Raw genomic sequence first — 125303 nt, 5'->3', positions numbered from 1 at the left:
TCCTGCTGCAGGGACCAAAAAGGCTTTCTCATGGCTAGGAGACTTGGGCCCAAGTGGAGTTGGTAATGGGAATAGCTGAACCCCCTGGGACGGAGCTTCCTGGAGCAAGCTTTTAAGAAGCCTCCAGTAGGGAGGGGGTGGAGGTGGCCCCTCCTTCCTTCCCACCCAGTCTTGGCAGTTCCTAATGCTCTCCAAGCTAATGCACACTCAAAGGTTATTTCCTTTAGAGCTGAGCTAAGGGCAGGAAGAGTGGGGAGGATGTCCTAGGGCTTCTGTCTGTAGGATAAGTAGAGGGGAGCAGGGGTGAGGCTGAGGCTACCCACTCACTTGCATTGACCCACTGTAGATTATAAGACTAAAATTCTCATTAAAAAAAAAACAAACATCCTCTTGATGTATATGTTGAACATTATCATCAATTACAGACGGGTTTTATAAGTTAGGTGGAGGGGAAATGTGGTCCCTATTTCCAATCAATGTAATATTTTAGGTCTTAATTTCAGCCTACATTGAAGCTTCTGAAAGCTTGGGGTGGGGCAGGAAGGCAGGGGTGTTCCGGAGCAGTGTAGTCTTCTTGGAACCTGGCTCTCAGCTCCAAGGAGGACTGGAGTGTCTGCTGTCTGCCCATTTTCTTTTGATCTCTTCACCAAATCATTAGGGAAGGCTGTTAGAATCTTTATCCCAGTTCAATCCCTGGATCAGAAGGCAGAATCAAAGAGATCCATAACTACAGACTTCAACCCCATCTTGGGGAGCAGGAAACCAAGACCTAGTGAAGACATGGCCAGGCATACCTGGTGAGGGCAGCAGTTGCAGAGCTCATCTACCAGGAGTCCCCCAGAGAGGACATTTGGAGGATGGTGATGGGTGGCCTAGGTGCATGATTGTGGGGACCCTTTCAAGTCAGAGGTGGTTGACTATCATAACAGATGTGGTTCAGAGCTAGGAAAGATCATTTTTTTTCTTTTTTGGGGGGGGCAAGGGAAGAGAGGAATGCAAGATTGTGAGGTCTGAGGGCTAGGTCTTTGTCTCTCTCTACCCAAGAAATCTGGGAATGATACATTATTGGCTCACTCCAGAGAGAGAGAAACTTTTGGGAAGAGCAGAAAAAGCACTTGTTTTGGAGTCAGAAGAGAAAATGTATGAGTTTGGAAAAAGAACATCAGCCTGGTTCAGAGACTTTACTAGAGTAATGATGAGGGACTTTTAATTATCCAGACATCTGCTGGAGCTCTCTGCCAAAAAGCAGAACAACCAATAATTTTTTGACTTGTTATCTGTGATAATTTAATCCTTCAGTATGTAGAGGACTGAACAAGGGAAAATCTATTCTGGAACTGAACCTTGCCAACAAGGAGGAATTGCTTCCTGTGAGTCTTATGGGGAACTGCCTACTGGAGTCATTTTAGGATTTTTGATAGAGGAGAGCTAGACAAAATTTGGCCAACAAATTTTGGAGAAGAAAGTGGGGCACCACCTAATATGTATCCTAGATTGTGGGTAAGTAAATTCAAAAGATTCAGACTGGACCATGAATTAAAATTCTATAGGAAAGGTAGTTCTGAAAGAATAGGATGCTTTTAAGAAACTGTTAAGACACAAAGAAATAATCCTGATGGGGAGGGAAAAAAAGTAATTTAGAGATATGGCTGAAAAATAAAAAGGAACTTAACCATTTGAGAGTTTTCGCCATGATATATAAAAGAAAAAGAATACTAAAGTATAGCACAACCTTGTAAACAGTGTCAGCCTAGAATGAGTTGAGACTGATGAGGAATGCAAGAGAAGAAGTAAAAGACTGGGGGTGGGGTGGTGGTGGAGGTATAAAAAGCTTTCCTAGGGAAGAGAACAAAGAGCTAAGATTGTGGAATGGTATAACAGACAAAAGAAGCTACACCAAACTCCTAATTTGCTTGTTTTCTATGCCAAAGAGCTCTGGACTGAAAAGGACCAAACAAAAAAGAGAGTAGGAAGTTAATCATTAAGTAAGGAGATAAGCAAGAGAGCAGTAATGTAATGAGCTCTTCAATAGGCCCAGGTGAACTATATATTAACTATAGCTAGCATTTATATAGGATTTTAAGGCTTGCAAAGTATTTTATTGCTTTTATACTCATGTTAACCCCAGGAGGGAAGTGCTATCATCCCTGATTAATAGGAAACTGAGGCAGGCAGAAGTAAAATCCGAGTCAACACAGCCATTAGCTGACTAGATTTGAATTTGGGTCTTCCTGTCTCCAGGTCCAAACCTCTATCCTTAACTGCATATACAGTACTGAAAGATGTGATTGCCAAGGTACAGTTAGTGATTTTGGAGTACAGAATTAGGGCTAGATGAAAAAGGGCAACCATTGGTTTTTCTGATTTTGAAAAAAGGGGATCCTGCAATCTATAGGTCACCCATAGGTGACTGATCTCCAGGAAAATTCTAGAAAATATTCCACACATCTAGAAAAGAAGTTGTGATCACACACAAAAAATAAATTAAATCATGCATCAAAAACACCTCACTGAAACCTGACCCCTTAAGTATTGAGGAATGTACCTCTTCTTTGAAGAGTTAAGGGAGTATGGGCTTGAAATGCTACAAATACTATCACAGCTGGTTCATAGTAAGTTTTACCAAACTGCAACTTTTTTAATTCCTTCAATTCCCTCTTCCTTTTAAATTGTTTATTACAAAAGGATTGCTCATTGGGGAGGGAGAATAAATTGAAATAGTGATACAAAAGAAATCAGTTTTTCTAAAAAGAACGTGTGACATGGAACTATCTACTGACATTGTCTTTACCTAGTTACCTAGACATTAGTGAGGTAAAATATTTGTGAACCTATATTTGATATAGACTCACATGCTATTTCTGTGGAAAATATAGAAAAATGTGAGCATATGGATGATTAAATGTACTTGCAACTGTTTGTTGTAGTCCAAGGGAATGCCCCAGAGAATCTGTGTTAAATTTTATTTCCCAACATCTTGGCTAAAGACATAGATGGCATGCTTCCTCAATCAAAGGTTGGCTGGCTCCTAGGATGGAAGAAGTCAGGGTCCAAAAAGATCTAGCTAGGCTAGAACTTCAAGCTGAATCAACTAAGATAATGTAAGTGTGAAGCTGAACCCAGGCTAAGAAAGTCAACCTCCAAAGTACAAGATGGGGGAGATCATGGCTCATCTGAAAAAGACCTGGGAGTTTAGAGTGTATCACAAACTTGGTTGCAGCCAAGAGATAGAACTCTTTCTGGCTGTCCAGTCTAGCTGCAGCTAGATAGGGACAGAGGTCTGGAGCTGGAGACAGGAAGACCCAAGACATGGGCCATCATGCCCTGCTCTCATCTGACCACATCAGGGGGCAGTGTTTCAGGTGGTGTGCTTTAGGAAACTAGAGATGTTTAGCCTGGAGAAGTCACTGAGGGACACAGCAGTTCTGTTCGAATAGGTGAGGGTCTGCCATCTACTTCAACCTGTTCTTCTTGACCTCAAGAGGTTGAGCGTGTGTGGGATGGCAGAGACAAGCTTTGACTAGGTGCAAGAAAAACTGTACAAAGCCATCCATGAGGAAAATGGGTTACCTTGGGGAAGAGAAGGGTTTCTATTATGGGAAGTCTTAAAATAAAGGCTGGAAAACATGTTTTGGGGTGCTGGTGTTAGAAGAAATTTTTTCATGTTTATATATTGCTGGAATGGAAGGTTTCCCAGGGCCCTTGGTTTCCAACAGCCCTCTTCCCGTGTTTTCCCAGTCCCTCAAAGGACTAAAATTATGGTCCATGTCCCTTTGCCTCTGCTGAACCTTTTTGCTCCCTTTGACTAAAGGAAAACCCAACTGGGCCTACTGGACTTGAGTCCTAGCTAAGCCTTGGAAGGAAGGTAGGGAAGGACAGGGTTCAGGGAGGGGAAAAGGATTTAGAATTCCCTAAGCACCCACTCTGTGGCCATGCTGCCATCTCAGACTAGTCCAAATCTAAAGGGAATATTTTGGCAGAGTTGATGCTAAGCCAGATGGGATCCTCCTGAGCCAGAAGTAAGGTAAGAGCTTTACCAACAGAGGTATACTCCTAAAGTGGCTGGCTACCTCTTTTAATTACCAATAGGTTGGGGAAATGTAGGACAGTAAAAAGAATGAGCTTTGGAGATCAGTTGATCTGGGTTCCACTTCTGCTCTTCTTGCTCATGTCCTGATGTAAGCTTAGATGTCAAACCCCTGGGCCTCAACCCCCTTGTTTTATTCTGGAGGACCAGGCAGGGGCCACTTCTTGGATGACAATGGCGGTATGGGACTTCAGGAAAAGAAGCAGGGCTCGGTTGGGTGCTGGAATATATTTACCTGTAACAAATACTCCATACAGAAAGCATACATACAAAAACCGCGTACAAATGAGGTGAGGAACATCATGTCATCCATACAGCTACCCCCCACCTCCCACAACCCCACACAAAAGCTTGAGGACATTTTTAATGGCTCAGGTGACTGCGTCAGGGGCCAAAGTCCTCTCAGCCCCACCAGCATGAAGCCCACCTGGGGAGAATGAAGTGCTTTCCAATTCTAGGCCCATTCCCAGAAGCCCATGAGGCAAATTACCTTTGTATATAAATCTAGAGACCATATAAAAAATAAAGGCATCTCTCCCATCTGATCCCCCCCGCCCCCCCCACCCTTTCACTCCCGAGGCAGAGTACTGGAGACAAATTTCAGTTTTGGAAACTGAGTCCTGGAGGAGGCTGGACCAGGTAAGGACGTGGCGGCGGCGGGGGTAGAGGAAGACGATTGTTCAAACAGCCCAGGACCTGCAGAACTTTGTTTTTAGTGACCCAACAAACCATGGCCACCAATACAAAAATACTGCAGTTCTTAGGTCACATCGCTTGGCATGTATGAAAATGGCTACAGGTCTAATAGGCAAGTCCCTGAAGTCGGTTCTGGAAAGTCATCCCCACCCGGTCCCAGCCTGGGTGGCCTGAGCTTCATCAGCTGAATGTCTGCTAATTCCAGTGCTGCGACATCAAAGGCACTAACAATTCTAATGGCCAAAGTTCTGGGGAAGCCCCTGGCAAGCTGGGGATTTGTGAGGATCCACCAAGAAGCTGGGGCCTCATTTCTATCATCAAGGAGTCAAAAGCTCCATGTCATCAACTAACCCACGAGTTATCTATCGAGCAACTACCATGTGACCAGCACTATGCTAGATGCTTAAAAACTTCATGTGTTAATGCAATTTCTGTGAATTTGATCCTATTAAATGCACCAAGGAAGCTTGCTAGTTGAGGAATCCTCTCTAAAGTGAACAGCCATGCTCTAATTTATTCATTCATATTTTATTTAAAGCAGAAGAGACCTAGACCAGCTTGAACTCAAGGGGGAGGAAGAATCTCTGCAAAGGTGGGGGTCTCTGCCCCCCCCTTCCTGCTTCCATTCCCTTTGTTTCATTGCCCTGGGAGGGCATTGCATATCCATGGTCGATTTAAGGTGAAGCTCACCTCCGTGCTGAGGTAGGAGCCTTGTTTTGGCCAGAAGGGAGGGACTGCCTCCCTGCCCACTGTTCTGTATGACAGAAACAATGATCACTGTCAGTCAACTGGGGGCTTCAGTCCGGCTGGAGGGGTTGAGTTGGATGGGCACTCATGGACTGGTACCTTTTTGCTGGCAAGTGTAAAGGATAGGCTTACCACTGCCCCACCCTGGTCCCTAACCCCAAAGCCCTGAGAGGTGTGATACAGAAAGGGACAGATCAAACAATGCAACTGTCCTCCTCAAGGAACCACGGTGGAATCTCTGAAGGGCACTAGGTCCAGAGGGATCTTTTGGGGTGTTTGCTGCTACCCTATGTCCTTCCTCTCCAACCAGGGGAAGGGCTTTGGGATTTTAAAACTCTACAGCTCAGGCAAGGAAGAACCTGTCCAATGGTGGAGTGAGAGTGTTCCTATCTGGCCTGGCGAGGGCCGAGTTCAAGACATTTCCAGGAAGACAGGGTGGTTCAAGGGGCTATGATTCCTCCTCTCCCCTCCCTTTCACTTCTCCCACTCCTCCAGAGGTAACCCCTCTCCTAGGGTACTCTGGGTACCACCCCCACTTTTTTCCAGTGGAGGTGGAGTTCCTGGGTGAGTGCCAAACAGACCAGTGTAACTGATAAAGCAGCCAGCCATTGCCCCTAGGAGATGGGAAGCGGGTGGGGATGCATAGATGAACTGGGGTTGAAGTACGCATCCCACAGCAAGGCAGAGCCCCTATTTTGAATCTAGATTTCAAATTTATCTCCCTTCTGGGTGAAATTTACCTGAGAACTACCACAGGGCCTGAGGTGATAGGCAGAGGTGCTTGCCAGTTTGGGGAGTGTCAAAGCTCAGGGTTGAACAGGTGGCTGAGACTGTGACTCTCATTGAGGAGGCCCAGAGAAAGGGAGTGGGAAAGGAAGAAAGATCTATGAGAGGAGGTACAGAAGAGGGAGAATGAGTTAGCACATATTCAAGAGAGTTCTCATTAATTCTGCTCTGACTTCCAAACAGAAGAAGTAGAGGAAATGAAATATGTCCATATTGCTTGTAGCCCTACCTTGACTTAGCTTCTGAGACTCAGTCCCTGGTATGATGACCCCATGACTTGCTGCCCCCCTGAAAAATGAACCTCAATTTGGGTCAATTATCCTTTGGTCTGCCTAAGAACCCAGGACCCCACTAAGGTGAATGGAAGGAGGTGCTGTGGTGAAGGAGAAAAAAGGCTAAATCTAGAGTCTGAATTTAGTCTCAATGAATGACTAGATAACTGAATAAGTCATTTAATTTCTCTGGTCCTCAAGTGCCTTATTTTACAAATGAGAGGACTCAAGTAGATGAGCTCTTTGCAACTCTAAAGCTATGATCCTATGACCAAGAAAGGTAATTCAAAAGGTAAAGGATTGGGCTAGAAATTGGATGTTAGACTGTGCTAAGGTCACAAAAGATAAGAACCTTCCCATATCTAAGCAGACATAGCAAGGAGACACGGTGGTGGAAGCTGTGACCCTCTTACATACACAAAGGTCACAGATGGCCAGCAGTCAGTGTAATGTGACCCCCCTCACTGGTGCTCAGGAACAAATGGGAACATCTGCATGTGCGAAAGGGGGGGAAGGGAGGTAGAGCTGGGGGAGGCCAGGACAAGAGCAAGCATACATGAGAACAAAGGCAGGAAGAAGGAGACAGAAGAAGGAATGTGGCTAGATTATGGGGAAGAGGTACATGAAGAAAGCAAGTCAGAACCTTTCTGGGAAAATGTCAGAGAGGAATGCTACACACCAACAGTTTACCCCAGAATGAAAAGAGAGCTGTGACCGTCCCTTAGCAAAATCTTGGGAAGCTTTATCTAAAAAGGAGTAAAAAATATAAACCTAGTATAAATTAAGGAATAGGCTATTATGCCAAGAGGACAGCAAGTCCCATCACCCTGGGAACACTGGCTTCCCAAGCCAGCATCAGTATGGCATATGGATTAAAAAAATAAGTGTATTTATAAGAGTATATTTACACTACATGTACATTATATTATATACCTCATGCAAAGGTTAAGCCTCCCAGTTAACTGAACATGACTTGGTCTTCCACTTCTTACTATTACTTGTCCCTTAGAGAACCCTGACCCCCTGATCCTATGGGACTGCTGCAATCTCATCCCCAGCTCTAAGAAGGAAAAACCAGAACAAGCCAGCCACGGGGAGGTCCTTACACTGAAATCCACAACTTCCTAAGGCTTTGGGAAGAGCTGTCTCCCCCTACCATCCCTCCTGCCCCCTGCTCACTTCAGGAAGCAGCAGGGTGTCCAGGGAACTAAGCTGCAGGTACTGGAGACCACCCACACTAGCCCCTTCCTGGCCTCTCTGGCTTCTCCAGACCCAACCAAACCTATTCTCCAGGAATAGGTTTCTCCTAAGCAGGACAGTCTTAGGGAACAGAGATCCCGGCACTCTCCCCAATCCGGTCCATAGGACTGTATCAGGGCTGTGGACCATTGGGGACCCAGGCAGTGAGAACTCCCCAGATGACTTCAACATCCCTGGGCTACCACTTCAAATGGGAAATGCCTACTACCACCTAATAGGTACTTCTCTCAGCAAACAGCCTCCCCACTTAGACTACAAATGTGTCTGACAACAAGAGATTTAAATTATTCACATTGTGATAAACTTCATTTTTTCAAAAAAGGTCTCTGAGAGTTACAACAGGAACATCATGTGCAAAACTGTAAACTGCCCAGGGGAGCTGAAGGGAGCGACCTCTTGACCGAGTCAGCTCCTTCCCCCATCCTTCTGTCAGACCGAGGTCGACACACTCCCACAGTTTGGACAATTGTGAAGCTCCCCTCCATTCCTGGCCCCTTACCACTCCCCTTCCTACACATTCATTTCTTCACAGTAGAAGGGTCCCAGCACACCCAGGCTCTCTAATGACACCATCCTGCTTCAGGGTTGATCCCCTAGAACCTTTTCTGAGGAAGGCCTGGGATGACAGCTGCTAGAGAGGGGGAGCCAGCAGGAGGGGATGGCCCTGGTAGGCCTTATGAATGGCTTCTTGCCCCCCCACTCCAGCCTTTTCTCATGAAGAGTCCTGGTCCATGCTGCAGCCAAGGGCCTCGATGTCATTGCTGATATCAGAGATCATGCGGTCCCACTCGTCCCCTTCTGATGGGGCAGACTGGTCATCTGAGCTACCCGCAGCCCCATTCCCATTGGTGGTTGAGTTGGACGTGGTGCTCATGGCCCGCCGGTACCTTCCAAAACTATCGGTGATGATGCCCCGGCCATCCTTTACTCCAATAGTCTCCAGAAAGTTTTCAAAGTGTTGGTTGTCTTTTTCTGGGATGAAAGGCCTCAGACCTGGCAGAGAATGGACAGAATGTAATGGGGAAGATGGGAAGGAAGGATAACAACCACCGACATTTCAGGACTTGTACCCCAGGGCATCTATTCCATCTCTCATACTGTAAGAAAGATACACCCAGGGAGGACTGAACACTAGGACAGAGTGGAAAATAATCATAATTCTATGACCCTATGACCTAAGGCTTGTGACTTGGGGGTGTGGAGGGAGGAGAGGAACAAGGATAAGATAGAAGGGCTTCTGCAGAAAAGCAGAATTCATAGGATTTAGAGTTGGAAGCTTACCCAATCCAACACACTCATCTTATAGACAATGAAACTGAGGCCCAGCAAAGAGTTAAATCTTTAATTTAGCAACATGTAAGGGTGTTTGTGCAGTCATATACAGCCTTCCCTCCAAAGACCTGGATAACTGCTACTTCTCTCTAAATAATCCTGGATAATTTACAAAGAGTTTCCTTATACATGTCCAGTGAGATAGTCCCAGTGTCCTTATTCTCATTTTTATACCAGAGTCATAGAGCTAGAAGGTGCTGGAGCTGGAATCTGAACCCAGGTCTCTTGATTCTCAGTCCGGTAGATCATGCCCTTTCCATAGATGAGCATATTGTCTTATGGAGGTAGGGACCCCTGGATAGAGGATCCAGGGTCTGTAGCCCAAACCCTTTCATTATTGCAAAAACAAACAAACAAACAAACAAACAAAAACCTGGCTATTGATGATGGACTCTTTTACTTTGGGTTTCTGGAAGAGAAATCTTATATCTGAGGCAAAATATTACTAATAGTTTTCAACATCTTGATAAAATTGATCCTCATTTTAAGGCCTAAAGAAGGAATGACTCTGGCCTGGACTCAGCTTTAGGGTCTCAGTTCTCCATTAATTGAGTCCTGTTTCCCAGATGAGTGAGGAGCGGAGCTGGCTGCTGTGGTGGCCACAATCTCCTACTGCACTCCACCAAGCATCCTCTGTTAGGTAACTTCTAGCAAGAAGTCAAGTCTGGCCTTGGCCTAAGCCCTTGCTGTCCCCACCCTGCAACCACAGCCACAGCCTTGACCTGGGTTCAGAACTAGTCAGGGAGGGGGCCTGTGTATTCCCCTGGCTGCCAGACTTCCTGGAGATTCTACAAATCACAGAGCAAGGACACAGAGACAGACCATCAGCCCTTTTCCCAGGTGAGCTGCGACAGTCTATTACCTAAGTTTGCAAGATGCATGACATCTGCAAAGGGGAGGTTCTGACCTGATTAGATACTTTATTTTTAGGACTCAAGTTGCAGTTCCAGTGTTTCTATTGTGTTAGGGGAGCAAGAGCTCCCTCTGATGGTTAAAACAGTAGTTTGACCACTGAAATGATTATGGGCCTACCTCACTTTAAAAAGTCGATGGTTCTCCAACAGTTGAGTGAAAATCAAAATGTGAAAAATGGATAAAATTTAAATGTTAACAGGGAAGGTTACCTTAAGTGAGAATACTTAATAAAGTGGCCATTTAACATTTGAAAGACAATGCCTATTTCAGGCCCTCTTATGTGTCTGATCAAGGTGCTCCTTCAGCTCATCTAGGTGGCTCGGACTCCTTGGTTGGTCAGTTCCTGCAAGACTGTCTTCATTACCAACCCATTTCTGGGGGTTGACTTCCCTTGTAGGGTCTACTTTTTCCATTCTATAGAAATAAGATTTAGGGCTATCTCTGTGGCCTTCCAGGACAGTTCTGGTAATTTAATTCAAGAGCTATTTATTGTGCCTACTGTGCGATCAATCATATGTTAAGTATTGGGGAGAAGGGAGGTGACATCATGAAGAAATAAAGCACAATAAACAACATATAATAATCAAGACAATTCAGACTACACATGCCATAAGAGTTCCAAGAAAGAACCTAGGCCAGGGGAGTGGGAGAAGCTTCTGGGAGGAGGGGTGATCTTGATAAAAGTCAAACATCTTCAAAGTGTGGAGATGCCCTCTTACTGGTACATGTCACTGGAAATGCCCCAGATGTCTGACAGAGGATGTGGTCTGGGGAGCCTTGGACCCCAATCAAAACGTCAGGCTAGAATTGGTGAGACTAGAGTGGGGCAAAGAATCCCATCACCCCCCCCCAATATACACTTGGAAGAAAACCAATGGAGGGTGCCAAGCCTGAGAGTGCTCACATGTATAGCTTTACTGACTGGAGCCATCCTCTGGCTTGGGGAACTCACCCCTCTGCCACTGGCTACTGCCCTACCCCTGAGATGTCAGAGGCCCATGTCTCTGAATGCATCTGGGCAGTCCCACTAGCAGTGACTCTCCCACACTCCATGGAGCTGAGGGATGTGCTTTCCACTGCTCTCCAGCAGACTGTGCTTGGCTCTGTGAGATGGCGATGGTTGCCAGTGACTAACCTCTGGAGATGAACCTTGCTGAACTTAGCAAGGCTCTTGGGACTAGATGGGCAGTCAGTCGTTAAGTCCCTCTCCAGTATATCTCCATTTCACAGGATAGGAAAAGGAGAGATTAAGTGACTTGCACAGGATTATTACTGAATTTGTAAGTGGTGGGACTGGGACTCAAGCCTAAGGCTTCAAATCTGGAGCAATACTTCTTATTTCTACTGAAAGACGTTAATTTCTAACTACTGAGAAACAGTAACAAATAACTGGACCAATCTGACCATGACTTGATTACAAAATAGCATGGTTTGGGGAGGCAATCCTATCTGAAGTCAAATATTATGTCATAATAATATTCTTTGAGACAAATCAGTAGAAAGAGCAGGTTGAGAGTTCTGAGATGCAGATAGCTTTCAAACCTAATCAGAAAAAAGATGAACTCTGTGGCCTTCAGCCACACTCAAGTCTCTGAGCCTCAGTTTTCTCATCTATAAAGTAGGTTATTAGATGTCTACCCTGAGTCCCTCCTAGAAGTGTTATGGAGACTAAATGAAAAAATATGTTTGGAAAGTTAAAAGTGTTAAAGAAATGAAAAGCATCTTTTGAGTTTGGGAGGAAAATATATTGCCAAGTCCAGGGAGGATTTTCTGCCTTTGTTTTCACCCATTTTGAAGACAGCTGGCCCCACAAAGGAGGTTCAAGACATTTCCCAGGCTTAGCTACAGGGACCCTCATCCCACAGAAGTGATTCTATCCCATCGCCAAGACTGGTTAAGAGAAAAAATAGACACATGTTGGATTGAGTTACAATCTCCATAGCCCCCCAAGAAGCTTCCTCTTTGCAACCTCTGAAGCCTTTTCATGAATTGCTAATGCTGAAAAATTCATGGCTCAATGACCAACTTTCTTGCTTCTTTGAATAAGGCTAGGCAGGGCCATGAGAACACACACACACACTCTCTCTCTCTCTCTCTCTCTCTCTCTCTCTCTCTCTCTCTCTCTCTCTCTCTATCTTTCCAGCTTACCTAGCAACAGGAACTTCCTGCTGTCTCCATAAAGTTGCCGCAGGTTGATGCAGAACTCATGAATGGAGGCCCCGTTGCGGTACTCATGCAGCAGCATGGCAAACTGTTGGATCTCCTGGGATGACAACTTGGTTCTCAGCTATCAAGAGAAGATAACCAAAGACCAGCGCCATTATTATCATGTGAGAGAAGGAACCATACTTGTGATCCACCAATTAAGCATCCCTGGAACCCTTGCCAACACTGTGACCATTAGGGATAAGTTTGGAAATGAAGAAAAACCTTCTGCCAAGTGGATTATGAAGCAAAGAAGAGGCAACTTTAGGTCTGACATCATTCAAGTTCTGTACACTTTTTATCAGAGAAAGAACTGAACTTGTGGCCCAGAGCCTCAGAATGTCTCAAGAATGACCCCAATTTTCCTCTCCCTTTTTCCTCACCTCATAACTGTACTATTTGTAAACTGCAGCAAGAGACCAAAGGAAAATCTGGGTCACTGTCAGACCAGGACAAAATATGGCAATTAAAGAGGCAAAAGCTCCCAAATTTGGACCAAGTGTTAAGCACATGTTTTTTCATTCACTCCTGTCACTGCAAAGTTGTTCCTAAGTGTTCTCCCCCTTTTCTGGCAGGGGATGGCGCCAATTTCTCTAGCCCCCTTTCTTATGCCTCAAAGTTTCGTTGGCTAACCAAGTAGGACCCCAGGACAGGGGCCTTGCTTCACAGCAGAGCTGGAGAATGCCAGAGGCTTGGCTTCCCATTTGAGTGAATCATTTTGTAGGAGGTATTGGAATTTTTATCAGGACCAATGAGAATGACCAATTATTTCTATAAAAAAAAATAGTGAGAACACACAAGTCAAAAGAAATGAGTTTGGGGTACTTGCTAACAGAAAAGGTTCTCAGAATCATAGGCACATAGATCTAGATCAGGAGGAATTTGAGATCCACAGAAGATACTGCCCAAGATCAACCATGGAAAAAGGAGAAATTAATGGGTAATTTAGGTATTATTAAATTCTCAACATATTGTTTCTGTATTCACTGCTATTTCCCTTTAATCTTGTATCAAAACAACCATGATTTTTCTATCCTTAGTTCCTGCTTTTGATGCCTGCATTATATGTCTTTGGGAGAAGAAATCTTTCAATGTCTGTTTTTCTTTCAGCATGCTGAGTAAAGAAGTAAAGTGAGAGTTAGGAGTGGGAGAGGTGACAAGCCATCCACCAAGCCCTGAGAGGCCGGCTTCTTTGAATCTTCAGATAAAAGTCAATACCAAGACCTCAGACTTCCCTGATCAACTATAAACTGACAGGTAGACGAGCCTTACAAATACTGAAATGCCAAAATGTGACCAGTCCCTCCAGTTCCCTCTACCCCACTCCCCCCCCCCCCAATACATATGGTTTCTCATTAATTGATTAGTAAAATGAATGAAATAAGCAATCTAGGGAATGACTGGGTACTTGCCCTAAGTAACCATTTTACCCTTACATTAAAAAGGGGCAAGGACCCTGCTTCAGTTGTCATAGGGGAGTGGGCTTCAGAATAAAAGCCTTCTCATGTGCAGTGTTTGTTCTAGCTAATTTTATCTACTTTTTTTATTAACTCTGTTTCCCATCCTTCAAGTTATCCCACAATGCCCTCTGTGAAGAAGCTCTGCTCTCTGAAGTTCCAGGGCCCATAATATCCGAGCTTGGAGCATCTCACACCCTAACCCCTGGGCCCTGCATCTCAGAAGACAAGACCAATGAGGGCTTTAAGCTTCCTTTTGACACTCCCAGTGTTTACTTTGATTGCATCTTCTATCTGAACTCCAGGGTGATAAAGCATTAGCCAGGCTGCCCTGGGGAGCACTGGGAAGCAGTAAATGGGGAGGAGGACAGCCCACCGTCATCATGTAATCCTGCAGGAGTTCAGAGGCTGTGGTGCTCAGTTCACTCTCGCTGACTGTTTTGATGTGAGGAGACGGCTGTGTGAAGGAAGAGGATGAGGTGCCACCTGTATCTGGCAATTTCAAAAACAAGCTGAAACAGTAAGAATATAAGTATGTGAGCAGGTTGGTGTTTAATGAGCTGATTAAACTCCACAAACATTTATTAAAGTCCTTTGAAAGGCACTGTGTCAGAGCCTTCAGTTAGAAACGTGAAAAAAGTTAGGTAAGCAAAACTAAGCTATGAATATTCCTGTGTAGGATTGCAGAGAGGAAGTAGGCAGCTGCTCTGGGCCTTGAAAGAAGGAAGGTGTCACCAGGCAGAGAAGCAGGAGCTCATTGCCAGCATGGGGGAATGGTCTAGGTGAATGCCCTGAGGATGAAGAGGGCAAGGGTGAGGCTGGGCAAGAGCAGGGTGCCTAGCATGGCTGGAATGGATGTGTGAAGAAGGGCTGAGTAAAAATAAGAAGGGAGTCATCCTGGGACAGCCTTAAACCCCAGAAAGAGAACTTGGGTTTGAAGAGGACAACTGTGGAAGCCAAGCCTTTGGGCTGTGTTCCCACTTTGGCATCAATGCTCTCCTCTCCAGCATGTGGCCACAGCCAGCCCATTCAGATCCTCACCATCTTCTGGCCCAAAGACAGGTCTGACCATGTTCAAAAATGGAGCTCCCATTGTCTAAGAGACACAAAGACAACTCCTTTGCCTGGCCCTTAACACCCTCTACAATCTGGATCTACTTACCTTTTTAGACTGAATTCTTCCTGCTACCTTTTTTTTAAAGGTTTTTGTAAGGCAAATGGGGTTAAGTGACTTGCCTAGGGCCACACAGCTAGGTAATTATTAAGTGTCTGAGACCACATTTGAACCCAGGTACTCCTGACTCCAGGGCTGGTGCTTTATCCACTATGCCACCTAACCGCCCCCCTGCTACCTTTCATAAACAATCTATGTTCCAATTAAAACAGACAATTTGTTCTTTCCCCAGCTCTCCCCTCCATCTTCTGCCTCCTTGGCTCTGCCTCTCAGAATTCTTGCTTTCTTTGTCACTTCCTTTTGCTGTCCCCTAGTAGTCAGTTCTCCCTTTTTGATTTACCTTGAATTATAATTATTTGTATGTACAACAACTCACTGGTGATGGGGACAAGGGGGAGGGAAGAGGCGCAGGTGACATATGCAGCTGCATGACTAGGTGAAGGGTTCTGATAAATGCACAAGGAATTTGGGAAGAAGGGCAGGCTCTGCACATCAGATGCTGAGGTCAGTTTTGTGCAGGTGGTTAGCGTGAAATGCTGCTGAGACTCTAAATAGATGTGTCCAGCAGGTAGAAATGGAGACATAAGGCTCAAGGGAGGGGTCACACACCACTGAGCCTTATTTCTCAGCAGCTTGGTGAGTTGTGTCAACCCAAAGGGCACTTCATTCAGGGTATCATTGCTATTCATAAGCTGCAGCCTTGGATTCACAAAGAGTTGGAATGACTATACACTAGAGACATAAGGGGCTTTGTGACATGCCTAACTTTTAAGGATGATGATAGGGAAAGACAACTATTCAGTTAGGTACATTCCTGGTTGAATGCCCATAGTGCCTTTGATAAGAATCTGCATATAGGAGTGGGGACAGATTGGGTAGAAGATATCTCTGCTCTTGGATACAGGTATAGATATCCTAATAACAGTAGATGAGTGAGATCCTCTTTGGACATGAAAGATTGCACATGATGTAGGTTATTAGTGAAATTCTCCCCTACATTCATTCAACCAACAATGTATCAGGAGAATGTTTGGGAAAGGAAGAATGTTTTAGGCAACAACCTTGAACTGAAAGGAAATGGGGTGAGATGGCTATCACTAGATAGCCACCCCATATCTACATGGTCTTGGCCTGATCTCACTTCACTACAATAGGTTTCAGGGTAAAATATCTACTCACAAAGGGCTCGCTTCACTTTCATAGGCTTCTTTCATGTCCACTTTTGTAGAAGAGTCATCTGCAAGGAAAGTGAGTATAAACTTTTAAAGACAAGTGTGAGTACCTACTTTTCAAGTTGTCACTAAGTCCTAGATGAATGAATACTTCATGCCTCATGCTAAGGAGACACAGCAGTAAAGACAAAAGAGACTGGTGGGCCATCTTTGGGCTGCCTGTCCTGGCTCCATCTCTTCTTTTCTCTTCCTCCTTGCTACCTTGAATCTACTGACCTGCACACATGGGATGTCCAACCCATCCAATAGACTATAAGCAAGTAAGCTCCTGGATGGAAGTGGCTATTTCTTTTTTTTTTATTTTTTAAAATTTTATTTCTTTTTTCTTTTTTTTTTTTGCTAGGCAATGGGGTTAAGTGGATTGTCCAAGGCCACACAGCTAGGTAATTATTAAGTGTCTGAGGCCATATTTGAACTCAGGTACTCCTGACTCCAGGGCCAGTGCTTTATCCACTGTACCACCTAATCGCTCCCTGGAAGTGGCTATTTCATTTTTGGCTTTGTAGCTTCTAGGTCTAGCAAAGCGCCTATGGGTAATAAAGTTCTGTTGACCTGATTTCAACAAATATTTATTGAGTGTCTATTTGAGTTCTAAGCTCTCCTTTCCTACAGCCCCTCTCCAAACCATTGAGAGGGCAATATATCTTTTGATGATGTGAAGTCAATGCAAAACATTTCCATATTATAGCCATACTGACAAAAGAACAAGAAAAATAAAGAAAATGAAAAAAGTATGCTTCAATCTGTACTCAGAATTCATCAGATGTCTCTCTCTGGAGATGGATTGCATTTTTCATCATGGATTCCTTTGGAATTGTCTTGGATCACTGTTTTGTTTTGGGGTTTTTTTTTTAGGTTTTTGCAAAGCAAATGGGGTTAAATGGCTTGCCCAAGGCCACACAGCTAGGTAATTATTAAGTGTCTGAGGCCAAATTTGAACTCAGGTACTCCTGACTCCAGGGCTGGTGCTCTATCCACTGTGCCACCTAGCTGCCCCTTGGGTCACTATTTTGATTAGAGTAGCTAAATCTTTCACAATTGATCAGGATTATGGATGTTACTGTGAACGGTCTTCAGGTTCTGCTCACTTCACTTTGCATCAATTCAAATAAGTCTCCCTGGGTTTTCTGAAACAATTCTACTCACTATTTCTGATAGCACAATAGCATTCTTTCACAATTATGTATCACAACTTATCAAGTCATTCCCCAATTGATGGGCATACACTCAATCTCTAGTTCTGTGCCACCACAAAAGAAGCAACTATTGTTGGGAGCCAGGGTGTCTAAGCTGTTTGACACAGTCGCAGCAAGAAGACTCAAGGCAGTCACACTGCCTGATAGAAAAACATTTCCTTCTTCTATATATATAGAGATTTCCCCCCCAACTCACCCTAATAGTGGAATGACTATAAAGGATTTCAGAAAAATTCCTTGAATAAAACAGATTGTAAACTCTGTCCAAATTTAACAGGACTGCCTCTCCCTAAGGCATACAAAAAGCTGCAAAATTATGAAATCTCTGGAAAACCCAACATTGGGAATTCCAAGGAAATGTCAGAATATATACAGGGAATACAGATACAAGATGGGTCAGATAGAATTCCAGGGAAATTAATAGTTTCGCCCCCCCCACCATACACAAGAATATATGAAAAAGATGGTGAGAAAAATAGTTAGTACAGGTGACCAATATGTGAACTCCTGCAGCCTTAGTTTCATGGGAAAGAATAAAAAAGTCACAGAAACTACTGTTTCTACCAACAAGGCCAGAAAGAAAAATTGGTTATTGTAAGAGTTAACAGATGGGTGGACAAGCATAAAGATCCTCACTATAGATTGTTAAGGAAGTGTATCGAAAAACATTACTTACACAGAAAATATAAAAAACTTTCCATTAAAAGAATTGCTTAATTAATAACTTTAAATGAATTAACAATTATACAATGTAGTAATAAATAAGGTAACAGACAGGTTGAGGTCATCATGTTTTGAGTAGGGATAAGAAATCAATTAACTATATGATTATTAATTAAACTTGTAATCACATGATTAAAATTTGTAACCACATGAATTATATGATTGATGATGAAAATTGTACACTTTGGTAACCAAGGAAATGATCTTAGCTTGCTTGAAACATACATGATTTCGAGACTATAAAAATAAATCCAAACAGCTGACAGTCAGTCAACCTGCTCCTGCCTTTACCCCCTTGTTGACTCAACTCATTTCGCCAACTCTATCCCTCCTGTCAGGTTCAAAGGACCTCGCGGTGGCTGGACCCCTGCAAACTATAAATATTTTTGCACATTTATCTTTTCCTTTGATCTCTGTGGGATACAGGTCTAGTAAGTGGTATTGTGGGTCAAAGGATATACAACACAGTTTTCTAGCCCTTTGACTGTAATTCCAGATTGTTCTCCAAAATGGTTGGACCAGTTCACAACTTCACCAATAGAGCACTAGCTACATTTTCACTCTTATAAATAAGTCTTCTTCATATTCTTCTTACTGTTTCTCAGACCTCACACTTTATTTCCATTCTGAGAATGTCCTCCTACCTTGCTTTTTCCTCTTAAAATCTCTAAGTTTTCCTGAAGACTCCCTGAAAAGTATCCTCCTTTTCATAATTACCTTCCATCTATTTTTTTTTAAAGTTTTTGCAAGGCAAACGGGGTTAAGTAGCTTGCCCAAGGCCACACAGCTAGGTAATTATTAAGTGCCTGAGGCCGCATTTGAACTCAGGTACTCCTGACTCCAAGGCCAGTGCTCTATCCACTTCGCCACCTAGCCGCCCTATTTATTCCAAACATATTCTTATGTGAACATGACAAAACAGAAGCTGCTGGAGGGCAGGGACCCTTTCACTTTTGTATTTATGTCCTCAGCGTATCTATTGCTTGGCAACCAGAAAAAATATCACAGATAATAATAACCGGGTTAAACTTCAAGGAGAGCTGAGCTCTCTCTTGATTGGAACTTCAGTAAAGGGACATAGAGTATGGGTAGGAGAAACAGCATGAACAATGTATGTATGTATGTATGGAAACATGAGTGAATTTGAGGAGAAAGGCTAAGATAAAGTTATAAAAGAATTTGGACAAAGGGAAGAAATTCACTAAAAATTACCTTATTAGGAATTTCAGTGATCTCAGAATTCAGGAATATCAGTAATTCAGAATGAAAACTAAATCAGAGTTCAGAATTTTTAAGTCCTAAGTCCTCTTGGTAAGTTACCAATTTATATGAAAACAATAAAAATAAAAACAAAGCTCTAGTTTTTTATAGCTTCCTGGCATTTGGAGAAGGAAAATAGGTCAGAAATCTTGAACTTCCTTGAAGAAATTCCAAGAGACCCCTTGTTTTTTGCTAATTCAATAAAAGATAGATATCTTGATCTTACACTGACTCTACATTTCCTTCTATCTTTTCCCCTCTAGATGACAGCCCTGAAATAATTAATCCAATACACTAGATAGATCCAGTAATGACCTCAATAACACAATATTTAATAAAACCAAGAAATCTAATTACTGTGGTACTATTCAACAATAAATGATGGGAAAAATGGAAGGGAACGTGGCAGAAAATGAAATCAGATAGGTATCATGTAACATAATCTAAATGATTAAGTGATCTGATTATAAAACATCACATCACACAAACAAATTAATAACCAAACTACAATTATAAAAACAAAACACTCGGTTTTTACTGTATAAGGTTTCTTTAAAAAAATTTTTTTTTTTTACTAACAAAATCAATACCACCAGAATAAACAGAATGAAAATATAATATTGAGTGAGGGGGAAAATACCTTTGCATTAAAGATCTTGGAAAAAAGTCTGACATTCAATCTATGTAAATAAGTCATATAAATACAAGACTGAATCATTCCCCAGTAGATTAGTTGTCATAAGATAGAGAATTTTCAAAAGTAAAATTCAGGATCATATGAAAAAAGTTCCAAATCACTAATAGTAAGAAAAATTTAAATAAAAAAACTCTTAAGATTTCACCTCACCCTTACCAAGTTGGTAAAGATGATTCCTGACGGAGTTGAGATTTAGTCCAACCATTCTAAAAAACAATTTGTGATGATGCAGGAAAACTCTCTATACTGTTCATGTCTTTTGACCCAGTGAGCTCCTTCCTGGGTAGCATCCCCCCAAAATTCAAGGATAGAAATGTACATCCTACAACTTTTTTTTAGGATTTTTGCAAGGCAAATGGGGTTAAGTGGCTTGTCCAAGGCCACACAGCTAAGTAATTATTAAGTGTCTGAGGCCGGATTTGAACTCAGGTACTCCTGACTCCAGGGCTGGTGCTCTATCCACTGAGCCACCTAGCCGACCCCCCCTACAACTTTTTTATGAAGTAGAAACAAAGTGAATGCTTGTCAACAGAGTTGAAGCTGTACTTCATTTCTATCACCTAGTACCTTGGCACCTAATCATCTAGGAGGCTGTCTAGTGGTCTGGCTAAGAGTGTGAGACTGGTAAAGAACACTTTGAGAAAGGAGGGAGAATGAGAGGAGGGCTCAGCCCCTGGTAGGCAAATCCTCCTAGCTGTGTATCCCCAGACAGAGAGCAATCATCAGAACAATACAGGGACAATTGCTGCCAGAATGGGAGAGATAACCCCCTGCCTCCCAGCCTTCTGAGGGAAGACTTCTACTGTGAAGAGCTGTATCCCTTTGTCTCTGTATCTCTAGGGTAAGTGCCATTCATTCTTTCAACTCAAGTTCCTGAATAGGCTTGATGAATCCCACCAGGCTAAGAGTGTTTCCTTAAGAAACACAATCAGATAGTCTTGCTTCTCTTTAGCTAGTGTCCTTCATTCAACAAACCAGAGATCAATAATAGAGGGTCAATCTTGTGAAGTGCTAAAACAGGTAGTTTCAGGGTCTGAATGGGAATAGGGAAGACTCATTTACAACAGTCAAGTCCCAGTCACAATGAAAAGTCCTCAAAACAGAAAAATCCAATGGCAGTTTTCAGACCCCACTGCTACTTACCGCTGTGCAGGGAGAGTTGGCGTGTGGGTGTGGAGGCCCCATCAAATATTGCTCGGTCTAAGAAGTCTATGGTGGACTCTGTGTAAACAATCTGGAAGACCTGGCTGAGCAGGGAGCAGAGTTCTTCTGCAGCCACCTAGAACCAGGGCAGGGAGAGTTACTTCATTTGGCTTTTTTTCCCAAACCACCCCCTTCCCAATTTCTAGATAGTGAAACAGGCTGCATACCACATGCAGACAATGGGAAGTGATGTCTGCTTGGCTACCAGCCTAATTCACATACTACTTTGATTCTGCCATGGCCTTGCTTCCCCCCAGGTGCCTTCAGGTCTGACATTCAAGGCCTTCTCTAGCCTGGCCTTAATACACCTTTCCAATTCCCTCTCTCCATTCCAGCCAAACAGATATGCTTACTGTTCTCTGAATACCCCTTCTGTTAACTGAGCTTTACACGGTTTGTTCATAAATCTGGTTGCCCACCTTCTCCTCCTAATCCTGCCCACTACTTTTGGAGCAGCTCTTTTGTTACCTCCTAAAGGCAGCCTTCCTAAAGGGCTATGCTCGTGTAGATTAACATCAACATAATAGTTGTCTGATTAATCTGTTTTCTGATAACTCACCTACTAATGTTTTAAACTTCTTGAATTTTTTATTGCCATTTCACACTTTTCACATTTTTATGTCTCATTGACCGTTAGATTGCTAACTCCCTTAGGATGAGAATCATGCTTTATCCTTCTCTGTAGGACTCGTTAATAAATGTGCTAAGTTGATTTGATTTTTCATCAGAAACTCTGGCTTTCAGTAGCTCTGTTGTATTTTTCAGGCTTTGGCGGCCGGCAGGGGTCACTGTGAGTAGGAATCAAATCACACTCCACCTTAGGCTTAAACTAAAGACTGAATTTCCCCCAGCATTGTGGAGGATAAAGCCCTGAGCCAGGAAGTTTGAAGGAAGGGACTGGTTTGGTTTAGAACTAAGCTCTCCTCAAAACAACAACCCTGATAGTCCACTACTCATCCCATCATCACCTTGCTGAAAATAGTAATTTGCAAAATAGACATTTGCAAAAGCACCTTAATCTCCTCCCATCTGGTCATTGCAACAACCCAGTTTTAGAAAAAGAGAGGGTAGTCATTCTCCTCCCTCTTATGATATGAAAATGGAAGAATGGAATGGTTTAGTGACTTGCTTGAGGTCAGCTAGTTGTAGGGATCAGAATTTAGATTTTTAGACTTCCAGCCTTTTCCTTCTACATCACAGGCAAGAGAAGGAAAAGTGTAGGGAGGTAGAAGGGATGAAAAAGAAAAATAAGAAAAAAAAAAAAAGGAAAGAATGCATACAAGTCACAAGGGGGCAAAATAGTCTTAGGTTTTCAGAAAAAGTAATATGGCATCTCCCTTATCTCAGAGTCTGCCAGAAAAGTCACTGACTAAATGGAGAGCTTCCTGAATAAAGCTGCTTCTCTCCTTTTACACAGTCTTCCCTTTCAATGAGTTAGTATGGGATATGATCAGGCAGACCCCTGGAGAAGGCGGCTGCATCCTCCAGCCCACAATGGACAAGACACACAGGTCTGAGACAGGAAAGAGGATAGCCAAGCGCTCAATAGGGCGCCCTGGGATAGACCTTTCTAATGATGACTGTCCACGTCTCAGGGAGGGGCCGAGGGAGGTCCTCCTTCTCGCTCCCAGCTTACTTTGTTCTCTGTTGCCAGGATTACCAAGCAGCATGCCTCAACAGGTCCCACTCCGCTTTCAGACAGGGAGCCCGAGGTGAGGGTTTTGGAGCCTTCTGCACACAGGCTCTGGCTGGGAGAGATTCCAGGGTCCTGAGCTGAGAACATACAAATGTCTATGATTACTGAAACTGAAAAGGGTGGGAAAATAAAGACATACGCACTCCCCTGAGAAGGACATCCAGAACTAGTTCTGAGGTCTTGTGGGACCACAGACTGGAAAACCAACACAAAATGCCAAGTGAGAAGATACAAATAAGTGAGTATACGATATACACTTCTTGGAAGAGCTAAGTTAAATCTTTAAGGGAGCTAGACATTCCAAGAGGTGGCAGAGGAGAAAGCGCATCCCAGTCTTGGACAACAGCCCATGCAAGGTTGTATCAAAGTGGACAAAAAACAGCCAATGTTGCTTACAATGGGGGGGAGTCACTTGTCATCCCCTGGAAAGATGGCCCACAGCAGGGGAGTTGAACCAACTGTACACAAGGATCCTATGGGCCTCAGACTGACTTAGATAATAGTATATTAACATGATCCACATTTTATTGTATTTTTATTTATTTTGTTAAATATTTACAGGATACGGTTTAGACTGGTTTGGGCTCCAAGGACAGACTGTATGTCTAATGCCTTTGTGTAGAGCTAGATTGTGAAGAACTTGATATGACAGAAGAATTTGTATTTTATTCTGCAGGAAGTAGGGAATTCAGTGAAATTTCTTGAAAAGGGAAGTGATTTCTCAGCTATAAAATAGATAATAATGGAGTTTCTGAGAGGTTCAAATAAAATGTCTTAAAGTGCTTGCAAACTTTAAATATTTAAATTTTATATAATTATTATTATCATTACCGATGATCAGTGAAAGGGGAGCAATTCAATTCAATTCAACAAACATTTATTATATACCCACTGTACAAAGAGTTTATTTGCATTTTATCAGAAACAAGACTAAAGATGCAATTGACCTGAATTGAAAGTGGGAACCAGGTACAAGAAAAAAGCTGATTCCTCTCTTGGAAGCTCAGGTAGAACCAGCAGCAGAAGCAGGAACGGAACAAGAAAGAGAGCCCAGAACCAAGGGTTCCTAAACAAACTACCTAGATGTAGACAAAGCTGGGTCATTACCTCCCTCCCCTGATTAAAAAAAAAACCACAAAATTAACAAAAAATAACATCCTCTGTGGCCCAACTGGAATGAAAGTTAGAAGCAAGAAAAGCAAATTGCTATCCCAGAGCTGAGCCTTACAGAGAAAAAGGATCTGGTGCTAAATTGGTGATGCTTCCATTCTAGAAGGGCCAATAAAAGAGGAGAAGAAAGCTGGTACCCTGGACTCTGGAGAACAAAATTCAGAAGATGGGTAGATCAGGTCCTATCGACTAAAATTCCCCATAGGAAGTTAGCCCAGACAGATAGCAAGCTTTTGAGAATGAAACTCTGAAGATATTAGGAGAATTATTTCAAAGGAGAAGAAAAAAGAAGGAGCTGTCTAAAGAGACCAATTTAAAAGACAAACAAAAGATGGAAAGAAGGGCAGGTCATAGAGAATCCATTTAAAATTGTGGTACAATCCTGTCAAATTTGTAGTAGGAATGCTAAAGCTTGGCATGAACTCATGATGTCCAGAAATGCTAAGAACAACAAAATTAAAGATTTAAAAAACTCATATTGGGTAAAAAAAAAAAAAAAGACTCAAGTAAGGGGTTGATCTCATACTTGGCATGAATTGTGTAATACCAAAGTTTTTTTAAAAGGCAGAAGGTCCACTTTTATTTTATAAAAGGACAGACTTGGGGTGGCTAGGTGGTGCAATGGATAGAGCACCGGCCCTGGAGTCAGGAGTACCTGGGTTCAAATCCGATCTCAGACACTTAATAATTACCTAGCTGTGTGGCCTTGGGCAAGCCACTTAACCCCAATGCCTAGCAAAAACCAAAAAAAAAAAAAAAAAAAAAAAAACAGACTATAAATAGCCAAAAAAAGTCGAGAGAGAGAAGAACACCTGACTGCCTCTGATGATTCTGAAGCAAGACCCAGACAAACCTCATTCCAGGCTTCTCAGAGCCAGGGAGAGTCAGGGACTTCTGAAAGAACCCAGAGAGAGAAGTACTACAAGACTGAAAGAAGGGCAAATGTTCACTTAATTTTCAAGAAAGAGAACCTGCAAAATAACCAATAACTTGAGTTAGATTCCTCAAAAATTCTAAAAAACAAGAGCTATTAAGTGAACATTTAGAAATAGAAGAGGGAATCAGAAAAAAGTCAGCTTGCCAAAGTTCCTCAAAGGCAGCTCCTGAAAAACTAGCTTCATTTTCTTTAAGATAGTGTTGTGACACTAGGAGATGAGGGGAAATTTGTAGAGTTTGCCTACACTTTAGCAAAAAATCTGGCAGTGTCACATGTTGAGGAAACGATGAACAGGTGTGGTCTATCCAAATGGTTAAGTGGATTTGGAACTGGCTGAATGGAGACTAGGTGGTGAAGTGGATAGAATGCCAGGCCTAGATTCAAGAAGACCCTAAGTTCAAATCCAGCCTGAGAAACTAGCTGGGTGACCCTAGGCAAGTCACTTAACCCTTTTTGCCTCAGTTTCTGCATCTGTAAAAATGACCTGGAGAAAGAAATGGCAAATCACTAAAAAAAAAAAAAAAAAAAAAAAATGAGGTCATGAAGAGTCAGACACGACTAAAATGATTGAACAACAAGAAGAATGACTGGACCCAAAGAACAGTCACAAATCATTTGACTGGAAGAAGGTCTTCATGAAGTACTCGAGGGATCTGTGCTTGCCCTTGTGTTGCTTAACATTTTTTACCTATCACCTGAATAAGGGCACAGATGGCATGCTTATCAGATATTTAGAAACTACAAATTTGGGACAGTTCACAGCCTGGATGGTAAATCAAGACACAGAAGTATCTCAACAGGATTTAACACTGAGTCAAATCTAGTATGATGAAATTTAATGAATATAAATATAAAATTTTACAGGTGAGTTCAAAAAGTTGATTTCCCATGTAAAATATGAGACTAGCTAACAGTTCCTCTGGAGAATTTTGGAAATTTAATAGATGGTAAATTCAATTAAAATCAACAGTGTGATATGACAGCCAAGAAAAGCTAATGTGATCTTCAACAACATAAAAGAGTGGCAGATTTCAGAATTCTGAAGGGGCTGTCACACTGTGCACAGTCCTGGTTATATGACATCTGAGTACTGTGTTTATTCTGGGTGTTACCTTTCAAAGAAAGAGAAAGAAGAGTATCCAAATGAGAGAAATTTGGACAGTGAAGGGTCTTGAGATCATACCATGTGAGGAGGTTTGATTTAAGGAATTGGAGATGTTTCAGCCTGGACTAAAAAAGATTTAGGGAGATCTGATGGTTGGCTTTAAAAAATCATTAAGGTCGATTACTTGGAAGGGGAAACCAGATTTGGAATGCTTTGGGCCTCAGAGGCCCACCTAAGAACAAGGGGTTGACATTTTAAAGGCAAATTTAGGATGGATATAAAAAAACTTTCCCCTACATTTTACAAAAGGGGAATGAGCTGCATCAATACAAGCTGTTTCTCCTGCATTACAGGACTTCAAGTCAAGTCTGAATGATTCCTTAGAAGAGTCTGTTCAGACAGGGGTTGGTTCAGACTAAGGTCTCTGAGGCCCCTCCAGTTCTGAGATTCTGCTCATTCAATCTCTTACTGGCTCATCCTCTGGTCTCTCACACTTGGTGACCTCACTGGCTCTCCCAGGTTTGATGATCATCTCTATGCAGAGATGCCAGAGACAGCATTGGGGAGTGGATAGAGAACTGGTTTCAGAGCCAGGAAAATCTGGATGAAAGTCCTACCTCAATTACACACCATATGGTTCACCTGGGGCAAGGTCCTGAGTCTCCCTCTTTCCTCAGAGCAATTCTCTAAAACCAGCTCTGAGAAGAGGAATTTTCCTCCGCAAGGAGCACTCTACCCCAGTTATGTCAGAGGTCTGGTCTACAGCCCTAGCAGGGCTCCCAGATTGAGACATCCAGTCTTAGTCTGCTGAGTTCCAATTCCACATTTTCAACTACTGGATCTCAAACAGTTCAAAACAGGTTTTTCTCCAGAACATCCCAAGAGACGAAGTTACTGCTCTCTTTCTGTGACTGGTGTCCTCCACACCAAGGCTAACACTCCCTCCTCGTTCCCTCTCAGGAGCCCAGGTTTCTTTTATGACTTGGCTCCCAAGCTACCTTTACATGAAATCTTTCTTGGTTCTCCCTGGATTTGTGTCTTGCCCTCCCCTCAGTGGGACCTTGAATGTGCTTTGGATATATCTTCATATAAGCACGTTATCTCCCCCATTCAAGTGCAGGTCTTTGGAGGGCAGGGGCTGTTCTATATAGTCATAGCTCCCAGCAGGATACGTGACACAGAGCAGGCATTTAATAGTCTTGTTGACTGATGAAGCAAGTTCTTTAGCATCCCATGCAGAGATCTAGTTGTGGTTCTGTAGGCCTCATAAATCCTCATGACTGAATAAAATAGCTTTTCTAGAATTCAAGAAGGTGTTCCAATCAATAACTTACTACAAAGGAGAAAGCTTCTCTCCTTAAGGATGGTGCTTTGTCATATCCATGTAATTATAGGTGCTTATTAGCATTCGAACCAAAACTAATGAAGGAACTTAAACCTAATTACAATTTCTACTTTTTGTTCATCAACAATGTCTGATGAAGACCTACCTCACTTTTGCTTTGTTTTTTGCCACCTTTGTTCTTTAGGCAATTTCCATGTATGGTCAGGATTTTATCATTGAGGTGATCTCAAAAAATATGTATGTGCATATGGATGAATGTTGAAAAACTTCTTCACCATAGAAGATATGACAGACAAAGGCCAAGAATGAAAAGTGCATTTGATGCAAGGAACAGAAAAGTCAAATTATAGGGTTTCAATCTTTAGTGGCTTACTCTATAAACTAACTACTCCAACTTTATCCTTGTGGTTTAAGACTTATAGCCTTCACCTTAGATAGATCAATAAATTGGGCTGGATTATTCTTATGTGACCATATAAGCTCTTATAGCTCAAATAGTATGACAAGAAGTGAATTGTTGTAACAAAGTCCATCTGTCCCAAATGCACAGTAAATCTCAAGTTTTAAAGAAATAACTCAAGGACAGAACTGTATGTCATTCTAAACCTATAAGATAATCTTCCACCAGCAGTACACTTTGATATTGTTATGGCCTAGCAGGTTCAAATTTACCAGTTTAAAGCAACTCTAATATTACCCTTGGGAAGGAAATAAGCTTTCAGGCAACCTCAGCCTAACATAGAGTTAACTGGGCCAGAAGTCTAGTTACTTCCAGCAATATAAATTTAGATCTCTGGATGAGCAAAGTATCACATAAACTTTGATTAAGTATTATTTAATAAAGCTTCTTTAATCTTTAATACCAATTGTATTCAAAACAATGGCTGGAGTCTGCAGAAGGCAAACAGCTTAAGGATGGTACCTAAGTGAGGACTTTTACACTGTGCTAAGGACAGGATGTGAATAAGATGAATAAGGATAGGATTACTATCTTAGTAACTGTCTAAGACTTCACATTCTAACAAACCCTCAAAATAGTGCCATGAAAGCAGTCAATGTAATTTTAACATTAAGGTTTCATATGCATATGAGAGAATAAAGAATAGTGGGTCAAACAGGAGGTTTTTGTCCAACCTGGTTCTAAAAGTACCTGTTTTCAGCACCACTAGGTGTGATGAGTCATCCCGGATGTAGGAAACTGCTGCAATGTCATGGATGGGAACCCTGAGTATGATGTCTTCTCCATCTCTCCACACCAGCTTTATGTTGTAGGCAGAGAGACTGATCACAGCATCATGTTCCTGGGTCAACTGCCCAGGGAGCTGATGAGCCCTCTGAAAGAAAACCATGGGCCATCAGAAAAGGGAGGTTCTTCTTTCTTGGGTATAGGCAAAAAATCTGAACCTCTTCTCCAGAGAAGAACTTTACATATGGAAGAGGTAACACTATAAATTCATGTGACTCGATCTTTTTCAGCAAACATACAAGAACTCTACATCCAAATGAGCTTCATTCTTTTCAAAGTATTCCCCCCAAGGGAAGCAATACCCTAAATCTAACAATTCTGCCAAAACAGTTTTCATTTTCCATTTTTTTATTGAACTTGTTACCTTGAGAGTCTGTGGTCATTTGCTTTTAATAGTATTAATGGATGGAATATCATCTATTGAAGGTAAGTTTTTTGGAAACAGAAAAGTAATTTAGGACCAAGTCTAGTGAATAAGAGAACAAGGATAGACAAGTTATTGTTCTCAAATTTCTTATGGTCTTTTCCCTGAATAATTTCTCCCTTTTCTTTTAGTCCATACTTGTGTCTGTGTCTGTGTGTGTGTGTGTGTGTGTGTGTGTGTGTGTGTGTGTGTGTGTGTGTGAGAGAGAGAGAGAGAGAGAGAGACAGAGACAGAGAGAGACAGATGGATAGATAGCAAGAGAGACACTCCCCTCCATTAGACTGAGGCCTCTGACAGCAGGCTTTGCAATGAATCTAACTTTGTTTCATCAGTTCCTAGCACAGTGTCTCACATATGGCAAACACTAGAATGGTTGAATTGTTAAATAATTATTTGACTACAAAAAAAAGAAACGTATTTTCCTGTGTGCTGACTAAATTAGCCCTGAGAGCAATGATAATGGTACTGTCCATGGTATGTGTATGCCTCCCAAAAAGGATATTTTGAAGCATAAAACTCATTTGGGTCTATAAGTTCTAGTGTATTTGTGGGTTTCTTTTCTTGAGGTTACTGGTATGTAACATACCTGATGTAAGGAGGATGACATAAAAATGACTGAAGATTTCATCTCATTCTGGAAAGGTGGGGAAGGGAGAGAGAAGAGATGGGAAATACCCAGAATGGTATGGATAGTCAACCCATTTCCTTAGTCCTAAAATTCCCTTAAGGAAAAGGACTTTGTTACTTTAAGCATAAGTTAGTAGCTGCATACACTTTGAGCTTCTGCTGTAAGATGAAATAAATAGCTAAGTTATAAAAATTCTTACTGGGACCAGTGGCCATCAAAGAACCATCGTCACCCCCAAGCCCTCTTCTGACTGAGGTGGGAAGGAAAAGGTAGTATAGTTCCATCAATTTTTTTAAAAAGTTGGGGACTAGGGGAAAAGGAAAGAAAGAGTTTGTTCAGATCTCGAGGGGTTGTTCAATTGGTAACACATATGAGCTTTGGCAACACTGCATATCTTCAATTTGACCACAGTTAACTAGTACCTCCATTGTGTGAACTATACCAAAACCTTTTAAAATCTCTTCTGAAGATCAAAGTTTCCATTTTAACAATTAATCTTCTTCAAGTAGGGAGAATCAAAGAGCTAAAACAGGTTTTAAAAATAGTAAGATGGTACTCACCTTTGCATTATCTATGAAATGCAAAATTTCAGTTCGACTGGAGGGATTCAGGTATCCTGGAATTGATGTTAATTGGCCTAAATACTGAAACAGAAAAAGGAACTTCTTTTACTCCTTACTATATGAAGAACACATAAAGAGTCTTCTTCTCCAAGTAACTAAAAACAGAGTTTCTTAAAGGCACAAAAATACAATTTAGCAGCAAAACGGAAGACTTTAGTAATAGACAAAAGGGAGAACAGGAGAATTTTCTTTCATTCAGGGAATTAACATAGTGTCAATATGGCATTCTGGGATTGTCTCCCTTACATTCCAGACTACATCTCAATATGCAATGACATCAAATGCCAGGGCAACATACTTCTCAAAACCCCACAAGTTTAAGAAAATTTATTGTGAGATTTTTTACAAAGATAAAAACTGTCTTCCTCTAATTGAGCCCCATAAGTCATTGTAAGAGAACCTGACAGGTATATAATGGACCAAGAAACAGATCAAGAAGATCTGAATTCAAAGCTGATCCTAGACTCCAGCTGGGTGATGTGGGCAAGTCACATAATGACTATCTACCTCAGTTTCTTCATTTGTTAAATGGGAATAACCCCACCCATCTTCCAAGGTACTAAGGATCAAATAAGATATTTGTAATGTGCTTGGCAAAGGTCTGGAACATTAAGTGAGTGCTTATTATAGGCTTGTTCGCTTCCCTCTCTCCTTGATAATTAAAGTATAGTACAGGTCTAGGCAATATAAGCCTGGTAAACTACCAAAGGCCAGATTGTTTTCATGTAATGGTTATTAAGCACATATCTGGCAGGTGGCAAACATTAAGGAATTCAATGTAATTTATTAGTCTTGATGGATTTCAAGTTCATAAACAGAATTTAGTCATTACTCCCAGAATCTAGACTACCATGCTTTTCTTGTACCAAAAAATATTCCCTGGGTCCAGTGCCCACCATCCAGCATAATCCTAGCAAGGGAGCTGACATTTTTGGGGCACTGTAAGATTTTTAAAGTACCTTATATACATTATCTTGTTTGATGATGAGGGGCAAAGGGTATATTTTGAAAGTTGTATTATCAGTTTTCTTCCCTTTGTTCTTGAAGACACTGAAGTTAGTGATATTTCCTTAAGATCTATGTGTTGAAGAAAAGTCCAATCAAAAACCAAAGTTAAAAAACAAGCCAACCAACCAAAACCAAAGCTGATGCTCACATTTCCTTGCCCTCAAATACAACAGCAGTCACACCAGGTGATCCTAGCTGTTCTTCATGGTTTTCACTCTTATTTTGACTCAAAAATGACAGCAGCAGTCTTACTGTTAAGATAAACATGTATTCATTGATTCCCAAGGGCAAAGCCCTATGTAGGTTCTGAGCACATCACAGAACGAATGAAATAGCCCCTGTTCTTCTGAGGATACAAGATACTTTTGCAATGTGGGGCAGGTGACTCTGGCCTAGCCATGGTTCAGGTCCATTTTGGCTCTAAATCTTCTCACCCATGCATGCTTTTAAGAATACAGAAAGTCATTAGAGGCAAAATACTAACAATGGGGAGCAGGAGGCTTCATAGAGGAATTGGGACCACAGTTAAGCCTTGAAGGAGATCTAGGTTCTGAAGGCAGGGATGAGAAAGTGGGAGGAGCTTCCAAACCGTGCAGGGGAGCCAAGAGACGAGGAGGTCTGAAAAAACTTCTCTAGCTTCCATCAGTTTCTATTTCTACTTCCTATCTTTTATTCTTTCTTTGATTCCTTCCATCGTCCATTCCAGGCTGTACTCCCCCTCATCAGGCCTCATCTCAAGTGCTGTATTTTGTTTTGGGCCCAATTTTTAAAATATGAATAAACTGAACAATGTCCACAATTCCCATTCTAGAAAGGCCTCAAGCCTATGATATACAAAACTCTGGTTTAGTCTAGAGAAAAGAAGACTTTCAGGGAGGCATTCCAGACTCTGAAGGGTTGTCACTTGAGAGAGGAATGAAGACTCATTTTGTTTGGCCTCTGAGAGATGTAATAGGTTTGAGTTGCACAAAGGCAAATTTAGGTTTGATGTTAGGGGAAATTTTCTAACAATCAGAACTACAAAAAGTAAATACAGTATACTCTTTTCATGGATTTGTTTGGTCAACTATGCTTAGAAGGAATAGTTAAAAAAATTTTGTGTGACAGGAATTGTTGGGGGGAGAGGAATGGTGTGAAATAATGACAATCTCCCCAACCCCTGCTCCCTCAAGAAAAAGAAAGGAAAGAATACCCAACATTTTAAAAAAGGATCAAAAGGATCTAGAAGTTAGTTTGGAAGCTAATATGTTGGATTTATTTATTATATATTTAAAAAAGCCCAAGCTGTACATAGATATTTGTGGCTTCATATACAATATTCTTTTTGCTGTTTAAAGATAATTCTTTTCTACATGATAATGTTCATATTTGTCAAGTTAAAAATAATATAAAATAAAAAGAAAACACCATCTATTTCAAGAATTTCTTTGCCTGTTTTAATGGCTATAGTCCCATTTACTACGTTATTTCTTCTACTATCTTCATGTTCTGAAAAGGCAAGTAATAACACATCTTATTCATTTTTACACTCCTATAATACTAAGGACAGTCTCTTTTTAAAAGAAGGCACTCAAATTTTAATGGAATAAATCAATGAAATAAAATGTTATTAAGTTTACAGAAAACATCAAGTTGGTGTAAGTTAAAATCAAAAGGATGTGACAGATCATTCCAGATATACTCTAATGGAGCTGAGATTTCATTAATTTGGAAGTCTCCTCCAGCAATGCAGATTGCAATCCATTCACGATTGCCCATCCCATGCAATTCTTGCCTGTCAGGGTCTTCCCCTGGAACTGGTCAGTCAATAACCTTTGTTGAGCATCTACGATGGGCCAGCACTGTGCTAAGCCTAACACCCTGGTGGCCTTTCTTGCTTTCTCCCAATGCCTAAAGGCTCCAGAGGAACAATGTAATTGTCCACTTGTTAACTCCTTGTCATGCCACATGACTAACCCCTCTTATCTTCCTTGAAGGTATCTTTTACTCTGGTTCTTTTTCGAAGTTCCTCAAAAGTTTCTGTGCTATATCACGAACCTCAACAATAACCTCTATTTGAAAATCCTTTTGAGAGAAAGGGGATTACAAAGATAAAGACTACAGTTTTTTCTCCTAAGGAACTTTAATCAAAGCCTAATTGGATATTGCATTTACTGTCAGATTTGGTTAGTTTATATTATTCTTTTATTAGGGTTTTTTTTTGGTTTGTTTTTTTTGGCAAGGCAATGCAGTTAAGTGGCCTGCCCAAGGCCACATAGTTAGGTAATTATTAAATGTTTGAAGCTGGATTTCAACTAAGGTACTCCTGACCCCAAAGCCAGTGCTCTATCCACTATGCCACCTAGCCACCCCAAGACTTGGTTAATTTAACTGAATTGTTTTTATCTTCTATACAGGGATCAGTTCATTAAGTTGAGGGAAGGAAGAGGACTATCTTTGGAAATTAAGATGATATAAAAATAGAAGATATCTTTTCAAGTAACTAAAAAAAAAACCCAAAAACTTTATTGGAGAGATATTAGTGTAATTATAAAACAAAGCAAAATGATCAAATAGGCAACATAAGAGCGAAACAAGAAATGACTTCTTCTAACTGTAACAGGAAAAGTCTTAGGATGTAGGTAAAATTTTATCTAAACCTTAAATGACCAGTCAAATTTCAGAGATGGGTGTCATAAGAGAGTTACAAAGATAATTACCACTTCAGGCTGGGGGATCAGAAAAAAAGATAAGGAGGAAGGAAAGTTTTAGCTAATTAAGCTTTAAAGGATTGATAGAAATTCAGAGAGGAGGGTTAAGAGAAGTTTTTTATTGATAGATGAAATAAGGAGCATGGGTCTTGAGGAGGTAAGGAAAGAATGAACATGAGAAATAACAAATGAACATTTCAATATCATTGGACTTAATGACAGAAAGGTTTAAAGCTGAAGAGTTGTGGCTAAACATGCTCCCCATCTTCTGCTAAGAAAGGTGATGAACTTACAGCACAAATGAACTGAGATGCTTTTTAGGACATGGCCAGTTCAGGAATTTCATATTTGCACAAACATATATTTATAACTGTTAAACTACATTTGTAACATGGATTTTGCTTTGCTTTTCTTTTTTTAAGTGCAGGATAGAGAAATGGGAAGGAAAAAAGTAGATTTTCACTGACTGAAAAAAACATTTAATTTTTTTTTTAAAAGAAAGAATGGGGGCAGTTAGTGGCACTGGCCCTAGAGTCTGGAGGGTCTGAGTTCAAAATCTGATCTCAGATACTTAATAATTACCTAGCTGTGTGACCTTGGGCAAATCACTTAACCCCACTTCCTTGCAAAAACAAACAAAAACAAAATAAAAGAAAATATAAAAGAAAGGCTACAGGGACCAAACTGAAAGTGCCATAATCTACAAGTATTGATCACTAAGGGAAAATATCCTTCAAGGTTTTTGAGAAGTTTTCTTGATGCCACTTATCTTTTCAACCCACACAACAACTTTCCACTGATAGGGACATGTGGAGAGGAGGTGGCAAGTGAGGCAGAGCTGAGCCTCACCTCTGACTGCAGATGCCCATTGCTCTCCAGTAGCCCCATGTCACTCTGATAACCTTTCCCAGCTGTGGACTTCTGCCTCTGTTTATATCTGTTAACTGAGCTGGAGAAGCCATCAATCTGGCCACCTCTTGCTATCTGCATTTCCATGATCACAGCAACATGTGTTACATCAGATCAGCTGCCCAAGTTTCTCTAAATCCCTGGAAGATCCTGCAGAAAACCCTAGATGGGGAGTCAACAGGTCTGGGACTGAGGCTCAGCTTCCCCACTAAGTACCTGTGTGACCTTGGGGCAAGTCCCTTGTCTGCCCTGGGCCTCAATTGGTCAGCCAATAACCTTGTCCAGGCTCTAAGTCTATCATTTTACAGGTCTCTTACACATAACACTTAATTTGTTGAATTGTTCTCTTTCAGAGGGCAACCGATTTGTTACCAGTTCCCCACCCCACCCCCAATACATACCTTTTTTTGCTAACAAAGAACGTATTGTTGGAAATATTTTGGAATATGTGAAGGTACTTCTATCTTTTGCCTCCTTGTTGTATATGCCCAATAGTGGGATTAATGGGGGACTTTTTCCATGCAATTCTAAACTATTTCCTAGTATGGCTAGAACCACTTTGTTGTTTCCTCAACAGATTCTTCCTGTGCCTGCCTTCCCATTGAAGGTTTCTGACATGATCTCAGCTATACGCACAGAAACTGGAAGGAGACTGCAGTTCAGGTGAGAGGTAAGGAAGTTGACAAAAGAAGTAAACAGACTCAAAAGTGATCACAGGGGTAAACTTTTAACAAGATCTGACAAACTATTGTGGATGACAAGCACCAATCAACAAGAGCAGGAGTTAGAAACACCTGAGTTAAAAAATCCAGCCTCAGACACTTACTAGCTGAGTGACCCCAGAAAAGTCATTTAACTTGTCTGCCTCAGGTTCCTCAGTTACAGAACTGGGGACCATCATTTTGCCTACCTCACAAGGCTACTATGAGGATCAAGGAAATAATACCCATTAAGCACACGCTGGGCAATTAATGAATGACTTCTCTTCCCTTCATTCTAAGCCTTGCCCCATGTTCCAAGCAGCTGACTAGTGACCTCTAAGAGCAGTCTAAGCAACCTGATGGAGCTTGCAGTCAGGGCACAAAGTGTTAAGGAGTGAGCTGATGGGAGAAGGTGGAGACACAGTAAAGAGAAAAGGAGATTATGACTTGAAGGGCAGATCAGAGGCAAAGAATGGGCTTTTTGGGGAACAGGGGTTAGGATAAAGGGGACGATCACAAGCAAAGGAAAAGTCAGTGATCAGAAAGAGTCTAAGGATAGGGGCAGCTAGGTAGTGCAGCAAATAGATGCCCAGCCCTGGAGTCAGGAGGATAAGAGTTCAAATCTGGCCTCTGACATTTGACATGTACTAGCTATGTAAACCTGGGCAAATCACTTAACCCTGATTGCCTCAAAAAATAAAAAAGAGAGAGAGAGTGAGAGAGTCTAAGGATATAAGAGAGCCTGGATAACTATCAGGGTATGGTTGGAGAGGCACACTTTGAATAATAACCCAGCTTCATAGAGTTTTTAGGTCTGCCAAGCACAGTGCCTCCAGGCAAAGACCATGTCACAGCCTGGAAAACAGGCTCTGAAAGGGAGTCTAAACCAGATAGATGTTCTTGTCCCACTACCACTCCCCCATTTCTAACTTTGACACAGGAAAGAAGAGCAGGGGAGGCTGTGGACTGACCCCAAGGGAGTCTGAGGTGCCAAACTTGTCAGTCTGGGCTCTAGCACCAGTCTTGCAGTGGGGCCCTGGCCAAGTTAATGTGCCTCTGGGCATTTGTAAAATGAGGGGTCAAACCACTGCTCCTCCCAGTTCTTACAATGTCAATTCTAGGATTCCAGGAAATTTTGAGGAAAAATTTAAGATGAAGGTTTTGAGAAAGTAACAAGATCTTCTGCTCAGTAGGTAATGGCTGCACACATTTTCCCTGATAACAAGGCTTCTGGAGACCCACCTCTAATCTCAGGCTGAATAGAAGTGAATTCCAGAGCTGGGACTATTAATTCATTCTGAAACTACCTCTACCCCTGGCTCCCTATTCCTCCTTTTCAATCTCCTCTGGATGCCTAGAGAATTAAAGGCCAGGCATGATCTTCTTGACAATGGTGCCCAAAATGTGCAGAATTTCCTAAGGATCAACCACATAAGACCCACTAGGCTACTTTGTTATTACATGGAATGGCGAGGTCTGTGTCACAATACAATGGTTGGGAGTTAACATAGCCTCTTTTTTTTTTTTAGGTTTTTGCAAGGCAAATGGGGTTAAGTGGCTTGCCCAAGGCCACACAGATAGGTAATTATTAAGTGTCTGAGACCAGATTTGAACCCAGGTACTCCTGACTCTAGGGCCGGTGCTTTATCCACTGTACCATAACATAGCCTCTTAAAGGCTAATGATGAATCCCAGGTTCAAGAACCATCAAGAGCTTCTGGAAAGTTGCCTGTATCTGGGTATGAAACACCCAGAAATAAGTGTGGCATCAGCGGTAACTGGATACCCAAAGAATGCATTGGCAAGTCCTAGTAGGGAAAATAATGCTCATAACAGATTGCATTTACCATAGGAACAATGGAATAAACCAGTGAGAGCTTTTCCTGAGTTCTCTTCATATTTAGTATGTAATGTCTCTACTCTTTCTTTTGTAGATATATAACTTTCATGTTAATGAACTGAAATTCCTTTATCTGATCATTGTCTAATGTCTTTCCACCTATCCTGCCTTGTGACTCCAAAGCCTATTCTTTATCCTCACCAGGACTTCCAATCCCCATCCCTCAGTTTTTTTCCCAAGCACTGGGAAACCAGGGAAGCCAGGAGTTGTGGCAGCTGTAGGAATGGGAGAAAGGGATTGGATCAAGATTTGTAAAGATAAAAATGGTGGGATCTGACATATGATTGGATATGTGGGGTGAAGGAGAATGAGAAGTTGAGGATAATAACAAGATTATAACCTTGAGAGAGTGATATCCTGACAGATATAGCAAAGTTTGCAAGAGGAGACACTTTAGGGAGGGAAAGATGAGTTAAGTTTTAGATTTTGTGAGTTTAAGACATTTCGAGGTTATCTAGTTTAAAATGTCTAATAGGCAACTGAAAATGAAATAAAAGCAAAATACAAACAGGATGTGGTTGAAATCTATCAAGGGACATTCTGAATTTAGATCCACACATATGATAACTAGTCATCACCTCTACCAGTGATCAATTCAGAAGGATAGACAGATCAACTTCAACAGGGCTGTGGCTAGTAGGTGAGTAATAAATGTTTGTTGAATAAATGACAGATTAAATTATATTAATTCAGAAATATGAACATGGATTACCAAAAAAATGCTACCTAGACTAAATGAGACAGGACAATAGTTACAGTTAAAAAGGTTCCCAAATAGGTGGTGCAGTGGATAAAGCACTAGCCTTGGAGCCAGGAAGACCTGAGTTCAAATCCAGCCTCAGATACTTAATACTTACTTAGCTATGTGACCTTGGGCAAGTCCAAAAAAAAAAAGGCCTCAATTTCCTTTAAAAGAAATATTTTGGGGCAGCTAGGTGGCACAGTGGATAGAGCACTGGCCCTGGAGTCAGGAGTACCTGGGTTCAAATTCCGGTCTCAGACACTTAATAATGACCTAGCTGTGTGGCCCAGGGCAAGCCACTTAACCCCATTGTCTTGCAAAACATACAAACAAACAAACCTAAAAGAGTTATTTCACAGCAGTAACATTTTTTCTTCTAATTAGTTGATTATGCTGCCATCCTTCATCCTTTAGGCCCTGTAAAACAGATTTCAGGTTTTGGTCTGTTTCAATTGCCCTTTTCAGTTCTGGGGATAGGTAGAGGAATTCCAGGATGGGAGTTCAAGGCATAGAAAGCTTAGAGGCAGATCTCTGGCTAGATGTCACTGCCAGTCAAGCAGGGTTTTCGTCTCCGAATTTGTTGAGACTAATTCCTTTCCCAGAGACTGAGTTGGTGGGAGGGCTATGCCCTTTATAGGTTACTATACTTTTAAAGTAAATATTCCTTTGTGAAAAGTAATTTGATGGGGGAGGAGCCAAGATGGCAGTGTGAAGGCAACACTTCCTGGAAATCCTTCCCCCCACCCCAAACTCCAAAAAAACAAACAAATGGTAACTCTAGCCAAAATTTAGAGGGGCAGAACCCACAGAAAGATTGAGTGATACATTTTCCCAGTCCAAGATAACTTAGAAGTTCTGTGGGAAAGATGTGTTTCACCAGGACCAGGGTTGAAAAAAAAGCTGCAGCCACAGTGCAGCCCAGCCCAGCCCAGAGATGACGAGCAACAGCTTGAAGGGGCAGTGAGAGAACTCTGCTGCACCTGGGTGAGTGCAGCGTGAGGAGCACTGGCCACAGAGCCTGTAAGTGAAGTCTGCAGAGATCTCTCTGCTCTCCCTGGGGGTAGGACCCTGCTGTTTGCCTACACTCAGATCCAGGTTGCAGTTTGGGCTTCTATACTAAGATAGCAGGATCCTCCTAACAGCCCCAGGGAAGAGGGAAGTGGGGGGGGGGGGCATCTACATATCAAGGCACAGGCTAGAGAGCATAAGACCTTGGAGGAATAAAGGTCCCAGTGGGGTGTCCCCCCCAAAAAAAAAACCGAAAGCCTTGGAAATACTGTCTTGAGTTGAGGAAATGAGTAAACAGAAAAAGAAAAATCTGACCATAGAGAATTACTTTAATCCCATGGGAAGATCAAAACACATACTCAGATGACGAAAAAATCGAAGCTTCCATATCCAAAACCTCCAAGAGAAATAGAAAATGGGCTCAGATTATGGATGAGCCCCCCAAAAAAAAGACTTTGAAAAGCAATTAAGGGAGGTGGAGGAAAAATTGAGAGGGAGAAATGAGAGTGATGAAGAAAAATCATGAAAACCAAATCAAAAGTTTGGTGAATGGGGAGGCTAGGTGGCGTAATGGATAAAGCACCAGCCTTGGAGTCAGGAGTATCTGGGTTCAAATCGGGTCTCAAACACTTAATAATTACATAGCTGTGTGGCCTTGGGCAAGCCACTTAAACCCCATTTGCCTTGCAAAAAAAAAAAAAAAAAAAAAGCTTGGTGAAAGATATACGGAAAAAAAACTAAAGAAAATAATACATTAAAACCAGTTTAGACCTAATGGAAAAAGCAAGCAAAACAAAAGGCAAATATGGAGAAGAATGCCTTAAAAAGCAGAATTGGCCAGCTGGAAAAGGAGATAAAAAAAGCTCTCTGAAGAAAACAACTCCTTCAAATGCAGAATGGAACTAAAGGAAGCTGATGACTTTGCAAGAAATCAGGAAGAAATAAAACTCTGCCAAAAAAGCCAAAAATTATAAGAAAATGTGAAATATCTCATTAGAAAAACAACTGACCTCGAAAACAGATCCAGAAGAAATAATTTAAAAATTATTGGGCTTTCTGAAAGCCACAATCAGGAGTAGAGCCTAAACTTCATTTTTTCAAGAAATAATACAGCAAAATTGCCCTGAGATCCTAGAAGCTGAGGGTAAAATAGAAATCGAGAGAATTCACTGGTCACCTCCTGAAAAAAATCCCAAAAGAAAAACTTCCAGGAATATTATAGCCAAATTTCAAAACTCCCAAATCAAAGAAAAAATTCTAAAAGCTGCCAGAAACAAACAATTCAACTAACAAGGCTCCATAGTCAGGATTACACAGGACCTGGAAGCATCTACATTAAGGGCTCAGAGGGATTGGAATATGATATTCCCAAAGGCAAAACATCTTGGTTTACAACCGAGAATCAACTACCCAACAAAACTGAACATCCTCTTTCAGGGGAAAAGATGGACATTCAATGAAACAGGGGATTTTCAAACTTTCCTATTGAAACAACCAGAGCAAAACAGAAAGTTTGATCTCCAAGTACGGGACTCTGGTGAACCATAGAGGGAGTGGAAGAGAGGGACTAACTATGAGGAACTTGATGATATTGAACTGTTTGTATTCCTGCACAGGAAGAAGATATTGATAACTCATATGAACTTTCTCATTTAAAAGAGCTGTTAGAAGGAGCATATATAGACAGGACATAGGAAGGAGCGGAATATAATGGTATAATACAGTAAAAAGATGGAATCAATGAAGGAAAGTACTGGGAGGAAGGAAAAGGAGATGAAGAAGCAGCTAAGAAATTTCACATAAAGAGTCAAGAAAAAGCTTTCAATGGAGTAGAAAAGAGGGAAGGCAACAGGTAATAAGGGAGCCTTCATTCTCATCAGAAATGGCTCAGAGAGGAAATAACATACACACTTAATAGGGTGAGGAAATCTATCTTGCCCTGGAGAAGGATGGGAGGAAAGGGACGGGATGAGGGGGAAAAAGTGATAAAAGAGAGGGAAGATCGAGGGAGAGGGTACTCAGATTCAACACACTTTTGGACAGGGCCAGGATGAAAGGAGAGAGAGAGAACAGAATAACTGAGAGTGGGAGAAATAGAGTGCAGATACAGCTAATAATAGCAACTATGGGAAAAATATTGAAGCAACTTCTCTGGTAGACATATGATAAAGAAAGCAACTCACCCCCAGAGACAGAGCCTGAACACAGACTGAAGTACAATTTTTTTCTCTTTATTCTTGAGGTTTCTCATCTTCTTGGGGGGGGGGGGTTATGTTTACTCTTTATAACACATTCAATTTACAACAATATATAGCATGAAAATAATATAGGGACTATCAGACAGCCTTCTGTGGGGGGAAGGGGGTGGAAATCATAAAATTCAAAACCTTATAAAAATGATAGGTACATATTACTATTGTATATAATTGGAAAAGAAATAAAATGTCAAAAGGCAAAGGAAGAAAGGAAGAAAGAAAGAAAAGAAAGAAAAGTAATTTGACTCTTAAGTAATTAAATGGAACTAGGGTGCTGGAGACCTTGCCCAAAACCTAGGGAACATTATTGGTGGTGAGCCGAATGCAGACATCAGACATCACCAAACCCTCTAGAAGGTACCCAAGAACTGTGTGGGAAAGATGAAATGTTACACACCTGGACTTTGATCAGGGTTGGGGGGGGGGGGGGGGGAAGAATAATCACTGGCATAATTTGCATTTGAGGATGATAGTGATGGCACAGTTGTAAAAAGAAGACTATAAAATTCCAGGATCAATTGAGGTTTAAGGGGGGAAAAAAAGTCTGTTCTTATTTTGAAAGTTCATTTGCACAAAGAAATAAATTCATGTGGGTAAAGAGTTAAAAGGACACATTTCCTGTTTCCACCAACACTACTTACCTTCACTTCCTTTTCAATATAGTCATTCAACAGTATATCTGGTTCAACTCGATCAGGCAGAGATAGCACCACAGTATGAAGAGGGCGTCTTTCTGTAACCTTCTCATGGGCCTTCTTATCCCGACCCTTTTCTCCTTTTAGAAAAACTCGCTTAAATGGCGACACAATTCCAGGCTGTTGGGGAAAGGATGGCAATGTTTGGTTTTTTGACATTAAAAATTATTTTGTTACAGATAAGATTAATGAGTAAATTATCCAAATCAACACTTAAGTCAATTATAAACAGGCAATCACTGAGCTACTGGAAAAAAATGTTGAGTACAATGTCAACATAATACTGATTTTTGATCCTGAACATATAGACCTTTAAGATCAAATGAGGGGAAAAAAAGATTAAATGCAGGGCTCTCAGTGTTACCTTCTGGGTTAATAAAAAGGTCTCATTATCTAGTTGTCTATGTCTTTGAAAAATTGTTGTTTTCAAAGTATAAAAAATATTAGCTGGCAAGAAAACAGAAAAAGTTTGGTTTTTTTCCTTGGAAGATCAAAAATGTAGTATCTAGACAGTTATCCAATTAGCATCTATTTCATTTAAGGGTTGTTGGGAAGGGAGAGTGTGAGATACACCTAAACTATGGTAACTAATTGAACATTAACAGAATGTACCAAGGACAGGACTTCATTCTTGCTCCATATTCATTACATAAATAAGCATTTAGTTTTCTAAATGTAACTCTGAATAGTACCTAAGGGAATTTTAAAAAAATAAACATAACACTGTAGAACAGGCATAGTTTCATTCTCAATGACATTACAAAGGGGAGAAAAAAAGATGATCAAATAAAGCTTTTTACAATTAGAAAACCAACAAAAATTTTAATTAACCTGGCAAGGAAAGCATCTTAGAAAGCACTTCTTTTCCTTCTATACATTTGCTCCTTTAGAACTCATCAACTGTAATTCAATGATTATCTCTATGCATATTTTATATCCTATACATACATGTGAGATATATAGCTTTAGCTCTATCTCCAACTTTAGTCTCTTTTCTGAACTCCCATCCACAACATTAAGTGCTTAATGGACACTTCAACCTGGATATATCAAGCAGTAAGCCTAAAACACAACTCAATCTTTCTTCCCCCAAAACTATGTTTTTTTCTGAATCCCCCTATTACTGTTGAAAGCCCCAATCTTTTTCAAGTCCCCCAGCTTCTCTACTTTGGGGTAATCCTCAATTCCCCATCAATTCCCCATTCACCCCCACATTATCCGATCATGTAGGCCCTCTTGTCTTCATTCACAGGCATCCCTTTAGTTGAGACCTTCAGCCCCTCCCTCCTAGATTGGCTCTCCTCCTTGGTCTTCTTTCCTTAATGCTCTACTCTATTACTCAAACCTATCTTCTAAACAACAACGAAAATGATTTTCTTGGGGAGGCTAGGTGACACAGTGGATAAAGCACCAGCCCTGGAGTCAGGAGTACCTGGGTTCAAATCTGATCTCAGACACTTAATAATTACCTAGCTGTGTGGCCTTGGGCAAGCCACTTAACCCCATTTGCCTTGCAAAAAAAAAAAAAGATTTTCCTAAAACACAACTCTCTTGTGTACACGTGTTGCTCTATGTACTTGATAATGAATGCCAGTGGTGCCTTAATACTTCAAATATATAAATCTGTCACAATCTGACTCAAACCTACATTCCAATCTTTTGCCATGGTGTTGTCCTCCTTGCACACTATCTTCTAATCATAATGACTTTTTTTGTTATTCCTCATACACTGCTCTATGTCTTGCATTTTGGTGCTTGAAGTTACTTCCCAGGCAGCTCTACCTCCTCACCTCCACTATTGGAACCTCTGGTTTCCCTTCATACTCACAACTAGCTTTTCTTGCATTAAGTTTTTCCCTGGCCCTCAGATCCTCAGGCAGCTCCCCCTCTAAGGTTAATTAGTAACCAATATCTCCAAGAGAAAGTAAAAAGCTCTCATTCTGCCCTGGCCCTGTCCTCCTTTTCCAGTCTTCTTTCTCTGAACTCCCTGCCAAACATTCAGTTCCACTCCACCTTCAAGCTCTCTGCTCTTGAATTAGCTGTTCTTGCTGGGATGCTCTTCTACATCCCTTTTCTGGTCCATCCCCTCTCAGATGATTTCCTAGTCACTCTCAATATCTTCTATCCATCTAGTGATGTCATCTCTCCTTTAGAATTCAAGGTTCTTGAGAGCAGTCCCTGTTTTTATCTTTCACTATATCCCTAGTACACTTGAAGTCTATTTTCTTATTAATTGTAGAGTTTAAAACTTCTATTGCCTGGCAAACAGTAGATGCTTAATAAATATTTTATTGGTTGACCAATGGAATAATAATCTCCAATAATTTTACAGAAAACAAATTATGAATCAACAAATTAACAGGGTCAAACTGATGTAACAGAAGAAATTTTTATTTTATTGAGACACCTTAGCTAGTGTCTCACAAATGGCTCTATTATACATACATATATACATATATACATATACATATATATATATATGTATATATCTCCCTAATTTTTTTATATTCTTCCTCTAGGAGGCAGAACTTGTATTTATTTTGTGCTCTTTCCTTCTCTTCACCCTGGCCTCAATTTCTGAGATGTTTAGAAATATTTTCTATTTGGGGGGTCTCCATCCAAACACAGCTGTATTGGAGACAACTTATCACCTCTTGTAAATGAGAACCACATTAAATGGTGACAATCAGGGAAAAGCAGCTTCTCTCACCTAAGACTCCTCTATTCAACCAGTGAATCAACATTTATTACTGTTGATTTAAGTAATTTGTTAAGCATCTACTTACTCTATTTCAGACATCATGATAAGCATTAGGAATAAGAAAAGAGGCTAAAGACAGTCCCCTGTCCTCTCCTATGCCAGCTGTCCTTCAGACAGCCCCAGGACTGGAGCTAGCGTGACAGCTTTGAAAGCATTACATGGAGAGTACTTCAGCAATGCAAACCCCTCAGCCTGATTTCACATCAGTCAAAACCCTCTCATTTAGATAATAAGGCCAACTCTCAAAATCATACAGGCTTATTGTTAGGCTAAGAGAAGACAGAAAACTCCCAACAGGTCTATGTAGAACTTCAAATACACCTGTGATCGACTCACAAGCAAAATGTTTCCTGGTATATCTGGTCAGCTCTTTTGAGGTTTACCTGAGGTTCTCCTCCTTTGGCTTAATACTTCAAATATATACCCGATACCGGGATATCTGGTAAAGGTTCTCATGAAGATGTTGACTGAGCTTTTAACTGTTATATCACAGCTATGCCTTAAAAGCACAATGTATGTCTTCATAGGAAACTACTAGCCTTCCCCAGATCCCTAGCCACTGAACTGATTTCATGAGGAAACAAAGAGAAGATATTACCTAATTTTTTTATCCAAAATTACAGATTATGTTGCTGGGCATCCTGGGACCAAATGTCTTGGATAGGCTGCTCTTCTGGTGATGGAAATTGTCCCTGTGACCTACTCATTTTCAGAGGATTCTACTTGATTAATATCTATTCTTCAAGAACTATGAACAATGGTGCCAGGCACCAGGGACATAAAGACAAAAAAGGAACACAATCCCAGTCCTTAAGAAGTTTACATTTTACTATGGAGAAACAAACTTGCAAAGATAAATCAATATAAAATATTTACGAAGTAATCTCAGTGTGTGGGGGAAGTGCCTACAATTGGAGAATTCAGAAAAGATTTAGTGTATTGTGTAGAGGAGGTAGAAACTGAGTTGAGTTTGGATAAGTTAGGGATGACAGGAAGTGGAGGTAATGGGGGAAGGGGTTGTTTGCATGAGGTTTCCTCCCTTAGACTTACAAGTTCTTGAGGGAAGGGACTGTTTGCCTTTGTTTCTGCAGCACAATGACTGGCAAAGGGTGCAAGCTTGTGCAAAGAGAATGGCAAGTAGGTCATTGTACCTGGAAGAGAGTCTGGAAGGGCTTTACATACAGAGTTTTGTTGAAATGCCAAACAAAGATGATGGCTTTAAATCAGTTGGTATGTATCTGCTTGGTCATAATGACTCCGTGCATGATAGAAAGGCTATTTTACAGGTCTGGATGACCAACAGTGTGGTCCTTGAGGTTTTATTTCTAAACTTAAGATTCATCACATATTTGTGATACAGAAGTTTGCATTTAAAACCAAGCTCCCAACAGCATCATCATCACTGCAAATTATTTGAATACCTGAATAATTTATTTAGGAAGGAACCTGAAAAAAAAATCTAGCCCTTAGCAGTGAGATGTATTTCAGGGTGTGCTGGTGTCAGAGCTGAGCAGCACTGACAATGGAAGAACTTGACCAACACTGCAAGCCAGGCTTGTTCACCGTTGCGCTGATTGTCTGACTTCAAGAAGCCAAGGAGAAAAATGAATGTACATTTTTACCTGTCAAAGAGGGTCATGAGGCACTCTTGGTTTGCTTCAGAAGGGGGAGTTGTTAAACATTTGTCAGCATACCAATCAATGGCTGTAATCTGTGGGGGTCATGGCACTACTAAATCATAAGGCTAAGCTAGAAGGGTTAAAAGTTTCTGTGTGATTTGGTCTTTGTCTTAGGTAGACTGGGGATGGGGGTGGGGGAGGGAGACCTCCTCTATCATAAACTTCCTCAAATAGTTGCTGTATCATTCTTTTCCCTCAACGATGGATCTGACTTCATTTAAGAGGGGAATTTTTCACGTTCATAGAACTGTAGTTCTTTTAATAGGGAGATTCTTTCTGCCTAACATTACAAGTTTGTTCTAAGAAAGACATTTCATAGAAACATTATGTCAAATAAATGGTTAATGAAAAGACATTTCAGAGGGGGTCTTTGCTGGGACTTGGCTAAGATGTCATTGAAATTATTTGGTGAGTACAAATTTATACAGAGGCTATGTCTTTGTAAAGGTACTCCTGGTATTGATATAGAACATTTCTGGAAATAACTTATGAAATCAGTTCACTATAAGATGAAATCTGACAAAGCTTGCCCTAAAATCTGCTCTTGTTTTCCTCAGTGTTCAGATACTGATGAAACTAATCCAAAGAAAAATAAGATATGGTCCCTTCTACCCCAATAAGCTACCCCTTAAGCACCTAATGTCATAAAAGAGTAACACATTTAATTGCAAAATGGTGAGAATCATAATGATTAAAATATATAAAATGCTTCAAGAAACTTTATACACATTTATAATACATAAATGTGAATGAGTTTCCCCCCCTCATTCATAAGGTAATCATTCAAATGTTGTAATGCTTAAACTACACTTCTTCAATTTTTTAGATTGCCATATATTCTTACAACACTTAAAATAATTTCCCCTCTTTCTATCAGGACAGTTACTCTGTTAGAGGAAAGCAAATTAATCTGATCTGAGTTACTCTTTATACAAGATATCCTTATTCATTCATTCCTTCAAATCACTGCTTGCAAGGAAACTACAATTTGTTCTCTATTAGACAATCCTTAGCTGATCAGTGATAAGTATTTACTAAACCGCTTATTATGTACAAGAGTCAACTAGGTGCACAGTGAATAAAGCTCTGAGTTTGGGGTCAGGAAGATTTGTCTTCCTGAGTCAAATTCAGCCTCAGCTGTGTGACTTTGGTTTGTCTCAGTTTCCTCATCTGTAAAATGAGCTGGAGAAGAAAATGGCAAAACATTCTAGAAAAACAAAATTCTAATACCATCGCCAAGAAAACCCCAAGTAGGATCACAAAGAGCTGGACAGGACCAAAAAGCAACTGAACATATGCCAGATACTCTGAGTGTGTTTATGGATGCCAAAAAAGGTGCCTGTCCTAAAAGATCTCAAATTCAAATAAAAGAGACAACAGTAAAGCAACTATGAACATACAAGATCTATGAAGGGTAAATGGAAAGTCATCTCAGAGAGAATGGGCAGCAATGGGAAGGCTGGGAAAGGGCTGCTGCAGAAGGTTAAGATTTTAGCTGAATTTTGAGGGATTCAGGGGAAACCAGAATATGAGGAGGATGAACATTCAGGCTTGGAGTTGTTATCTAAGGAACCGCAAGAAAAGAATTGGAAAGATATAAAGAAATCAGGTTGCAAAGGTTTTTTTTTTTAAACTATCAGAGGAATCTATTATTGATCCTGGAAGTAATAAGACCAAGTGGAGATTATAGAATAAGGGAGGGATGTGGTCAGAGGAAAACATTTTGGGAGCTGAATGGAAAGAATGGTTTGGAGCGAAGAAGAGATTTGGGGCAGAAGACCAAATGACTGAGTTCTCAAAGGCCAGGCCAGGAGAGGGCAAATTTCTGGCAATCATGATGGAAAAGCTTTGAGAGGACCTGGCTACACTCTGTAACTCTTCATCAGGAAGCTTACTATTAGGCAATCTATGAACTGAAGAAAAATACAAAATGGCCTTACATGTCCCTTACATGTTAGCAGTGACAGTGGTGGGAGGTGGGGCAAAGTGGAAAAAGGGATGGAAAGTGCCCAGACTCATATGACTTTTAGACATCAGTACACATTAACTTAGTTACTGGTCCTCTAAATGTAGGAGCCTTATCCTATGACCAATGACTCAGCACACTACTAGGGAACTGAATAATATCAATATTTACATTCTTGCTATACACATTCTTGCTATAAATGAAACCAGAAGATAAAATGAAGTTACAGCTAAATTAAAGGGTGGTTCATCACAGGTTTTCTTTGGTGAAGTTGGACTTGGTTCTTTGGTTCCCCCTTAATATCCTCAAAACTGGGCTGCATCAAGTACTTCTTGGAGTCCCCTTGGACCGAGGCCAGATGCTTTGCTCTCCCCAGCTTTTCTTTCAAGGCTGTGCAATTCCTCATCAAACACATCCTTGGACTGTCGTGATAGAGCCCACATGGGAATCTTGCCCACTTTTATTTCTGCTGTCCTTCTAGTTTCACTCCTAAATGGCTTTGTTTAGTTGAGTCTCTGACTAAGGTTCTGGAAACTTGTTTCTTCCTCAACCATTTTAAGAAACAACACTGTTCATAATTCACCAGTCTTTGGATAAATTTTACAGGCTTGTTCTAACTCAGTGTATTCCCTTAGTTTCCCTGTCAAATGAGCAAAGGCATTAAATATTCCTTGGCTGAAGGAGAATGTTGGTTCTTTTGGACTTCTTATGTAGTTTGATATATATCATTTTAACTTTTTTTCATGAAATGATGGTCATTTATCTTCTTTCTTTTATCCATTTTTCATTTTTAAAAGATGTCAGTGGATTAAGAACTCACTATAGATATAGACCAATACCCTACACCATTTTCCAAGATGAGATCAAAATGTTATATTACCTAAATAAAGGGAGCTATCATAAGTAAATTTGAAGAGCATGGAACATATTACCTATTAGATTTATGGATAGGAAAAGAATTTATGAATAAAGAAAGCATGTGGAATATAACTTAATTTTGATTACATTCAATTAAAAAGTGTTTATACAAATAAAACCAATGTAGCCAAGATTAGAAGAAAAGCAGAAAATTGGTCAAAAAAAGTTTTAGTCAGTTTCTTGGATAAAGGTCTCATTTCAGATATATATAGGAAAATGAGTCAAATTTACAAAAATGACTCATTTCGCATTTGATAAATGGTCAAAGGACATGAACAGGCAATTTTTTGAAGAAGAAATCAAAACTATATATAGTTATATGAAAAATACTCTAAATAATTATTGATTAGAAAAACATAAATTGAACATCTTTGAGGTACTACCTCATAAAAGTTGGAGTGGATACAGAAAAATTGTGGCATTAAATATACTTTTAGTGGAACTTTGAACTGATTCAACTATTTTGGAGAGCAATCTGGAATTATGTCCAAAGAATTATAAAACTTTATACCCTTTGATGATCAGGGGAAAAGGACAAGAACTTAAATGTTCTAAAAAAATTATAATGGCTCTCATTGAAGTGGTTAAGAACGGGAAATTGAGAGGGTACCCAATTAACTGAGGAATGACTAAACAGTCTGTGGTATGTGATTGTGATGGAATACTAGTATGCTATAAGAAATGATGAGCTGGTTAATTTTAGAAAGTATAGAAAGATATATAAAATAATGAAAAGTGAAGTGAACAGAGCAAGAGAACATTGTATAAAGTAGTAGCAATATTGTTCAAAGAATAATTGTGAACAACCAAGTTATTCTGAGTACTATAAATACTTAGATCAACTATAAAGAACCTATTTAGGAAGATGCTAACCAATTCCAGAGAGAGAACTGATAAATAGAAGTATGCACAGTATGGTTTTACATAAATGTTGAGTCCAATGGTGACTTCATCTAGTGGGAAAGGAGATAATGATACTTAAAATTTAACCAAAAAAAGTAAAGAAAAAAAGAGCGCATTATATGCAATTATTTTAGAAGTAGTCCTTTCATAAATGTTTTATTATGGAACAGTACAATATAAGATAATTAAATATTCCATGAAATTTGTTCTTGGATATATGATAAATGAATAAAAGAATGAATAAAAAAACACCAATTAAGCAATTAATATGGGGATATAACTACAAAAGTGAGTAAACATCTACCCTCAAGGAGCTTATATTTTTATTTTTATCTCTGTAATTTTCTTTAACATTATATTTCTCAATCTATCCCTTCCCATCTCAAGAGGGCCAGGAGGAAATGGCACGGTTTCTGGAGATCCAGTTGGAGGGCACAAGGGTCCTGTGGGAAGGTAAACAACAGGAAAAAATCTTCCAGAATGTTCTGTTCTAATGTATTATCTCGGTATGGAAGTAATCTTGGGTTCTTAAAGATAATGCCAGGAGTGGTAACTAAGTGGCACAACAGAAAGTGCACTGGGCCTGGAATCAAGAAAATATGAGCTAAAATTTAGCCTCAGATACATGCTGTATAACCTTAAGCAAGTCACTTGATTCTGTCTGCCTCAGTTTCCTTAACCATAAAATGGTTAGCACCTGTCTCCTAGGATTATTGTGAGGTTCAAATGAGGTAAATTGTTAGCACGGTGTCTGACATGCAATACAGGCTAAGTAAATGCTTGCTTCATTTTCCTTCCCCAGAGTCTAAGTTCTGGCAGATTTCACCATATTAGACAAATTGCTTTCTGAAGATAGGTCTAGTGAAGCACAGAGAAAATCTTAATAGTATACTAGCCTCTTGGATGAATTATTTGGTCAAAGGAAACCATTGGGGGGAAAAAAGAAAAATACAAAATGGCCCTCAATTACTTAGAGTACAAGGAAGTTAACCACTTGTCCAGGGTCACAGAGCCAAGCAAGTGTCTGAGGTGGAACTTGAGACATGCTTTCATGGCTTCAAGGCTGATGGATCTCTCCATTAGACAACTAAGAATTACAGTTATTAAACTTTAACTTGGCTATTAGTATTCTAAATGTAAGATCTCTCCAGAAACCAAGGAATAAATGGGCAAGAAAATTAGTGATATAGAAGATCCATACATAATGAAATATCCATACTAATGCTCTTTGTGGTGGGCAAGAACTAGGAAGCCAAATGAGCATGTATCAATAAGGAAGTGACTGAATTAACTGAGGTATATGAGTATAATGGAAAAATACTGTGCTGACAATCAATAATTACAATGTCAGACAAACATGAAAAGACTTAAAATAAAGTGATGATGAATGAAGAAAGCTTAACTAAAAGAATATACACAATGACTACAATATTGTTTGTTAACAACAGCCAAATCAATGATCTGCTAGTAAATGTTTAACAACCAAATAATACTTTGACACTTTCCTTATCACTTTCTTAGGTTTAGAACAGAGGTGTTAAACTCTGTCCATTAAATTACAATTTATAATTAAGAATTGTTTAACAAAATAAATAAAAATGTAATTCAACACAGATAATATTAACTTGAGGTTTTCTAACAAAATGTGGCCTGAAGGAATCCTGTTTCTATTTGAGTTTGACACCACTGTCTAGACAATTAAGAAAACAGTAATTCAAGGCTGGTTTAAATATCATTTGTCAATTTCCCCACAGGTAAAAGATCGTAATGAAAATTTAACAATCAGCTCTTCTGAGCTGGTACAAGCTAGCTCCAACACTCCCTGAATTCAAATTCTGATGAAATAAGCACTCTCAGTTCTGTAGAAATGAGAAACATTCTCAATGAAGAAACTGGACTATGAATATAGAATGCAGTAAATATGCTGTCAGTAGGTTTCCTTTAAAATGCTACTCTTTGCTAGGATAGAGTAAGATGAAATAACTTATGAAAACAGAAACCACCAATAAAACTGAAAAATAAATTTTAAAAAATTTTTGTTGATGATAATAGAAATACAACTTGTACATGGGTACAGAAATAGGCCAGGGTAGCTTAAAAGAAGTAGAAGAGTCTTTCTAACATTCATAAGGCCTTAAAACACAAAGTACTGTATTAACTAGTATTTCCGACAAAGGACTCATTTCTAAAAATATACAGAGAACTGAGTCAATTTTTTTTAAAAAGCCATTCCCCAATTGACAAATGGTCAGAGGATATGCAAAGGCAATTTACAGATGAGGAGATCAAAGCAATCCATAGCCATATGAAAAATTGCTCTAAATTATTACTTGTTAGAGAAATGCAAATTAAAGCACCTCTGAGGTACCACCTCATACCTCTCAGACTACTCAATATGACCAGAAAGGATAATGATCATTGTTGGAAGGGTTGTGGGAAATCTGAGACACTATTACACTGTTGGTGGAACTGAGAACTCATCCAACCTTTCTGAAGAGAAATTGGAACTATGCCCAAAGGGCACCAAAAATGAGCATACCCTTTGATCCAGTAATACCACTACTGGGTCTATACCTTGAAGAGATGATGAAAAAGGGTAAAAACATCACTTGTACAAAAATATTCATAGCGGCCCTATTTTTGGTGGCAAAGAATTGGAAATCAAGTAAATGTCCTTCAATTGGGGAATGGCTTAGCAAACTGTGGCATATGTATGTCATGGAACACTATCGTTCTATTAGAAACCGGAAGGGATGGGATTTCAGAGAAGCCTGGAGGGATTTGCATAAACTGATGCTGAGTGAGATGAGCAGAACCAGAAAAACATTGTACACCCTAACAGCAACATGGGAGTGATGTTCAACCTTGATGGACTTGCTCATTCCATCAGTGCAACAACCAGGGACAATTTCGGGCTGTCTGCAATGGAGAATACTATCTGTATCCAGAGAAAGAACTGTGGAGTTTGAACAAAGTTCAAGGACCAGTCACTCTAATTTAGGGAAAAAAACAGATTTTGTCTGATCTTGTTATCTCTTATATTTTTTGTTTCTTCCTTAAGGATATGATGTCTCTCTCATCACACTCAATTTGGATCATGTACAACATGGAAACAAAGTAAAGACTGACAAATTGCTTTCTGTGGGGGGTGCGGGTGGAGGAGGGAAGTAAGATGGGGGAAAAATTGTAAACTCAAATAAAATCTTTAACAAAAGAAAAAAATAGTTTACGTAGAATTGGAATTAATTGCAAGCCACCCGATCCCCACTGCCCTGCAAAAACCTAAAAGAAGAAAAAAAAAAAGACCCAAAATAAAAATAGTAATAATAGTAAGGGTGGCTGGGTGGCAGACAGAGCATTGGCCCTTGAGTCAGGAGGACTCGGGTCCAAATCCGGCCTCAGACACCCAAAGATTACCCTGCTATGTGGCCCCAGGCAGGCCATCCAGCCCCATTTGCCCTGCACCCCCCCCCCAAATAATAATAATAATAATACTAAATGTGCTTCAGTCTTTGTTCAAACAGCAACAACTCTGTCATGGGTGGATCTCATTCTTTATGGTAAGTCCATCACTAAAGTTACTTCCATATTTTTCCAACGTTGCCATTGCTGATCGCAACTCCCTCCTTTCATATTTCTCCACTACCATGTACTATATTTTCTCTCTCCTTTCACTCTGACTCTGCTGTAGGGTCGCTGAGTGGCGCAGCAGACAGATCCCTGGTCCTGGGGCCAAGAAGCCCTGAGCCCCCATACTACCCCATAGGCCCAGAATCCACCTGGCCCTATGGTCCTGTACAGGCCTTCCAGTCCCAGCCCCTTGCAAGAAGTAAAAAAGAAAATGTGTTAATATCTGACCACTCTCCCCCCATGGTCCATCCTCTCCTCCTTTATTCACATCCCCACCCCATCCCCCTGTCCCCCACTCCTTCTTACTTCAAGATGCCTATTCCCCATTGAGTATATATACTGTTTCTTCTCCCAGCCACCTCTGATGAGAGCAAAGGTTCCCTCATTCCCCCTTGCCTCCCCATTCCATATCACTGCAATAGCTCATTGTAATAATAAAAAAAATCTTATTATATGAAATATCTTGACCTATTCCCCCTCTCCTTTTTCTTTCTCCCATTACATTTCCCTTTTTTCTATTAACTCCATTTTTACACTATATTTTATCTTTGAATTCAGCTTTCTTCTGTGCTTCAACTATAAAAGCTCACTCTACCTGCTCTATTAACTGAGAAGGTTCATATGAGTATTATCAGTGTCATTTTTCTATGCAGTAATACATGCAGTTCATCATCAAGTCCCTCATATTCCCCCCCCCCCCTCCAATCTCCATGCTTCACCTGAGTCCTGTATCTGAAGATCAAACCTTCTGTTCAGCTCTGGCCATTCCAACAGGAACATTTGAAATTCCCCTGGTTCATTGAAAGTCCATCTTTTTCCCTGGAAGAGGACATTCAGCCTTGCTGGGTAGTTCATTCTTGGCTGCATTCTAAGCTCTTTTGCCTTCCAGTATATTATATTCCAAGCCCTACGAGCTTCCAATGTAGCTGCTGCTAAGTCCCGTGTGATCCTGACTGCAGCTCCATGATATCTGAACTGTGTCCTGGCTGCTTGTAACATTTTCTCTTTGACTTGGGAGTTCTGGAACTTGGCTATAATATTCCTAGGGGTTGGTTTTTTGGGATCTCTTTCTCGGGGGGATCGGTGGATTCTCTCCATTTCTATTTTGCCCTCTGCTTCTAGAATATCAGGGCAATTTTCCTGTAGTAATTCTTTGAAAATGATGTCAAGGCTCTTTTCCTGATCATGACTTTCAGGTATTCCAATAATTTTTAAATTATCTTTCCTAAGTCTGTTTTCCATATCAGTTGTTTTTTCAATGAGATATTTCACATTTTCTTCTAATTTTTCATTTTTTTTTGTTTTGAAGTATTGATTCCTGATTTCTGGTAAATTCATCAATCTCCCTGAATTCTATTTTTTATCTGAAAGATTTGTTCTCCTCAGAGAGTTTTCTTATCTCTTTTTCCATCTGGCCAATTTTGCTTTTTAAGGCATTCTTCTCCTCAATAACTTTTTGAACTGTTTTATCCATTTGACCTAAGCTGGTTTTTAGCATGCTATTTTCTTCAGCATTTTTTTGGATTTCCTTGACTAAGCTGCTGACTTCATTTTCATGTTTTTCCTGCATCTCTCTCCTTTCTTTTCCCAGTTTTTCTTCCAACTCCTTCATTTGATTTTCAAAGTCTTTTTTGAGTTCTGTCATAACCTGAGCCCAATTTCTGTTTTGCTTGGAGTCTTTAGATGCAGGGGCTTGTGCTTCCTCATCTTCAGACTGAGTATTTTGATCCTTCTTGGGCTAATGAGCAAAATATTTCTCAATGGTCTTCCTCTTATTTCTCTGCTTGCTCATTTTCCCAGCCTGGGCCTAGTTTTGGGGTGCTTCCTGAGCTTTTGGGACACTCCCACAAGGGTCTCAGTGTGTGAGGCTCTGTCCTCCCTCTTAGTCTGTGAATGACCATAAGTGACCCCCTCTCCCCCTCTGCCACGGGGCTGAGGTGAGGGGGGCCCTGTTGTTCTATGGGGGGGCCTAGACTGCGATCAGGATCTGAATGTGGTCAGAACCCCAGAGTCCTGTTCCAGGGGCAGAGGACAGAGCTCTGCAGTCTCTTCACTCCCCTCCCTCAGCTCAATGGACTCATGCCCCGGGGGCTCCACCTTACCGGCTCCACCTGCTTCTGTTTCGGGGCCTAGGCTGCTGAAAGACCAGGCTGCTGGCTGTGTGCCCTGAGGGCTGGGCTCTGGCAGAAGTCCCCCGCTGCACCCCCCCCTTTGTGCCCAGTGCTCCCTGGGGTGCAGCTCAGGAGACTCCCCTGCTCCTGTGAGCCTCGGCTCCCAGCGCCCTGGGGCTGCCTCCGGGAGGCTGAAGTTCTTTGGCTCTGGTGGGCTACCCCTCTGGCAGGCTGCCCCTCCGACCCCGGGAGCAGAGCCTTTCTGCTCTTTTCCAGGTTACCTTGAGTAGGAGAACTGCCTCACTGGGTCCCTTTGTGGGTTCTGTTTCTCCAAAGTTTAGAGTCCTTAGTTTCACATTTTATCAGTGAGCGCCTAAGACTGGATCCCTTCTTGTGGACATCTTGGCTCTGCCCCCCCCAGTCACTCATTTTAAAATCTTGTTTTCTGGCTTCTAACTCTACCATTGAACTGAACCAGTTCTAAAGTTACCAATGTTCTTTTCACCTGCTCAAGCTGATGGACTTTTCTCTTTGAAGTTTCTGAACCATTTTTCTTTTTTTTAATTAAAGATTATTTATTTTGAGTTTTACAATTTTTCCCCTAATCTAACTTCCCTCCCCCTACACCCCACAGAAAGTAATTGGTCAATCTTTACATTGTTTCCATGGTATATATACATTGATCCAAATTGAGTGTGATGAGAGAGAAATCATATCCTTAAGGAAGAAACATAAAGTAAAAATAAAGTAAAAGAGATAATAGGATCAGACAATAAGATATTTTTTTTTCTAAATGAAAGGAAATAGTCCTTGGACTTTGTTCAAACTCCATGGTTCTTTATCTGGCTACACATGGTATTCTCCATTGCAGACAGCCCAAAATTGTCCCTGGTTGTTGCACTGATGGAATGAGTGAGTCCATCAAGGTTGATCATCACTCCCATGTTGCTGTTAAGAGTATACAGTGTTTTTCTGGTTCTGCTCATCTCTCTCAGCATCAGTTCATGCAAATCCCTCCAGGCTTCCCTGAATTCCCATTCCTCCTTGTTTCTAATAGAACAATAGTGTTCCATGACATACATATACTCCAGTTTGCTAAGTCATTCCCCAATTCTTTGCTGCCACAAACAGGGCTGCTATGAATATTTTTTGTACAAGTGATGTTTTTACCCTTTCTTTTTCATCATCTCTTCAGGGTATAGACCCAGTAGTGGTATTGCTGGATCAAAGGGTATGAACATTTTTGTTACCCTTTGGTTGTAGCTGAACCATTTTTCATCCTGAAGATGCTCTCCTCTGAATTTTCCTCCTCCTAGCTTGACCCCTCCTTTTTCAGTCATCCATCTGACTCCCTGCCCCTAGGCACTTCCCCAGGCTCTGAACAAAGCCATCTTCTCAAAGTGGTCTCATTTGCTTCCAAGGGTACAAGTTTTATCTCTACATAAATGACTCTCAGATGTAGACACATATCCCTCTCTAATTTCACTTGAATTGGAGTCAACCAAACATTTCAACTGCCTGCTGTATACGTATTCCTGGATGTGCCAAAGGCATTTTGAACTCAGTGAGTGTACAATTTTTGGTAAATATTGTCTTCCCCCCTCCTCCCCCTCACGAAAAAAACACTCCTAACTAAGGTCTGTCACCTCAGTTATCTGCTCTCTTCCTTCTTCCCCTCTACCCATTATCCAACTGGTTACTAAGTCTTGTTAATGTTACCTCCACAACATTTATCTTATCTACACCCTTCTCTTCCCTCACACAGTGGCTGCCCTGGTATAGATCATCAATCTCATTTTACTTTTACTACTCATAAAGCTTTCCCTGCTTCCAGCCTCTACACTTCCCAATCCATCCTCCAAAAAGCTATCAAAATAAACTTCCCTTTTGGGAAGGGGGGTTGGGAGGGAGGGTGGCAATCCAGGTTAAGTGACTGCCCAGGGGCACACAGCTAGAAGGCTACCTTTGACCCCAGTTCTTCCTCCTCCAAGGCATATACTTTATCCACTGCACCCCTTGGCTGCCCCCAAAATAAGGCTTAGGTCTGATCATATCACTCCCCTGCTCAAAAAACTTTTATGGCTTTTCAACTGTCAACAGGATAAATGCAAATTATTAATTTCCTTGACCTTATAAATAAGATCCTCCACAATTTAGTTCCTGTCAACCTTCTAATACCTATTTCCTATTGCTCCATAGCCACTGACCACTCTATGTTTGGGCTAAACTGTTCTGAGTGATCCCTTGAACTCAAAACTTTGCTTCTGCAACTGCTCCATCACAGATGTCACAGACTACTATACTTGCTGGATTCCACTCCCTCACTCATTCAACAAATCTGTCCAACTACTGCCAACTACTCGCCAGCTCAGTCTTCACAGACTGAAAGTTTTGTGTCTCTTTCCAGATTCAGCTTGGGTCCACCCAACCCCCACCCTACCCCCCCCAGCACTCCTTGATGTGCTGGGAGGGGGGGGTTTGGGGCATCTTCTCCTTCTTCAGTTTTCCTTACATTATACTTTGTGATGAACAGGCTGCATTTTCCACTGTGAAATGTGACCTTCTAGAGGCTGTTTTGTTTGTATTTTTTTTAAAGAGTGCCTTCCACAAGTATATGCAAAATGATGCTGATGCTGATTAGGAACTCCATATAAAAAGTGTATACTGTGAGCAAGGCCCTAGTGAAGTATTTTACAAACAGGATCTCACTGGAACTGGCCCTGGAAGGTGGGCACTGTTAGCATTTCCAATTTACAGCTGACCCGAGGCAGACAAAGGTTAAGTAGTCTACACAAGGTCTGGCCAATTTTGTACTTAGGTCTTCTTGACAAATGTTTACTGAAAAAAAATATTAAAAAGTGAACGATATGAAATTATAATAACTACACTTGACCTCAAAGAAGAAGTAGGAGACTACACCTTCTTCCTTTCTTTACAAAGGTCAAAGACAATGAATGAGGGACGCTGCATAAAAATCTTAGACTTGTTGGATGTGCTGATTACTTTTGTTGAATTATTTTCTCCTTTTTTCATATTACTAGTCATAAGAGGTAACTTTTAAAAAGAGGGACAGAAAAAGGATATATAGGAAAATGAAGGAGATGTAAAAATAAAAGATAACTATATATATAGGTTTTTGCAAGGAAAACAGGGTTAAGTGGCTTGCCCAAGGCCACACAGCTAGGTAATTATCAAGTGTATGAGGTCGGATTTGAACCCAGGTACTCATGACTCCAAGGCCCGTGTTTTATCCACTACGCCACCTAGCCGCCCCGGATAACAATGTTTTTTAAATCTTGTTGGATTTACAATATACCTATTAGAAAAATTCAAACATACCACGTATACTGGCCAAAGCTAGTATCTGAAAATGAGATAAATTAAATCAAGCAACCAGTAAATGGGCCTCTGTTCCCTCAAATGTAAAATGAATAAAGTAATGAGTAAATGATTTACTCATTTGGAGAGTTCCTTTAAATTCTAACAATCCAGGACTTTAATTCTCTTACTTAATATTAGGCACCAAACCTAATCATCAAAATGTTGCTTTGTTATATGGAATTTTAAAGCAAAAGTAGTTAAATGTCTTGACTTTGAGAGATTTTTGCCTAGTTACAATATACTATGGTGCTACTCTTTTCCATTAAATACACACACACACACACACACACACACACACATACATATTTACACACTCTCACAGTACATAAATGTGGTGTTTTTTGGGAAAAGATGATTTTTCCTGTATGCCATGCCAGACACACTAAAAAATTCTTTACCTCTAACTCTCCTCCTTTGAGATTCCACAAGCAGCACCATTCTAATGTTTCAACTTAATATTACATCACACTTCTTCATTCTAATAGGCTTTCATGACAAGTTATGAGTCCTAAAATTATAGGATTTTTAATTACATTTTAATTTGGTTGTTTCTGGATGGCATACTGTGCCACAATGGTGATTTAACTAGTTCAAAATATTAACACAGGATGGGTTATACTCCATCCAACCATGTTTACTAAGTGCCATTTTCTATATGGAAAGAAATACTGCCCACGTTAATTGAAGCTGTTATAAAAGATTTTAATAATAGCTTCAAAATAACCAAAACTCAAGAATTTATAATACACATAAATTTCCTGTAGTCACCTGAGAAATCATACATGACACAGAATATGGTTAGTTTAATGAAAAACAGTGAAATTTTTGGAACTCAGAAAGTTTTGCCTCAATAATTTCTTATCATAAAACTGAGCAGATATTAGCTCTCTACCCATCAACTGTGCCACACCATTCCTAAGAAAGCTGAGTAAACTTTAAAAACCATTATCCTATTGGTAAACCCATAATAATATCACAAAAGAATTACCTGTCCAATACCCTGGAAGCAACATGTACATTACTTTCATTATAGAAAAACATTAATGGTTTAGAACAGAAAACTTAGCAGATTCTGTTAATACTCTCCTCAAAACTTCTCAAAGCAATGGAGACTATGAGATTCGCCCAACTTGACCAATATAAGCTATGACAACTCAGGTCACTGCAATTTAAATATTGATTTTTCAGTTAAAGAATATAAAAGCAATCTTCTAGAACCAAACACTTTGAAAAGCCATTGAATGTCAGTGGTTTGCACCTACCTCACTTCCCATTGGCTCTCTAAAAAGTCTGATCGAAGAATATCTTCTTTGGAAAAAGTCCTGTTCTTCCCCTCTACCAACAGGTTACTATGCGTTTGTCTCTATTCTCGAGTCTGAACTTCTTTAAAAAATATGGCTAGATTTTAATCTTCCCTCAGACAAAAACATGTAAAAGAACAGGAAGAAGAATAACCACAGTTTCCTCCTACAAAACTCCCTGCCGTTTGCCCACACACAAAATAGAAAAGCACTGTCGGGCAATTCCATGACTGCTAGGAACCAAAAAGGCCTAACAGTACACCAAAGCATATATAGGGATGTTTTCATCACTGACTCAATACACAAAGCTCTGTAAATAGCCTTCCCTGGTCTATCACTAGTGCTATTAATGACTTATTTTATAGGCTTGAATTTTTCTTGTACTTATATATAGGAACTTATATAGATCACTAAAAATGTGCTATCAAAAATTTCATTCACACTAGACTCTTAACATCAGGTACTGTTAATACTGTATGTTGGGATTCTGAACCTTCACTGTGACAAGTACAGAGCTTGTTGGAATTCCTAATAAGGGGAACAAGACCCTTCCTATGAGCTTGGCAGGCTGGAGGGCAGAGAGTTTTCTTTGGTCTCCACAAACTGACTGGCACACCAGAAGTGCTAGCAGATAGTTTGACAAAAGCTGGTCTTAAAACCAACCTCCCCTGGACAGGTGGTGGTTGGGGATCAGGAAAAGGCTTTTGTTTGTCCTTAAAGGATTGGAAAGATGGAGAGAAAAAAATAGAGTAGGGTCAGGCATTGTGACAGGAAAAACATGGAGACCCAAAGGTAGGGCAGAGCAGGCCATGAAGAGGAGACTAGTGGGAAGAATGCTATGGCTGGATGAGGTATCCTGTATGTAGATGGGGATGGAAGGTTTTGAATGCCAGGGTTAGGACTGTAAAGGCAACAAGGAGGTACTACAAAATTTTAAGCAATGATGACTTGATAACATCTTTACACAGGAAGATTAATCTTGGAGGGAGGACAGGAAGGGAGAACTCCAAGAACTAACTGAAAATTATTTCTATAGCATTAAGATGTGGTCTTTTTTTTTTGCTTTTTGCTTTTTTTTTTGGAAGGCAATGGGGTTAAGTGACTTGCCCAAGGTCAGACAGCTAAGTAAGTATATTAAGTGTCTGAGGCTGAATTTAAACTCAGGTCCTCCTGACTCCAGGGCTGGTGCTCTATCCACTGTGCCACCTAGCTGCTGCCCCTTAAGATCCGTTGGGTCTTAAAGCTCAGAAACAAGTAAAGATTAGAGATAAAGCTTGGAAACCATTTGTATGGAGAAAGTAGCTAAAATTATAGAATTAAATGGCATTAGCAAGTGAAGAAAGAGAATTAGGGGTGGCTAAGTCAAGCAGTGAGTGGATAGAGCACCAGCCCTGGAGTCAGGAGTACCTGAGTTCACATCCAGCCTCAGACAATAATTACCTAGCTGTGTGGCCTTGGGCAAATCACTTAACCCCGTTTTGCCCTGTAAAAACCTAAAAAAAAAAAAATTACTATATAAAGGTACAAATGGAAAGTTTCAAAATATTACACTAAAAGTCTTATTGTGAACTGCACAAGGAAATGTAATATTCTTTTGATGGTCCAGAAGGCACTCAGCATCTTACCAGATACCAGAGTCATAATAAATAGGAATATTCTCTCTGGACATTCTACCACCTAGCTTATGATCTCATCTTCAAGAGAAATTGTTTTCTCTAAACATGACCTCCTAGTTGTCCATCCACTGGTCTTTCTTGATCTCAATGGTCTCTGGCACTGTGGATTACCTGCTCCTTTCTTCTCTTAAGGGTTCTGTGACACCGATCTTTCTTCGTTCCCCACTGATCTGAACCACTCTCCTCTCCTCTTGTCACTTTGCCTGGCTCTTCCATATCAAGCTTGTTAACAGTAGAGGCCAATCATTATTTAATTGAACTGATTTTTCCCCTGCTATGACTAAGAAAATTTTCTTTTGTTAACTGCTGAATGACCTGCAAATGTCCAGTATCAAATATAAACACCGAGAAGATTATGCAACTTGCTTCCCTCTGAACAAAAAGGAGGGGTTTGAAGCCAGGTCTTCCTGATTCCTAGGCTAGCATGATATCTGCTACACCATTCTGCTTCTGAGCTCAGCCAAATCTTCATCCTATTATTTAAAGCTTAAAAAAAAAAAAAAAACGGAGCTTGGCTAGAAAGCTGACCTTAGTAACTCATCCTGAATCTTAACTTGGGTTCAGAAACTCCTAATAGTTAAGTTTAGCTGCTTACTATTAAAACACCTACTCTAGGTTTTTTTTTTTCAGCTTAATTGTAGGTAAATTCAGCTCAAGAAATTCGTTCTGTGATGTCATTCTTACAACCTGCTTCCGAAGGAATTTTTCCAACCATCTCTCCTTTGGTCACTTTTTTCAACCTCTTCTCTCTCATTCAACTGGAAGAAAGCTTGAAATTAATGTCAAGCTGCTGAGAGCAAAACATGTCCGGAATAGATTCCTCCAAATATAAAAAGGTTTTGAACTACCTTAAGGAGTAGAAAAGTAACCTTCATTCCTCAACATGGTGGAGTGAAAAATTAAAAAACAAGCTAAACAATCCTTTGGTCACAAAAAGAGGCAGAGAACTTAAGAAATCAAACTCTAATTTCAGTTTTGTACATGAAGATCAGTAAATATTTGTTCTTTTACTCAATCACTTTGAAGCAATATTCAATTAAGACCACCTATACATAAACTAGGTTTCTCTGGATAGAGGCCTAGGGTATATTGATAGTAACTTAAGTCACACTAGAAATAACAAACTCATCTTCCTTGAGGACCTGGTGCTACCACTATAAGTCCTAGGAAATGCCACAAACCTTTGCTATCCCCTGCCCCCAAGGTTCTTCACACAGCAGGCCTTCAGGAACTATTGTTTACTGACTAGAATGTCTGAAATAGTGCTCGAAGGAGAATTGTTTGATTATAATTATAGCTGACATTTAAGCAAAATTTCAAGATTAGCAAAGTACTTAACCTATGTTACCTTGTTTGATACTTATAAAAATTCTCTAAGGTGGGCATTACAGGCATCATTATCCCATTTTGCAGAAGTAACTGAGGCTTAGAGAGACTGACTTGATTGAATTTATAATTACAATATAGAAGGAAACTTGGGTATGTTAGGAAAACTTTTCTTTAATATTAAGTCAATCCCAATGAATGAAAAATGTGGTACTTGTTAAAGAGCACTAATAATTAAGAAGTTAATGACTACAACTACATTTAATCAGCAATCCTTACCAAACTGCAGATACATCAAGTGCTACTGTTTCCCCTAGAGAGAGAACAAAAAAGGAGAGTAATGAAAGAAGAACCAATTGCAGCAGACAAGAGAGAAAGAAATAAGGGCAACATAAAACATGGGTGACCTAATCTAGTAGCCTTATTTCTACTTCAAGATCACTAAAAGGGCATCAAAATGTCTGGCAATAATATCCTCCAAAATATCTCTAATGCAATTACGAATATCCATTGTTAAATACAGTCCTCAAAAAAAGAACTTTTATCAAGTCTCTCCCACATTTCTAAGAGATCTATCAGTACCAGATTTGTGAGAAAAATGAAATCACAAGCTAACTATTCCTTATTATGTTTGGAAGCACCACCCTTCTTCTTCCCCCCACCCCACCCCCCAAGGCTTCCTCTATCTTGAGGTACATATCCAGGGGTGATATGTAACCAATAAGCCTGGCTCATTGTAAACTTGGCTACAGGGATCAAACCTTGCTGCTTAATACTTGCTAAAACTGTATGACTCTCAACAAGTCATTTAACCTCAATTTCAGTTTACTCATTTGTAAAATGGACTTCATAGCATTGTTGTGAGATAAAATGAGATACTATATGTTAATTTGCCCTTTGCAAACCCTAAAGAATCATATAAATGTGAGCTATTACACATATTATTACTAATATTATTAATCAACAACCACACTAGAAAGTAATTATCAGTCAACATTTTGATAGCCAATAGATTCTCTTCTGATGCTCATAATCTGAATCATATCATTCCTAGCTGACATTTAAATAGATTTACAAATCATTTTGCATGCCTGAACTTTTCTGAGTTTCATGACTGATTGTCTTTAGTACTTTTTAAGCACCTCCTGGCACAGTCCATGGCACATGAGATGTTTAATAAATATTTGTTTATTAATTTATTATCCTACAATCTCAATTGACCCAACAGTATGGAGAAACTTGTTCATTTGTAAATAGTGATTAGGTTCCTTTTAACCCTAGTTTGAGGAAAAAGTGAAGAGGAACAATAGTACAGATGGAATTGGATGCAAAACAAAGAAGAATCAAAGAAACTATACATGATGAACTTCTGATATGCCCTTTTTAAAAGCATAGAATTAAGTTTAGTGTGTTTTACAAATGTGAATCAGTTTTGGAATGTCAACTTGGCTGGAACAGGTGTGGGCTGTGGTATGGCAGCAGATGTTAGAAACATCTGGTATACAGTAGAAGTGGTCTGACAATAATGATCACAAGTTTATATTTAATCTAGTATGTTTTTGATGGTAGCTGCTTTGAGCTGGAGTTGTGGGGGTTAAACCAAATTGCCTCTAGGGTCCTTTCCAACCCAGAAGTTTTATGATCCCAGTGCTAAGCTTTATCAAGTTGAGAGAATTGGAGACAATAGATAACATCTTGATACTGGGGATTATTAGGTATGTCTAAAAAGGCAATAATTAATTAATTCAACAAGCATTTATCAAGGAACTGTTATTATGTGCCAGACAAAATGTTAAATGCTAGGGAAATAAAGATAAAAACCAAAACAGTACCTGGAAACTGTGAACAAAGATATTTAAATAGAATATATTCATAGTACATACAAAGTCACTTGGGGGTGGGGATAAGATCCTAATAATAAGGGGAAAGAGAACAGATTCCACAGAGTAGGTGGCACTTGATCTAAATGTCAGTGTAGGCTAAGAACTCTAAGGGCACAAGTCAGAAAGGAGTGCTTCCCAGCACAGGCGTGTCTATGCAAAGGCCTGGAGATGGGAAACAGTACACAGAATACAGTGCACAGGGAAGAGTGAGTAGGTCAGTTTGGCTAGAACACTGGTCACATGGAGATGTCCACATGATATGCAGTAAGCCTGGAAGAGAAGGGTGGGGTGACAGGGAAAGGCTTTAAAAGACAAACATAGTTTATATTTTTTTTCATAGAGAACAGGAAGCCAGGGGATCTTTGTGAGCAAGGCAGTAATCTATGGTTGAAGTTTTGCTTTAGGAATTTCAGTTTGATAGCTTTGTGAAGGATGCGCATGAGACAAGAGACTAGGCATGGGAACCTATAAGAAGACTATGTCAGTAATTTCAAATATCTGGAGGGAAATCAAAGAAAGAGTTTAAAATTACTGAATTTGGTGTTAGGAGAGTTTAGTTCAAATGTCACTTGACCTGTTGTTGGCCTCAGTTTCCTCAATTGAAGAGACTGAATTAGATGGTCCCTCTAGCTCTGTATCTGTGATCCTGTGAACAACTCTTATGTAGACATTACAGTTTTGGTTTTAGTTTTTACTTGGTCTCCCACATCAAACTACTGACTCAGTAAGTTTATAGTCCTTTAAAACCCCCAGATCTTTTTCAAAACAGCTGCTGTCTAAACATACCTGCCCCATCTTGTATTCATGAAGTCAATTTTTTTGTACTTAAAAACTTCACATTTATCCCTTTTCAACTTTATCTTAATACATACATTATTCAGTTTAGTGACTGTCTGTCAAGATTCTTTTGGATCCTGATTCTTGTCTTTCAATGTTGCTGTCCCTCCTGGATTTGGGTCATCTACATATATGAGCATGCCATCTCTTCATTTAAGCAAGTTATTGATAAAAATGTCTAGGAGCACAAGCCCACAGCAGAGATCCTTGGAAACCTCTTGTCACACTGACACTGAACCCTTGACTATTCCTTCAATCTGGCCCCTCTGTTCTAGGTCCTCACTTTCTTCTCCCACCTGTTCTATCAATTTATATGCTAAGTTGATATCAGAACATTTTTTAAGTCTTTAGTATGTTCCAGATACTCTAAGTTCTGGGAACACAAATCTAAGCAAAAATAAGTCCTTTCCCTCAAAGGGCTTAGATTCTAAAGAAGATAACACATTAAGGGAACCTGGAAAATGTAGGATTAAGGGGCCATGGACAAAGTTGGCAGTGAGAAATAAACTAAGTCACTGGATAGGCAAGACAAGGTAAAGACAGCCCTTAGAGGAAGGCACAGTCCAGGGGGAAGAAAATATGCAGATAACTAGGCAAACAAGCTAACTGGATAATCAGAATGAATTCACAGAGGGAAAGCCCGAGGATTAAGGTCAATCAAGAAAGACTTCTGGTAAGAAGGTGGGATTTTACCTGAGAGGTTAGAGATAAGGAGAGAATTCCAGGCAAGGAGATGGCCTTAGTAAAATATCTAGAATCTAGAGTCAGGAGATGAAGTGAGGAAGACCAAGGTGGCCAGTGTTAGAAGCCTGGGAAGGTAGCAGGAGTGTAGGGACGTCCTGGTAATGAAAGGCTCTGAACATCAAACAAGATTTTATGTGGGAACCTGGAGGTGAAAGGGAGACATTGGAATTTACTGAACAGGGAGGTGAAGAAGCAATGACATGGTCAGATCTGGGCTTTAGGAAGATCACTTTGATAGAAGGGAGGCAGTTGGCAGAGCCAACAGGCCAGTTCCATAATTCAGGCCTAAAATGCTAAGGTCCTGTAGGGCAGTATCAAAGGACAGAAAGAGGGTGCCGTTAGGGAAGTTTGGAAGTTTGATGGATGTGGGTAGAAAGACAATGGTAGGGGCAGCTAGGTGGTTAAAGCACCGGCCCTGGAGTCAGGAGTACCTGGGTTCAAATCGGGTCTCAGACACTTAATAATTACCTAGCTGTGTGGCCTTGAGCAAGCCACTTAATCCCATTTGCCTTGCAAAAACCTAAAAAAAAAAAAAAAAAAAAAAAAAAAAAAAGACAATGGTATAGAGAGGAAAGATAATGAGTTCAGTTTTGGACATGTGTTTAAGATATTCAGGGAATGTCTAGTAGGCAATGCCCAACTGGAAATCAGGGGAGACAGAGATGATAATTGAATCCCAGGTGGCTGATAAGATCAACAATGAAATAGTATATACAAGGAGAGAAGAGGATCCTGTGGAATATCCAAGGTTAATGGTTGTGGACTAGATGGTATAGCAAAGGAGCCTGAGGAGGAACCAGATTTGTAAAAAGGAAAACCAAGAGAGGGAAGTGTGGTGAAATCTAGAGAGAAGAGGGAATCAAGAAGTTGAATGACAGTGCTAGAGGCTCAAGAAAAATTAAGAAGGATTAAGATTGAGAAAAGGTTACTAGATTTAACAATTAAGCAATTATGGCACACATAAGACAGCAGTTTTAGAGGTATAATGGGGTTAGAAATCAAACTGTAGACATTTAAGGAAAAAAAAGCAGGCAGATGGCCTCAAAAGGCAAGAAAGATAGGATACAATAATGATAGATGGAATGAGTGAAGTTTTTTGAAGGTGGAAAATGCTTACCTATGTAGGCAGTAACGAAGCAGTCACTATTCTGGGAGAGAATTGAGAAAGTAGGGATGACAGCAGGGACAGCAGATGGAAGGGGGCCACTTATGCAGGTTAGAGAAGCCAACCTTGGTAAGAAGGACCTCCTGCCACTTCATCATGTGAGATAGGAGTGAAAGTGGAGATAGTGACAAAAAAGCACAGTGATTGGGAGAGCAAATTAACTGAGGGCATCTAAACTGAGGACTATCTTGCAGAGTTCTGAGCAGATCCAGAAGAGAAATGAGCTTGGTGGATAGTGAGGAGAATGCAGATGAGGAGAGAGAAAGCCTGGAGAGTCACGAAAGAAGTGGACATGGATGGCCTGGGTCTTTCATGAAATGATGGTTCCAGCTGTGAATATTGATATATATTAGACTTTTGTATCTATCTTTGAAGAATTCTTCAGGGTCTATGTTCAGAAGCAGAATTACCAGGTTGAAGACAGGTTAGTAATTTTTCTTACATAATTTTAAATTAAAATCTAGAATAATTAAATCATTTCACAATTCCATCAACAGTATATTCCTGTTCTTGTCTGCCTAGACTTCCCCAAGTACTTTCAATTTCTATTATCCTTGTCAGTTTGTATGTGGGAGATAATTTGCATTTCCCTCATTATTAATGATTTGGAGCACATTTTAACGTGGCTGTTTATGGTTGGCTATTTCTGTTCATCCCCTTTAAACTTTTATCAATTAGACATTGGATCTGCCAGAAACAGATTCTTCTTTTTTTTATTTTTTTAGGTTTTTGGCAAGGCAAATGGGGTTAAGTGGCTTGCTCAAGGCCACACAGCTAGGTAATTATTAAGTGTCTGAGACCGGATTTGAACCCAGGTACTCCTGACTCCAAGGCTGGTGGTGATTTATCCACTACCCCACCTAGCCTCCCCACAGAAATAGCTTCTTGATAAAACTGCTTCCACATTCTTCTCCCCATTAATGTATTCTTCACATGGATGCTAGAATACACATTCTTTTTACTTTTTCTTTTTGGTTTTTGCAAGGCAGTGAGGTTAAGTGACTTGCCCAGGGTCAATCAGCTAGGTAATTATAATGTGTCTGAGACCATATTTGAACTCTAGTCCTCCTGACTTCAGGGCCAATGCTCTATCTACTGTGCCACCTAGCTGCTCCTTAGAATAAACATTCTTAAGGGGTAGCTGTGGCTACTTACTGCCTACTAGAGGCAGCTAGTGGCAAGGTGGATAGAGCACTAGACCTGGACTCAGACAGACTCATCTTAATCTAACTTCAAACACTAATTATATAACCCTGGGCATATAGCCCTTTTTTTCTCAGTTATTTCATCTGTAAAATAAGATGGAGAAGGAAATGGCAAACCACTCCTGTATCTTTGCCAAAAAGCCCCCAAATAGGGTCACAAAGAGTTGGATATGACTGAAAATAAGAGAATAACAACAGTTATTATTCTTCCCTATTTTTACAGATAAGAAAACTCAAGCTCAGAGAAGTTTTGCTTAAAACTATACAGCAATTAGAACTGAAGGCAAGATTTGAGCCTAAGATTATCTGACTATATGTGCAGAAACCTATCTAAAACCCCATGCTGTTTATCACAGAACAGAGAACCTCATAGTCAGTCAGTAGAGTTTAATATGTCTCCAAAGTCCTTCTTATTTGAGGCCTCACAGAGGTTAAATGACATTACAAAGATATTCATTGCTTCAGAAATCAATACCGATAATTTTAACTGTCTGATTCACTTAAAGGGTCATTTTAAGGGACAGATTGAAAGACAGGGCTGATGAAAGGGTTAAACAGAGATGATAGTAGGATGATAGAGGGAAAGGAAAATGAATTCACAATTCTATTCAATTATGTATTGTTGACAAGTTTAGAGTTTCTTGCTATTTGGGTATGAAGACAAACTGCCAAAGGAAAAAAGGGAACTGTCTACACTTCTACTTCATTCATTCAACAAATATATAAGTAGCTATGAGCACAAGAGTGTCCTATAATGGCAAGAAACATAACTCTTGCCCTTAAATTTGTGTGTGTGTGTGTGTGTGTGGTGTCCTAATTTTCAAACACAAAATCATTCCTTTGCACACACATAGGGACTGTGGCCTGTGGCAATACGCATTCTGTTTCCCAAACCAAAGAGTATAATTTAGATTTAGAAAACAGGATATTTTTGTCACCACTTGAAAACAAGATTTCATTAATAGCCTATAAGGTTTTAAACTGAGTACATACATAGAGGGTGTGCAAGCAAGTAGGTAAACTTTTTGCCAAATGTGGTTTGTTTGCCTTCTCCGGAAATCAATTTTATTTGAAGAGTTCAGATATATGCCACAGAATTTGTCAACTGGTACAGAATAAAATTAGTAACTGAAGTTTATTTAAAAAAGAGCAAAGATTGCTTGTGATAACCCATTTTACTAAGCCTATCAAAATGGTTTCTCTCATCCTAAGACTTTGTATTGTGCTATGGTCTTCTGAGTATTAAGATATATCATATTTTTCCCTTCAAACTCATTTCTTAAATAAATATGTCTAACCTAGAAAATATCTGAAATTATTGGGAAAAAGTTTTTTACATTAGACAATCTAGAGACCAAGGTTCCAGTAGTTTTGCCAGTAGCTGTGTGAACTCTAGGAAGTATCTCTTAGATGACAAAAGTTCCTTTTCATTCAGAAAAACTGTCCTCCTATTCAATTATAGTCCCAAATCACTAATCACTATTTTCTGTACTTATTCAAAGTATATATATATATATATATATATATATATATATAAAATCATACTACATAGGTTATCTATTCAAATAAATACCATACTTTGGCATTCTTCATTCTACCCAATCACTTAATAAACTTTAAAGAGTTATTACTGATCTGCATTAATACAAGGAAATTAAAATTTCCTTACCAGGAGGATATCCCCATAACAACAATATATAGGTCTAGTTTTTGTTTATTTGTTTCTTTTTTAAAAAATCTCATTTAGGGGGCTGCTAGGTGGCGCAGTGGATAGAGCACCAGCCCTGGAGTCAGGAGGACCTGAGTTCAAATTTGATCTCAGACACTTAATAATTACTCGCGTGTGATCTTGGACAAATCACTTAACTCCATTACCTTGGGGAAAAAACCTAAATAATAAAACTAAACTAAATCTCATTTAGGAGACCTTGCAACGTTCTAGGGCTAGCTATATATACAATTGGAACAATGTTGTATACAAACAGGAATATTCAAAGAAATTCTTCCAAACTAATAAGGAATTCCTCTTCAATTTGGACTCTGTGTTGTACCTCTTTCATGATTGTGGTAACATCTTTGGAAGGCATATATAGCCCTATTTTATGCCTGGCTTGATATTGATCAGAGCCCAGAACAATGTTGTTTTTGTCCTTGTATCTTTCAAGAAATCATACATAATTTTGACACATTCATGGGAGATAACTTGTCATACTAAAAAAAAAACTGAAGAGATTTTTGGTACTGTCAAATCAATATTAAAAAATACTAAAGAAATAATAAGCTCAGTGAGATCCTGTAGTTTCTCTTTTAGTCGATTGTGTGACTATAAGAGATGTAATCATATGCCTATTCTCTTCTAACACTTATCAACAATGCCTTCAAGGAATATATGGATAATATTCATAAAAGTTTTATATGGATGGGAAAATAGTAATAATGGGTCTGTAGGTAATTTTTTTCCCCATTGCCTTTTTTGAATAATAAATTAAGGTCTAAGGTTGGGGTTTTGGGGTTTTTGTTTTTTTTTTAGATTTTTGCAAGGCAAATGGGGTGGCTTGCCCAAGGCCACACAGCTAGGTAATTATTAAGTGTCTGAGATCGGATTTGAACACAGGTACTCCTGACTCCAGGGCTGATGCTTCATCCACTGTGCCACCTAGCCGCCCCTAAGGTTTTTCTTTGCTTTTGATACCTTCCCCATCTTCAGATATTTTTGAGAATCTATTCTTCAATGCCCTCAAAACTGATGCCTCCATCATGAATTTCCTCTTAATCTAATCCAACTGCTTTTCTCATCTTTGTTTCCTTCAGTACAATTTCTACTTCCTCTATAAGTACAAGAGCTACTGTGATGTTAGAGGTCAAAAGTGGTGGCTCCATTGCCTTCAATGGTCAAAATAGTTTGACAAATTAATGAAGAACTTTTCCATTCTCTTGTCCATTTGTTGTTTCCTTTATTTCATCCTTAAAAGCCTTGTGTTGACCTTACTTGAGTCTCTTGCCAAGTTTTCCTTAAACTGTTTTCCCCCTTCCATTGCTTCCTGCTTGTTTATTAGGTAACACTACTCAATCTTCCAACCTCCTCTTCTGGAGGATTTATAAATGAATCTGTATCCTAAAGGCTAACGTATCTCTCTGTTTAACCAGTAAGTTAAGAGTTTGCTAAATTGGATTTCAAGTTCCTGTGGGTCAATAACTAAAATGGGAAACCATATCAGGTAAACTTCTGCAGTAAACTGTCAAGATTGCTGTCATTGTCCTTTTCTCCATTCTGGATTATTTGAGCTAATAATTTGTTTAAAGAGGTCAGGGTCGAATTTTAATCGGAACCTTATCTTTCTTTCATTTTTAGTCTTTCTTCTAACTTTGCACTAATTTTTTTTTCTTAGTATACAGTCATGCTATCAATTTGTTAGAAAGTTGATATGGGAATGATATCCACATCAATAATGAATCATTTCCCATTAATTAAACTAATTAATTTCATTTTTTGTGATATTTCTTAGGTATTCCCCCAAAATCAATGCCTTCAAATTCTTTTTTTCAAAGAGACATAAGAATTATTGTAGGCTAAACTTGGTTAATATCTTTCTTTTGAACCATAGTCTCCAACACACTTTTTTTCACTGATCTTAATTTCCTCCTACTTCTACACTGAAATCAGTGAGTTATCAAAATATATACCACTTTAATTTTAAGTCCTGAGTTCTTCATCAAATTTTTCTATCTGATCATCCCCTGCAATAGATGTGATAGAAGTTGTGATTATGCTCACTAATTTGTCAACAGCCAAGGATTGTTCAGCTTTACAAGAGTACAAATAGCTAAGTTACTATCTAGAGGCAGTTTAAAAACTGTAATTATTAACATCTTCTTCTCTCTTTTCTACCATTCTGCTGTCAACTCTGCAGAAACAGAAAGGAGACCACAGAGTACTGAAGACTACTTTCTATTTGCTTTTGCATCATGGATTGTTGTGGTCAGCTGGTGATGAGCCTCTTCATGCTTTTAGGCTGGTCCTTGGAAAGCAAACACTGTGTTGTTAATATAATTCCAGTAAATTAATAAAATGATTAGCTACCCAGAAACTATGTCACTCAAACTTTTCAAATGTTACATTTCATATCAATAGTGCCAAACAATGCCCTATACATGGCAGGGGCTAAGTGCAAGCAGCCGAACAAATTAATATATAGAATGCTTCCAACTAACTGAAAGCTTCAAAGCCAAACCTATTAGAAAAGTTCAGAAGAAACCAAGTTTAGAATACAAAAGCAAATTTTATTCATTGTAACCAACTACAGGACAATATTCCCATCATTTTCTCCATCCAGATCCTGAACAAGGAGACATTTTTAAAAAGTCAAGCTCAAGAGACCACCCTCCCACCCCCCCACCCCCATCCCACCCCTAGTAACAAAAGCATGGCACTCTACTTGGATAAATTTGTGAATGAGCAGAAAAGAACCTGTTACACCAGAGTTCAGTTGTTTCCGATCTCAAGCTTAGCTCACTAAGTGAATTCTCTGCCAAACTCATGAGGTTTACTAAGTTTTTTTGCCATTCTCATTCTGGGCACTCTGGAATCCTAGAAGATTCTGGGGCTTGGGCAGATGGAGGTAAGAGAAAGGAGACAGGAACAAGCTTTAGTTTTTCTTTCCTGTTCATATTTACTGTACTCCCATCCGCCTGCTGTTTGCTATAGAGCTGCACAAACATAAGAAAAACAGAAGCCAATATTTTAAGATTACCTGAGCATTATTATACTATATACCATTAGCTCTTTAATTAATCCTGCTGATCTGAGCTGACCTTTTCCAAATCTTTAAGCTCAGAAGAGCAATAACTATTCAATGTATCAACTATCCAACAAAATCAATGATCTGCATATCTCTTCATCTAAGGGTCTGTAACACTTGACTTAATTAAGCCTTAGTTATAGAAGGAATAGAACCTTAAATAGGTCCTAAGATATGGGCAAGGTTATTTATAAGGAATCATCTCTTTTTTTTTAAGGTTTTTGCAAGGCAAGTGGGGTTAAGTGGCTTGCCCAAGGCCACACAGCTAGGTAATTACTAAGTGTCTGAGACCGGATTTGAACCCAGGTACTCCTGACTCCAAGGCCAGTGCTTTATCCACTACGCCACCTAGCCGCCCCAGGAATCATCTCTTGCTTCTTCTATTTCCTCAATAGCAGTAGAAGATCCTATAAACCAAGAAATTCTGGGGCACATTTTCGTTATTTCTTTTAAATTTATTTTTATTCTGAACTTAAAAAAAAAGTATTTCTATCTACAGAATAGAACAGCAAAAAAGAGATGTACATAAAACTACTGATCTCTATCATGTATGCCTGATTCAGGATCTGTTGGCAGGTTGTATTTCTCTTGACAGTACTGGTCCCAATGTTGGGAAATTGTTTCTTGTGTAGTTTGTGAAACCATAGGATTACTGGGGTCTCTTCCCTATGTTTTAGCAGCTTAGAAATCTTTGGGTACCTCCTACAAGCTTCACCCAGGTGCAGAAACTGAAAGTAAGGTTAAAAATCTACCTTTTCTTTATGAGAACTTAGGAGACTCCCAAGGATTAAACAGCTGGACACCCTGGTCCAACAAATGCATTAATGAAACCCTAGATTCTCAAATTTTTAATCTTCTGGTTTCTTCTCTTGTAAATATTTTCTTTTTCTTTTGTGAAAGCGATCAGAATTAAGTGATTTGCCTGAGGTCACATAGCTAGTCAATGTCTGAGGTCATATATAAATTTGGGTCCTCCTGACTTCAGAATCAGTGCTCTATCCACTGTGTCATCTAGCTTTCCTCCTCTTGCAAATATTTTCACCTCAAAACCTTTATTACTTTACTTCAAACTCATTTAACATAAAATAATTCTTTTAAATTATTCCTACAACTCTTCCACTTATTAATTCCTCAGTAGCACTATATTTTTCTCATTTTCTTCATATCTATCACTTTTTAAAACTTATTATCATCCATTTTCTTTATTTTCCAATATTTTCTTTCCCCTCTTCTCACCCAAAGTCATTCCTTAATGAATAAAAAGGTTCAAAAAAATATTCACCATATCAACCAATTTCAACATTATAGGTAATGTTCTAAAATTACAATTCCTCAGGACAACAAAGAAAGGAAGGAGATAATCTAAATTCACTTATCTTTTCTTCAGGAAGAAAGGCAGGCTCATTTTAATTATTCAATGTCCAGTTTTAATTTTTTTTTTTTGTTCTTTCTAGGTATGTGGCCCAGGGATAGAGCATTGCTCTTAGATTCCGAAGAATGAAATTCAAATCAAACCTCAGACACCCGTCACATACTAGCTGTGTGACCTTGGACAAGTCACTTAACTGATGACCCCAGATCTGGTCACTGGACCCAGATTACTCTGGAGGAGAAAGTGAGGCTGGTGACTTAGCACAGCCCCTGGTCACTCAAATCCAATTCACATATTTGTCATGATATCATCAGCCTGATCTCACGGTCTTTTTCGAAAATGAAGGACAAGGGGCGGCTAGGTGGCATAGTGGATAAAGCACCGGCCTTGGAGTCAGGAGTACCTGGGTTCAAATCCGGTCTCAGACACTTAATAATTACCTAGCTGTGTGGCCTTGGGCAAGCCACTTAACCCTGTTTGCCTTGCAAAAAAAGAAAAAAAGAAAAAAAAGAAAATGAAGGACAAATATTATCATAGCCATTGTGTACATGGTCTTCACTTTGCATCAGGTTCATATATGTCTTTTCAATCTTCTCTATATTCTTCATACTTACTGTTTCTTAGAGTATGGGAATATTCCATTATATTTGCACGTTCTTTTCTGCTTTTTGTATCCCCAATCATGTAAACAATTTATCTACAGACTTCTCATTTAAAATAAACACACGTTCAGGTTTTGGGAGACAGCACTCTCCTAGTTCTCCTCTCTATCTAACTGCTCCTTCTCTGTCTCCTTTGCTGGATTCTCCTCCAGGATTATGCCCTCTGATCGTAGGAGTCTTTTAAGTTCTGTCCCAGACGTTCTTCTTCTCTTCTTCCTCTATACTACTTCACTTGGTGATCTCATGATTCTCAAATCTACTTAGCCCACCCCAAACTTCTTGCTGACCTCCAATTTCACATCTACAATTGCCTTTCAGATATCTTGAACTAAATGTCCAGTGACTATATTAAACCCAATATGTTCAGAATGGAGCTCATTATCTTTCTCCTTAAACCTTCCCCAATTCCTACCTTCTCTATTACTGTGAATAGCAATACCATGCTTCCCATCCCCCAGCCTGTCCTGGGAGTCATCTTGGACTCCTTGCTGTCATCACCCCCAAGTCTGCTCTGATGCCAAGATCTATTGATTTCACCCCAGCAACATCTATTGTCCCCTTCTCATCTCTGACTGGGTGGTCCCCCTTCCAGTACAGATCCACATCACCTTGTGCCTGGATTACTGCAATGACCTGCTGGTGGGCTTGCCTGCCTCAAGTTTCTCCCCATTCCAATCCATCTTCCATTTAGGCCTAAAGTGATTTTCCTAAATCTACAGCCCCATTATGTGACCCTCCCCCCAATAAATCTCAGGATCGAATACAAAATGCTGTTCATAACCTAGACCTCTCCCACTTCCCAATCTTCTTAAACCTTGCTCCCACAAACATATCCTCTTTGAATCATAGACACAAGTTGTTTGTTCCACCAGTTGTTTGTTCCACAAACAAAATATGTATCTTTTGGTTCCAGGCATTCTCTCTAGCCCTCCCCCCCCACCCCCCCCACCCCCACCCCCACCCCCGTGCCTGTCCTTTTTGGCTTTCTCTAAGTCCCAACTAAAATCATACCTTCTACAGAGAAGCCTTTCCTAACCTCTAGTACCGCCCCTCGGTTAATTATTTTCTATTTATCCTGGATTAGCTTGCTTTGTATATTTATTTGTTTGTTTTCTCCATTAGATTAAACACTCCTAGAGGGCAGGGATTATCTTTTGTCTTTTTGTATCCCTAGCACTTAGCACAGTGTGGCAATTGTAGGTGCTTAATAAATGTTTATTGATTGAATATATAAAGTTCATTTTTCTTCTTGGAAAGTACTGCCAATTAAGACCCACTTCCATGAAACTTTAAAAATATTCTTGATAGCAGGAAGGACACTGCCCAAATTCCTTCTCTCCTCGTCAGCTTCATACACATCAAATGACTTTAAGAAGATCGAAAGGAGTTTCACAGAATTTAAGAAAAGTTGGGAGATACCTAAATGATTCAGTGCACTTACAGATAAGGAAAATGATACAGTCCAACCTCCTATCTGATACAAGAATCATCTTTAGAACATTTTTCATAGGTGATTTATCCAGCCTTTTCCTGAAAAAATTTATGGGGGGAAATAAACCAATAATCCTAAGGGGGTTTTTTTTGTCAAGAATTGCTACTCAAATGTAATGGGATACAAATTTCAAGAATATATTTTCTATATAAAATAACCCAGTCACTCATGCAGCCTTCAGCTTAGAAAGCACTTGATAAGAAACAGTCTGAGAAAATAATACGGAAGTGAAATTACTTTTTCTAGTTTTCAAAATGTTACAGACCAAGTGTTAAAAACAGTTAGATGGCCTTGGAATGAACTGCCTTTCCTGGAACTGGTTGGTCTACTGGCTTCATAAAGAGAGGGCTAAGTGCCAATCCAAAGACCAAATCCAAGAGAATGACATCCACTTCTCAAAATCCAAGTTCCAGAGAAAATACTTCAGGGGAGGGAGGGCCTCCAATGATAGTGCAAATGAGGAAACAAGAAATCAACTGAATCACATGCAGAGAGAGTGAAGTACTAGAACTTCCAAGGCAACCCTAAAACACAGGATATTTGGTCTCCCTAGGGTGCATATTCTCATTCTCTCTCTCTCTCTCTCTCTCTCTCTCTCTCTCTCTCTCTCTCTCTCTCTCTCTCTCTCTCTCTCTCTCTCTCTCTCTCTCTCCTAAGAGAAAAAAACCCTTACACAAAAATCCCTAATACTCTTAACTTTTTGCAAGTTTTTCTTTTCTCTCTCTCTGTTTTTTTTTTTTTTTTTTTGGCAAGGCAATGGGGTTAAGTGGTTTGCCAAAGACCACACAGCTAGGTAATTATTAAGTGTCGAGGCCAGATTTGAACTCAGGTACTCCTGACTCCAGGACTGGTGCTCTATACACTGTGCCACCTAGTTGCCCCTGAAGTCTCTGATTCCCAAAAAGGTCATTAAAAAAAAGAAAAAGGATATATATGGACAAAAATATTTATACCAGTCCTTTTCATGCTGGCAAAAAATTGGAAATTGAGGGAATTCCCATCAATTGGGGAAATGGCATAATGGAATACCCATTGTGCCATAAGAAATGATGAAGGCAGATTTCAGAAAAACCTGAAAGGACTTGTACAAACTGATGCAAAGTGAAACGAGCACAACCAGCAATATTGTGTAATGATCAACTATGAATAACTCAGCTCTTTTCAATGATTCAAGACAAGTACAAAGGAATCATGATGAAAAATGCTATCCACAACCAGATGAAAACTTATCTGAATACAGATTGAAGCATATTTTTTATTTACTTAATTTTTTGTGATTCTTTTCCTTTTGATCTGTATCTTCTTTCTTAATTATGACTAATATGGAAATATGTTTTACAGAATTGTCCATATATGACCTATATCAAATTGCCTACCATTTTAAGACAAGGGGAAGGAAGAGAGGAAAGGAGAAAAATTTAGAACTCAAAATCATGTAAAACTGAATACTAAAAATTGTCTTGACATAATTGGGAGGGAAAATATTGTTTTAAAAAATAAAATTTTAACAAGATAAAGGTTTACTTTTTTCAAGATATATTTGCTACCAGTAAATTCCAGATATAACCAAAGACTTTGAGCAACCCCTCAAAGTTTGATATAACAAATTTTCTCATGAAACTGCCTTAAGGAAAGAGCTCTATAAAAATGGATACATAAAATATATTTAGCACTGTAGTGAATAGTGATCTTTGATACTTCAAAATCCTCAAATCATAATTATGGAGTGGGGGGGGGGAAGATTGGGAGTTTTTTCTTCTCTATCCTAGTTTTCACTGTAACAAAGTACATGTAACAACTCTTCCGAGAAAGAAGATCTGGATCAACCAATCAAGATGGTACATAGCAAATTCCCTTTGAATGTTATTAAGGGGGACTTTTCAAACAAAGAAATCTCTGAAATAAAGATCATCTATGATAAAATAAGAAAGGCAACAAGATTTCTTAACAGAAAAGAAATATAAGAAAGTGGAAAGAGATTTGGTTTCAGGAGTCCTGCATTTTAATTCTCTAACACCTTTTAGCTGTGGGACATTAAGTCAAGTGATTTGACAAAACAAACATCAATTTTCTCTTCTATAAAATGGAGATGGACAATAATACATCAGCTACCTCAAAGAGTTGTGATTATAATGCTTCATAAGTATTTTAGAACAACATAGATTTATTTTTACTATCTTAAATTTAAAAAAAAATCAATCAACAACCACTTAATAGAACAGAACTCTTAAACTACCACAAGCAGTGTGCTTAACACCAGGGATACAGGGACAAAATGAGACTAACCTCGGGAACCAAAATTAAATTCAGAGCCTCCAACAGCCTTGGGAGGTAGGGACTATAAATATTATCATCCCCATTTTATAGTTAAGGACATAGATTCAGAGGAGTTAACTGAATTACTTTGGTCTCAGCGTTAGTGTCAGAGGTCACATTTGAATTCAGCTATCTCCTGACCTTAAGTTCAGTGCACTTTCCCTACAATATGCAATAACAATCAACTTTAGATAATCAAGCAAACCCTTAGTCTTTGAAAGTCAATTTTGATACCAGGCACTTAAAGGAAAATAAAGATATAGAAATTCTTCAACATTCTTTAAAAGATCAAAGAGATTTCTAAATCTACAAAAAAAGGAAAAAAGAATACAAGAGGGGCAGCTAGGTGGCACAGTGGACAGAGCACAGGCCCTGGAGTCAGGAGTACCTGAATTCAAATCCGACCTCAGGCACTCAATAATTACCTAGCCATGTGGCCTTGGGCAAGCTACTTAACCCCATTGCCTAGCAAAAACTTAAAAAAAAAAAAAGAACACAAGAAAGCAAAAATTCTCAAAGAGAAATTTTGCAAACGAACAATAGACAAGGCTCACTATAAATGACTAAGGTAAGAAAATCTGGAAATATATCCCTATTAATCAGCTCACAGACCAATACTATTTACTTACTTATCTTACTAATACCATTAATTTATTTGACTATTTACTGAACGTCTGTTCACAAAGCACTCTCTAGGTCAAGACTCAGGAGATGGCAATTAGTTCACTCACTTCAACCATTCACTTTTGAACCCAGGTACTCCTGACTCCAAGGCTGGTGCTTTATCCACTGCCACCTAGCCGCCCAACCATTCACTTTTTAAACTTATCTACTACATGCAATGAACTCCACACTCTAACAAAGGCACAGGGTAGGGAAAGAGGGGAAGACAAATCCCTATACATGTAGGGACATATGTGTGATAAAAAAGAACAAAAATAAAAAGTGTTATCAATTAGATGATGGAGGGATTACTCTGATCTGGAGGAATTCAGAGGTTTCAAAGGAGGTACCATTTAAACTGGATTCTGAAGAATAGATAATAGGTCTATTATGGATATGATGACAGGTATTCCAGGTTCAATAAACAACATGAACAAATGCAAGGGAGCAAGAGAGCAAGAAGGATCAGATATGTTCAGATGGACAGCAGTACAATTTGACTCAAGTGCAGCTACCTGAAAGGAACTACTGTGAAATAAGTCTGAAGAGGAAGGCTGATGTCAAATTGTGAAGGGTCTTAGCTAAGGAATTTGGATTGTATTTGTATTGCAGAATGCTTAATTTATATGTATTCAGTCTCAACAGGGCTTTCTATCATGAATTCCCTCTAATATTTCTTATCTCCTCCAGGGATCCTGGTTCCTTAGATCATCTCTTCTCTCTCCTATTTTTCAATTTTTTATTCAGTACCTCCTTTACTGAGGCCTATTAACACGGCCAGATAGCTACCATTCTTTAAAAAAAAAAAATACAAAACCTTAATTGAACCAATCCATTCTCCTAAATTCTCCTTTCACAGTCAAATTCCTAGAAAAGGTTCCTTAGTTGCACTTTTTTATTACCTACTCATTTCCCAACTTCCTAGCAAGCTAAGATTCCAACCCTACCCTATGTTCTGTCTCTAAGGTCACCACCAAGAATTTCTTAATTGCTAAAAACTCATGGCTCTTTTCTCATTTATCCTTTTTTTCTTTTAAATTTTTTTCCAATTTTTTTGTAAAAATAATTTTTGACATTTGCTTTTATATTTTTTAAGTTTCAAATCCCCTTCCCCCCCCTCCCTTTCACCTCCCTCTTTCCCACTAATGAAAAGGCAAGGAGTTTAGTAGAGGTTATACATGTGCACTTACGCAAAACATATTTACATCAGTCATCTAATGAAAGACAACAGACCAAAAAAAAATAAAATTAATAAAAATAAAAAAATAGAAAAGTATGCTTTGATAATCATTCAGACTCCATCAGATGGATAGGATTTTTCATCGTAAGTCCTTCAGATTGTCATAGCTCACTGTACTGCTAAAAATAGCTAAGTCATTCACAATATTATCATACAATGTTTTGGTCTGCTCATTTCACTTTGCATCAGTTCTTTCCAGGTTCCTGAGAACATCCTGATTATCATTAGCACAATAGGATTCCTCAAACCATATACAATAATTTGTTGAACCATTCCCCAATTGATGGATATATCTCCTTAGTTTTCAATTCATTGCCACCATTAAAAGAGCTGCTATAAATATTTTTTGAACAGAAGTCTTTTTCCTTTTTGTTTTCCTTTTTTTTTTTATATATCTTTAGGAAATAGCTGGTCTAGATGGATATAGTGATCTCAGTTATCCTTGATAAGAGGCATCAAATACATAGCCCACAATATTTGGAATACAAGTGTGTCCTATATCAAATTAAAATATAATTGGCAAATATTTAACAAAATAAATAAAATGCAGTAGTACATAATATTACATTTTAAAAATGTCAATATGCAGCCCCATAGGGATCCTTAAGTATTAATGGGTGGTATCAGTTGAGTCTGAAATCAAGTATCAAGGCAGGGTAGACCACCAGAAGGAAGAGTTCAAAGACAGGGTATACACAGTGCTCCAGGGAATTTTGTAAGAGGCTGAGCAATTTCTAAACAGAGGGAATTTCTTTGCTGGAAGTTCCCTATACTAGATAAAATCACAGGTTCATTCACTTTAAAAAAAAATTAAAAACGCATTTTGGGGTTTTTGGGGGTGGGGGTGGGGAGGATGAGAACCTGTGCTGGGAGGAAGGGGTGAGCAGACTGTGGAAGACCTTGAATGCCAAGACTGAAAGTTTCTATCTAATGTGATAGACCACAGGAAATCATTGAATGTGCCTGAGCTTAGAATATGAATTAAATGGGTTAAAGGTAGATATTAATGAAAACTGGACAGGGTCATAAAAGGAGGGGGAGTAGATTATAAGAAGAATGAAAAGGTAGGGCAGTGTCAACTTGTATAGTTTTTTTTTAGTTTTTTTTTTGCAAGGCAAATGGGGTTAAGTGGCTTGCCCAAGGCCACACAGCTAGGTAATTATTAAGTGTGTGAGATCAGATTTGAACCCAGGTACTCCTGACTCCAAGACCGGTGCTTTATCCACTATGCCACCTAGCCGCCCCTTGTAATAGTTTTTTTTTTTTGGGGGGGGGCAAGACATGGGGTTAAGTAACTTGCCCAAGGTCACATAGCTAGGTAATTAGTAATTGTTTGAGGAAGGATTTGAATTTAGGTCCTTCTGACTACAGGGCTGGTGCTGTATCCTTTGCGCCACCTAGTTGCCCCTTGTGATAGATTTTAAAAGCCAAACAGAATTTTATATTTAATCAATGCTCCAAATCACTAATAATACAAAGAAATGCAAATCAAAACAGTTTGGGGTTCTGCCACCTCACACTCAACAAATTGCCAAAGATAGCAAAAGGTGAAAAAATAGTGAAGGGGTTAATCATACAAATGCCCTGTTAGTAGAACTATGAAATGATCAAACAATTCTGGAAAGCAATTTGGAATCATGTAAAAAAATTGACTAAAACATTCATTTCTTTTGACCCAGTGTACTACTGTTACACAGAGTATACTTCAAGGTGGTCAATTGTAGTGGTCCCATATACATTAAAATATTTATAGCAGTATTTTTTTTAATAGCAAAGAACTAGAAACAAAACAGATGAATGTAATGGAATATTGTTTTACTGTAAGATCCAATGAACATGACAGAGAGAGGGAGAAACGTAAAGAATTACATGAACTTGTGCAAATTGAAGTAAGAAAAAGCAGGTAAGGAACATACAGCATGTAACAATCTAAATAGAAAGAACAATTAACAAAACAAATGAAACTAAATTAGACCAAAATTATAATGACTAAAGTAGGCTCCAAAGAGATAGGAGAAACCAGCTCTTTCCCTTCCAGTGTGGGACTATGGGTGTAGGCCATGGCAGAGAATGTTTAAGACTTTCCGATATGTTAAGTTAGTTTTGCTGGCCTATCTTTTCTCCCTTTTTAAGTCCTTTATTATAAAAAATGGCTTTTTGGAAGGGTGACAGGACTATACTAGATAATGCTGGTAATGTAAAAAAAAAAAGGTAATAAACTTTTAAAATAGTAAACAGCTGTTGAAACGAACTAAAATGAAAGATTTGGGCTAAAAAATGTTTGGTCATTTTTTTTCCTGGCCTTCAAGTAGATAAGGCTTTCCTCTAGAATAGTGGTGAAGGAATTTTCCCTGGAAGTTATTTTTAGAACAGTTCTGGTCTTTCTTAATCCAAACAAAAGATTCAAGTAACCCAACTACTTTCCTCACTGCCTTTTCTTTTGTATTTTATAATATTGTAGATATATAAAGAGCTGGGAAGAATGTCAAGAATACTTTTAGAAACCAGAAGACTTTTTTTGTGAATAGAAATGTTCTAGGTCATTCTCCACAGTCACAATGTATGTCTGTTCAGGGAACTAAGCTGGAATCATGAGATAGATCTCTGTTCAAAATCTGGCTCTCATACTAAGCTGTGAAACCACAGAAAGGCAAGCTATTGCTGAAGCTACTGGAGACTCAGTTTTCTCATCCCTAAAAAAAAAAAGATAATAATACTTGTACTTACTTCAAAGAGTTATTGGGAGAAGAATATTTAATTGACCTTAAAGTGCTATTAAAATGTCAGGTATTATTGATACCTTATAATCTCCCCCATCACCCAAAGTCTTAGTTTAATGCCTCACTGGAGGTGATCATGGGTTCTATGATGACAGATTGTACCATAGGAGAAAAGGTCCAAGTATATGCCAATGAAATACTGTATTTGCTACGTGAAGATTGATCTTATGTAAGTATGGGACTGCTCATCACCTAAAGGTTGGTCACAACATGGAGAACTAACTGACTATGGCAATCAATAAAATATATAATACAAAATGGCCCTTAGTCCAAGACAGTTCCTTTTCACTGCTGATTCAGTGTAGATGTTACTTCATCTTTCTTTCTCTGCTACCAACCAAACTATACAACTGTCCCTAAAATTCATCAAATAAAGTCCTGTTACTTTACATTATAAACTTAATTTTTATGAAACTCCCTTTTAAGTCATAGAAAAGGACTAGAGCATCTTACATTTTCTGTGTATCTCTAGTCTTTCTGTGCAACTCATAATAATAATAACTCATAATAAGAGTCTTTCAGAGATTTTGATGCTCTATATTTCAGAATCATATAGTACACTGGGAGAATATTAATGCTGAAAAGCTGGAATTTTCTGACAGGAAGCAGCTTGTGATGGCTGGAAAAGCTACATGCTTCCCTTATACAAAACAGTCTTCTCCTTTCTTCATGTTCAATTCTGAAAGTAAATCAAAGTCCATCTATAGTGTCTAACCACTCCCCACTCACTACCCCCCATTTCCAGTTGTTAGTGTTCTCTTCTTGACTCTGCAAATGATCAAAAATATACTGATCTGTTTATGTATTATATACCCTCAATAGAATGTTCTTCTTTATCTTTGTGGTTAAAATTATCCAGGAATCATGTCCTTAAAATATGCAATGGAGATGCCTAGTTGAAAGAGATCATTTAAAAACTGAGTTTTTATTCTAGGGATTCTAAGGATTTTTGTAATCAGTAAATAATAAACATAGCTGACTGTTGCATTCTCCTTTATACTTCTCAGTCAATTGGGTTACGATGAAAATAGTGTGCAGCAGAGTATGGTCTAAAAAACAAATAGCTAACTTTGAAATTGATCCTACAGGGGCGGCTAGGTGGTACAGTGGATAAAGCACCAGCCCTGGAGTCAGGAGTACCTGGGTTCAAATCTGATCTCAGACACTTAATAATTACCTAGCTGTGTGGCCTTGGGCAAGCCACTTAACCCCACTTGCCTTGCAAAAACCTAAAAAATAAAAAAATTGATCCTACAGACTTTAAGTTTTTGGGATTTTTTCCCTCAAGGCAGTGGGGTTAAATGACTTGCCCAAGGTCACAGAGCTAAGTAAATATTAAATGTCTGAGGCCACTCAAGTCCTCCTGACCCCAGGGCCAGTGCTCTATCCACTGAGCCACCTAGCTACCCCCATAAATTAAGTTTTAATTTTTTCTGTTCAATGTTAACAGTGCATTCTATGGTCTTCATTTATACACAGGTTTGAGTCTTCTGAGGAATATTCTATGCATTAATTTATTCAGCTGATAGTATTTCTTTTGAGACTTGAGTTGCCCCTATTTTGACCAGAATGGAAACCACTCACAATCTGATTTCACTAAGGACTGATATAGAATTCTAAACCTGCTACATTTCCTGACTTTTGTTGTTATTCAGTCATTTTTGTCATGTCTGATTCTTTGTGATCCCACCTGGGGTTTTCTTGGCAAAGATACTGGAGTCCTTTGCTATTTCCTTCTCCAACTCATCTGACAAATGAGGAAACTGAGGCAAACAAGGTTCAGTGTCTCACCCAAGATCACACAATCAGTGAATGTCTGAGTTAATTATTTCCTGACTTTGGCCAGGTCACCCCAGAGGTCCTTTACTTCCCTATTATAGTTGGCCCTAATTTGGATTCCTAATTAGCTTTAGCCCCACTTTAGCTCAAAACTCTGGAATTCTAACAATCCACAGACCTTAGATTCCCTAGTATCAGGGATTACAGGTATGTAATACCATTCCCAACACTGGATTTTCAGAAACTCTACCAGAAAAGCACAAGTTCTGGCAAGTTCTACCACACAGGAGAGGATTCAAGTACAGCCTCAGCAACAAACACCAGTGTTTGCTTTCCAAGGGCTAGCTAAGTATGAGGAGGCTCATCACCAGCTGGCCCCCATGATGCAAAGGCAAGAACAAGGAGGTCCTCAGTACTCTTTGGCCCTTCTGCTACTTCAGAGCTGACAGGTAGAAAAGATAGAAGGAGAGTAGGAAAGGGAGCAGAGGGTGCCAAGAATTAACCTACTTTTAAGACTGCCTGTAGGGGCAGCTAGGTGGCAAGTGGATAAAGCACTGGCCCTAGAGTCAGGAGTACCTGGGTTCAGATCTGGTCTCAGACACTTGATAATTGCCTAGCTGTGTGGCCTTGGGCAAGCTAAAGCTACTTAACTCTCTTTGCTTTGAAAAAAAAAAAACAGACTGCCTGTGGATAATTAACTTAGCTGTCAGTGCTCTTGTAAAGCTGAACAATCCTTGTCCATTGACAAATGAGTGAGCACCTTTCTGGAGTAACTGAACTGTTATCAACCTTGACATTCTCAACATGAATGAAACTAGAAAATGAAAGGTAAAACTAAATGACAGGATTCCTCATTATTTTATACTTCATGTTTATAAATATTCTACAGTAAATTCCACATAATTTGTAAGAAAATAAAAAACTCAAAACAGTCAGCTTTAGATTATACATGAAAGAAACTAGAAGACATATATCACCTAAACTGCTCCAACTGGTGGAGTTGTGAAAGTTTTGTGAAGACCTTATAACCAAGCTGTATGTAAACATCATCTCTGTTGTTAAGCAATTCCCCCAGATTCAGATCAGCTGAGCCAGATGCCAGTTCCCCCTGCCCAAATCCACCCTATTCATTCCACATCACCTGCTCCCTCTATTCCCACATTGCACCACTCAGCTCTGATCCTAATCATAATCCCTTGGAATCAAGAGTAAAGCATACTTGCATAAAATGAAAAGAAAATTAGATTAAGAGAAAACTTATTAAGAAAGTAAGCTCTCCAACCATATCAATAATTATCACAGTGTGTATATATATATGTGTGTGTATATATATATATATATATATATATATATATATATATATACATACTGTAGAGATTCATTACTAAGTCCTTTATTCAAATGGAATAGGCAAATCAATATTAACACATATACAAGCAATTTCTTATTTCTATGTTGAAGGGTCATTCAGTAGGTAATTTTTTAAAATATTTTATTTGTTTTTCCAACTATAATTCAATGGTAGTTTTTACCAATCATTTTTTTTGCAAGGTTTTGAGTTTTACATTTTTCTCCCTCCCTCTGACAGAAAGCAATCTGATGCTGGCTCTACATTTAAAATTATGCTAAACATAGATCCATACTGATCATGTTGTGAGAGAAGAATCAGATCCAAACTAAGAAGAAAACAGAGAGAAAAAATAATACATAAGACAACTTTTAAAAATTGAAAATAATAAGCTTTGGTCTTTATTTAAATACCACAATTCCTTCTCTGGATATGGTATTTTCCATCATAAGTCTTTTAAAATTGTCTTTGATTATTGTATTGTTGAAATGAACAAGTCCATCAAATGTTGCTCATCACCCCAAGTTTGTTGTTAGGGTATATAATGCTCTTCTAATGCTGCTCATTTCACTCAGTATCAACTCATGTAAGTCTTTCCAGACTTTTTTTTGAAATCCCATTCCTCATGATTTCATAGAACAAGAGTATTACATCACACACACACACACACACCCACACACCCACACACACACACACACACACCCACACACCCCAATTTGTTCGGCCATTCCCCAATTGAAGGGCATCCCCCCAATTTCCAATTCTTTGCTACTACAAAAAGAGCTACTATGAATATTTTTGTATATGCATCATGGCATATTTTAAAAATCTAAAGATACTACAATATATCTACAAAACTATTTCATCATATTTTAGACTTCAGTAGAGAAAAAGAGTCAGTGTTTATTTTCTAAAAACTTTACTTATTCTTGATCCAAATAAATTAAAGATAGTTCTCCCAGACTACTTCCAGATTATAATTTTTTAAAAAAGTCATAACATCTAGTTATATAATTTTTTAAAATTAAGTTTACTTTTCAGATGCTAAAAAGATGCTTTCACTGATAAAATAAACCAGGTACATCGAAAACTCTAACATGCTTAAAGATACATAAGCCAAATTATGACATCTACTAAAAACTTCAAAGCAACATATATTCTAGTATCTTGAGGACCAGGGGAAAAAAAGAGAGAAACAAGAGGAAAGAATGAACAGGAAGAAGAGGTGTGGCAATTTCCTCATGACTTTCCAAACATAACACATAATTCCTACTGCAAAGGTTCATGAAAACAACCTCTGTGATTACTCCATTTTAAAATCTCAGAATATGTGATTGAGAAAACCAGGATAAGCTGGATGCTACACATGCTAACATAGTTGTTCTTCCTAATATTTCATTCATATAAGATCAGAATGACAAATTATCCATGCCTTTAGCTGGTATCACCTAAAATTTCAGAACTTAGGCTTTAAGCTAAAATAATTTTCCTAGAAACAATGGAAGAGAAAAGGATTCCATTAGTTAAAATTTTCATTTCAATGAAAGGCATATGGCTTCCCAATTACATAAAATGCTGACAAAGACATATAAACTAAAAAGCTTTTGTTTTATATAAGTAGTGAGTTGGTAAGTAGAGAATAGAACAATTTTTAAAGTTCTTATCATCCCCTTAACACCAAATTTATTTTTCTTTACATCTTTCAACCTAGTGATAAGGCTAAGATTAGACTCAAACAGCACAAAATTCAACCCTAGTTACATGACCCACTCAACTATCATTTTGGTGAAATTACCATTAAAATATCCCAGCTAGTATCCTTTCCCCCAGATTTTCACATACATATACAAGTCAAGCAAAAAAACACAAAAACAACTAGTGTCACAGGTTTAGAGCAGGAAGAAACCTTAGAAGTTATGTAGATCTTTTTCTAAATGAGAAAACTAAAGACCAAAAAAGTTAGGCAACTTGTCCAAAGTCACCTCCCTAAATACTTGCTTTTGTTAAATTCTCCCTATATGACTTCCAGGATTCTCCAAAAGTTAGTAAGCCTGGAAAGAGTCTAAAGGCCAACATCCTAGATCACATTCTAAATTAGGTTTCTTGTTATTCTATATTAGAATTAATTTTTTTTATTTCAAATTACTGTAAGAGTTCTAAAAGCCAGGAGTTTGGCTTATCTTAAAAGAAAAAGGCAATTTTTAAATACTGAAAAATGGAACATAGGATCATCTTAAAGCTAGAAAGTCCAACATCCTCATTTTATATCTAAGGAAAATTAGGTTCAGAAGTTAAATGATTTCCCCAAGACCATAAAGCTGGTACAGTCAAGCCTGTAGGTCTCCCTTATATAACTAATCCAAAGAAGCAGTCTAAAATCTACAAGTTAAACAATGGAACCCTTCTTTTCTGGAATATCTCAGTTTTCTTAAGTTATCTGGGATTCTTAGGGTTGAACATCCCAGATACAACAAATATGTATTTCACAAAGCACAATTTCAACCCCAGGCCATTGGCTAAACACAATCTAAAAAAAAAGGAAACCATAATCCTACATTACCATGATAGGAATCCCAAAAGCATCCAATTCCTTGCCAGCCAGAACTGTCTGGAAAGAACGGAAAGACTTTGCCACTAATCACTTACGATTAAACTGAGATACCCTAGCCTATCACAGGCAACTGAAAACCTAGAGCCTTCCCATAGTTTGTTTGGAGAGGAATTTTTTAAAAAAGGGAAAAAGGAAAAAGCCGCTCCCAGGAACTATCCACTCTATTCTTGGTTTCCAAACTCCCCATGTATCTCCGACAGGATTTGGAGAGGGAAAAAAAGGTTACTTTCCAACTCCACCCAGACAAACTAAGAAAGGAAATCAACAAGTAGGGGACATAAAGCACTAGGCATAATTCTCATCTCCAGATCTGATCCAGATTCTCATTTCAGACTTGTTCCTTTAAAAAATATATCAGTGGGCAGCTAGGTGGTGCAGTGGAGTCAGGAGAACCTGAGTTCAAATCTGACCTCAGACACTTAATAATTACATAGCTGTGTGGCCTTGGGCAAGCCACTTAACCCCACTTGCCTTGCAAAAAAAAAAAAAAAAAAAAAGGACTGACTAAATATAATTACTATTATCTTCCTAAATGTATCCCCAAATACTAAATATTTGTTTATATAGGTATACAACTCAGCAATGGAGTTAACATTTTTAATCTGGAGGAAGAGGCCAAGAGCACTCTGGCTGAAATCATCAGGTTAGGGCTGCTCCGTTCATTAAGAATACCAAGGACTTGGGGCGCCTAGGTGGCGTAGTGGATAAAGCACCGGCCCTGGAGTCAGGAGTACCCAGGTTCAAATCCGGTCTCAGATACTTAATAATTACCTAGCTGTGTGGCCTTGGGCAAGCCACTTAACCCCATTTGCCTTGCAAAAAAAACAAAACAAAACAAAAAAAAACCTAAAAAAAAAAAGAATACCAAGGACTATAATGTCATTGCCAGCTAGGGATCAACTTCCTCATATTACAGAAAAGGAAAATAAGACCAGTACATTTCAATAGCTTGTTTTATGTCTTAAATGACTTAAGGTCATCCAAACATTAAGTAGCTGAGGTAAAATTCAAACACAGGCTGTCTTCTTGACTCCAAATTTGGTGCTTGAGCATTCCCACCATGCTTCCTATCTTAGTGGATGAAATCTAAGGCGGTGCAGTGGACAGAGTACCAGGAGTCAGGTGGACCTGAGTTCAAATTCGACACAGACACTTACTAGCTGTCTGATCGTGGGCAAGTCACTAAACCCTAACTGCCTTGCATCCAGGGTCATCTCCAGTCATTCTGATTCAGATCTGGCCACTGGACCCAGATGGCTCCAGAAGAGAAAGTGAGGCTGGTGACTTAGCACAACTCCCCCTCACTCCAATCTAGTTCATGTGCTTGTCATGGCATCACCTCCCTGATATCATGACATCATCAAGAACAAAGGACAAACATCATCAGTGAATGAAGCCAAATTTTAGATTTTTATCGTGTAATTCAAGTTGCATTATCATAGGAGAATAATTTTATTTGTAATAATTTTATTATATTTGTCAGATATTTTTCTCTTCATAAAATGATTCATTTTATTCATTGGAACAAAAAGTCTATTCTGCATCTCCAATGGTGGTGGGATTTTATTTTAACATTCACAGCTTAGCTTGCAAATGAGATTGTAGGGAGCTGTGTAAAAGGCTTTTGGGGCCCAAGTTTGTACATACAACTAAACAGAACTAGAGAATGCCAAAGCAAACAAACTTGTTTTGTGGCAAAAATCCTGGGGAAGAATTAAGTCTGCAGTTAGAATTCAAAGTAGGGGCTTCAGTGTTATGCACTCTATTCTTGGTCTTACGTTGTAAATGGTATATGTTGTTAGTATTATCTTCTTATATGAAGAGACAACATAGTCACAGGATAAAAAAGTGGGGTTGAATAAACTAAGGATACAATATGCTTCCCCAAAATACAATGGCATTACTGGTTCTCTACCTTTGATTACTCCAGTTCAACCCAAATTAAATACTCTTATTCCTCTTTAACTAAGACTTACACATGTTTCAAGGCCCACCTCCCCTCCCTAAGTTTCTGGAAAGTTAGGTCCCTTTACTCCCCTGTGGCATTTACTATAATTACAAGATAATGGGTTAAGGGCTGAAAGAAACTGAAGAGTCATCTAGAATAATTCCTTCATTTTACAGATGAGGAAACTAAGGACCAGAGAGAATGTGACTTATTCCATCTAACATAAGCAAGTGGCAGAATCAAGATACTAATCCAAATTCAACCTTCTTTCTTTTGCACATAATAGGTTTTCAATAAATGTTTATTATCAACCTTTGATCCTATCCGTCTCACTTGCTAAATAACGTGATTAAGCAACATGGATCAACACCTTCAGAAATTAGCCTGGACTTCTCACTTGCTAAAAATAGTCTGATTAAACAACATGGGAAGAGAGAAAATGCACTAACTCAGGAGTTAAGAGAGCCTGGGGTTCAAATTCTGCCTCTGATAATACTCATTACCTGTATGATCCTAGCTCTCAAGTTTCCTCATTTCAAAAGTGAAACACTTGGATTAAATGGACTCTGAAGTCTCTTCAAGCCTCAGACCTACCATCCCATAACTCCTTGACAAAGTAGTTTGTCAATGTAGTTTAACTGCTCAGTAGCTCAACAGATTAAATACCTGTTCCCTTCCTAAAAAAAGAATATGACTATTCTAAAAAATGACAATCTTTTTAATAAACAAGGGTAACTACCAAAATGGTTTAATAAATATAATAAGCACTCTAGATATACTAAAAGAAGGTAAACAGATTAATAAAGTAGTTCAAATAAAGTATCAAAGCCCTAGGCCAGAGGTTCTTAACCATAGGTCTGTGAACTTGCTTTTTAAATGATGTGATCAACTATTTTAATATAATTTTTTTTCTTTGTAATGATATGCATTTTATTTTATGCATTTAAAATCTTATCCTAAAAAGGGATTCAGTCTTCATTACCTGCTAAAGACATTTATGACACATACACAAAAAGCTAAGAACCCCCCCCTTCCCTAGATCGATATTACTATTAGCCCTGACCCCCAGGAGATAAATCATCCAGTATGGCGACTACACATTTGTCACTTTGTTCAATGGTTACATCCTGAGATCGCTCAACCACCACATCTATACCATAGTCTTTCATTTATTCTTACTCAGGAATGAACCTTTGGTTCAAACACTTATTTGCCTATCTGCAGAAGCAACACCTATATATCTGATATAAACACCAACTTCATTCATGCACATATGCAGTGCCAGAAAATTAAGTTTCCAGGATATAATTTAATTGATCCCAACAATTTTACTTTATCAAAGGCAACTTGCACAATACTACCCACCACAAGGGAAAAATGATCCTGTGATTTGCTTCTTGAGAAAACTACCCTGTCCATCCTACTCAACCTCTCACCTCTGGATTTCCATTAGCTTGCTCAATACAATATCTAGTCAGGATGATTTTTGTGATCCTATATCTCTTAAATGGAGTGGACTAGCTAGGGCTGCTCTCCAATGAGAAAGGCTGAAGAAAGCCCTAGCTACAGCTCAGGAAGATGGCATGCAAGAAGGTCACCTGGGTCTAAGAGCCTTCCATGGGCTTAAGGGAAGGAATAGTCCATTAGAAACAATATGCTCCTCAATCCAAGCAGGTTGGCCACCTCTAGGAAAAGAAGAGAGTATGGATTATATTCAAATGTCTTTGTAGACAACTTATAGTTTAGATCACCTAGCCCCAGTCTCCTTTGTGACCTCTAGCACAGCATCACAAACTACTTACAGGTCATTTCTAAATGTATGTTATACTATACGCATATCCTAAACTTATCATATTCCAAATAGAAGGCTTTTCTTCAAAATCTTTCTAACTTCCCTGTTTCTGTTGATCACCATTTTTCCAATCAGTTGGATTCAACATCTAGGAGTCATTCTTAATTCTTTCTTTTCTTTTACCTTCCAATTCTAATTAGTAACCAAGACTGGTTGATTCAGTATCTTGAGTCACACAGTCACTATCTTATTTCAAGCCCCCATCAAGTCTCAACTGGACTATATTATACCACTCTCCTAATTGGTCCCTACTTCCATTCTTTCTCCTCTCCAACCTTTTTCCTTTAAAAGATCTTTTTTGGGGGATAGTTAGGTAATGCAGTAGATAAAAGTACAGGCCCAGGAGTCAGGAGGATCTGAGTTTAAATTTGACTTCAGGCACTTAATATTTAGCTGTATGACCTTGGGCAAGTCACTTAATCCCAAAGACTTGCAAAAAAATACAAACCCCTGGGGCAGAGCCAAGATGATGGAGTGAAGGCAGCATTTCCCAAGAACTCCAACCCCCCAAACCCCAAAAAACCAAGCAAAGGATGGCTCTAGCCAAAATCTACAGGGGTAGAACCCACAGAAAGACTGAGTGATACATTTTTCCAGTCCAAGATAACTTTGAAGTTCTGCCAGAAAAGTGTGTTTCACCAGGACAGGGAGTTGCGGAAAAAAAAGCCACAGCCTTGGCCACCGCACAGCACAGCGCAGCGCAGCACAGCACAGCCCAGCCCAGCCCAGCCCAGCCCAGCCCAGCCCAGCCCAGCGCAGCTCAGCCCAGAGATCATAAGCAACAGCTTGAAGGGGCAGTGAGAGAACTCTGCTGCACCTGGGTGAGTGCAGAGTGAGGAGCACTGGCCACAGAGCCTTCGAATCGGGAGAAAGCATACTGCACCCCCAGAGACTGTAAGCAAAGTCTACAGAGATTTCTCAGCAATCCCTGGGGGTAGGTTTGCCTACACTCAGACCCAGGTTGCACTTTGGGTTTCCATACTAAATATCTAAGCTGGATCCCTCCTTATAGCCCCAGGGCAGAGGGAAGTACTGGGGAGGGTCATCTACATATCAAAGCACAGGCTAGAAAGCAGAAGACCTTGGAAGAATAAAGGAACCAGTGGGGTGTACCCCCCAAAAAAAAACCAACCCCAAAGCCTTGGAACTGCTGTAAATTAGTCTTAGGCTGGGGAAATGAGTAAACAACAGAAAAAGAAGAATCTGACCATAGAGAATTACTTTAGTTCTATGGAAGATCAAAACACATACTCAGATGACAACAAAATCAAAGCTTCTGTATCCAAAACCTCCAACAGAAATAGAAAATGGGCTCAGACTATGGATGAGCTCAAAAGAAGACTTTGAAAAGCAATTAAGGGAGGTGGAGGAAAAATTGGGAGGAGAAATAAGAGCGATGTAGAAAAATCATGAAAATCAAATCAAAAGCTTGGTGAAAGATATGAAAAAAATACTGAAGAAAACAATATGTTAAAAACCAGTTTAGGCCTAATGGAAAAAGCAAAACAAAAGGCAAATGAGGAAAAGAATGCCTTAAAAAGCAGAATTGGCCAGCTGGAAAAGGAGATAAAAAAGCTCTCTGAAGAAAATAACTCCTTCAAATGAAAAATGGAACTAAAGGAAGCTGATGACTTTACAAGAAAGCAGGAAAAAATAAAACTCTGCCAAAAAAGCCAAAAATTGTAAGAAAATGTGAAATATCTCATTGGAAAAACAACCAACCTCAAAAACAGATCCAGAAGAAATAATTTAAAAATTACTGGGCTATCTAAAAGCCACGATCAGAAGAGCCTAGACTTCATTTTTCAAGAAATAATACAGCAAAATTGCCCTGAGATCCTAGAAGCAGAGGGTAAAATAGAAATCAAGAGAATTCACTGGTCACCTCCTGAAAAAAAATCCCAAAAGAAAAACTTTCAGGAATATTATAGCCAATCTCCAAAACTCCCAAATCAAAGAGAAAATTCTAAAAGCTGCCAAAAACAAGCCATTCAACTACCAAGGCTCCACAGTCAGGAGTACACAGGATCTGGCAGCATCTACATTAAAGGCTCACAGGGATTGGAATATGATATTCCCAAAGGCAAAAGATCTTGGTTTACAACCGAGAATCAACTACCCGGCAAAACTGAACAACCTATTTCAGGGGAAAAGATGGACTTTCAATGAAAGAGGGAACTTTTAAACTTTCCTACTGAGACAACCAGAGCTGAACAGAAAGTTTGATCACCAAGTACAGGACTCTGATGAACCACAGAGGGGGGTGGAAGAGGGACTAACTATGAGGAACTTGATGATGTTGAAATGTTTGTATTCCTGCATGGGAAGAAGATACTGATAACTCATATGAACTTTCTTATTTATAAGAGTTGTTAGAAGGAGCATATATAGACAGGACATAGGAAGGAGTGGAATATAATGGTATGATGTGGTAAAGGGATGGAGTCAAATGGGCAATAGGGGAAAGTACTGGGAAGAAGGAAAAGGAGATGAAGAAGAAACTGAGAGATTTCACATAAGAGTCAAGAAAAAGCTATTTCAATGGAGGGGGGGAAGGAAAGGGGGGGGGGATAAGTGAGCCTTCATTCACATCTGAAATGGCTCAGGGAGGAAATGACATACACACTTAATAGAGTGAGGAAATCTGTCTTGCCCTGGAGGATAGGAGGAAATGGCCAGGATGAGGGGGAATGGGAGAAGGGAAGGGAGAAATAGGTGACAGAAGAGAATGAAGATAAGAGGGAGAGGGTACTCAGATGCAACACACTTTTGGACAGGGCCAGGATGAAAGGAGAGGGAGAATAGAATAAATGAGAGTGGGGAGGAATAGAGTGGAGGTATAGCTAGTAATAGCAACTGTGGGAAAAATACTGAAGCACCTTCTCTGGTGGACTTATGATAAAGAAAACAACTCCAGAGACATCCCAAAGACAGAGCCACTGGAATCTGAACACAGACTGAAGTACAATTTTTTTTTCTCTCTCTATTCTTGAGATTTCTCATCTTCTGGGGGGGGAAGAGGTTTATGTTTATTCTTATGCTTACTCTTACAACATTCAATTTACATCAATGTATGGCATGGAAACAATGTAGAGACTATCAGACAGCTTTCTGTGGGGGGGGAAGGGAGGAGGGGGAAAATTGTAGAATTCAAAGCCTCACAAAAAATGATGGGTAAATAAATATTACTACTGTATATAATTAGAAAACAAATAAAAAATGTTAAAATATTAAAAAAACAAAAAGAATCTAAACATTTCAATATGCAAAGCAGAAATGTGTGTGTGTGTATGTATGTTCTATGGTGCTTACTTTAATAAAAATGATTTAGTAAATTCAACCAGTAACTTTCAAAACTTAAAAATATTTCAATGATCCTCTTGATGTTTTGACATCACCATTATTAATATCTACAATATTTTTCTTTGACTTAAAAACTTCAGAATTCTGCTATAATATTCCTTGGCCTTTGCTTTTCTTTTACATCATGCTCCTCAAGTAGTCTAAATATTCTTTTTTTATTTTTTTAGGGTTTTTTTTAACAAGGCAATGGGGTTAAGTGACTTGCCCAAGGCCACACAGCTAGGTAATTATCAAGTGTCTGAGGTCAAATTTGAACTCAGGTCCTCCTGACTCCAGGGCTGGTGCTCTATCCACTGCGCCACCTAGCTGCCCCAAGTCTAAATATTCTTAAAATATCTCAACCTGTTTTTCAGGTCAGATGGTTCTGAAAACACATACTTGCTATTTTCTTCTCATTTTCTCCCCATCTTTTAATTTTGTTCTAATATTTCATGCTGTCTCATGAAGCCACTTGATTTTTGTTTTGTCTATTCTAATTTTCAGGAAGTCTGTGGCTTGGACAAGGTTGGCCACATTCTATTTTAGATTACTTCTTCTCTAATTCTTTATTCAGACCTTTTATTTTTTATCTTTTGCTTCATTTCTTTGAATTAGGGTTTTGTGCCCTGCCTTCTGCTATGCTTTTTTGGTAGAGTTGTTGGGCCTACTTTTCTTTATCTGGGTCCCTGAGCTTGCCCCTGTTTCTTAGAGTTTAGATCTCCTCTGACTCTGAGATTCAGAACATGAGATATCTTTGGGGAACTTTATGGCATCTTAGGATATAGTAGTGAGAAATTTGAACTTCTAGGTCTTCAGTATTCCATTTCAAATGCTGCCACTAACCCACTGGTCAAAATTATTCCCCTTGGTTTCCAAGGTCCACACAATGCTGGAGCTTTCTTTGGGGAGTCCTACACTCTTCTGCCTCTGGATGCAGAGCCTTGCCAGTTACAAATGTTTCTGATCACAATGGGAAGCTTATGGCTTATTTGGCAGAATGTGTACCGGCTTTTCTGACAATCCCTTTTGCTATTGCCAGTGATTATCTTCCTAATTTTTCGTAAACTGTGTGGTAGATGAAATTTCTTATTATTGTTTCTCACTGTATGTCTTGACAATTGATCTGGTGGCGTCCATTCTTTTTCAGTATCATTTTGCAAAATCTTCATCAATGTCCTATTCCTTCCAATTCTGGGTACATCCTAGGACTTGTTCTAACTTCTCTTTTTCACCTCGTTCTGATGGCGATCACACTAGCTCCCAGATTCAACTATCATTTCTATGTATGATTTCTAAATCTATATATACAGACTTCGTTTTTCTCCTGAATCATACAACTCCAAATGCTTGCTAGTCATCTCCATTTAGACATTCCAAAAAGCCTCTCAAACTCATCATATTCAAAGAAAAACTCATTATGTTCCTTCCCCTCAAAAGCTCCTTCTAATTTCTCTATTTTAGTTGCAGGAACCACTATTTTTCTAGTCACTCAAGTTCACAGACATCATCTTTGACTCTTTCTTTTCCCCTCTTCCATATCCAATTAGTTGCCATTTCTGCCATTTCTACTTTCATACTAGTCCTCTTCTCTCTAGTCCTACCAGGTATGACAAAGCATTCAGTCCTCATGACTTCTCACTCATATTATTCCAAGAGATTCATAAAATGTTCTCCCTGCCTTCTTTCCCCTTCCCTAATTAATCTCCCAGAGAGCTGTCAAATTTATATGTCTACAGTACATCTGCTTATGTGCTCAAGAAGTTTCAGTGAGGAACAGCTAAGTGGCACAGAGGATAGAACACCAGCCCTGTAGTCAAGTTTCAAATCCGGCTTCAGACACTTGATACTGACTGTAAGACCTTGAGCAAGTCACTTAACCCCATTGCCTCATAAAAAACAAACAAAAAAAAGTTTCAGTGAACCTCCATAGACTCTAGAATTAAACACAAACTACTTATTTTGCACTTAAAGTCCTTCACAATTTGGTTTCATTCTTTTAAACAGTAGGATTTCCTCCCCTCTCTCCAGCTTATCTGTTCTAGGTACTGTGCTAAGAGAGATGAGGATACAAAGACAAAAATATAAATATTTCAATGGGAGAGATAACATGCAAACCATGTACATTTGCGATATATACTTGGGGCAGTAATAACAAAGGGAAGGCACTTGGTGGAGGGTGAGATAACAAAAAGTGGAATTTCAGCTAAATATTGAAGGTTATCTAGGGAACCCAAGACTTAGAAGAGAGGAGATGGAGCATTTCAGACCTGGGGGATAACCAACAGAAAGATGTGGAGTTGGCTACACATGGCACCTCAAGAAGGCTTGTGGTAGTTGGATCATAGAGTAGAAGAAAAGAAGACTGGAAAGGTTAAGAAGGAGTCAGGAGGTAGAGAGCTTTAAAAGACAGAACAATTGGATCTTGGGGGTAAAACAAGATTTACTGAGTAGGGATAGTGACAAGGTCAGACCTTGCACTTTAGGAAGACCACTTTGACAGTGATCATCTCCCACTCTGGAGAAAGAAGTAGAAAATGAGAAGGCTGGAAGCTTAGTAGTTAATTTAATTTTCCTTGTGTTTTTCTTGTTTTCCCTTCTAAACTGTAAGCTTTTTGAGTGTAGAGTCTAAAAAAGTTATCAATTGAGTTCACAGAACTTGAGGCAAAACAAATTCTTCCCTTTCTGCCTTCTTACCCTTGCTTACTTCAGTGTTCTCAATCAAAAAGTGTTTATTAAATTCTTGTGCAATATAAAAATGAGTGTGTTTGTACTCAAGGAGTTTATGTTCTCCCGCCTGCCTCCCCATCTCAATTTTTCTAACCACAGTCTCTCCAGCCAATGGTTCATTTCTCTTCTCTCAGGGTTCTCTCCCAACCTCCACACCTGACTTAACACCATGAAGTCATTACACATTCCTAGGAGCAGAATTAAAAGCACAGGCTCTCGGGCTAATAATGCACAAGTACACTTGCCAATCCAAAAGAGCACATAATAAGTACATCCAAGCAATGTTTCCACATACAATTACTTCTAGATAGTTTGCCACAAAAGACACTTTACAGTTTTCACCTTTGGCTAATCTTCATCATGAAGTATTCTGCAAATTCTAAAGTTAGTGGCAGATTTCTAATCCACATATTAAAATACAAAATATCTCCTGAAACCCTCCTCTAAAACTTCCTCTGGCTTTGTGCATTACTTGGCAGGATCCAAGCAGCATGCTACCCTTCTGGCAGAGTTGGAAACTGAAACAGATTGGCCTCTTGTCTGTGCTACAATCCTGGTTAGTGTGAAACATAATCCTGACTTATAAACCCAAAATGATTCATGTTGGAAGAGTTCGATTTCCCTGAGTCAGGTTGGTATGGTTTTCCACTTAATCCCCTGGGTACAAAGCAGGGATCTACTTCCATGTGGAAGCCAGCTGTGAAAGAGTAACCATTTCCTTTAGTGTTCAAGCCCTATAAAAAGGATTAGTGCAAGGGCTCCTAAACTTTTCTTGTTACCACCTCAAACTAGATATCAACAAGGTTTTGTGATCCTAAGGGGGGGGGTAGTATCAATTTGAAAAAAAAAATCCCAAATAGATTTCAACATTTATAACACTAATTAACAAAATACAAGAATAATATTTTGACTTTAGGCTATTGTCCTATGTAGCACATCTCAGACCATCTATTACATCTTCTACTTCCAAATTCCCTCCACGTAAAAACAAAATGTTGGAAGCACCATGGCCTCCTACAGAAGTAACAATCAGTTAAGTTTCAAGGCCAAAAAAGAAGCAGCAACTTTAGAATTGAAGTCATCCTGCTGGTGGTGTGACACAGAGAAAGACCAATCCTGGAATAGGTTATTCCTCCGGCCTATTCCTTCTTCATCTAACCAATAAAGGTCTCCATTTCTTAAGTTATTCTGTAATTATCTAGGAGTTCAAAGAACACACGAAGTATATGGGAGTAAAAGAATTCCAACCTATTAAAGACATTAGGTAGAGCTGTTATTATAAGGCTTTGTGCTATTCTTGTGTATATATATCTCCTCCACTAGGTAAGAAATTACTAGAAGTCAGCCAGTCTTTTGCTTCTTTTAATTCCCCACACAGCAGAGTGCTCTGCACAAGAACATTAAGCAGATATCTGATAAATAAAGGTTCAATCATAGACTATAACTTTTGATGGATTACCACTTTTGTTTTTTGGTTCAAGGCCTCATCATAGCCTAGAGATGACCTCATGTTCTTGTGGGCTACAGTAGAGGAGCATAAGTTCTAACAAGCAGACAAGAACTCAGGGGATGAACGTATCCTTTTTTCTTAAGACAATGGTTTGGAAAGGTTCACCAATAGGCTGGCTGTGAAAACAAACATTTCTGCTGCACACCTTTCAGCATTGGCTAAAACATCACCCCCATTGATCAAAGTACTATCCCTGAAATGATGACATCTTTTGGGCTTGTGATATAAATTAGCAAACCAACAAATAAATTACCTATGTAAACAAATCCCCAATACCTGTGTTACTTCCCAGTTTGGCTACATTACAAGTAGTCATCATTTGAGAGGAAAGTTAGTGGAGAGAGAGAATTAACCTCCCTTGATGTACCTACCATCTGTAGCTTGCTTTATAAAAGGCAAAATGACTAAGATTTTACCTTCATAACTCACATATTCAGACTGCTGAGATAAATTTGGCATCTATACTCATGTTAATTTTCTTCACTTCCTGACCTACATTCCTGCCAAAAATACAGAGGCTTATATCAAAAGATTTTATAGCTCCCTCTGTATTCTGTATTTAAAAAAAAAAATCTGGAAGCAGCTGGTCTGTCCACTGAGCCAAAAGGATACATACAAACTGTGCAATAGTATTTACGCTAGAGAGGCAATGGATAGGAGATATCCTGTTTGTTTTCAGCTTTACCATTCACATAACTAGGTAACCTTGGACAAGTCCTATCCTTTCTTCACTTTTGTTTACCTGGCTGTAAAACAATGCTGCCATGCTAAGCATAGGTCTTTTGAAATTACTGGATAGACCAGAGAATGTATTTTGTGCTCTCAATTCCTTATTCTGAAAACATACTTCTTCCTATCTATTCCCCATCCTGATCCCCAAATCTTAAACGGGGATAGGAATATCCCTCCTTTCCCTAAAACTAACTCTTCTTTCTCCCCCTTAGATGTTACCTATTCCTGACTCCTATGCCCAGTCACATCTTCACCCATCTCCAGCTTCTTCAATCTTTCATTCTGTGTTAGTACTTTTAAAATTTCTAAAATTTCTAGGTATCTCCCCCGTTGGAAATATCTTCACAAAAAAAAAAAAAGAAAATCTTCACTTGATCCTGCTGTTCCCCCTACCAACCATCTGTCCTTTCATCATTAAACTCCTCCACCAAACCCCCCCAGCTACTACCTCTCTTTTCCCCTCCTTTCTCATTCCTGCTACCCATTCACTGCAATCTGAAACCATTTCTTAGTAGTCATTATTCATTAGCTCTCACCTGCACTTTGAAGCTACTTAGGACCTTCTTTGAAATTCTCTCCTCCCTTAGCTTCCATGAAATTAGTATCCAAGGGTTCTTATAGGAGTATATTACAGTCTATTCTAGCTCGATAAAGGATATGGATTATACTTTTCTGATACAGACAACACTAACACCAGGGTAATGGCAATAATAATGAATTTCAAATATCCAGCCAACTGACAAAAATCTCATTCTGCTCAATCCTCAATAACAATTTCATCCCTTGGAACACTGGGGAAACAGGATGGAGGGCAAATCCAAAAATTAATTCTAAGAAAAAATTAGTTAAAATTTTGATTCATGGATTTCTGTTAGTTTACAAAATGACTGAAAAATGTACCTTAAGTGATTTAAAATACATCCAGGTAATTAAGGCAGTTGGCACAATGAACAAGAGCACTGGATCTAAAGTCAAGAGGACTCATCTTTTTGTTCAAATCTTGGCTCAGATATTTGTTAGTCATATGAGTCTGGGCAAGTCACTTAATTCTGTTTCCTCAGTTTCCTCATCTGCAAAATGTACTGAAGAAGGGAATGGCAAACCACAGCTGTATCTTTACCAGGAAAATCCTAAATAGGTTTACAAAGCCAGCCATGACTAAAAAAGTGAACAACAAAGATGATTAAACTTGGAAAAAAAACATGTAAAGTTCTCAATTCAATTCAAACAACCAGTTGGAAACAATTATTTAAGGTAACTTGAAACAAAATTAAAAACCAAGTACTTGTTCTAAAAGTAATCCCTAATTGTAAGTGTAAAACATTTCAAACTCTTCAGTCACTGAAATCATTATCTTAATCATTACTTAAACAGTATTTTTTTTTAAATGGGAAGGTATTGTGGATCTAAAGGAGCTATATTGGATGTGATAAACGATCAGAGGCTAAAAATATATAAATAAAATGTTAAAGGCTCCCAGTCAGCACTGCCCTGGAACTCAATTAAGGTCCTCAGATTTCCCTCAGCTCGGTTTGGTAATTTATCAAATTAACAAGATAAATAAACACGTATTTTTTTAAAATGTCTGCATGAAGCAGGAATTATTATAATTTTAAGTACGAGTCACAATTTTATTAATTCTATGCTTTCCACAAAATCTGCAACTAAGCTTGTTAATTAAGCTTAAGACTTCTGTCTTAAGGATTCTCAGCAGGTCAGTTGAAGGTCATCATAAAAGAAATGGCATTATTACCCTGTCCTGACAGCTGCAGTTAGGCTAGGATACTCTGTCAAAGAATTCCTGTAAGCTTCCTGAAAGTGTCACAACTTACACTCACAAAGATTCTGAAGTCATCACTACTTCTTGGGGAACAAAAGAGAGAGAAAAAGAAAAAACAAAACAAGAAATTCCTGACTGATGGCCAACAGAGAGCAGAACAAAAGAACATAACTCTAGCCAAAGTACATCATGTTCCAAAAGCCCAGACAGGTGTAGCACACTATCTTTCCAGAAGTTAGCTGGCTGCCTTTCTTCGCTTATGTGTATTGGACTTTTAGAGGGCTTTGTGAAAGGTACTAGAATTAAAAACAAGTTACCTCAAAGATAAAGAATGATGGAAATAGTTAATGTTGAAATGACCATGAATAAAAAATCTCTAAACTGTTCGAGTCCTCTGACCCAATAATACCATTCTGGGCAAACAACTCAAGTCAAAGATTTAATAAAGAAAGGAATCATATGAAGTAAAATATTCATAGAAGCATTTTTTTTCCCTCTAGCAAAAATAAAATGAAATTGTGGTCAATCACCAATAGGGAGTGACAAAATAGACTGGCACATGAAATATTATTGTGCTGTAGGAAATAACTAACGAAGAATTCATAGAAATATGGATGTATTCACAAAAAGTGATATAAAGTGAAGTAAGCAGAACTAGAAAAACACTATATGTGATAAATACAAAGTTGTAAACATGAAGACTACTGTAAGAAATCCAACCTACTAATTATAAAGATCAATTTTGGTCCCATAAAATAGATGAAATTAACTTTCCTTCTGCTACAGAAGAGAGTGGAAAAAGAGAGGCACTAAGGAATTTTACATCAGACTTAGAAGTTAAGTTTTATTTAATTGTTGTGTTTTTCTTCTGTTCAAGAAGGCTTCACCACCCGGAAGAGGGGCATATTCAGAAATGATTATCATATAAAAACAAAAGTCATCAATAAAACTTATAAAATTTTTTAAAAAACCCAAATCATCTTTTTTTGGGGGGGAAGAGAATGAATTAATTTATTCGTATAAAATTACATTCTTGTAATTAAAAACAAGTAAAAACCACACTAATTACTAATTACAGGAATCCCTCCAATATATACAGGTACATAAAGATATACATATACACAAAATAAGCCATACACATACACAAACACACACTCTTACATGGTCCACTGAACTTTAAGATCAATTTTATATCATAACCCCAACCTTTTTACTAAAAACATCTAAGAAATTTAGTAGGTAAAGACCAACTTCAAATTATTCTGCAAGTAAAAATCATCTTTCATACTTACCTGCCTACTGTTCTTAAACTACTTAAAGTTGCATTTTAGGCAAGCCCAGCCATGATTCTCTACACCAAGGGTCTAATAGTATAACTTTACATATGTTAGTGACTGCATGCCAACATTTAAAGAATTTTATTTCTGAAAAATCTGTCTCTGTTCTTTTTTAAAATGAATAATAATAACTAATATTTACATAACATATAGCATGTGTGAGGCACTGAGTTGAGAGTTTTACTAATGAATTAATATTTCTCTTTAAAAATCTTTTTATTTTGAATCATTTTAACTTGTTCTTGTTGCATCTTCATTTACAAATCGATCAGCAATAAGGAAAAGAGAAAGAAATGGAGACAGAGAGGAAATAAAACTATACCAATTTGCTGATATAATATACTCAAAAAACTCCTAGGAAATCAGCAAAGACACTATTTGAGAGACAATTAATAGTTTTAGCCAACCTGTAGGCTACAATAAATCCTCAAAAAGCAACTGATTTCCACATAACAATAACAAAATCCAAGAGATTTCTGGGATTCAGCTACAAAAGCATAAAAGACTCAGATTCCATTAAAAAGTATTCCTTAAAGAAATAAAGAACAATTTTAATAGCTGGAGTGCTTGTGACAATACTAACAAAGTTAATTTACACTTTTAATGCTATAACAATCAAATTACCAAAAGGATACTTTATCAATTTGAAAAAATAACCATAAAATTTGAAAAAAACAAAAGATCTCAAAGGAAAAAGATGTAAAGAAATAAGGATTAAGAGAGAATGGTACTAGGGTTGGCTAGGTGGTGTAGTGGATAAAGCACCGGCCCTGGAGTCAGGAGTACCTGGGTTCAAATCCAGTCTCAGACACTTAATAATTACCTAGCTGTGTGGCCTTGGGCAAGCCACTTAACCCCGATTGCCTTGCCAAAAAAAAAAGGGGGGGGGGAGAATGGTACTTCCAAGCCTCAAACTGTACTAAAAAGCAGCAGTCATCAAAACTAAGAATCAAAAACAATAGAATTCAATAAATTAGTGTCTAATAAAATGGAAAGCAAGTTATCTAGAAATAAATACTTTATTTGATTAAAAAATTGTTGGGAAAACTAGAAAGCAGTCTGGCAGAAATTCATAGTACATTCTTAATGGACATGTGACCTTAATATTAAAAATCATACTATTAAAAATTAGAAGAGGAGTAGATTATATACCTCTCACAGCTACGGGTAGAAGATGTATTCTTAACCAAATGAGAAAGAGGCAATTACAAAAGATAAAAATAGCTAACTTTGATTACAGGAAACTGAAAAGCCTTTTTGCACAGACAACATTAATGAATCTAAGATAAGATGGATGACAGATTGCTTTCCGTGGGGGGGGGGAAGTAAGATGGGGGAAAATTGTAAAACTTAAATAAAAGGAAAAAAAGATAAGATGGGAAGTTGTTGAATGGTGAAAAAATGTATCAAATTTCTCTGACAAAGACTTAGTATTAATAAGTAGACTAATAGCCATTCTACAAAAAACAAGGGGTCAAAGGACATGACCAGCCTTCAAACAAATTACAAAGTATTCATAACCACATGAAAGAAGGCTTCAAATCTCTATTTTTTTATTTTAATTTTTAAAAAAATTTTATTTATTTAAGGCAATGAGGTTAAGTGACTTGCCCAAGGTCACACAGCCAGGCAATTATTAAGTGTCTGAGGTCATATTTGTACTCAGGTCCTCCTGACTCCACGGTCAGTCCTTTATCCACTGCACCATCTAGCTGCTCTGGCTTCAAATCTCTAATAAGAAGAGAAAGGCAAATTAAAACTCTGAAGTTTCACTTTGCATCCTAGAAATTGGCAAAGATGACAAAAAATAGCGGTGGTCAATGTTGTCAGGATTGAGAATGATAGGCACACTCATTTCTGGTTGGTGAACCTGTGAAATGGCACAACCCTTTTGGAAAGCAATTTGGAATTATGTAAATAAAGTAACAATTCATACCCTTTGAAGTAATATTCATACCCTTTGTAATACAGATCTTTTTACTAGGTATATACCCCAAGAAAGATAGCAATAAGATAAAAATTCCCATATATACCAAAATATTTAGAGAAGCACTTTTTTTAGGGTATTTTTTTTTTTGCAAGGCAAATGGAGTTAAGTGGCTTGCCCAAGGCCACACAGCTAGGTAATTATTAAGTGTCTGAGACCAGATTTGAACCCAGGTACTCCTGACTCCACGGCCGGTGCTTTATCCGCTGCGCCACCTAGGCGCCCCAAGAAGCACTTTCTATGACAGTAAAGAATTAGAAACAACAGATGCCCATCAGCTGAGGAATGGCTTATACAAACTGTGGTATATGAATTTAATGACCTTTTCCATCTCTCACCTTGATTATTTCAGCAGTCTCCTAATTGATCTGCCTACTTCCAAGTTTCTCCACCCTATTTCATCCTCCTCACTGGAGAGAACAAGTCTGACCAAGATACTCCCTAAATTCCACAGCTCCTTATTGTTTTAGGAAAAAACATAAATTAAGAGCTCTCTTTAGTTTTTTAAAAATCCTTCACCAGCTTAACTCCAGCCTATCCTTTTGCTCTCACTGCACACCACTCCACCTACAAGCTCAGCTAAATGGACAGCATGACTAGTCTTCACACACAACATTCCAGATCTCCCATATTGGTGCCTCTGCATGGTTGTCCTCCATTCCTTAGAGAATCTAGATTTACAATTACCTGTCTCAGAGATATCTCAAATCCAACACGTTTGAAACTGAACTCAATCTCTTTCACCCTAAACCTAAGGTTTTTCCAATCCAGGATATCACAATGACTTCCAATCTAGGAGTCATCCTCAATCTTTACCTCACCCTCACTTCCCAAATTGAGTCAGCTGCCAAATCATGTCGGTTTTACTTCCACAATATTTTTCCACATTGTTTCCTTCTTTCTAATCACAGAGCCACCACTCTAGTGTGTAGGTCACCCACAGCTTTCGAACTGAGTCTCCGTGCTTCCAGGTTGGCATGACCAAAGTTTTTCTTTTCCTTTTTTTTTGGTTATTGCAAGTAATAGGGTTAAAGTGGCTTGCCCAAGGTCACACAGCTAGGTAATTAGTGTCTGAAGCCGATCTGAACTCAGATCCTCCTGACTCCAGAGCCAGTGCTCTTTCCGCTGTGCCACCTAACTGCCCCATGACCTGTTTTTGATGGAAACCATAGTGGTTTTCATGATTCTCTTTTCCTTTTCTAGATGTTTATAACCTTTATTTTAATATGATCTGAGGATGTTAGGAATCAACATCAAAATCACTGGTTTAGATGCAGTTTACAAAAATCTACTTTTCCTTTTTTTTGAAAATCAAAACATTTATCCTTTTCCAGGTTAGTCACACCTCTCCCCCACTCCAGAATCTAAGATGACAGAGTGACTTATCAACCACTACTTATCAATTATATCAGTCACCCAGAGTTCTAGAGACTAGCACTCAAAAGACAGCTAAATGTTCTCTTTTTATTCCCTTATTTCAAATGTTAATCTCCCCCCACCCCCCCACACACTTTTTTTTGGTTTGGATCTCTAAGTTCATTGGTGTGAGAGAGACCCTCAATAACATCAGCAACAGTTCAGAAATTTAGTTATTTAGGGAACTGAGAAGTTAGGTGACTTACCAGGAGTCATATAGCCAGAACATTGAATTCAGGCCTTCCAAACTCCATTAGCCAGTTTTTTTTATCAAGGAGGCCAAGCTGTCTTTCCAAATCCCCATGAGCCATGTTTACTCTGTCCTTGCCATTCCAAAGATGTTGAATAGCTCTATCCTCTCTATCATATATTGACTTCTTTTTTAGGTTTTTGCAAGGCAAATGGGGTTAAGTGGCTTGCCCAAGGCCACACAGCTAGGTAATTATTAAGTGTCTGAGACCAGATTTGAACCCAGGTACTGACTCCAAGGCCGGTGCTTTATCCACTATGCCACCTAGCCGCCCTGGCATCTATTGACTTTCCATCCAATCCATCCCTTCTTTGCTCTTCCTTTCCCTAATTTAAAATTAGCTTTTGGGCATTTAAACAGCTTCATCTATCAGTAGTCACTCTTTCCTCTGACTTCCTGTACCATTCCCTGTGGTACAGTGTTTAGATGCTTTGGAGTCTGATAGATCTGTCTGAATCCTTGGGTTATGTGACCTTGGGTAAGTCACTTGATCTCTGTGAGCCTCAGTTTTCTTCTTCTGTAAAATAGACAATAAAAATACCTTCCTCATAAGGGTTATGAAGATCAAATGAGATATTTGCCAAGCACACTGCAAACTTTAAAGAACTGTATACAAGACATTACTATTGTTACTACTAATCATATCATTACCTTGTAATATTTACTTTTCTTCATGTGTCCTATTTGCTCAAGTAGACTGTCAGCTTCCCAAGGACAATGATTATGTCAAATACTTCCTGCTATCTCCACTGACTTGCATTATTCCAAACATAGTGGGCCCTATGAAAACTTCAATGTGTTTATACAAATCCTCTTGTTCTGCTGTATATATCTTCATTAGCTATATATATTTTTTAAAAAAGCTAAACAAGAAGTATACAGAAGTGACAATTTTTAAAGTACTACATCAAGGAATCTTTATAGAATCTTAGGGCAAGGAAGATAACAAAAATAATGAGAAAACACCCAAAAGGAAACTGAGAACTTCAATAACTACAGTCTCACATGCCTACTTTTTCATTTCTGAGAATGCACAAAGGTATCAAGGGTACATTTAATGAAAATGAAAAGGGAACAGGTAGATTTTCACAAATAATTCTCTTCTGTTTACTACATCTTTAGGATCTACACAACTAACTAAAAGTTCCAAACATATGTCTATTGGTGCAAAATAGCATTTGACTTGATAGAGTAGATGCACTTTATAAAACTCCTCCAACAAGCTATCTCTCATACATATGTTAAGATCATACAAAACAGAACCACTGTTTTGTGACATCACAAGCATGAACTAAGGCAGAAAGACACAAAAGGTGTATTAAATAAGATCCAAATGGAAAAGGATTCTTCAGAGCTGCTTAAGTCCTCCAGAGTTATTGTCAAATACTAACTGGGACTACTGCTTCAATTCCACAACATTTACTTACAGAAGCTCCCACAGGTAAACTCATAATCATTCATGATCATTTATCAATGAGACTGGTCTAACATTCCATACAGGAAAAATTGAAAAGATGAAAAATGTCTACTATACAACTTTTAATGGCATACAATTAAAGTTCAATCCATTGAATTACAGCATTTAATGGTAAAGGCAATGCAAATGAGTAGGAAACAGAATTGAAGGAAGAAAGGTTAGACTACATTTGGGGAATTTAGCAATGTTTTTAACAATTTCAAAGGCTCTCCAGTTCAAAGACTCATTTTTTTCTGAAAATTGTATTGATACCTTTTGTTTTTAACATCATTGTTCTGTCCTAATATTCTCCTCCTGTCCTCTGAATTGAACACTCACTTTTAACAAAAAGTTAAAATCAAGACCAAGCTACAAAATGATCACATTTGATACAAAATAAAAGAGTTTGCACCTGGAGTCCCTCAGCTCTACTGAGAACAGGGAAGTATTTTACCAGATGTTCTTTGGAATCTAAACTGAAGTGTCATATTTTAAAACATAAATATTCTTCATGGAGTATATGCCTTAAGTGAATATTGAAACACCATCATCTCTGGAGTATTAAAATGGTGGGTAACCAAAAAGGCAACAGAGAGAGATTGCATGGTGGACATGAGTAAGTTATACACTTTTTCTAAGATTCATCCAACGCTTAAGAACTGCATTAAGAAGGCTGCCTGGGTAGGAAGTTTGAAGAGGGATAAAAGAGATGGCACTCGAGTGGGGCTCTCAAAATATCAAAAAAAAAAACCCAACAACAACAACAACAACAAAGGAGAGCCTCCAAGTCATTGGCTGAATGTTCGGGGCAGAGGGAAAGGTTGAGGGGAGGAGGGAACAGAAGACTATGGGAAAGAATCAAACAGGGTCAGAATATGTCTTGTAGTCAAGAGACCAGGACTCTGAGTTCTGGCCACTTCATTTCACCAAACCAAAAGTTTACCCCTCTATGAAATAAACCTGTCTATCTTTCTATAGTTTTTCTGGAAGTAAAACACTTACCAAACATTTATGTGTAATAGAAATAGGAATTAACTCATCTAATTCCTTAAACCAGCCTCTCTAATAGGGGAATCAGACTACTTCCGGTGACAAGGGACTTATTACCAAGAACAATGAATTGCTGGTCAAAAGATACTGAGATTCTTTCCAGTTCTAAATCATCATTTTTTCTTTGACACCATGATTTTTCTTTCTCAGATCCTGAAATCCCCAAGACCTAATACAACACACTATAGCAATAATTTTGGGGGTACCTTATCTTGGATTAAGTGTTTTCTTTGATTAATCAATTAATTGAAAAACATCTATTATTGTGGACTAGACACTGCAGGAGGTACTGGGAATACAAAGATAAGAAATAATTTTAAAAGATCTAATTTAAAGATCTAATTTTAAAGATCTAAGTGAAATTCTTAAATATGCAATTCATTTATAACAAAGAATCTCTTTAAAACTTTTCTTCAAAAGAAAAAACCTTTTCTTGATCAGCTTCTCCAGTAAAATGGAAGTTCCTTGAAGGCGGAGATTATTCCTCTTTGTCTCTGAATCTTTACACTTATGACTGTGCAAGGTAGGCAGCAGCTATGTTCATTTAATTGAAAGTAATTAATGAATTAATTGAAAAATTGAAATATTATTCCCTAAGTACACGGCCATTTATCTATAGATGGCAATAGATTAAAAAAAAATTTTAGACAAATGAGTTGCTTTAGTCACCTAAGGCACTTTGTATTCAATTTCCTTAAGAAAACATGAAATTGAATGCCAGTTATATAGTATATTCCTTTTTTTCTGACTTTCCTCAAGACTTTTTTTTTCAGAATATTTCATTTGAAAGCAGGGATAGATCCTATTAATTACTTAATTCAATCCTTCATTTAGCAGATGAACAAACTGGGGCCTAGTAAAGCGGCTTCAAAGCAGCATGTAAAAGGCCAGTATTACCTCTCTTCTACAGGACAGCACCTAAAGAGCCTGCAGACAGGGGGCGGCTTGGTGTCATAGTAGATAAAGCACCAGCCCTGGAGTCAGGAGTACCTGGGTTCAAATCCGGTCTCAGACACTTAATTACCTAGCTGTGTGGCCTTGGGCAAGCCACTTAACCCCATTGCCTAGCAAAAACCTAAAAAAAAAAAAAAAAAAAAAAAAAAAAAAGAGCCTGTAGACAGCTCGGAAACCAGTCTCACCCTACACACCCCCAGTTCTCTTCTCTATGTATAAACCTCAGTGACCTCATCAGTTCCTATGGATTTAATCATCCTCTCCAAAATTTTGAGTCCTAGATCCCTAAAGCTTTAATTCTTTGACACCAGGTGCTTGTTGGACATTTCAAATTGTATGACAAAGAAAGAACTGACTCTACATATCCAGAAAGCTCTCTTCATCATCCCCTGGCTCCAGGCAGCCCCCTTCCAAATGTCTCTATTTCACTAAAGGCACCATCATTTTTCAGTCTTGAAGGTTCATGATCTTGGTATTATACTGGATGTTTCACTCTCTTTAACCTCATTCAAGCCATCAGTTGCCAAATATTGCCATTTCTACCTTTACAACATTTCTGGTGACCAACCCCTACTCTACTCACTCATACTGCTATCAACTTCTTCAGGCTATAGTCATTTCTTGCTTAGATTTCTGCCAAGTAACCCTAACCAGCATCTCTGATTCCAGTCTCTCTCCACATCAACTCATCTTCCCACAACTGCCAAGATGATTTTGATCAAGGTATTTCAGTGGCTTCTTCTTGTTTCTAGAATCAAATCTCATTTCTTCTGTCTAGCTTTTAAAGACCTTCACAACCTAAGCTCATCTTATCTTTTCAATCTCATTAGCTATCACCTCCTACACTCTGCAAACCAGTCAAATGGGCCTAATCTCTGCAGTTTACATAGGACACTTGGCTTTGCCTGGGCTATTCAATCTACTATATCCTGGCCTCACCTTTGATTCAGATTCCTTTCCTTCCTTAAAGATTTGGTTCAGTAGGGCAGCTAGGTAGCATAGTAGATGGAACACCAGCCCCAGGAGGACAAAAGTTCAAACCCTACCTCAGATACTTATGAGCAAGTTGCTTAACTCTGATTTAAATTTTTTTTTTAATTAAAAAAAAAACAACCCAAAGCCTTGGCTCAAACATCATCTTATATTTGCTAGTGTTCTCCCTTTCAAAATTACCTGGTATTTAACTCATTTATATTTACTTGAATTTCTTATTCCTATTTATCATTTATGCCAATATATACTTTCTCATTAGACGCTACTCTTATACCAATATATACTTTCTTATGAGAATATTTTCAATACTCTTTATTTCAATGTTTTTCTTTACAGAAACTTGCACAAAGTCTAATAATTAATGCTTAATTGATTCAGCCAAAACTCATACCATTGTGATTAGTTCCTCTCCTCTGGAGGTTCTTGACTTACCAATATACTTCCCAACTGGTGGCACCCAGAACTGAACACAATAGGATAGACAGGGAACAGCAGAACTATTTCCTTCTTATCCTACAAGATCTGTGCTTCTCTCCCTGAGGCTAACATAACTATTAAGTTATATCTTAGCTTATTAGCTTATATTATCTTAGCTTTTTGATTGACCATCAGATTATCTATATTATTATCTCTAATCTGATTATTATCAGATTATTTGGCAATCATTAGATTGCCAAACTTAGAATCTAATAAAATTTTCAGTTTTCAAACTGTTGTTGAATTACACCTCCCCACAAATTTTGTGAAGTCTATTTCTTGAATCTGTTGCATTTGTCTCTACCAAATTTCATCTTCTGAAATCCAATCTAATAATTTGTTCTTTCCCTTCTAAAAGTCATTTTTCAGTAGCAAAGAAAATGGGGTACTGATACCACCTCTTTATAGTCAGTTATCCTCATTTTAGGCAACTTGAGTAGTGGTCCAATTCTTTATTGATCCTTTTGCCCAACACAGCTTAAACGACCCTGGTTGTCTTTAGTACTCTGCTAGTCTCAGATCCTTCAGAACTTTAGCACCCTGGGGACAATTGTTATAGGAGCATGTCATACTTTTGTATGCATCTGGGTATCTCTCCTTGCTTACATTTTCTGCACGTTATTTTCTGTAAATCTAAAAATTGTTCTTGAGTTCTGTATCTTCAAACTGGTCTCTTCAAACAGCTCCCACTGTTCTTCTTCTTTTGAATTATTTCCCTTTGAGTTCACTTTCCATTCTTGAATATCCTATCAGTCCTGAAATATAAAGTCTGGCGTGTGTGACAAACTATGCCCAGCTTTCCACTCCTCTTTCCCATATTTTATTCTTTCTTTCCTAAGGAGAAATGTTTTACCACGTAGGTAAATACTCACGAGGTCTCAGACAATTACAATCCTGCTTGAATGGGGAATTTGAGGCAAGTAGGTGGTAGTTAAGAGTGAGGGTCTTGATATCTCAAGAAAATCTAAATTCAAATCTGACCTCAGATACTTACTATGTGATCTTAGGCAAGTCACCCAACCTTTCTGCCTCAGTTTCCTTATCTGTAAAATGAGGAAAAACAGCTACTCCCATTCTTGGGAGGACAATATTTGTAAATCGCTGTGCAAGCTTTACAACGTTTATCTAAATGCTACTATTACCATTAGCTATAATTTAGATCTCCCCCATGTTCTAACCTTGACCTATTTGCAGACCAGTAGACCAAATAAATTTAAGAAAAATCCCGTCTCTCCCACAGCAGTATTTCTAGCACTCTTTGCTGCCACCTTTCTACACGAAGGTTACTGTATGTAAAGCACTGAACTGCCCTTGTAAGTTAATTTTAACAACCAGGATGTGACAGGTGTTACTGTAATGCACAAAAACCAAATTTAGTTCTTTTCCCTCATTTCATATTCATCTGCCATTATTAGGCAGCCACTAAAATGATCTCTCCTTTGTGGTTTTCCAATTAGGTCTACAGTTGAAAAACCTATGAATTAAAATCATCTTTGGGGGCTGATGTCTGCCAAATAACCATTTCTCTGTAAAACCCCAACTGTAACGTAATTTCTTAATCACCAAAGTAAAGACATTTAAACCAGCTTTTTACATCATCCCTGGCTCATTACTGCACGTGGCTTCAAGTGACATCTATCTTATGTGGGCCACCGGAGGCAAAAATTAATTAAAAGGACAAAGTCTAGGGGAAGATGTGTACCAGGTACTAAAACCGAGGGCGTGAGTTAAGTCGATGTTTATCTCAAATCTCTGAGGCTTCACTTATCCGTCTGTAGACAAATCTCAAAACTGACCGCTTTATTCAAACACGCGTGCATTCCATTATTATCTCTATCTGGCAATCATTAGCTTGCCAAACTTGGAATCTAATAAAATTTGCAGTTTCCAAACTGCCGTTGCATGCAATTTTATGTAGTCTTATTTCTTGAATCCATTTTCAGCCAAAATCTAGCGGAGGCTCCTGTTTTGGGAACTTGTTTCAATGAAAGCCATCTTTTAAGATGTCAAACGTCGGGAGCTGGGAGAGGCGCTCGGGCCGCCGGCGCCCGGGCGCCCGGAGCGGGCATCGCGCGGCACAAGCGCCCCCCGTGCCCCCTCCCGGCCCCTCCCCCAGCACGCGCGCGCTTCCCACGGCGCGCCCCCGCCCCCGCGCGGCAGGACCCCTCCTTCCCGCCGGCGCCCCCCGCCCGGCCCCGGCGCCTCCCCGGCCGCGCTCACCTTCTTCCCTTTCTTGCCCTCCTCCTCCATGTCTCACGCGCGGCTCGGGCCGCGGCGCGGCGCCCCCGGGGCCCCCCGGCCGCGGCTCGGCGCCCCCGCCCCCGCCACGGCGGCTACATGCCCCCCGCCCCGCCGCAGCCTCCGCTCCGTGCGCCTCCGCGTCGCCGACCCCCGGCCCCGCCCGGCCCGGCCCCCGAGGCTCGGTCCGCAATGGGACAGGCCGCGCCCCCCCGCGCCCCGCCCCCGGCTTCCGGGTCTGGCCGCGCCGTCCTATGGGCTTGGCGCCTGGCCGGCAGGCCCGCCCCCGCCCCGCCCCGCGCCGGGCGCGCGCGGCCCTCCCTTCCGCGCGAGCGCGGGGCGCCTCAGGGACGGCGGCGGCGGCGGCCAACTCGGGACCAACTTTTCAAGCCTACCGCCATCTTTTGGGCGTAGAAGTTCCCAGCCGGCCCCGCGCGCCCGGGAGGACTGAGGTCAGTCCTCCCGCAGCCCGGCCCGACGGCGGCCTCGTGGATGGGGGGGGAGAAGTGGGGGAAGGGAGGAGGGAACGGAGGACGCAGGCGCAGGCGGGCTGGGCGGGGGGGGCGCGGGCGCCGTCCCCTCCCCCCGCCCGGCGGCACGCTGGCGGCCCATTCAAACCCGCACAGCCGCCGCCCGCCCCTTCCCGCCCTGCCTCGGGGCGGCCGGGCGCGCGCGCCCCCTGCGGGACGCCCCGGGCCCAGGCGCCGAGTCCGTTCTCGAGTGCGCGCGTGGACGGTGCTTTGTAAAGGACACGTGTGGGCGCGCGCGTGCTTCACGGCGGCGCCTTCCCCGCTCGCTGTTGCGAGGCTTGGCCGCCTGTCAGTCACGGAGCATTCAGGAAGCGCCTCCCGCCGCTTCCAGCCTGCAAGCACAGGGAAGGCAAGACAGCCTTGTGAGAACTAGAAATACAAATATATGTATATGCATGTGTATTTGATATTTTGGAAATAATCACAGCAAAAAAGGTGCTAGCATTAATCTGAAAAAACTTTCCCCCCCAAACGAGGGATTTTAGCTGCAGGAAGCCAAAGGGGATGAGGAAGAGGAGAGAGGAGAGAGGCGTTAGAGGCTCCGGGACAACCAGAGAAAAGGGCCTTTTTCTAGAGATGGGGTGGCAAGGAGATCGGTGCCATTAGATCATGCAATGCCTTTTAGAGACAAGGGGTATGAGGTATAAGAAGACTAGAAATGTTGGAAGGAATTTGATTCAAATATTATGTTGGGTTTTTTCCCCAATGAGGGAAGGAGAGAATAGAAAAAAACATTTTTTTAAATCAAACTCTACAAATTGTATATTTGGAATATAAATTGGAAGTCATCTAGTATAAGCCCTTATTTTCAGATGAGGGAATTGAAAGCCCAGAGATAGCTTGAAACCAGTGAAAAGAGAGCTGGGTATGGCATCAAAAGATCTGAGTTGGGGCAGCTAGGTGGTGCAGTGAACAGAGCACAGGTCCTGGAGTCAGGACCTGAGTTCAAATTCTGCCTCAGACACTTAATAATTGCCTAGCTGTGTGGCCTTGGGCAAGCCACTTAACCCTGTTTGCCTTGCAAAAACCTAAAAAAGACCTGAGTTGTCAACCACTTGACTGCCCTGACCTCGGGGAAGTCACTAATATTTCCAGGACTCAATCTGTAAAGGAACCCTGCCCTCAAGGAGTTTATTTTCTGTTGAAGAGACAACATATACATCTATTAGTATATGAAAAATAAATACAAGACAATGGGTCACTGACATAGAAGGAATATGGGAGTGAATCAAGAAGCCTTTCAAGTGTTAAAAGAGAATTGTGGTTTTCATATTGATCAATATATGGAGCCCCTTTTCACAGTCAGACTTTGGATCTGGGAATCAAAGAATAAATCTGCCTAGAGAAATAAGTTAAATCTGATAAGCCTGCATTCTTTCCCTGAGCTGTACTTTCTTTTTTTAAGTGAAGTAAATCAGAAAACTATACCCAAACAATTTTGAGCTCTCTGCAACAGAGAATACCATCTGTATCCACAGAAAGAATTATGGACTTTGAACAAAGACCAAAGACTATTTACCATCAAATTAGGAAAAAAATGTTATTTTATTATGTAATTTTACTATCTCATACTTTATTTTTCTTCCTTAAGGATGTGATTTCTCTGTCATCACATGCAACTGAGATCAATGTATAACATGGAGCCAATGTAAAGACCAACAGAATGCCTTCTGTGGGGGGGTGGGGAGAGGGAAGCAAGAATGGGGGGGTAAAATGTAAAACTCAAAATAAATAAAATCCTTCTTAAAAAAAAAGAGGGGTGGCTAGGTGGCACAGTGGATAGAGCACTAGCCCTGGAGTCAGGAGTACCTGAGTTCAAATCTGACCTCAGACACTTAATAATTACCTAGCTGTGTGGCCTTGGGCAAGCTACTTAACCCCAATTTGTCTTGCAAAAAAGAAATCCAAAAAAATAATAATAATAAAAAATAAAGAAACCTATAGCCAAGCAAAATAATAAGATGCTCCCAAGACTATATAATCAACCATTCCCCATAGGACTTGAAGACAACTGTTTAGAGTAAATGCCGCAGGTATTCACATGGACTATTTCTGTCCAACCTATGGTAGAACATTCCAAGCTCATATTGATCTGATCAGCCACACTCAGACATGCAGTAATTTGTCCCAATCATAGTGATGTCATTTTGGTCTTCCATAACAAAGGACAAGAAGCCATCCAACTTGGATGGTCACAGCTCCCCAGCTTGCTATAATTGTTGTATTGTCCTGCACTAGTGGGCTTGTCCTGAGAAAATCACTCAAGTCCCCAAAACTGATTCTTTAATAATCTACCTTTCCCCTTCCCCCTTATGATCATGTATATAAGCTCTGCTTCCACTATTGCAAGATGAAGCCATTCCAATTTGCAAATATATTCCTTGCAATGAAAGTAATTGCTGGCACTCTGCCTCCAGCCTGTTTTGTTTTGCCCAGGTTAGAGTTTGACTCAGTAAAAATTTTGTTTACACAAGTAAACTTTTAAGTTGAACTTTGATAGCAATTAGGGATTCCTAGAAGATGAGGGAGTACTTTCCAGTCCTAGGAGTGGGAATTTCATATGTAAGAAATAGAAAGGTCACCCTATACCAGGATAAGATCAAAATGGATACAGGATTTAGACATTAAAAAACATAAGCAAACTAGGAAATCGAGGAATAGTTTACCTGTCAGATCTATGGAAAGGGAAGCATTTTATGACCAAGGAAGAGATAGAGAACATCATTCAAAACAAACTTGATCATTTCTTTTACATTAAATTAAAAAGAGAACCAAGTCAAATTAAAAAAAAATAAAACAAGCATTCCCCAATTGACAAATGGTCAAAGGATAGGCAAAGGCAATTTACAGATGAGGAAATCAAAGCAATCCATTGTCATATGAAAAATTGCTCTAGATCACTACTTAGAGAAATGCAAATTAAAGCTTTTCTGAGGTACCACCTCACACCTCTCAGACTGGCCAATATGACTAGAAAGGACAGTGATCAATGTTAGAAGGGATGTGGAAAATCTGGGACACTAATGCATTGTTGGTGGAGCTGTGAACTCATCCAACCTTTCTGGAGAGCAATTTGGAATTATGCCCAAAGGGCACCAAAAATGTGCACACCCTTTGATCCAGCAATACCACTACTGGGTCTGTACCCTGAAGAGATTATGAAAAAGCGTAAAAGCATCACTTGTACAAAAATATTCATAGCAGCCCTGTTTGAGGTGGCAAAGAATTGGAAATTAAGTTAATGTCACTCAATTGGGGAATGGCTTGACAAACTGTGGTATGTGTATGTCATGGAACACTATTGTTTTATTAGAAACCAGGAGGTGGGGTGGCTAGGTTGCATAGTGGATAGAGCACCAGCCCTGGAGTCAGGAGTACCTGAGTTCAAATCCAGCATCAGACACTTAATAATTGCCTAGCAGTGTGGCCTCGGGCAAGCCACTTAACCCCATTGCCTTGCAAAAACCTAAAAAAAAAAAAAACCCCAAAAAACAGGAGAACAGCAACATGGAGGTGATGATCAACCTTAATGGACTTGCTCATTCCATCAGTGCAACAATCAGGTATAATTTGGGGTTATCAGCACTGGAGAATATCATCTGTATCCAGAGAAAGAATTATGGAATTTGAACAAAGACTAAAGACCTTTAATTAAAAAAAAACACCGTTATTATGTAATTTTGCCATCTTTTATACTTTATTTTTTACTTAAGGATATGATTTCTCTGTCATCACATTCAACTTAGAGCAATGTATACCATGAAACAATGAAGACTAACAGACTACCTTCTGGGGGTGAGGGGGTGGAGGGAGGAAAGCAAGATTAGGGGGAAATTTGTAAAATTAAAAATAAATAAATTTTTAAAAAAGAAACAAAAAGGTCAGTTTGGCTACAGAAAGGGGACAGATATATGATAAGCCTAGTTGTGAGGGATTTTAAATGCTCAACTGGGGAGTTTGTATTTGATCCTGAGGATGATAGGGAACTAATTAGTTTATTTAGCATATGAGGGAAATGGTCAAGCCTGTGTTTTAGTGAAATGGGCTGCTTCAGAAGGGCTATTGGATGACCAATTATTGGGGAAATTGGAGAAGTAATTCCTATTGAGTACTATATGTTCCAAGTGATATCTTGAGATCCCTTCTAACTTAAGATTTGCTAATTTTATGGGTGTTATATTAGTTCTGCAGGGAGGAAAGGGCCTAAGTGCCTTTGAGAGTTCCATTAACATAATAATACTATGATTCTGAACATCAGATAATGATGAAAAATTGTAAAAGTTCATAACAAGAAGCAACTTTAAAAATAATTTAAAAACAAAATCCTTCATTTTACATGCAGACTCCCATGAATGTATGAGGTACTAAAAGTCTGTTTGGTGCTTCAGGTTCTGAAACAATGATCAGGCCTAAGATGCCTTAACTTCACAGTACATGGGCTAAATTACCAGCCAAAGAAATGCTAAGAACAGGCAAACTGGGTAGTCTCAGACTATAACAAAACTTCCCCTCAAACCACTGTTTCAATATATGATAAGGATCCTTTGAAGATTAAAAAGGGGGCAGCTAGGTGTCATAGTGGATAAAGCACCGGCCCTGGAGTCAGGAGTACCTGGGTTCAGATCTGGTGTCAGACACTTAATAATTAACTAGCTGTGTGGCCTTGGAAAAATGAAAGATTAAATAGACTTTTTCTTGTCACTGACCCCCACTCCTAGGTTGTGCAGAGGGGAAAAATAATCTCATTTCCCATTCCCCACATTCTTAGACTCAGACACAAAGCTTAGCAAACAACCATTGTTTTTCTGTAGAATAAGTTATCATAGACACAAATAAGCATTTTATAAGTAAACATTAGCTCCCAATACCAGACTGCTGTGACCACAGCCAGAAGGGTGACGGGAATCAATTATTTTCTTCCTTTCTGCCCTTACTCCATCACTCTCCTCCTTCCTTGTGCTCTCAGAAAAAAAAAAGACTGGGAAGGAATTAATCAGATGGGCAATGGGGAGCAGTGGGGGTAATTACCAGTAAAGCTCCCAGTAAAGGCAAAGAGCTTCCCTAGCCCAGGATGTTTCTCTACAACATACCTTATTACTCCATCCTATCGCTACAGTCTCCAATTGACCACCTGGTCAACCACTTCCCTCAGCTTTTTGGCTTCTTTCTAGTAGTCAGTAAAAAGGAGGTAGGGTTCTCTTTCCCATTCCTCATAAATCCATAACTAATAGTCATTAATTGAGGCTCCTCAGTAGCCTTTTGGGTCCTTTGCTTTCCTTGGCCTCTGGGGATGTTATAGATAAAGAAACTGAAACCCAGAAAAGTGATTAGCCTTACACCTAGAAAAGGACTCAGACCAAGGTCTACTGATTCCAATTCCAGTAACCTTACCATTAGATAAGGGGTTTTCAACCTTAATTCAGTGAATTTGTTTTTAAAGTCTTATGATAACTATATTTTAATATAATTTGTTTCCTGTATAAACCTCTTTATTTTATGCACTTACAGACAACCTGAGAAGAGTCCATAGACTTCGCCAGCCTGCTAAAAAGGGTTAAGGTTAAAAACCCATTTGTATTAAGAGATTTAAATGAATGAAGTTTTGGAGACAGGTAACTAGTCATTCTAAGCTATTGGCCAAGAAAACGTCTTTGGGCCTCAGTTTCATGATAAAGGGTTTGGATCCCTAATATCCTTTCCAGCTGTATGGTCCCAAAATTAGAGTTGTAAAGCTAGCCCTCTTAGAGGAGTTGTTCCAGACCTGTAAGTTCTGAATGTCACCGAGTTATACAGCACTCCCACCTAGTGGTTATTTTTATGTCTTCAAGATTATTTTATTCAGTGTATGTACTCAAACCAAAGTAAATGACAAACGATAGTATATGAGTAGATCATCTTAAAGAAGCCAAAAAAGAAAAATAATCACTGCAGTCAGACTGTTGATAAATCCATCCCAATTGTTATAGTACCCTCAGACATGAGCCATATGATCCTTTGGCCTTGAAGAACCTTCAGGAGTTATCTGGCATTGCCGATTTGTCTTAATGATTGATGCATTACCCCCTTTAAACAATTCAGAATTATCCATTGTAGAGAAGGTCAAAAATCTTTTCTCTTCTGCTGAAGGTAATATCAGAGGGATTGCCCTTGAATGTACTACCTGGTCTATCCCCACCCCCCAACATGTGAACTCCACAACATCTGTCACAATTTCAAAGTATTCTAAAAGTGGGTTCTACAACCATTCATAACTCAGCATTGCTAGTGATCTCCTATCAATGTTTATTTTTATTAGTCAAAGACATTTAATAAAATAACTGAAAAAATAACAATAGAACATTTACCCAGTATATGTATAATCTCACAAATACACCCACCATCAGATGGACATATATATATATATACACATCATCCTTGAAGAACATTCACGTAGGGAAAACATGGCTAACACATATGAAATAATATGATAAATAAGGAACTTATGTGACCAAGGTAACCATGAAAAGTGACAACTGAAACCTCTGACATTCATCACATTCCATCTGCTATGTGACTACTGAAATGTCATGCAAAGATGCATCTTTAGTAACATAGGTGGCACTTTGGGGGTTAAAGTATTTTGATTTTCTATGGTATCTGTCATGAGTCCTCTTTGTTGAGAATTCAACATGCACACAAAGTCAAGAGCAAGATCTTCAGTATAATTACCTATATTTCTCTGCATCAACCCATAACATTCTTATCTAAGATCTGTGTCCTGTCAGGTCAAATTTCAAAGACTTTTCTCTCCAGATTATCAGTCATCTCTAGGTGAGACTTTCCCTTTTGTCATTGGTTCCCTTATTGTCATCCAACCAAGATGACATCAAAAGAATAACCACCTGAACTACATGCTGAACTAATGCCTCCAGCAGCAATGGATGACTGCCCCAAGAGGAGACTCTCAGATGGCCTATCTAGCTCTCACCCTAAAACCTGTAAACTTGCTCTTCAACGTCTGGTCAATAGTGGGAAGTTTAACAGGCATTATCTGCCAGTCACTGTACTAATAACTAATTTCCAATTTTTGATTTTATGGTTGATCTCTTTAAGGATCTAAGAATATCCCATAGTTCCAGGAAGTTCACAAAATATTGACCGAGCTGATTTCTTTCTTGAATGTTTTGACCAGTAGTTTATGCCACTCTTTCCAAAGAGTCTACATAAGCATATTTTTAAAATTCCTTCAAAATCCTCATCATAACAGTCTTTGTGTATCTTCCAAACCAATTTTTATTCATTTCTAGTCTCACTACTAAACATTATCTACTCAGTATTTGAGTCGCTGCTAGTTGGAAAATCTCACATAAGCAAAGTATACAATGGAACTTCAACAAGTCACTTTAACAAGGTATACAAAAACAATTGTAACAGAATTTTTAACAGAATTCCGTGAATCAAAGTAACTGGATCTCTAATAACACTCTACCAGGAAAGAAAACCATGAAGATTTAAAAAATAAAAAGGCAAGGGGAATCCTCACTGTTATCACCTAAGCAGTTTTTTTATATGTGTGTGACCCTGGACAAAGAATTTATTTTTTTATTGATATTTTATTTTTCCAATTACATGTTATGAAAGTTTTTCAACATTCATCCACTTACATATTTATGTTACACAATTTTCTTCCACCCTCCCTTTCCACTCCCCTCAGTGATAAACATTCTAGTGAACGTTGTACATGTTCATTTGTGTGTAACATGTTTATTTATTAGTCATTTAGGATATGAGGAATTAAGAGTAAGGAAAAAGAAAGAAAACCATGGGATCATAAGAAAAATCATAAGAGAAAAATTTTTTAAAAGTGAACATA

The 125303-nt window shown here is 39.1% G+C and overlaps 1 protein-coding gene across 2 annotated transcripts; it reads right to left on the bottom strand.

The window, feature by feature from the left end:
• Window positions 1-4646: 4646 nt before the first annotated feature.
• CCM2 (CCM2 scaffold protein) lies at window positions 4647-116992 on the bottom strand. Of its 2 annotated transcripts, none has more exons than XM_074198219.1 (10): window positions 116904-116992; window positions 42271-42444; window positions 30354-30437; window positions 28646-28829; window positions 22879-23015; window positions 21183-21318; window positions 16111-16168; window positions 14134-14269; window positions 12244-12382; window positions 4647-8841 (listed from the first exon to the last, which is right to left on the bottom strand). In XM_074198219.1, the coding sequence occupies exons 1-10, from the start codon at window positions 116931-116933 to the stop codon at window positions 8561-8563; spliced, it is 1359 nt and encodes a 452-aa protein (XP_074054320.1). In that variant the 5' UTR covers window positions 116934-116992; the 3' UTR covers window positions 4647-8560. The 2 variants fall into 2 exon arrangements, with proteins under 2 accessions (XP_074054320.1, XP_074054321.1); XM_074198220.1 differs by lacking the exon at window positions 116904-116992 and adding an exon at window positions 60936-67845.
• Window positions 116993-125303: the final 8311 nt, after the last annotated feature.

This window comes from Macrotis lagotis, chromosome 8, assembly GCF_037893015.1.
Source record: "Macrotis lagotis isolate mMagLag1 chromosome 8, bilby.v1.9.chrom.fasta, whole genome shotgun sequence".
Taxonomy (NCBI): Eukaryota; Metazoa; Chordata; class Mammalia; order Peramelemorphia; family Peramelidae; genus Macrotis; species Macrotis lagotis.
Note: the sequence above shows the minus strand (reverse complement) of the source record. Positions and strands in the feature narration are given on the sequence as shown.

Excerpts from the sequence above, each read along its gene's own strand:
- CCM2 (XM_074198219.1), bottom strand. The coding sequence starts at position 116,933 with ATGGAGGAGGAGGGCAAGAAAGGGAAGAAG. Across the intron at positions 23,016-28,645 it reads CCTAGTGGTGCTGAAAACAG|CTCAGGACCCTGGAATCTCT; the intron begins GTACTTTTAGAA and ends GTATGTTCTCAG. Across the intron at positions 16,169-21,182 it reads CCAACTCTCCCTGCACAGCG|ATGACTCTTCTACAAAAGTG; the intron begins GTAAGTAGCAGT and ends CTTTCCTTGCAG.